Source organism: Myodes glareolus, chromosome 4, assembly GCF_982192425.1.
Source record: "Myodes glareolus chromosome 4, mMyoGla1.1, whole genome shotgun sequence".
Classification (NCBI taxonomy): domain Eukaryota; kingdom Metazoa; phylum Chordata; class Mammalia; order Rodentia; family Cricetidae; genus Myodes; species Myodes glareolus.
Genome location: NC_142029.1, coordinates 30,062,911 through 30,186,601, shown reverse-complemented (window position 1 = coordinate 30,186,601; position 123,691 = coordinate 30,062,911). Strand labels below are relative to the sequence as shown.

Below are 123,691 nucleotides of genomic sequence, written 5' to 3'. Positions count from 1 at the left end.
TACAAATCATAAGATTTAAGTAAGGTGGAACAAAGCCCTTATAATTCTGCCCAAACTGCACAATTATATGCTATTCTCATAGTACTAATGGATTTTAAAGAACCTCTCAATATAGTTATAGATTTTCATTATGCAGAGAGTTTTTTGCATATTAAAACCACTAAATTTATACCAGATGATATAGAATTTATTATTCATTCAGGTTCAAGATATAATAAGAAATAGGCTTTGTCCTATACATAACACACATACGATCTCATACAGGTCTGCCAGGTCCTCTAGCACAAGGTCATGCAGAAATTGATCAGTTATTAGTTAGAAATGTGCTGAAGACCTCAGAATTTCATAACAAAAACCATGAAATAGCAAAAGTTTAAAGAAAGAGTTTTCTATTACATGGCAACAAGCTGAGGAGATTATTAAAGGATGTCCTACTTGCTCTTTCTATAACTAAACACCACTAACTGCAGGGAGTAACCCAAAGGGTCCTCAAAGGAATAAACTCTGGCAGATGAATGTGTTCCACTTTGCAGATTTTGGAAAATTAAAATATGTGTACCACACAACTGACACTTATTCAGGTTTTCAATGGGCAACTACTTTGAGCTCAGAAGGGGCTGACTCAGTAATCATGCATTTATTAGAAGTTATGGCCATCATGGGTATACCTGCACAAATAAAGACAGATAATGGTCCAGCATATGTCTCTAAGAAAATGAAACACTTTTTTGCTTATTATAATATAAAGCATATTACAGGTATACTAAATAACCCTACAGGACAGGCAGTTATAGAAAGATCAAATCAAACTATAAAGGACATGTTAAACAGAAAGAGATGTAAAATACTCCCAGAAGTAGACGCCATAATGTTTTATTAACCTTGAGTTTTCTTAACACAAATGAGAAAGAAACAATGGCAGCAGAGAGACATTAGATAATAGCAAAAACTTCTGAACTAAATCAGTCAATATGTTTTAAGGATGTTTTGACCTCACAATAGAAACCAGGAGATGTGCTACATTTGGGGAAGGGGTTTCTCTCTTGTTTCCACAGGAGGAGAAAAGTTATGGATACCATCAAAATCAATAAAGATTCAGTTTGAAAAAGAGAAACCTTTTGAGAAAGAGAAATGACAGCTCATCCACAGAGGTGACAATCATACAGGTGGTAAGAAAACCTCACAGGAGTTGGGGCAGGGTTTTGTTCTTGTCTTTGCAGGAAAATATTCATCTTCAAAAAGCCAAGAGACAAAAAAAATAAAAACCAAGAGACCCTGGATATTTAGATGCCTAAAGAAGAAAAAATAACTCTCCAGAAAAGTTCACCAAGCAAAGTGAAATATGACTTATGAGGACAAGTCATCTTCAGGGTAAAATATCATTACCTGTATATATATGTATATCAAAGACCACTTGGAGCTTGCTTTCTTCTTGGCCTTTGGGTAAAGAACTGCCCATGCTTTGACCACTGACAAAATGCACAGTGTCGGGACAGGACAAGCAGGATACAAGAAAAAAGACTGCCAAACCTTGCCAAGACAGGGTATGACAGTTCTGAAAATATTCCTGCCTCTGAAAATGGTCTGTCAGTTACTCTAGGCCTTAGCCAACATTGGTTGATCCAATGTTGCAAATGAGACTTTGGGCAATTACCCAGGTAGCCAGTTGTCTCTGTCATTTATTGCATATTTTGGAAGCTTCTTGATTGTACTTCCTGTTTACTCAAGTAATATTATTTCTTTTCTCAAGTCTTCAATGGGGTTGAAGACTTCATAGCCGCAGTTACTTTCTTTTCATCACTTGACCAAGCCATTTCTAATATAAGACTTAGACTCCTAGGATAGGATAATTATTGAAATATTTAGCATGTGCTTCTTGCTTGATATTCTTTATGGTGGTTGCAATTCTAATTTTTTATACTTGGTATTTTTCTCATTGTATATAGTTTTCTATCAGGCTTAGAACTCTCTTATTTAGACAAAAGGGGGAGGTGCTGTGGGAACTCCTTCAGCTAATAGCCTTTAAGATACCAGCCCACTTGGGCATGGTCTTATACTATAAACACAGCTGTAAAACTCTCTCTCTCTCTCTCTCTCTCTCTCTCTCTCTCTCTCTCTCTCTCTCTGCTGCTGGATTCAGTTCCTGTTCTCCACCCATGCAGAGGACGGTGATCTGTGAGACTACCCCTAAATAGAAAACTCTTTATTACACTCAATTCTGAGATAGTGTAGAACTACTTAATAGCATCCATTTTCAGAGAATAGAACAAATAAAGGAGACAAGACAGTTTATTTGTTGATAGGACACATACACTGTGTTTGCTGGAGAGTGGCATTAATGATGCTTCCATTGAAGCCCCTGGCAACACCTCTCATGGATATGGGGATACAATAGGAAGATCCTCATCTAAGAAGAAGATGAATTCAGTCTGGGGAGCAGGAAGTTGAAGCATTCTTAGGACATTTGTGTAAGGATGTGATCACTGATCACTGTATTACAGAAACAAAAGTAGAGGATAGAGTTGATATTGCTCAAAAATGTAGTGGTTTTGTTTAGAGGAGTGTTTCACTGTGTTGCCTTGGTGGACCTAGAACTCAGAGATCTATCTGTCTCTGCCCCTCAAGTGTTAGATTAAAGACATCTACCATCATACCCACCCAGCTCAAGGGTTAGAATATGAAAGAATTAAGAGCACAGGAAAGAGTAGTGAATTTGCAAAGTCAGTCTCTTTTTCCTGTCACAGAGAGGCAGGAAAGAAAGGGTTTATGGAAAACAAATCATCTACAAAATATTATTCCTAGAGTAAAGATAAATGTAGTTAAGACCAGAAGGAGGAACAGTGGAGAAAGAGACAGTGGAAGGCGCTCTTGTCAATCACAAGCTCTACTGGGGATTCTGAAGAGGAGCTTGCCACAACTTGCCTGAGCACTTAGTTGAAAGTCATTCCCAATGTAGGAGAAGAAGAAACTACACAATGAGTGCATTTCCAACTCAACATAATCAGCACTATAAGCAAAGTACTCTTACCGCTTTAAAAATGCCTACATTGGATTTGGAGAGATGGCTCAGTGGTTAAGAGCCCTGGCTGCCCTTCCAGAGAACCCAGATTGGATTCTCAGCACCCAGTGGAGACTCCCAACCACCTGCAGCTCTATTTCAGGGAAGTGATGTTGTTTTTTGCTTCTGCAGGCATGGCACATATGTGATACACATATGCAGAAAAATACTCATGCACATAAATAAGAAATTAATATTAAGATTATCTGAATTGCTCTTCTTTTTAGTTTCCTATAAAGGAAAATATCTTCATTGCTTTAAAGTGGTTGAAATAAAAGTAATTTTTCATTGAGTGAAATAATTATTCTCCTATAAACATTTTTCTTCTTTAAGTGATACAATAGAACATATTCCAGAATAGCTATGGTTGTATGACAGACAAAACACATGAAGGTCACAGTATCTTTAAAGGGTACAGAATTACTTTCTGGCAAACATGAGAGAACGATCCACTCAGAAGCTCCTCCAAACACTAAGAGGTGTGTATAAGAAACTTTGTCCCAGGAATGTTTACTCCTCTTCTGCCAACAGAAGAATGGAAATAACACATGATTACACTCTGGATCAAAGTGAATCAAGTCTCCTTAAAGACACTGTGGATGGGAAATGATGGGGGAAACATTTATCAACAGTCATCCAGCAGCAGAGAGGGACGAGGTGAGAGGAGAGGATACTCTTGGCGGGGCAGCAGTGTAAAGGCTGTCGAATTGGGAGTGCAGAGTATTAGTGACTTAGGATGTCCCAGCTGGGAGAAACTAGAGATGAGATGAGAGAGATAAGCCATGGTCATTTGGCTGAAAACCTGCAAGGCTGGGTACAGATATGGGCTGATCTGATAAGCAAGAGGAAAAGAGGAAGTCCTCAAAAATTTAACAGGAGATTGGCCAGGTAAGAGTTTGAGATTGAGAAAAAAAAAACTGCCTGGGTTGTTGAAGATTGTTAAGACAGGTGCTTCACAAATTTGGGGCATGGATTGTCATGTGTCACATTGAACAGTGGCCCCTCAAAGATCCTTGGTCCTAATTTATAGAGTTCGCGAATGCTATTTTATACCAACAAGAGTGGTGGTGGTGGTGCAAATATGGTTAAGTTAAAAAAGTTTGGATTGGAAGAGTATCCTAGGTTACCCAAGAGAGACCAGTGAGTAAGTACTGAGTTGTGGGAGATGTGAAAACCTAGGGCTCCAGTCCTGCAGGGCACAGGCCACAAGCCAATGAAGGCAGCTGGCCTCTGGAGGCTGAAAAAGGTGAGGAACTGGGATAACTCAAAGATGAACAGCCTTCTAAAGATGTTTGTTTCAGAATACTTGAAGATACTGATGAAAACCATTAGTTTGCAAAGAAATGTATATATTATGTAAATGCATGATGTCTTTAAAATGATAGTGGAAGTTTTATAAGTCCACTCACAATCATCTATGGGGATTCTAGAGAATATCTGGATCCCTTGTTAAAAACACCTTGGAGCTGATAGATTATTTCAATGTATACTTAATGCATATAATAAAAAAAGTCTAAACTGTATTGATGAGGTAAGGAAAGTGGTTATTATAGCAGAAGTTCAATACCTATCATGAGAACAAAGTTCTATCAGTGTTAACTCTGGGTTTTGAAACCTGGGAGAACAAGGGAACAGGATTGTCAGCAAGAAATGGAGAAGGTGAAGGATTGGGAACAGGCTCAGTCAGTAAAGATAAGCATAACAACCTGTGTTCAGACCCCCAGAAATCACACACGAAAAAGAGAAAGCTAGACATGTTTGAGTGTGCTTAGTACCCCAGTGCTGGGAAGGCGGAGTCTGATGGATTTCTGGAGTTCACTGGTCAGCCAGCTTAGCCTAATTGACAAGTTCTATGGTAATGAGAGGCCTGTCTATAAACAAACGAACAGAAGAGACGGGCAGATTCTTGGAACAGCACTTGAGGGACAACGCTCTGGCCTCCACATGTATGCACACACATCAGAATGTATACTTCTACACAAATGCACACCTTCATATACTTGCACTCACATTCACAAGGACCATCCACACACAAACAAATGGAGAAGATGGAAAGACAGGCAAGTTTGCAAGGAAAAGACATGGGTTAAAATTCATGGTATGGCAGCCACTGTGTGAGATCAGAATCAAATTCTGAACTTCCCAGGCCTTGGGATCTTCGGGTGGGGCATAGAATAAGAGGAAACTCAGAGATCAGAGATGAGGGCCAAAGAGAATAACTAAAGTGTAGCCAACAGCTCTGTTGGTCAGGAGCTATTTTGCTAGCAAGGAATGGAGTGCAGACAAAGGGCCTGGAGTTGCGTTTCACTGATCCATCAGAAGAGGGCGTAGCAAGCATTCTGGAGGAAAGCATGGACTCAGGGTCTGGAAATGCCTTGATGTGGATTAGGACTTATCCAGGGCTGTTTATTCCAGGTAGACAGCAGAAAGCCCATTTCCAAGTCGTTAAATGCAGTGACAGGGCTGGTGAGAGGGCTTAACAGCTAAGAACCCTTGCTGTTCTTCCAGAGGACTTGAGTTTGGATGCAGATCTCTTTGGCATGGCATGTCTCTAGTTTTCTAGGACCTGTGAATATAACACACTTGGTACTTTTTCTGAGTCTCTTTTATGCCTCCTTTCATATCATCATCTGCCTGACTATCATATAAAGGAACACAGAATGATGTTTATGAAGTGACTTCTGTGGTGTCTCATGGTGCCGAGTGCTGTCTGCATGGGGTCAATGGAAAACAAGCTTAACCTATCTAATCTCATCTGCCCTGTATCACACATCAAGAGGGTGTTACTCGAAACCATAACCACTCACCTGTGTTGCGAAACTTCTGACGCATGGTGTTGTCATAAAGGAAAGGGCTGTTTGGAATCCAGAAAAAGTACTGACAGAGAGGAACACTAGTGTGTGGTAGTTACTAGGTGTCCTATAAATGATGATAGACAATCCATTTGCTACTCAAAACTGGCCTCTGAGGTTTACATTAGAGTAATCTCCTTTGCACAAGTGGGGAGACTGAGAGACAAAGATGGTAATTCCCTACTGAAAGTTCCCTGCCTGCTAAGCGGTAGAAGAGAAATAGAAATTCAAGGTCTTCAAGATCAACCCTGAATTCTAATCTCTCTCAAGAATAAGGAAAATATCTTTATCACTGCTTGCCCTGAGTGCCAAGTCATGACCAGGGAACTGGTTCCTTTCATGGGTAGGTCCCCGAAGTTAATCAAGTTACAACACAATCAAGCCAATGTCTGAATCTCCTCCAAGACAAAGTGATGAGGGTGAAGATGTTGGGCTTCAAGTTACAAAGGTTTCTTGGTTACATAAGGAAAGGAATAGGAACTGCCGAGATTTATCTGGAAGACAAGTATGAGGACCAGGATCATCTAAAGCAAGGGAAGAAACACAGGGTGAAAACCTGGTTGAGAAAAGGGGAGTAGGAATAAAACAGAGTTTCAGGATAGAAGGTATCAACTTTGGGAAGATGTATGTAAAATCGGGAAGGAGAGCCCATACTATAGAATATGAAGTAATTCCTTCTTTTGGAGGGAGTAGCCTTTAGGTAGAAGGAGAAGCTTGGTTATAAGGTTTTGAGGAGCTGATGAAGGCAGCCAGTTCCTTGGTCCAGTCCGTGTTTGCTAAGATTCCAAGATTCCTCACCTGTATGATTCCCTGCCAAGGAGGAATGCCCAGGTGCTAACAGGAGTAAAACAGCTGCCTTTCACACTGTAAACGGAAAAGTAGGCATTTGGTTATAAGCCAAAGTGAACTTAGAATGTGAGTCATTTTCCAGGACCTTTGTTTTTCTTCCTGCTTTCTTCCTCCTCTTCTCTTCTCTTCTCTTCTCTTCTCTTCTCTTCTCTTCTCTTCTCTTCTCTTCTCTTCTCTTCTCTTCTCTTCTCTTCTCTTCTCTTCTCTTCCCTTCCCTTCCCTTCCCTTCCCTTCCCTTCCCTTCCCTCCCTTCCCTTCCCTTCCCTTCCCTTCCCTTCCCTTCCCTTCCCTCCTTCCCTTCCCTTCCCTTCCCTTCCCTTCCCTTCCCTTCCCTTCCCTTCCCTTCCCTTCCCTTCCCCTCCCCTCCCCTCCCCTCCCCTCCCCTCTCCTCTCCTCTCCTCTCCTCTCCTCTTCTCTCCTCTCCTCTTCTCTCTCTTCTCCCTTTTCCTTTCTCTCCCTCCCCTCCCCTTCCCCTCTTTTCATATTTTTACTTTGAGCCAGGGTCTCACTATGGATTCCAAGATGTCTTGAAACTTAATCTTTAACCCAAGTTGGCCTTGAACTTTCATTACCATCTTTGTATATGGGCCTATCTCAGACTTTTGAGAGACAGAATTGCTGCCATCTTCCCAAGCATGAAGACAACATATTGAGTCTCAGTCAGTTCCATTCAATCAAAATCCTGCTTTCAAAGAGAGTCATTTTTAGTATACAATATTTTTATTCTTTGATGTAAGTTTAACTTTGTTTGATGTAAATTCCATACATTTATAAATGTATTTTGATCACATCCAACCTTTCCTGCCCTTCCCCCAAATCCTCTTCTACAAATCCCCTCCAACTTCATCTCCACTCCCTCTTCCTCCTTCACTCACTGAGACCTGAGACTTAGTGCTGCTTGCATGTGAATAGCTGAGGGGCCTTCCACTGGAGTTTGAGCAACCTACCAGTGGCTACACCCCAACTCTCCCTTCCCCAGGAGCCTTCAGCTACTACTAGGCCCTCAGGTGGGGTTGAGGGTTTGTGAACCCCTCCTCCATCCATGCTGAAATACTAAATGGCTTGATCTTGCTCACAGCTGCTGTGAATTAATGCAATGGCATGGCATGCACAGAAGTCCGCCTTTCACACAATGCTCCTCCCCATCCTTTGTCTCTTACATTCTCTCTGTCCCCTCTTTCCTGATGTTTTCTTGGCCTTGAGTGTACATGATGATATAGGTGACCTACTTAGGGCTGAGAGCTGATTGTCACTTCTTCCATAAGAGAGTTTTTCAGACTTTCATTACTATCTTTATAAGGGCCCAAAGTTGTAGGGCTTCTATATACTAAGACTTGTTTCACTTACTCATAACTAATGATATTATATTCCATAATATTCTAGAAATTTTCTACTCTTCTTCACTTTCTTCAAGTCTCCCCAAGTTTCACTAGAGGTGAAGCCTATTTTTGACATAAAATATTCTGACAAGATACTTCAGTCTATTTTCTCTATCATACATACAAATGCAAAATCAGCCTCCCGGCTCTTCTTTCATCTAGACTTTTGACCCTGACCTGCCTACTGTACTTGAAGGAAACCAATGGACAGTAGTTCTAGAGGGAAGAACTAGAGGAGGGATTTATGTTCAGATCCTGACCTCACCACAAGATGACTGGAAGTCACGGGGGTCTTTATGCCTTATTATGGCAAAGTAGTTAGGTTATATATACAAAGAACCACCTTTCCCACCCACCTCCAATTCTGTGACCTTATTCATTCATCTGCAAGAAAGCAGGAGTGTTAATAGGTTAATTTCTTTGACAACAACTTGCCAAATGAAGTGACTGGTACTTAGCAACCAGCTGGTCCTCATCTCCGCTTCAATTTTACCCTAAGTTACTTGGTAAGATGGAACTTGTGTACATTCACCAAATTTGCCAAGGCTATATTCAGGAAAAGGCTAAGTGGTAGAAGAGAAATATTTGTCCTGGGCTCCAGGGCTGTTTTTCTTCAATCTCCTGTGTGCAGGACCCAGTGCTAAGTACATAGTCACTCAAAACTTAGTCCACTGTGGTAGCGCACATCTGTAATCTTAGCACCAGGGATGCTGAGACAGGAGGATTTTTTCATTTAAGATCGTGTAATTAAGCACTAGTTTAAAATGTTTGTCAAATGTTTGTTGAATTGGACAAAAACAATGGAGAAAACGAAAATAATAAATCACACTAGACAAGCAGCATAGGCAATATGTCCAGTCAATGTGTTTCAAGACAGCAGCTTAGACCACTTTTAAGTATTGTTCACAATTTTCCATGTACCAAATATAAAACATCTTTAAAGTTACAGGAAAATGTTCATGTGAGGATACTTTGATAACCATTTTGAAGCAAATTGATTATAATGTTTTCTCTATTGTCCTTCAAAAACACACCAAATGTCAACAGTCAGAAAGGCTTTGATATCATGGAACAAACATGCACTGGGGAGCCTTGCTTCATTTGGTCAACACAATTTCCATTAAACAAATTCTCTCTGTGCAAATGTTCATCATCTTTGGACCCAAAAGATCAATGGCTAAAGCTTGGGGGAGGGCATGAAAGGTCTGGATCTAAGGATTCTCTATCGATTACAGTAGCTCTGACTATGTTCCACTCAGATACCTCAGTCAAAATGAGTTGACTTTAAAAAGCTTTTTAACTGCCCATATGATCATTAATCGATGACTTTTCTATTCATCAATCCATCTGAGAAAGCTACTAAGTGGTGATGTGATTAACTATTTGGAAATAAATCTATCTTGGGTCAGCAGTTAAAAACTTCAGCAGCTAAAATCCTCAAGCCCAAGATCTGAGTTCAATCCCCGGGACCCACATGGAAAGAACTGACATTGGAAGTTGTCCTCTGACCTCCACATGTGCATCACGGCACATACACTCACATTCACATGACACCAAACAAATAAAATATTTAAAGAAAAAGAAAGGATGTAAAAAAGAGAAAAGCTATCTGAATAGACAGGGCTGGAGTCTTCAGATTCTGTGGATTAAACGTGAAGATGTGCACAGGTTCCTTACACAGCATCTGCCCAACAGAACTATGGAATTTCAAGACACACTTTTGGCTCTCAAAGACAAAGATTTTGCTGTCAGACAAACCTGTGCTGTGCACTGAGTTTCTATGTCATGGGCCATTCAAAACTACATTTTGTTTCCAGGTTTCTAGAGGCCATGGAGCTGTATTTTCCACTTACTTGTGAAGTTAGTGTTTTGATTTGTAAAATCACCCTCTGTAATTTCAGACAAGTAACACTTTCCCCTGCATTTATGTCTCAGTGTCTTCAGAAAGGCAATGGAGAGCCACGAAATGGTCCTCAGGAACGGACGCCAGGTCTTCTCTGAGGACAAGATAAGGAGTCACCTACCTGAGAAATAGATAGGTGACCTCTACTGTTTCTTTCTTTCCATCATTTCACAACAAATAAGCCATTAGGAGAAGAGCTCTAAACATTGCTCCTCTGTTTGTAATGGCCCCACAAGGATTATAAATATTTGGTGTAGAAACTTCTAGAAGAAATGTATTCTGCTGTGGCACTTTTATTGGTCCAATGGATGTTATATGTGACTGATGGTAGGACTGGAGAGTTAGTCCAGGAATTAGGACAACTTCCTGCTCTTGTAGATTGCCTGAGTTCAGTTCCCAGCACCCATACGGTGACTCACAACTACCTGTAACTCCAAGTCTTGGGGATCTGATGCCCTTTTCTGGCCTCTGAGAGCACCGAATGCTTGTGTACATGCACTCAACACACTCAAATATACACATAAATAAAAGTTACAATTTTTTTTTAAAAAAAATGGTTGGCCAGGAGACAGTTACTTGCTAGAACAAGGAGTTCCCAGGCTCCGGGGACTGGACTGAGGGCTAGCTAACACTCAATAACCAGCCGAGATTGAGGGGGGGATCTCCCCATTGGCAGAGCTCAGAAAACAAGCAATGAACTCATGTTCCATCTGCTGAGCAATCAGGAATGCTCTGCTTAGCTTCCCAGCTAGTGAAAGGCAAGGGGGTGGGAGATACATGGAAATACTGGAGAACAAAAGTCTTACTTGGATCTTTTCTAGTTCACTGTTAAAGTGTGAGGCATGAGCACTTTGCTTTGACTCCCCACCTTAGTAAATAATTTGGGTTCCTCTCATAATAACATTGCAGTCACAGCACTAAGTGCCTTGCTGCTTACACCAACTGCTGTGGCTGTGCACTGCTGTCGAGCCATGGGCCTGTGTTATTTTGCTAGTTTGTTATTTTGAAGGCGGGAATGCAGCGGCTCGCTCCTGGTCTGTGTGGCCAGCTGCTTGCCATCAGGAGAAGCACATGATTGGGACTGTGGAATCATTACAGGCCTAGTGACACGTACTGGACAAGTCTGTAGCCCCGGTCTTACTCTCACAGTGAGCTTCATTCTACTCAAGGACGTTCCCCCCAATTTTGTGTATTTATTCTACAAATAACACAGTGATAAAGGAACTCTGAAGGTACAAATTAAACTCCATTTATAATCTCAGATTTCCGTTCAGGTTTTGCTAAGTGGGATTTTATCATGTGCTTGAGCAATAAACAGTAGGAGATCGGGCTCAGGGGTCCGAAGACTGCAGTCAGAATCCTCTCACACTCATCTTCCTGCAGCATGACTTTGGGCAGGTCACTGCTCTTGTCTGTCCTCGGTTTCCTCACCCTTGAAGAGAGGGGTCTCTTCTCTAACTCAGCACATACCTGTGGAAGTTCTGTGTGCCATGGGCATACTAGGTCCTGAGTGAACCATGAATGCAGATTCTAATCTCCAGGCTCTCACAGCATAGCAGAAAACATGGACAAATAAGACCTTGCCTCTTATGCCTGTCTTTTGTACCTTAGAGGATTGTTTTGGAGTCTTAACAAGATACTTCTTGCAAATGTATGACATATTGTGATGAACTACTTTGTGTGTGCATGCATACATATGTGTACCTATGTGTTCATATTCATGCGAGTGTATGAGTATGGTATGCATGTAGAGGCCAGGGGACAACTTCTAGTGTCTGATCTTTCCTTTTTTTCTTTTCTTTTCTTTTTTCTGTCTTTTTGAGATCATGACTCTCACTGGCCTAGAGCTCACAATTTAGACTAGGCTGTCTGACTAGTGAGTTCAAGGGGTTCAGCCCATGTCTTCCACCCCAAGGCTGATTAAAAGCTTATACTACCATACTTGACTTTTTTTTTTAAACATAGGTTTGCGGAATTGAACTCGCATCTTCATGCTTGCAAGTCAAGTTGCATGTCAACTTTATCCACAGAACTATTACCCCATCAATGAAGAGCTATTTTTAGAAAAATACTTACAAATTGGTCTTCTGTGAATAATTTCACTGTGAGATGTTCTGTGTCTTCCTTGTAAACAAGAGATTTATAGTTTTATATATAAGAATGTAGTTAGATCTGTATATATGTATGTGTGTGTATATATATATGTATATAAAATAGTTATGGACTTTCAGTAAAATGGGATGGTATTTCTGATGCAGAATATTTGTCTCAGCTCTGTAGAAATGCACAGTGTTCTGTGTTTTGCCCCTTCTCAAAGGCAAATCCATCTCTCATCAGTCTCAAAGAGACACCATTCCTGACCAGAGATACAGACAGGAGGACCTCAGGACAAGGAAATCACAGGATATCATTGACAATAGTCAACAAGCCCAACTGTGAGGAGCTTTTACAAGCAGGCACAACTGAACTCATGGAGTGGCTATTTGTCTGAGTACAGTGCTGGGCAGCACGGGGCTGTTGTGAATGTTGTGGACGTGGTTATTGCTCTCTCTGTGTGTTTGTTTGCTTGTTTGTTTTAACCTAAGCTAATGTCTAAAAGCTTATTTCTGGGATTTTGTAAGTGCCCCCGTGCCAGGGTTTTTGGATAAAACAAGCTATATTAGACTGTACCACAGCTGAGGAAATCCTGAAGAGGGACAGTCTCTGAAAAATAGGAATGTCATAGCATCTGTCATAAGCCACATTCAGACCAAAATCTTATCAGTAGAATTAGCTTCAAAAACCATTCCCAAGGTTGATAGTTCTCCTGAGGGGAAACTGAGTGACACAGGGACCTGGTGGTAGTAACAGTGAATTTCCTTGAAGCCTTTTTTGTCCTATTTGTGAGCTCGATGTTGCCCTTAATCACGGGGAAGCCAGAAAAATGGCAGAAGTGAAAACTGAAGATGGCAAAGTAGAAAAATACTATCCCTTCTATAATGAAGGATCGGTTTCAAGAAAGGTAGTCCTGCCTTTAAGCATCCTGGAAAGAGACTAGAGCATCAAGGAATTAGGGATGAATTTGTAGGTCAAATTGAACTTTTCAATGACAAGAGTAATATTCATGAATTATAATCCTGGCGTCAGCCTTACCCAGAGAACTGACTCCGAGCAGAAGTTATGATCTGGGATTTATGCAAGTTGAAAACCAAGTGAGTCATACACCAGTGGCCAGTGTCTGCCTGAGGTATTTTCTTAAGGTGGTGGTTGTGAGGAGGCTGACAGACTTAGTGAAAGAGTAGTCTTATTGTTCACCAGCTTGCTACCTATCCTGATGTCAACAACCCTGTTAAAATGGAAGTGGGCATTGAAGATTGTCTGCACATAGATTTTGAATATACTAAGTCAAAGTATCACTTAAAGGATGTGATCCTTGGAAAACTTCACCTCTTATCAGTGAGAATAAAAACACAACACATGGAGTTACAGCTGCCCGAGAAAAAGATCACAGGAATTGGACCCAGCACCGTAACAGAAACAGAAACAATGGCTAAGTAAGAAGTAATGGATGGAGCAGCAGCAAACGGAGAATCTATTCCCATGGCTGTTCTTAGCAGGGTGTGACCCAATTCCCACAATGAGGGATGTGAAGAAGAAGTTTTCAGTAAGGTGCTCTTTGAACCTTTTGCTTGTTTATGAGAGACTAAGGGTACTTCAAGCAGCAGGAGATCATCCTGCAGAGAAAGCACCTGAGAAACTGAGAAATCAGAGGATAAACTCTCACCAGCAATTTGAATTTCCAGGATCACAGGCATCTGTGGGACTTCCTGAGATGCGAGCAAAATTGGACAAAGCAGCAAGAACAAGAGCTTTAGCCAAGAGGTGAACTCAACAGGTTAAAGTTGGTCGCAGCATGTCCAACTCCATGTCTGCAGGTCTTCCTTATCATAAAGTACTGTGTGTATTTTACAGTATGACCAAAGAGTCTTTGTGTGTGGAGGGGGGAGGGCGGGAAGGGGGACCTTTCCAAGTTTGATTTGTGTTCAACTTATTGTCAAAGTATCTCTTGCTGAGAAAAGAGCTGTGACAAAGTCCACTAACTCATACAGTGCAGGTTCCCTGGAGCCCTTTAGGCCATACCAAGAAACATGAAACGGCACTGCTATTTTTGAAGGAACTGGGATCTGAGTGCTTTATACACACTATCTCTGTGTACATGTTCACACATGGGGAAATAAGGAGCTGGTTCTAAAGGCTACATGAATAATTCAACTTAAAGAACATTCGGGTCTCAGCATCCATGTCAGGCAGTTCACAACCCTCTATAACTCCAGCTCCAGAGTATAGGACCCTTCTTCTGTCCTCCATGGGTACTATACTCACATGCACACACACCACAATACAACACACAGAGAGACATAATTCAAAATAAAATAAAATTCTTAAAAGGAAGAAAATGGTTTTAGTTATTAAAAGGTGAGGTGAATAGGGTTTGGACAGGAAGCTTAGCAGGAAGGTAACATTCTAGATGAAAAATTATTACACAGGAAGGAGTTCATTGGCAGAAGTGAGCAAGGCATGGTGTGAAATCCATATGTTTCATGTTGAGAATACTGAGGTGTGTATTTGAGCAGTCACAGAGGACTCATACTCATTGGTTGTCTTGGCCCATTTTCTGCTGCTGTAACAAAATACTTAAGGGTGGATAATACATAAAGACAAGAGGGGTATTCAGCTCATAGTTCCTGGTGAGGGGCTGTATCTTGCATGATAAAAGAGAGCAAGTTCGCCACTTTCACCATAGCCCATCTGTCCATAGAGTCATTCATTCAGCCATAGATGCATGCATAGTCCACAGATGGATGCATTCATTCACCAGGGAAGTTCTGACCCTCGGCACTGCCGCACTGGGAACCAAGCTCCCAGTGAATGAACTTTCCAGGGACCATCACAGTGGGAAATCTTAAGTATAAATTCTGGTCTTCACCTTAAAGATAATGGGGGAATGTAAGGTAAAAGGGCAGAGCCAGTGAAAGAAACACACCCTGATCCTGAGACCTGAGCCATTGAAAGAAATGCTTTAGTCTCTAAACCCAGACCCAAAGAAATGTACCCTAACTCTTAAAACCAGTGCCAAAGAAACATGCTTTGTTCCTAGATTCAGAATCAGTAAAAGAAACATGCCCTGGCCCCAAAACTAGAATCAAAAGGCCAGTGAAAGAAGCACAGTTTGGCTCTGAGATCAGTCATCTCTGCCCTGACCAACTAAATTAACCAATCTCTGAGCAGGGAAAAACTAACCAGCCCCCCCCGCCCCCCCCCCCACACCTTCTCCCTGAGAAAACTCAGCTCCTAAGAAGCCCTTTCTATAAAAGCCCTGCACCTGTTCAGTTTGTGGCTGTTCTTCTTGCACCCTGGTAGATGCAGCCACTTTCCTGGAGTCTTCCCTCCCAGTAAATCTCTTGATTGAGGTTTGGGTGAAGACCTTTCGCCGCCCCTGCAGGAGCATGAGCAGAGACAGACATGAACAGGGCTGTTAACACTTTTCCCCGTGGAAGCCTTCCCTTAGCAGTGCCAAGATGATACAACTTCACAGGAGAAGTCAGAAGAGTGGGGGGGCATAGTAGGGCTGTAACACTTTCACTGGCGGAGCCTTCCCCTAGCAGAGCAGAGTTGTGGAGCGCCAGAGCCCTAGGAAGCCCTTTCCCGGGCAGCAGAGCTGTCACATTGGGAAACCTTCCCTAGAGCAGAGCTGTGAGCTGCTATGCTAACTGTGTGTGGTCTGTGCTATCCCCTGGCTCCCTGCTGCCAGAGCGCTCCTCCACCCAGATCTGTAACACTCAATGTTCTCTGGTTCCCAACCGCCAGAATCCCCTTCCATCTGAGCTGTGACACCTCCAGAGAGTCACTGATTGTTACAAAAGGAAAAGGTTTAAAACAATTTTTTTAAAAAAGATTTTGTCCTTTCAAGCAATGTGATCCACAAGGCAATTCTGAGTGAGAGAGTGGGGGCTCATTTAGTCCAACTCAATATTATTTTTTTCTTTCAATTCAAAATGAAGGGGCAGGAGAGATGACTCAGTTTTTACGAGCACTTGCTGTCCTTACAGTGAATCAGAGTTTGTCTCCCAGCTCCCAATCACCTGACACTGCTGTTACAGGGGAATCTGATGTCCTCTGCTGATTGACCACATAGGCACCTGCGTGAAGGTGCACATACCCACACACAGATGTGCATAAATTAAAAATTATAAAAATATACCCTATAAGTTTCTTTTATTATTCCTATAAATACTGACATTTAGAAGGTCCACTTTGTTTACCAAAAAACAAAACCTTTTCTGTAATGTTGAGAAGCCACTTAAGTTTCAAGATCTGTTGGCAAATAACATTGACAACATAAATCATTGTGAAAGGGGGTAAGAATTTACAAAAATTTGTGTGTGTGTGTGTGTGTGTGTGCACATTAACACATTACAGCTATAAATTACAATGGCAACAAAAGGGTCTTATTTACTCTGTTCTGGTTAACCTGCTTACAAGAACTCAAGCCCCTACCTCTATTCTAACTAAGCCTACTGTGCAGATTCACTGAGTCTGGAACATTCCAAATACATGCTTGTAAAATGACCTTGACTGGTAAAATAAATCACTCTACAAGACTGACCATAAACATAAAATGTAGATCTAATTTTTAATCAACAGATTGAAAACTGAGGACTGAGGGGCAAACAAAACTATGGCCAATAAATACAAAAAAATGGAAGTGGCAATTATTATTAGAGTTAATATTATTTAGTAATAATTATTATTTAAGGTAATTATTATTAGAGTAGAAGACATAAAATGTTTAATGTTCAAAGGGAAAAGTTTACTTTGACAGAAGCACAGCTTACCACGTTGTATGAAAATTCATACAACAGCAGCGTAGGGTGCAGAAAAGCAAAACTGCATACAGCAGTTTCTCTTTCATATATACAGTTACACATGCATAGAGATCTCTGTGGTAAAGATATATATGTGATTATACTCATAGGCATATGTGTGTAAATACCTATATGTGTATATGAAGGAATAGATTTCAGGATTTGGCCTTGTGTAGTTCTAGAAACTATTTGGCTGCCTCTGAGAGATTTATTGCCTCATCCCTGAAGCCTGAAGTTCATAGGACAATCAGGAAGGGAATATGGGTGGGGTGGGTCACCAAGAGGGAGGCATCAAGAGTACTCTGGAATCTGCCATCGTCATCTGGGGTTTATGAGAACAGACTGATATCCACTGAACTTCATCAGTTCCAATTGCCTCTGACCTTGGATGAATAGCTGACAGAAGCTAGGAGGCTTCATTGTGGAGTTCAATATGCTCACACCTCGTGTGGGGGTTGAAGAAGCTGAAGGAAGAGCCAGGCAGCGTGGAGAGGCTGCAGGTGTGTATATAACCTCATTCCAGCAAGGTGAGCCATCAGCTGAGTGACAACACATGAACTACAAACCTTTGACCTCTGGAGCTGTCGCAAGAGTTTCTCTCAGGACGCACCCTAATAAGAGAAAGGAGAAATGGGGGGCATACACTTGGCTTACCAGAGTCACAGGCAACACAGCGCTGACACAGACAGCAAAACTTTCCACTGAAGCTGGAAGGCCTTTACACAGCTGCCATCTTGGAAGCTTTGACCATTTCCCCCCAGAATTGGAAAATATCAGCTAGATAAAGAGGAGCAAGCAGAACTCTAGGATAGCCCCGGGATTTTCCCGATCTAGTGTACATACACATTATAGTCCTCCTGAGTATGAGCCAGACTCTGTGAACAGAATGAAAGCTTGCCTATGCTGTGATTAAGTTATGTTAGAATGCACAGGGGCCACCTGATGCAAGATCCCCAAATCAGTTGACATTGAGGTGATAAGAGGATAATTATTCCCAATGGATGTAGTTAATTAGGTGAGCCCTTAAAGAGTACTAAAATCTCCTCAAAGTAAATGATTTCAGTCTGAAAAGCTCTGGGGAGGAGGTCACACTGTAAGAACCAAAAGACAGCTGCTAGCAACCCATAACCAATTGCTGGCCACACAATGAAAGCCTTAGTCTCTCAACAACAAGGAAAGGAAATCCGCCAACACCTTGAGGGCGCCCACACACTGACCTTTCTCTGGCCAAGCTCCAGATGATGGCATAGCAATCAACACCTTGATCTCAGCCTCCTGAGGTCCTGAGCAGAGAAGCATCAACACCAGGCTGGATTATCGGCCCCTCGAATCGCTGCCATAATACATTTGTGTTGGTTGGAATTAAGCTTGAGATAATGCTTGATTGCTGGTAATTTTGTTATGCAATGTAAGAAACTACTACACTAATTATAAAGCAGCACAAGTTTAAATAATCACAGACCTAGACTATATAAATATATAACTTTGTGCAATGCAAAGACAAACTTTGGAAGTTTCCAGAACTTTAAAAGTTTTGATCAAAAGAAAAAAAAAGCTTTGATCATATATCTTAACCCCATGGACATATATATATATATATATATATATATATATATATTGGTTTTTTGAGACAGGGTTTATTTTTTTTATTTATTTATTTATTAAGAATTTTCCACCTTTTCCCTGCCTCCCTTTTCCCTCCCCCTCCCCACCTCCCCCTTCCTCTCTAGTCCTAAGAGCAGTCAGTGTTCCTTGCCCCGCGGGAAGTCCAAGGTCCTCCCCCCTCCATCCAGGTCTATAAAGGTGAGCATCCAAACAAACCAGGCTCCCACAAAGTCAGTCCATGCAGTAGAATCAAAACCCATTGCTATTGTCCTTGGCTTCTCAGTCAGCCTTCATTGTCAGCCACATTCAGAGTGTCCAGTTTGATCACATGCTCCATCACTCTCAGTCCAACTGGCCTTGGTGAGCTCCCATTAGATCAGTCCCACCGTTGAGACAGGGTTTCTCTGTGGCTTTGGGGCCTGTCCCAACTTTAAAAGATATTTCAAAGCTGAAATCTTAGACAACACATTCCCTAAATATTCAGAAATCAAGCTAGACACTAGCAATAAAACTTTCCGGAATGAACATTCCTGAAATCATATTATGGACAGCCATTTGGTCTTATCCATTTGCATCTATGCAGCTACTCAATAGTGAACCATTTAATAATGTAATTAGCTAATAACATAAAAATGGAAGAACTTATTTAACATCAACTCATTCAGTACTCCAAAGCCATTTGGTGAAATTTAATGGCCATCCATGTTTAATTTTACATCTTAGCGAGTGTGGAGCTACAGTTTGGTGATTAAGAATTCAATCTGGAAGAACAACAAAATGAGATTTCTAAAAAAAAGTGAATGAGTTATCATTTGTTTTTATAACTGATTTCTCAACTTCTTTATGTGTCTTCTTTTTAGAATAATTTCAGAGATTAAACACTGCTTTAAACTATGGTACTTAGATTTTGTTAGATTGACAAATATGTTAATGTAGTTAAATTGGTTTTAAAATACATATTTTTACCTGGAACCAAAATCACATGCTGAGACTAGTTTGACCTTTGAGATGATCATCTTATTTTCCAATCATTTGCAGTGAAACAATGTTCCAGTGAGCTCTAAAATGTATACGGTGCTAATTGGTAAAATATTGACCTCAGTATTTTACTATTAACTTTCAAAATTATGTGTTTTTAAATAAGAAAGTACATATTTTTTTAAGAAAAGAATTTGTTCTGTTTTTTACAGAGGACCTGAGTTTGGTTTCCAAAACCCATATCAGGCAACTCCCAACTTCTTATAACTTCCTAGCACTGCTGTCTGCCTTCCCAGGGCACCCTCATACATGTGGCACACGCGCGCGCACACATACACACACACACACACACACACACACACACACACACACACACACGAGAGAAAGAGAAAAAGAGGGAGAGAGAGAGAGAGAGAGAGAGAGAGAGAGAGAGAGAGAGAGAGATGGGAAAGTCTATAGATATATTTATTTAAATGCCTTAGATTTCAGGCATGCTGGTGTACAATACACCCTTAATCCAAACTAGCCTAATTATTAAGATCCAGGTCAGCCAAAGTCAAATAGCGGGGCTTGTCTGGATAAGTAAACAAGTGTGTGTCTTAGGTATTAACAGAAACTCTTAGCATGTTAACAGGAGTGTGAAACAATGAATGGTGGATGTACCAAAGACATTGTGCTTAAACTGAGGAACCATACAAGCATGTTGGTTTTATTATTTATTACTTTTGTAAAGATTTCAAACAAAACAATAAGAAAAGGAAATAAGGAAATGTTCGTATTGTAAGAGAAGAGATATAAATGGGTATTATTCAAACTTTATTAATCTGCTACTTCAAAACATAAGTAATTGTGTTTGCAATGAATTGTGGCTACCCACAGCAGGTAGGCAGGATACAGTAGTAGGTCATCTGTTTTTGTAAGTAGTCTTGTTCCCTCTGTGGGGAAGAAAGAAACACTATAATGAAATCCTGTAATACATACCTATCTACCTTTACAGGACTTTGTAGAGGTTGTATTATTGCTTAATATGCACACGAACAAACTTTTTTTTTAATTCATGTGTATGCTCCTGCATCCAAGGCACACAACATGGAGGGCAGAAGAAAGTCTCATATCATCTGCCATGCACACACACACACACACACACACACACACACACACACATTATATTTACACAAACACACATACACATATCCCAGAATTAAAACTGTAATTTCAGTTACATATTTTATATTTTTAATCTTCCCATTATAGTTTGTTTCTTCTCCTCCTCCTCATTTTTATTATTATTATTATCATTTTTATTATTTTGGTTTTTCCAGACAGGGTTTCTTTGTGTAGCCCTGGCTGTCCTGAAACTAGCTCTGTAGTCCAGGCTGGCCTTGAATTCAGAAATCCACCTGCCTCTGCCTCCCAAGTGCAGGGATTAAAGGCGTACGCCACAAATGAACTTTAGAATTAAAGTTCAATCTTTTCCCAAGCCTAACTAGTGAAGCATCATTAGCTTTGTGATTAAAGTAACAGTTTGGTATTTTCCTCATCAGATACCTAGACCGTCTCTTTGTTTACTCCTTTATGTCTTCAAGTACAAGGGCATCATTTCCTCCCCCAAGGCTTAACAAACTTCTTCAAACTTCTCTTTTCTGGTGGTTTATCTGCACTTATTTTTGGAACTGGGATCTTGGACAAAATCTTATCCTTCTTTCTATGGTTCATTAAAGTCTAAACTGGATTTCTGTGTATATGCTGTAATGGCAACATGTATTTTTCACGAGAGTGCCCTGTGCCAGTTTAAGAAGGAACAACCCCCTTCTGAGTGGTGAGCCCAGCTCTGTGGTAACTTCAGAGTTGACACACTCAGGGTGGCCAACCTCTGGCTTGCCATCACAGTCCTAGATACCAGATCTCTAAAGTCAGAAACCATGACAAAAGCATGCAAAAAAACTACCTCAGCAAAATAAAATCTGGCTTTAGTTTCCTTTGAGACAGTCTTAACTCCCGACAGCTTTATTGCATCTCTCTGCTGAGATGTATTGAACCCCAAACGAGCCCTAGTTTTCAAGAACCACACTAACTCAGTGTAAAGGGAGTGGAAGAAATTGTCCATTTATTTTCCTTTGAGAATGAGTGGGACAGAGGGAAAGTGGAGGGGGAGGGACGCGGGGCGCTGCTACTTGGAGAGGCAGGAGGATCAGGAGTGCTGGATATTGGGGGTGGGGTAGGGAGGGTGACACTGGGACACAGTTGGGAAAACAACACCCATCATATGGCTACACTGTTTCCATGCACCCCTCCTTCAGTTCAAAGAAAGGTATTTATGGCCAGAAGGCTATAAAAACTATGAACATCATTGTGCTATGAGAAAACAAAAAAAAAACTTTTCCTGTGTATGTAAAGAGGTGCTGAAGGTCTGATGTGAAGAAAGGAGGAAGACAGGGCAGTGGTGAAAGTCAGCTGTTTCTAGTTTGCATTTTGGCCAAGTAGAGGCCAAGTAGATGTGTGTCCATAGAGCAGCCTTGCTCTTAAAAAGGAATAAGAAGTTAAAGTGAACCTGAGTGCTGAAGTCTGCCATTACAGATCAGAGCACTGAGCCTCAAACCTATAAGGAAAGAGTTTGGTTCTCACAAGAGGGAAGAGATAGAAGGTCTCAAAAAGCCCGACCAACTATGGCTTCTCAGGTAGAGCCCTCCACCAGAAAGACCCACTGAGGTAGGACCAAAAGGTGGGGAACTGTCATGACCAAACAGGAGGTTATTTAGACGGAGCATCCTTGAACCAACACTCCAGGTCAACGTCATTGCCTTTGGGTGCACGGCTCAGGGTGGTGACATCTGGAGATTGGGGATTTGTTTACTGTCATGTTTCTCCCCACAAAGATGAAAGGAAGACGGAGTTGCTGGAGTGAGGAGTCCACCAGAGCCTCTCCCCGAGGATGGCTGAGTGACAGGTGACTTCAGCTGCATTCAGCTTTCCACAGCTAGCCAAGTCCTGCAGCTGGAGCAGGGATCTCACAGGGCGTCTCACACGCCCAGTTCACATGCTGTAGGTCATCGAAGTTACTATTACCTTACTATAGAGAGGGCTGGGCATCTGGACGGGGCAGTGGAAAATGAGACTGGCTGCGCCCAAATGTGTCTTCCTTGGGATACAGGAAGGATAGCTAGAATCTTGCCCTTCCCATTCTGGCTAGTCAAGAGCTGCAGTTAGCATGAGAGGGGGGAGGAGAGGTGAGGAGGTGACATCACAAAGTAACTGTTAACAGCTTCAGTTGTTCCTAGCACGGGGCACTTTGGACACTTACAAACGTCTCGCAGCTGCCTGGTAAGGGTCTGCTACTGACATTTTACCGTGATAACGTCAGAAATGGATCTGGGAGGTCTGGGGCTCCGTTTTAATAGAACTAGACATAACCAATTTTCCGTTAAAAGGAGCTTGCTTTACTTATGCCTTATATTTATGACACATTTGTACAAGAGAATATTGCACAGTCATTAGAAAGATGAATTATACATTGGCATAGAAAGGAACAGAATAGATTCTAAGAGAGCAAAACCAGTTTGATCAAGTAAATTTCTCACTTTTAGGAGGAAAAGTATTGTACATATCTACTAATGAGAATCGTACAGGAGAGTATTTCAATTCTGGTTATCTCTGAAGCCAGGAGTTATGCTATTTTGATGTTTTACTTTAAATGTTTATAACTTTTTTGAGTTAATATTATTTTATATTCAGAAAAGTTTGTTCCCCCCCGCCAAAAAAAATCGAGGGGAAAAATGGAACAGCCAGATGAAATGGTAATTTGAAGTAAAACAACTTTGAAAGATTGTTTTCAGCATAAGAGAAACTTGGGCTTGTTTGGGGCCCTGGGATGAAAGTCAGTTTAGGAAAGAAAGGAGGTGAGGGGAATGTTAACTGGCTGGAGTCCCCAGAGGCTGGATCAGAAAGCCAGAATGGGGCTCACTGCAAAAAGAAGACAAAGGAAATGACACAGAAACAAACCGAGGCAAACTTTTGAGAAGGAAGGACATGAAAAGAAGTATAGCCGATGAACCTTACTTGTTTTTCTCTGGAACCCCTAGGGGAGAAATTAGCTGTGTGGGAGCTGGAAGGGCCTAGGGGAGACATGTGCCTGCTGTGGAGAAGGAAGCTCAGTGGGATCCGGATGACCAAGTGTATGTGGGAGAACTTGGGGGTCCAGCCCCAAAGCGATGGATGATTGTAATTCATGGTGCAATCGAGCCAGCCATGGACAGGAAAGGTTAACCGGGGAGCACTATCAGTGCCGATGCTGTGCCACAGTTACCTGCCAAGGGACAATCAATACAATGATGTGAGTTTCCCTAGAATCGTCCAGCTGTCCGGAAAGAGAACGCTTGAGACAAATCCACGGCCAAGCATACCCACAGTTGGGCTTGCGCAGTGAGGATGGAGACGAGAGTCAACGGGTTAGTGGAACCCGAGATGCAGGTGAGTGCATCATGAAGCCAGGCAAGCCCACAGTAAGAACGTGGTGAGAAGAGAGGCTGGCTTTGTGAGAATGCTGCCAGGCAGATTTCAGGAAGAGCACGGATGAAAAAACAATGAGGAGTGGACATTTCAGTCAGTGAAATGAATCTTAGTGTTAAAGACTTTGAAAGAGAAACAGTCCCAGGATATGATATAGTTTCCAAGTGTGAACAGACAGAACTGGAGTGGAGCCCAAGGGACAAGGCAGAGGGAGTAAAAAAGTGAGATCAGGGTAGGGGTGTCAGGTTTGTAAACAACTGGTGGTCTCCTGAGTGGGAAAAGGCAGGCACACCAACGAGAATGCTGGATCCAGGGAGGGTCACATTCAAATGGAATTAAATGCACATCGAAGGCTGGTCTTGAACACTCACTATGGAACTGAGGCCAGAGAGCCCAGCAACTTTAGTTAGAATTGTTAACAGCAGAATGGGTCAAGGTGTTGACTAGTGTGGAGCAACCTCCCAGGTGTCTGCCTTTGGGGTTTTGGTTCATTGTACTTTTTATTTTATTGGGCAGGGTAGTCATTTTGCAGGACTTTATCTCTTAGACTATTAATCCTTAGGAGAAGAGATCTGGTTTTTAATCTCCAGGGCCTAATGCTGTGTCTGATGCATGGCTAGTATTTAGTGAAAAGTTTTCCTGGATGAATGCATGAAAGGATGGGTAGGTTGGAGGGGAGGATGGATGGATTAATGAATAAATGAAATAGGATGGATGGGTAGGATAAAGACTGGTGGATGGATGGGATAGGATATAGGCTGATGGCTGGGTTGGGATAGATTAACTTATGGATAGATATCATTCATGGATTGATGGATGGATGGATGGATGGATGGATGGATGGAGTGGGTGAATGGATGGGATAGATATGTGGATGGAGGGATGCATGGATGGATGAAGAGGGTAAATGAATGGATGGGGTAGATGAATGAATGGGATAGATGGATATAAAGATGGGGCAGACAGATGTGTGGGATGGGTGAATGGATGGGATAGATATATGGATGGATAGATGGATGGGGTAGAAGCATGGATGGATGGAGAGGGTGGATGAATGGAAGGATGGATGGATGGATGGACGGACGGATGGGATGGGATGGCTACATGTATGGAAATTACCAGTAGCCCCATGCATCCATTTAGAACACTGAAGGGGACCACAAGGATCCCTCCCAAAGTGGAGAAAGGGCAAGGTGATGTTCACTGCTTACTTTCTTAGGGTTCTTGGGAGATTTTACTTGGCGGCTAGGGACAGAAGTGAGGAGTTACATTTGGATGGTAAGTTATGGTGATAGTGAATGCTAACCTTCACGTTTGCTCAGTCTCTGTCTCTAGGCTCTTCCTGCTCTCTCTCGCGGTCAGTCCTAACGGCTTCATCTGTTAGCTCCCTGGACACACCCTTTTCGAGTGGGCCCACATTGCTTCCTTCCTCCTATCTCTCATATGCACCTGCAGCTGCACTTCACACAAATAGGATTCACAGTGCTCACTATGGTCTGGTCTTTCCCAGCAAAATACCTCGATGGGTCCTTTTATTTTCCACATCCCATCAACCCTTTTCATTTTAGAATGCGAAGAATCATTAAATAGCTTCTACTTCTTCATTTTGAAACTTGTTCCTCAGCTCTAGAATAATGTAACACCCCTGTGTGGATCTGTGTATGGCTGTTTTATGCTCCCTTTAATCTGATCTCCAGCTCACAGCTAGGATTATCATTTCAATTAGTTAAATTTGTTCATTGACAATTTTATAAAAATTATATGCACTTACATTCTCTCTGTGAAGATTTTAATTTTTGCCATTGTTCTTGCTCCTCCTTCTCTTGGTACCCCACCTTTTCATGCTTTTCTCCCTTTTTTTGATTGAGCTATACATTTTTCTCCATTCCCCTCCCTTCCTTCCCCTCCCCTTCTACCCTCTCCGATGAACCCCATGCTCCCAACATACTCAGGAGATCTTGTCTTTTTCTCTGGCTGTACCACCCTGAACATGCCCAATCTCATCTGTTCATTGACTGTGTAATGTATACTTAGAGCCTTCTGTTTACTCTCTGTCCCTACCCTTCTTTATCTCACTCCCCCACCCCTGCCATCAAGCCTCCTTCTCCCCATTGGACCCCTTCTCACATTTATGTCTTTTTGTTTGTGACCCATTCGTTTTTGTTTTGTTTTGTTTTTTTCAAGATGGGGTTTCTCTGTGTTGTCCTACCTGTCCTGGAACTTGCTCTTGTTGTAGGCAGGGCTGACCTCAAACTTAGAGATCTGCCTTCCTCAGCTTCCTTCCATGTGGGGATCAAAGGCATGTACCACCACCACTTGACTTGTGACCCACTGATTTTAACCAGAGACTGTCTGTGTGGCCAGGGGTTTGGAGAAACTCCCTGGAGCCTGGTGAGCTCAACCCTTGTTAACACAACTGAAGAAAATGACTGTCTCTTGCACAGAATCCATCAGTTGCCAGTAGTTCATCAGGGACTGTTAGCGGAGGATGAACTTTTTAAAACTTGAAGATCTAGTGATCTCATTTGCCTGCCTAATCTAACTCCGATGATTTATGACACTTCTACCCTGACACACAATTCACGAGACTCAACAGAGTCTGGTTCCCTGACCCCAGCTTATCCTGCACACTACTCACTCCTTCATTCTCTCCGGAGGCTAACCGCCTTGGTGGGTGTTTCTCTCATTCTCTGATAGGTACCGTGTTGCCCCACCCACTCCACCCCTCAAAGCCTTACACATCCACTTCCTTCCCCATTTCAAGTGAGTAAGCCTTGTGCCTCCTGATCTCAGCTCAGACATGCCATCCTGGGAGACACTACAGAGATCTCTCCAGCAAGGTGAACCTCCCTTGTCATATTTGAGCACAGGGATACAGTCCCCCCCGTGGAGCATGCGTCTCAGCTGCAATTGTCTATTTGTGCCTGTGTGATTGTTTCCTGTCTGTTGGTCTCCATCATACTCAGTCCTATGACAGGCAGGGAAGACTGCCCGGCTTTTTTTGCTAAGGGCTGTGCTTGGCACACAGCAAGTATGCCATAAATATTTATCAGGTGAGTGGATGAACACTCCGAAGAACACCCTTTGTCTTTAAGCTGAAGTCAGAACAATAAAGTCCTGTTTCTCTGGTCTAGCAACCAGGACTTGGGCATAGCATGGTCATAGGAAACTCTCCAAGACAATGCTATCCATAATCACTTCTGCATTTTATTATCTTCTCCATGGCCGTGTAATCAGGAGCTACAGTCAAAATACTAGGTTCTACCCTGGGTTTTGCTATAATGTGACTTCTTTGCTCTGAACTGTAAACCTTACCTGCAGCTTAGGTGTTTGCTCGTGCCCTTGGGCTCTCCCCAGCCGCTCTCCTCACATGCTCTCCTCTCTTCTGCCTGCCTGCCTCCTCAACTGGAAAAGACTGGAGGCCTCCTGCAAAGGTAGGGGAGGGCCCCAAAGAGGAATGAAGCCCAGCAGGCTGCTCTGTGGGAGGGAGGAAGGGAGGGAGGAAGGGAGGGAGCACAATGTGGGTTCTAATTCAGTGGGACTGCCTGGGGGGTATTGAGAGGGGACAGCTGAATTTCATCTTTTCAGGCAAGCCAGCTTTGGAAATCAGGCCTTGCTTATTGGGCAGGATGTCAAATGTAGTCTATTGCCTGCAAAGACGTTGATTCATCAGATTTGAACTAGGTGCCTTAGTGAACCATAGTCACCCCTTTCTTCTTTAATTGGGGTAGCATACAATCTGACTGCCCTCCCTCCTGGCTCAAGGGACTAGAAGCTCAGCCCTCTGGTGTACATTGTTCCTTTCTCTGTCATTTTGATTCTTGAATCCTAAACTTCGCTCAGTAGGAAGGGAAACCATGAACAAGGGGGAGTTTTCGTCTTGGCCTGTAAACTCACCTCCTTAAGCCTTTCTGATGGCCCCTTGTGTTAATTTAGCTGTCTCTAGAGCAGTTCTCAGCCACTCTAGAGGACTTTCATGAAATCCCTGAGGCCATGCCAGCTGGAAATGAGGGTACTGATCTCTGGGACAACAAGCCTCTTTATCCCTCACACCCTCCAGTCTGGTTGAAAATCTTGGGCAGAGAGTGCTCACAGTGAAGGTATCCATAGCTGACCTAACAGTTCTAAATTAGCACCCAAACCACCCACTTCTGAATAGGGAAAACAAATCACCAGAAAGACAAAATTGTGTAACGTGAATCTCTTCGGGACTAAGGGTGGTTTGGCAACACGACCAACACAGCATCTCTTTTTCTCCTCTCCGGGGCGGGGGTGGCGGAAGAGTCAACAACAGAAAAAAAGCAGTCAGAGAATAAAGGTAATGATTAATCTATCAGGATCATTTTGAGGATTTGGGGTTATAACTCACTAATTCAGCAGCAGGCAGGGCAGTCCCTGAAAGCAGACAAAGATTAAGTCACAGCCTCTAATTAGGACAGCCTTTGCATAGCCAGTATCTCCCCAGCTGTCTCAGGGAATGCGCCAGGAGCTAAGGGTTCGGATTTGTTTTCTTTTTATGTGGTAGCGAAGGCCAAGGAGCAGGACAAGCGGGCCTTGGTGGAAAGCACACATCTGGCAGAAACTCCAAGATGCCTTCCCAGAAGGAACGCACCAAGAGGAGCCTCACACAGAGGCTGGCCCTAAGGAGCAGTGTAGCTAAGGAGACAGTCTCTGAGTTCCTGGGCACCTTTATAATGATCGTGAGTATTTCCTGATTTCCCCAGTTCTGATCTGATGCCACCTTCCTGGCTGCCAAGCTACTGAAACAGGCATTTGTCTTGATTTGTCTTCTTTGATTATCAGCTCCAGCCTCTTCCAGGAAGCAGCATGTCACTTTCTAGGTTGTCTGGCTATTTGGTGACCCTGTGAATTTCATTTTACTGTCAGGTTTACCCAGACAGCTGATGGGAGCAGAGGATGGGGGGGGGGGGGTTGGAGAGCTTTCCTCATTGTGGCTTCTAAAACGGCTATGTGATGGAAGAGTGAGTTGCTAGAAATCTCTTCTAGATGAAGAACTGATTTGTGTGCTCCGCTTGCTTCCCATCAGGTGGCTGAGTCACCTGGAATAAGCATTAATGGTCAATAAATATGAACAGCATGAAACAGGCTACCAAGAGAGGTGCCTGGCAAAGGCAGTGCTGTCAGATCATCTAACTTTAAAAAAAGAAACAATCACACATCCATTTGTGTGTGCGTGTGTGCGTGTGTGTGTGTGTGTGTGTGTGTGTGTGTGTAAGCAACCTGCTGGAGTTGGCTCTCCTTCCACCATGTAGGCTCAAGGGATGGAACTCAGGCCATCAGACTTGGTGGCACCTTTATCCCCTAAGCCATCTCACCACAAGGGATTGGGGGGGTGTATGTAGCCCTGTGTTGATTTCATATAATTTCCCCCTTTTGATTTAACTTGGCTTCAACAAATCTCTAAAGATCTTTCAATAGACAGTTAAAAAAGCTTCGTAAATGTTAATGAGGACTGGGCCTAAGAACCTCCACACAGATTTGTTCAGCTATGAGTGGGGTTGGGGGAAGAAGAGAGAGCGAACAGAAACTATTGTAGGTGACTAAAGCGGTGTGAGCCCTGGCCCCAGGCTCTTACTGTGCCACAAATAATGGACCCTGAATTCCTAGCTGAACTCTGACCCTTTGCAACGAGAAAATTATCATGGGACAACTATTTATTTTGATTTAACTTTTATAAAGCACCAAAAGACCCTACATTGGGCACATTTTCATTTTCTCAAGAATTTTAGAGAATTGTCTTCAAGTTTTACACATTAGGAAGTTCTTGGCTTTAGATCAGTGAGGGGGATAGGAATAGAATGAGTCAACTGAGTCAAGACAAGGAGAGTTAAAAGATAGCTTTAGGCTTCTTACCTTTCCCTGGCGGGAAGCTCCTACTTATTCTCATCGGAGTCGAGCTCAGAACCTCAGTCAGGGCAGTCAGAAGGATAAGAGAGAAAAGAAAAAAGGCCCCAAGTCTTCTTATTCCAGTCAGAGCTTTCTGGGAAATTGCCCTCTGCCAGATATGGAGATGGTTGGGTCTTCTTTTGGATAAAGCCTCATTATGTAGCTCTAGTTGGCCTAAAAACTCACTATATAGATCAGGCTGTCTTCAAACTCAGAAATCTGCCTAGCTCTGCTTCCAGAGTGCTGGGATTAAAGGTGTGCACCCCCCAATGACCATTGGGGCCATGATATTTGGCATTCTAACCCTAAAAAAGCATCACCACAGGCGGATTTCAGCCTACAGTGACTTATGCAGAAAAATGAAGTCAGACCTATATTAGCTCTTAGTGCAGGCAATAAAGAAGTGAGCTCAGCTTCCTTCTTACAACTGAAAATGTTTTAAACTCTTCCTTGTTTCTTAAGAATCAGTTTCATTATTCCATTGCTCATTGAGGAGGTGAACGCTGATTCTAGCCATTCACCGTTGTGATCATGCAGCCTTGCACCATCTTCCCCAATGTCAATATTATCATCCCGTCTCCATCCCCAGCGCTGGCCCCAGATAGGAGGGCTTGTTGTTTCCAAGGCCAGAAATTCTGAACCTCCACCCCTGCCCTTTTCAAGCTGGCCATAAACCCTGGAAATACTCCATGAGATTATAGGTCATAAGACCCCCATTTCAGGAGTCAGCATCATACCCTGGAAGAAGGAATGCTGTTAAAGAGAAGGGCAGAGAAGATTCTGGGCAAATGAGCCTTGCTGGCTCTCTGCTCAGTGACTTTTATTAACTTGTTTTTTGATGCCTGGAATCAACCCCAAAGTCTTGTATGCAATATGCACACACTTCGCCTCTGAGCAATGCCTCCCAACCACAACCTAGTTATATAGCCTTGCACAATGCTTTGACACTTCCTCATTCGGCCTCTTGATGTTTTAGTCTTGTTTATGTGGTGGTGTCGTCATAAGACAATTGAACTGAACTGAACAGTCCAGACAACAGCTGAACAGGAGGAGGTGCCTAGAGGGTAGATGTGGATTCTGCACCCCTCCTCTTAGCCATCATTCTTCTCTTCCCCTGTACCCCTTTACAGAATCCTTTAGGAGAAACATGTAAATTCAGGGTTTCCCTGAGTTCTCTGAGATGCACAAGCCAAACTAATGGTACCCCAAGGAGGGGCTTGTAGGAACCTCAAATTAGAATAAATCAGTCAGAAGCACAGTTCAAACAACCTGAAGTTCACCAATAGGGTCTGAAGTGGGGGAAGGTGACTCTTGAGGCCTGAGCTCTCACCCTGTAGGATCTTTTGATGTCTCCACGTGGACTGTATCAGTGCTGAGTTGGAGGGCACCTCTTTGATGTCTACTGCAAACTATATGGTTTGGTTGCCAGTGGGGAGCAATCCCACATTTTTTGGGTTCACTGTGATCTTCTGTGTTGATTTCTATGGTATGAGAACAGTTTCACCCACACAGACCAATTATTCCAGGAAGAAGCGAGACATAGACTATCTGAATGTTGCATGGTAGAAAACAGAACTTTATGTCTTCTGACTAAAGGTAATTCTGTCATGAATGATTAATTCCTATTGCACCAGATAGTTATTTGCTAAATATAATCTAGAACTTTGGTTGTCATGTTCTGTTTTGTCAAAGCCTTAAAGAGAAATGCAAAAAAGAAGTGTAATTTTTTTAAAATAATGAATTCCCATACAGCCGGATGACAGATGAGGCCCCTAAAGATGGAATCAGCATCGTCCATATTGTATCCAATACTTTCCCCAGCATGTAACAGCACCAAGGTAGGGTGGTGCAGTGGACTGGCTTCCTACATCACAGACTCACATGCTATTGCCGTCACTGATTTATGAAGTCAGGCATCCCTTCCTCCAAGCTCAGACATCCTTCCCTCCAAGCTCAGAGAGCCTTCTGCTCTAAAGTCTATACATGTAAGGCAGTTCTATGAGTTGCTACTGCCTCCCCAGCTTCTCCACTTAGTGGCTGGCATTGTCAGAAAATATTTCACTGATGTCCCTCTCAGCTCATTTCTCTATAAAACCTGGACAGAGTTCTTGTGATTTGTAACACATAGTTTTGCTCAAAGTCATCCCGTTACATTATTCCTGCTCTACTGGCAAATGCAAATCTTACCTGTATTTTTCTAGTAACAATTTGCCTATTGACAAGACCTGAGAGGGATCAGGACCACTCCCCGCTCCTTAGATCCCAGGAGTCTGATGGCATCTGCTTTTGTTGTAGTCCCTTCAAATGCATTCATGCCATAGTTGAAATGGCAAAGGCCTGTTGGTAGCCTCTGGGAAAGAAAATGAAAAAAGTCTTTGTAAACTGTGGCTCAAAAATCACCAAGGCATGAGCCAAAGAACGAGCTGAAATTTGGCCTGTTAGGCACTGGGACCTTTTAGACACAGACTTTATCCTTACTGATGTTAGGGAAAGGTTAGCAATGCATCCACCTTCTTGCCGAGGGAAGGTTTGTCATTTTAAACTGGAAAGAAGGGAGCCTGTGGCAAGTTCCAGACACGTATCTGGCTCTTTAGTTGTTTAATCACCAAGATAGCCATATTCGCTGTTGCTATGAGTAAATAGTTCTATCAGTAATAACAAGTTGCAACAAACAGTTGGCTTCCTTATTATCATCCATAAACAGTTGAGGGCAAGGGAAGGGAGAGACCTCAAAAAGATAAAGGTTCGCACTCAGAAGGTGTGGATTTCTTTCTAATTCTGGATCTTATGCTTGCCATTTCACTTCTTATCCAAGGCTGGAATCCCTTGGGGATACTGTATGGTAGGTCTGATCTCTTACCCCTTGTTCTCCACACACCTGCTTCAGCATTTCTGCAGATGGAAACCAGGAGCTGGGGGCCATAGGAACTGAATGGTGAATGGGTAGCCAGGCTGATGATACTAGGCATGGTAGCCAGGACCCCGTGTCTGGACACACATGAAATGCAGATATGAGGGAGTCGAAGGCTGGAATCACTTAGACCTGGGCTGGTGGCTTGGGATAGTGAACTGCAGAGGTTGTACTAGCCCTGAGATTCCCAGAGAAGCCAGTACTGTCCAATCGCCCCAAGCTTGGTCTCCTTGAGTCTCAGTCCCCTCGAAAGGAGCTAATATATCACAGAGATGAGAAGTCAGTGCACATGGTATGTAAAGTCTCTAGCATCAGAAATGGTCATAGAATTTTTTTTTGGGGGGGGGAACTCCCTTTCCCCTGTTCCTGCCTGGGAGTTCGCACATCTCAGACTCCTCCTGGGCATCTTGAGATGGCTTTCCTCTGTGTCTCCCCCCAAGCTCTAGGCAAACACAAATAGGACCCCGTAAGTACACAGAGACTTACAGTCTCTTCCTCTTCTGCACTCCTCAGGACCTGTCATGATGTTGTGTGATTTCTCAGAGAGGTTATATTTGCCTTTCATTGTTCTATGTGCTTGCATCTCTTTCCATACTTTTCAGGATTCTTTTATACAAAGCTCCTCTTAACCTTGATGCTGAGAGCAATGTCCCAGCTAACTTCCTCCTCAGGAAGGACATCCTTCTGAGGTGGAAGCATGGGCAGTGGGGAAGACCCTTAATTCTCCTCTTACTACCAAAGCCTCTTCCATATTAGAGATGGATCTCAAGAAAGCATAACTACTTTAAATAGCTGTATGCCCTTGATCTGTGCCCTCGAAGGAAATCAAAAGAGATTTTCTTGGAACACAGAATACAGAGGGGCAGGGCCATGGGCAGTGAGGAAGGGAGGAAGCAGACAGAGTAGGCCGCAGACCCACAGAGTACAGGCTTTTGTACTCCTTGTTCTTGTCCTCCTCTGTGACTGGTCCCTGTTGGTGATGGGTGTCACCAGATTCCTAGTTCCATTCTGGGCAGATTCTTTGTAAATTATACTGGTCAGAAAAGTTGTCACCATGAAGTGTGTGTGCTCCAGTTGGCAAGAACATTTCCTACCAGGGAGACTTTCAAAGGAGAATATGTGGTCAGCATTTCAAATGAAAAAAATCACCCTCCTGATTAAAGGAGACACCCACTTTATAGGGCATAAGCCCAGGTAATTTTGGTCTACTCCATTATTCAGAAACACTGAGTACCAAGATAAGGGTGGGTAGGCACATGTCACTGACCCTTCTTGTTGAAAGAGGAGCTGAGGCCCAGGCTGATGCAATTCTGTGTCCTTTGAATCAGCCTAGAGCTAGCAACCCTGCCTTAGGCTGCTGGGCTTCGCCTCTGCTTTGCCTCCTGTGAACACAGAGTTCTCATCTGGACTCTATCTTTCCAGGAAAAGAGAGAAGGGAAAGTGATCAGGTCAGTTGATCCAGATGGGGAAGCAGGAATAGCAAGGCCCTAAGACCTTTATCCAGGATCTGCTGGCCCTTGACTACAAGAGCTGGTCTTGATACCCTGACAGCAGCCATTCCTAAAATACCATCATTTGATAAGAATTGACCCCTTTCCCATGAAAAAAGAAAACGAGATTGATTTTTATAGCTTACAGACATTATTAAACACATTAGAGATGCTAAATGATGACTCAGAGCAAATATGATTGTGGTTGGGGCATTTGCTAGAAGGTCTACTAGCGGTTTGGGTACATCTTTGTTTCTCTAAACTCAAATGTACTCTAAGCTCTTGTAACACTTGAGTCCTGAGGTGATTCAACCATACGTTCATGGCTCTGAGGCCCTACTGACCATATGGCACATAACTTCCTTTTAGGTTTTTGGTTTTCTTGATTCCCCTGAAGTTCTCTTCCCAGCCCCACCTTCATCCGCAGCACAGGGTCTCATAGTTCTAGCTGGCCTGGAACTAGCTCTGTAGACCAACCTGGGCTTGAACTCACAGAGATCTGCCTGCCTCTGCCTCTTGAGTATTGAGATTAAAAGTGTGCACCATTACTCCTGGTATGAGGCCTCTCTGTCTCATGGCAAAGGACCTACTGAGAATTGGGTCTCAAAAGACCCCTTGTTCAACTTCTGTCTTTATGGGTCCGTCATAGCCTTTCTGTTTTCTCCCTCATATACTCTTCCAGCTCATTGCTTTGCAAAACCACCTTCGACTTGAAGCTTTGAACGATGAACACCGAGGGTCACAGGTAGCTAGAGCTTCCTGTAATCCTGTGAGTGGTAAGTTAGCAGGGTCTGCGGTCAGCAGTGCCCTGGCTCATTCTGCCCAAAGACAGTGCTACAGTTTAGATCTCAAATCCGACAAAAGCCTCTGTGTTAAAGGCTTGGTCCATAGCCTGTGATGCTATTGAGAGATGTAGGTAGGCTCCATGGAGGAAGTTAGGTCACTGGGATCTCTGGTTCCTTTCTTTCTTGTTTTGCTTCCTTCACCATATGACTCTGTGACAGGGTGTATTCCAGACCAAAAGACCTAAGGCAAATGGGCCAAACCATCAATTTAAACCTCTTAAGCCATGAGCCAAAATAAATCTTCCTCCATCTTCAGCTTTCTCTCCCTCTACTCCCTTTCTTGGTTTGTTTTGGAGACAAGATTTCATGTAGTTCAGGCAGGCCTCAATCTTTCTATATCTAAGTTGGCCCTGAACTGATCTTTCTGCTTCCAGATCTCACTGTTGGGATTAGAGGCATGTATCACCACATCCAGCCAATCTGTCCTCCTTACGTGTTGTTTCTTATAGGTATTTTGTTAGAGAAACACAAAGCTAATCCACACAGATGGTTGTCAAGGCTGGGTATGATCCTTTTTACACACATTTCTCTGAACCATCGGGTTTTTCTCTCCCGTGAAAGCACATGTGTTTAGGACACAGTGCACTCCCTGCTCTTGTCTTCTGGACCAATATTTATAGGATATGAATATTTATTTCAGAGCAAGACACTAAGGATATTCTGTAGCTTATGAAGGCTAACTGCCTTGCTTTCCATATTTAAAGCTCTGAGTCATTAGACTTTGGATGTGTGTTGTAGAGTGTCTGCCTTCCCTGTCTGGAAAGGCAAATGACCCAGTCCCATTTCTGAACAAACTTTCTGTTCTCCACATATTTTGATGACATCTTTGTCATATGCCAGTTCACATGTGTGTGTATGTTTCATTTCTGTGTCTAGACCAATCAGATCCAACAATGTGACTAATGTCTAGAATGTCATATGTTTGTTATAATCACTTTCTGATTATTTTTCATTTTTAAACTGTCACTATTTTTCAATATTGTCAACCTTTAATTCTTCTATATGCATTGCAGAATTAAATTATCGAATTCTTTAAAAGAAAATATGGAATTGAGTATTTTGTCTTGACTTCATGTGTCATTTTTGACACAACTGACAATTTCAGAATGTTGATTTTCTCACTCATGAACATCAAAGTGGATCACTAGTTGACTTTTTCTAGAATTTATATTTTGTATATGTCATATAGATTCTAGCATAGCTCTCTTGCTATTGTCAAGGATTTATTTTTCTGAAGATAATGACAGCTTTACTATTTTCTGTTCTCTAAGTATTTGATTTCTTTTACTGTCATTTTTGTGGCATAAACCTCTTGTGTGGTGTCAGTAGAAGCCATAATAATCTTATCATTTTATAGTCAACTTCATGATGTTTTTTGATTAAATGTGAATATCCCTAGGGGATTCTGGAGAATACTGTATAATTTAAGAGAACTCTTATTTAGGGCTGATTTTTTTTAATATTTTAGAATACTATTTCTGCATCAATGAAACACACACACTTATGTAAGAGTTTGAAATAAACACATGAGTCCCCTTTATAAGCTCATGTAGTCAATTCTGTTGATAAATAAATTTAGCATTAAATAAGTCCTGCATTCTTGGTACTAATCCCTAATTAATCCTACTACACTTGATATGTAATGCTTTATTAAATATTCAGATCATAAATTTTTAAAGATTTATTTGTTTTTCCTTCATATGTATAAACATTTTGCTTACATATATGTATGTATATATATCATGTGTACTCATGGTAACTGCAGAGACCAGAAGAGGGCATTGAATCCCCTGGAAGCAGTTGCAGATGGTCATAAGCTGCTGAGTGGGTGCTGGCAACCAAATCTGGGTCCTCTGGCAAAGCAGCAATGCTCTTTACTGCTGAACCAGCATCATAATTTTTATATATTATCTTTGTCTAGTTTTATTACTAAGGTTTCATGAGTCTCCTGAAATGGGTTGGAATTCTTTCTCTCAGACCTATTTTGTAGAATGCTTATTTTTTTTTAAATTTTCATTGTATTTCTTTATCTTTTTATCTATGTGGCCATGTGCATGTGTGGAGGTCAGATACCATTTTGCCAGTTCTTGCTTTCCACGATGGAAGTCCTGGGGTCAACTCAGGCTGTCAGACTTGGCAGCAAGTGTTCAGTTCTGAGACATCTCACTAGCCCAAGAATACTTTCGATATGCTGGGAATTATCTATTCCTTAAAGATTACTTAGTCTATAAACTGAAAAAAGGAGAGAGAAAGAGAAGAAACAAGGAGAGGGAAGATTTACTTAAACGTCATAGGTCCAGTTTAGATTTTTCTGTTCTTGATTGGTTTTTAAAAGGTTTCTTTGCTTTCCACTCCGGTGGTTTCTGCTTTGACGTTCCGTCTTCTCGCTGCCTCCAACAGCTCTCCTCACCCACATCCACTTCACTCCCCCACGCACCCTCTGTGTGCCCTAAGTGCTTTGCCTTGTGTGTTTGAGGAATTTGCAAATCCACACGACAAAGCTCTGACCAGCTATTCCAGCTCCTTGGTCTTGTTTCGTTTCTCAATTCTCCTTCAGTATCGTTATTACTGGTTTTTAAAAGGATAGGACAATTTTATTTGTCCTTCGACAGCACCATATCTGTAAACAATGCATCTCTATCATATGCATTTCAGGTTCCCATCTCTTTCCAGGAGCCCAGCTCTCCGCTCCCACTACCCACAGGCACCCCTCTTCAAGCTCTCTCCTTTTATTTTGTTGGTAATGTTACTAGTGCAGACTTGCTTACATTCATTATCAATTATATAGACTCATTTTCTAATTAAAAAACTAAAAGTCTTGTTAGTTTCTAGTTCGTTAAAATAATAACTAGGATTAAGCTCTCAGACTTAACTATCAACCCGTCCTGTGTGCTGCTGGTCAACGATTTGCAGTTTGACCATATTCCTAAAGCCAATGCTCACCTTCTCCATCCTTTCCATTTTGCTGAGTTCGCCCTGTTCTCACCAAAATGAATGTTCAGTGCATACATTCTATTTCACCCAATGTTATTTCGCAGGCCCGACACACTTGAATAATCAACTGTGCCTGTTTGGAATTTGCTTAGACCAGTTGTGTTCAGATGAAGTGGCTAGAAACCAGAGCTTCTGAGCCTCCAGCTTTGTCTTGACGGCACATCTCAAAGTACCACTCCTTGTCTACACAGACACACACACACACACACACACACACACACACATTTTTGGTTGGTGTGGGAAGCCTCTGCAAAGGTAAAATCTTTGTCCTGTCCTTGATGCTTTCAAAGAGGTAGACATGGAACAAACATGTCTCCACCTCTGTATGACTGTGCTCCTTGCTACAAGATCAACTAGAAGTGGCAATTTTTAAGTAGGTAATTTGCAGGCATCGTCCCAAGTCACTGTTAATTTCTGTGTCGGGTCTGCTGTCAGCCTTTAGGTCCTTACAAATCTATATTTTTTTGGTAGATAGTATGAGAATTTAAAAAAAATGAATTCTTAGATTTTCTATCATGTAGCTGAGGGGAAATATTCATGGTTTGTCTTCAATGTAAATATTTCCTGTTTTTGCCAATTGTGGAGAATTATTGCCTTTGCCACCTTGTCTTTCTTGTGATCTGTTTTGGAAATTGTATGACTTTCTCCATTTTTTTGTTTGTTTTGAGACAGGGTTTTTCTAGATCAGGCTGTCCTCAAACTCGAAGAGATCCACCTACCTCAGCCTCCCAAGTTCTGGGATTAAAGGTGGGTACCACCATGCCTGACCTTCTCCAACTTTTTCTGTTTGTCTCTTAGCCACTATTTTATACTTCTCGCCACTTTTTCCTTTGTTCCTGTGAACACTGAGTGTTTCTCCCACATCTACCTTGAAACTCACTGATTCCCCACTGCACTGTGTCTAATCTGGTCAGCATCAGTCACTGAAACTCTGCATTGGTGTATTATTTGTATTATGATAAATACATCTTGCCTGAAGACCAGAGGCAAAGCTAAAACCACTAGAGGTCAGGCAGTGGTGACAGCCACCTTTAATCTCAGGATTTGGCAAACAGAGTCGGAGGATCTCTGTGAGTTCAAGGCCACCCTGGGCTACACAAGATCAATGCAGGAATAAACCCAGGTGGTGGTGGCTCACACCTTTATCCCAGTACTAGGGAGTCACACACCCTTACTCCTAGCACTAGAGGAAATATAAAATGGGAGGAAAGAGAGAGGCTGTCTGCTTAGTTTGTGGTTTCCCAGCCTTGGTAGACATAAAACTTCCCTAGTGCCTTGCCAGCTTTGCTTTTCTGGTTTTTGGGTTGAACCCCAATTTCTGTCTCTGGATCTCTATTATTTATGCTACAGTTGGTGCCCAATGTTTGGAGTACAAATTAAGGAAAAAGCCATTTGCCTGAGGTTTTTAGCTGCCAACATAGGCTGGGGCTGCACGTGGGGCTCCCATTGGAGCTGCATGTGGAGCTATAGCCCCACCCAACTAGGCTTTCTTCTCTCTCTCTCTTTTTCTCTCTCTCTCTTCCTTCCTTTCTTTCTTTCTTCTTCTTCTTCTTCTTCTTCTTCTTCTTCTTCTTCTTCTTCTTCTTCTTCTTCTTCTTCTTCTCTCTCTCTCTCTCTCTCTCTCTCTCTCTCTCTCTCTCTCTCTCCTGTCTCTCTCCACCACTGGTTGCAGATTCTCTGTGAACCCCCTTTTCGGGCTGCTGCCAAACAAGGCAGCTGCCTTGAAATCCAGTCAGGCTTTTACAGTTCTACGCAGCATCAATCAGCCTCATATCTCCATCAATATCATTGGTAGATTTAGTAAGACAATTGGGAATTCTTAAAGGGAGGAATTAGTTAAAAGAGAGAATTTTTTCCCACATTAAAAAACGGGGAAAATCAGGCTGGAGAGATGTTTCAGTGGTTAAGAGCATTGCCTGCTCTTCCAAAGGTCCTGAGTTCAATTCCCAGCAACTGCATGGTGGCTCACAACCATCTGTAATGAGGTCTGGTGCCCTTTTCTGGCCTGCAGGCATACATGTAGACAGAATATTGTATACATAATAAATAAATAAATATAAAAAAATGGGGAAATCATTATAATGGCGGGATTTGTCTCTGTATGATGATATGGTAGACAGTTTGAAAATGGAACAATTAAATGAAAGAATATCTAATTTAGATGAGATTTATGTGCTGCCAATTGTAAATATCAGCATTATGATTGTTGTCTTATCACTAAAAAAGTTGATTAATCTGAGTGCTAAGATACAGGCCTTAGAAAAATTTAATAGAACAGATCACAGAGAGATTCAAACCCAGACAGAATAATTTAATGGAGAGCCAATTTCAGCACTGCATAATAAGAATAGAGAGGAAAAGCCTAAGGTTTTCAGACAACCAACCTTAATATATCCAGTAACCTTACAGAAATTTCCAAATGACAAAGGCTCTGTTACAACTAACTGGACTCCTGTGCCATTGTTAGATTTAAAGAGATTCAAGGAGCAATTGTCTCATATGACATGCATTCACTTTTTGTGAAGCAAAGGTTAAACTCATGGTCAGTTTGTAATACAATTATCCCTAATGACTGAAAAGATTTGGTTAATGGAGTTTTAGGGACTAGTACACAATTACAATGGAGTACCTGGCTCAGAGAAGAGGTTAAGATTATAGAAGAATGGAGTAAAGCTCGAGGTAGGGAGATCTCCTAAGATCAAGTTGGCAAGTTGTGTATGATGACCATACCCTGGATTTATCCCACACAGCATCTTTGAATGCATGGAACAGAACTGGAGAATTGGGAAAGAAAGTTGAGTTATTTACTATAGTTGTGCAGGGGCCAAAGGAAGTCTGTACAGATTTCTTACAAAGAGTGACTTAAGCAGTAAATGATGATACCAAATTCAGAAGCTAGACAAATAATAACTGAATCTCTGGGTTTTGAGAATGCTAATTCTCTATGCAAAATGACAATTAGGGCTTTAAAGGCAAGGTCAGCACCTTTGGGGGAATGGATACGAGATATAATTAATATAGAATCTTATGAACATGATGATGCATGGATAGGAGAGGTGATTTCCAAAGGTTTGAGGAAAATTCAAAATGACAAATGTTATAATTGTGGCAAAGAAGGTCACTTTAACAGGGATTGTAGACAAAGCATTCCTAGAAATAAAGTTTTTTCCTAAGAATAATTCATTCAGAATGCAACCCCCCTTTTCTGGATAATGCAGAAGGTGAGGCAAAGGCAGGCATTGGACTAATGAGTATAAGTCAATGAGGAATATTCATGGTAATCCTTTGCCCTCAGGAAGCTCCATGAGGGGCCATGCCAAATTCAGCCCCTGTGCCAAATCCAGTGCAGTCCTTTCCTGCCATCATAGAGGAAACTCCTTTCCAGAGCAATTAAAGAACCTAATGTCTATTGTAAGAAACCATACTTTTCTGGATGATAAAACAGTTATAGAAAGGAGAACAAAAAATTCAGGAGAAACCAAAAAGCAAATATTTTGGCAAACAAAGATCAAAATTAAAAATATGAATAAATGATATTGTCAGTGAAGGTTTGGTAGACACAGGTGCAGGTGTAACAATAATTATATCATAATCTTGGCATTCAAATTGGCCTCTTCAGGATGTAAATGTTCAGTTTTTGGGGATCGGAACTTTATCTCAGATAAAACAGAGCATGAGATGAGTTGAATATATAGGACCTGAAGGACAGAGAGGAATATTAAAGCCATATGTAGCTATACGTAACAATGAATTTGTGGGGACATGATTTGTTACAGCAATGGAATATTCAGATTAACATTCCCCCAATCATAGGAACAAACCATAAATTATCGTATGTTTCTAGGAAAAATATTAGAAGGTTTTATAAAGAACAGTCACCAACCATTCAGGTTGTACAAGAACAAGGCACAGTAGCTGCTGATATTTCAAAGGCATCAACAGCCCTACCTTAAAACGGCTGACAGTCAAACCTGTATGGATTAAGAGAAACTGCGGGCTTTAGAACAATTGGTACAGGAGCAACTAGATACTGAGCATATTGAAGAATCAACCAGCCCTTGGAATTCTCCTGTATTTGTTGTTTAAAAGGAATCTGGAAAATGGAGAATGGTAACAGATTTAAGAACTGCTAATAAGCAATAAGAATTGCTAATTCAGCCAATGAGCTCTCTACAGTCTGGCTACCTTTGCCTTCTCTCTTACCTAGTTATTGATTTAAAAGACTGTTTCTTCACTATATCTTTGCAAGAAAAGGACAGAGAAAAAATTTCCTTCGCGGTGTCTACTTATAATAATTCTCAGTCTACTAAGAGATATCAATGGGAGGTTCTACCATAGGGACTGTTAAATAGCACCACCTGTGTCAATTTTTTTAAGTCAGCTATTGGGAATGATATATAAGCAATTTCCACAGTCTATAATTTACCATTACATGGATGATATTTTGCAATCTGATTCAAATGTAGACACTTTAGAAAGAATGTTTGAAGAAGTAAAGAAAATTTTGCCTTGTTAAGTATTACAAATTGCTCTTGAAAAAATATAAAGAGGAGGTTCTATTAATTATTTAGGCTATAAATAGGGTTACAGAAAAATTAAACCCCAAAAGGTGCAAAATAGGAAAAACCAATTGCATACTCTTAATGACTTCCAAAGACTGTTGAGAGACATTCCCAGCTATGACTCACTATTGGGATAAAACCTGATAAAATGATTAATTTAAACAAAACCTTAAATTGTGACAAGTATTTAAATAGTTCCAGGGAATTATCAGGGGAAGCTGAGGGAGAATTGACTTTTATTGAAGAAAATTACAGAAGACATTTGTGGAATGTGAGGATCCAAACCTTAACTGCACTCTGGTCATCTCACCCTCCAAATATTCCCCGATAGGAATTTTATTACAGAGGGAAGATATTATCTTAGAATGGACATTTTTACCACACAAACGAAATGGAAAAATTAAAAACTTATGTGGAAGAGTTCTCTGAGTTAATTCTAAGAGGAAAATTGAGACTTCATCAATTAGCAGGAATAGATCCAGCAGAAATTATAGTACCTTTCACTAATGATGAAATTAACAAATATGGGAAGAAAGTAAACCCTGGCAAAGAGCTTGTAGTAATTTTTTTTGGAGAGATTAACAACAACTATCCCAAAAGCAAGAGAGTTTGTCTTATGAAGATGGAAATCCTGGATACAGGACTCAGCTTTCTGTGGGTTCTGGGATTCAGAACTCAGGTTCTGAACTTGAGTGGCAAGTGCTTTAAACACTGAACTGTTTCTCCAGCCCATGAAATCTTGTTTTACACTTTAAAGGAAGTGATAAATACATGAGACCCTTGAGAAGGATCAAAAACGAAAATAACAAAATCACGAAGGCTGAGTCTTCCCTCTTACTCTTTACTGCCCCCAGCAGTTTATGAAAATCACTTCATCATGTTAGGGTCCAGGTTGTGTCCAGTAAAGGGTTTGTCACAAGGTTGTGTCTCAACTTGTAACTTTTGAGACTTTAAATAATATTTCTTAGAAATCACACCTCTTTTTCCTTAATCATCTTACCACAAATTCACTTTTTCCTCTTTTCTGTACTCATGATTACAAGAAAAAAAAGTTTTATTTTTTTGCTTGTGTTTAAATATCTTAATCTTTCATCAAGTATTGTCTTAATATGAATATTAGAGGAATAAGCAGTGCTGGTAGACATTATAGCAGTATGGTCTTTTGGGGGAGGGTGTTGAGACATTGTCTCACATATGACAGGCTGTTCTTGAATTTGATAGGTAGATGAGACTCTCTTTAAATTCTGATCTTCCTACTCCCACCTCCCAAATGCTGGGATTACAGGTGGGCATCACCATGCCTTCATGTGGTGTTGAAGACTGAGCTCAGTACTTTGTAAACACTGGACAATCACTGTACCAACTGGGCTCTATGTCTGGGTGGACAGTAGTCTTGAAGGAACGTCACAAGATAATATGACATGTCAGGACTGCAGCATTTAGAAGTGTTTCAAAAGGCCAATGAGAGCTCAGAGGAGGTGGGGATACTTCCTGAAGCAGGAATTTTAGTTCAGAATGAAGAATAGATTGGGTTTGGAGGAGCCAGTGAAGAGAAAAGCACCCTGTGAGCAGGCACGTAGAGACTGAACCGGCAGATAACAGTTCAAAGGGCTCAAAGTGGCTGGTATGTAGATCTGTGTTGGGCAGAAGGGGACTGGGCTTCATGGGACAAGACAATGGAGAGCCTGGATGTGCAGTGATGCCTGGATGTGCAGAGAGACTTTCAGCACATCTGTAGTGTGCCTTCTGGCTCCATAGCTGGGTGGCAGGAGGTTGAAGGTGGAACCCTGGCTAGAAGCTATAGACAGAAAGTTAAGCAAACTATAGGTATTGTCACTTTCTTACCCAGAACAATAGCATACACACACACACACACACACACACACACACACACACACACACACACACGCCAAACATATAAACAAACTCACACTATAAAAGAACCAGTCTTTGGAACGTCTTTGAAAACAAGTCAAACCACTTGAATCTTTGCAACTTTGATTCAATGACTAGCGGTGGCACAGCAACTCCTCTGCCGCCTGTCATGAGTGTATCCTCACCCTGCTTGGTTTTGCCCGTATGTGAGCTCATGGTGAGGTTCATGGATGCAATCATTTGAATTCACTGACTCTTAGCTTTCCTTTGGAGTTTACACTTAAAACACCAATATCCTGTGCTTCCATTTACGATCGCCCTTTGCTGTTTAAATAGTGCTTTTATTAGTGTTATCTCCTTTGAACCTTTATTGAAAATACCCATGAAGCAAGCCTGAGGTCATGTTTTTGCTATGTTCATTTACACAACCACAAAGCATGCTTTGTTACCCAACAGAAAAGGCAATACTCTAATTATTTAACATGAAAATGTTTGAAACTATTGCAAAGACCCAAAAAAATTAACACATGGATCCCCTTTCCTCTGTGTAAGTATGTATAGTATTGGAAGAATATCTATAGTAGATCCCCTCTGTCTGCTATCAAGTTCAGAATGATCAAAACGGTACAGACAGCAAGGGACATGATATAGGAATTAAGAACATAGACTCTGGGGCTACATGATGCTCAACTTTTACATCCAACCAGCATGCTATGAAGAAGCACATCAGCATGCAGCAGGTACTCTGGTCTGCACTCTGGTTAAAGCCTCGGTGGGTAGCCAGTACCCACAAGGCAGACATCTGAATGCAGGAACAACTCATGTCTTAAGACAATTTCAGTGGAACAGAAATGAAATATCCTGCCGAATCCTGCCCGAATCTAGGATTCAGACACAAAATAAACATAATCTTAAATTCGAGGTAGTTCTGTGGAGGTAGAACTCAATGCTCACATGATTTTCTGACCTTCCAGTCTAATAACGGGGACTGTGTCCAGTAGAAGATGCTGTTCTTTGTAGGATAGCAAATGAGCAGGTTGAGCTCATGAGAGAATGCCTGGTGCAGATAGCTCAAGAGCATAAATAAAAGATGAAAGAGGCTTTGGATGTACAGTGAAGGACACAACAAAGAGCAGATTCACAACTTTTTCACACCATCCATCTCCTACATGGTTGAGGGATTTGTCCAGCTCCCCTGGATAGGGAACTAGATTGGACACAAGCTAGGTCTTGTCAAGAAGGTGGGAGACAAAATATTACATGTTTCCTCTCAGGAGCTTAATCCACCTAGCATCTGTCTGTCTGTCTATCTTCTATTCAACATGTCTTCCTACCTGTGGCTTTAAAGTAGAGGGGCATTATCTGGGGGAAATAGAGGACAATCGGTGGCAAAGTACAATGATATATTATGAAATTTTAATAATGAAACCCACTGTTTTGTATGTTAACTAAAATTTTTAATTAAAAACTTTAAATTTAAACACACACGTGTGTGTGTGTGTGTGTGTGTGTGTGTGTGTGTGTGTGTGTGTGTGTGTGTGTGTCGTGTGCCTGCAGGTACCCTTGGAGACAATAAGAGGGTGGCAGATCCTCTGGAACTGGAGTTAGAGGTGTCATAACCTTGCCTTACTTGGGTGTTGGGAACTGAACACAGATCTATGAGAGCAGTAAAGGGCTCTTCGCTGTTGAGCCATCTTTCTAGCCCCAGTTCTTGTTTGTTTGTCTTCTGCTTATGTTTTTAAAGATAACATTGTGACCTTGTGGGTCTGTGAGATATGCAGAACTGTGTAGGAAACAAACATTAAGGGCAGATATTAGCATATGCTTGGATGTTGGTCTGGAAAGAAAGATTAAAGATTGTTTTCTAAGTACAGAAACCAAGACCAAACAGAATTGATTGTAAACTGAACACAGTATAATTGGATGTTACAGAAGAACTGAATTTCAGGTTAGGTTTGGTGAGAAAAATCCCAGTAGACAATGTAATTAATGTAATTAAGATAGACTAGGCAAACAAAAGCAGGATAAATATAAGCACTGGCTTCCTTTTGGGTCTGAGACTAGGGAAGACATTCTTACAGTTCAGCCTATACCACCACACAGGACAGCGCTCTTCTTTTTGGAGGTTAAATAACACACTGTGTTTGTACCATTGTCCTCATTGTTGTTCAGGCTACAACAGAAATATCCAACAAGACACAATACTGGGTCTAGGCAAATGGCTCAGCGGGTAAGAGTGCTTGCATGAAAGCAGGAAGACCAGAATTCAAAATCCCAGCAGTCACGTTAAAAAGCAGGGAATGGCCACGCATGCCTGGGACCTCAATGCTGAGGAGCAGAGACAAGCGGATCCCAGGAGCTTAATAGCCAGTTCAGCTGAAATATGATAAATTTCGGGTTCAGGGTGGGAGCAAGTAAGGTTAAAAGCAATAGAGGAAGACCCTAGACATGTGTTCTCACATATACAAGTGTGTATGCCTGCACTCATGTGTATATGCCTGCATACACATGCACATATACCACACACACAAACAAAAACAACGGTAATACTACATATCTGTACTGCAGTCTTCAGGGTGGCAATTCTGATGAGGGTCATGGAAGCCCCTAATGGCTCACCTTTCCTCCTGCCCCTCCCCCTCAGCAAGCAGTATGATTTATACCCACCCCACACCTCCCAACCCCAAGGCGATTTCAACATCCAGGCTAGAAAGGGAGAGATTTACCCAAGTGATGTCAGACAGGTCACAGACCTCTCTGGGGACAAGTCAGACCAAGCTGTTGTGTTCCCCCTAGACCCAAATTGGGATTGTGCAGTGGAATTCTGCCCAGAGGAAGACTCTTGTTAGGAGAGTTAGCAGTCGCTTCTGCCCTGGCTGTCTAGAGTAGTTCATCTCAGATGACAATAATGTCCAACCTTACTTTCTGAGGATGTTATTCAGTGCTACTTGCTTAGTTCAGAAGTTGTACTCAGCGTTCAATTGACTTGATATTACAAAGTAAAAATGAAGACAGGAATGTTGGCTTAGTTCTGACAGTTTTGATGACAGAGATTTGGAGAGGAGGTGATGATCAGTCGGCAGGCTATAGCTGGAGCCGGGGTGATCTAAAATGGAAAAGAGCACCTGTGATTGCAGCTTGGTTTACTACTTAGTGTACGGTGCCAAGGCTGTGGATCAAGTCAAAGTCTTACATGTGCCGTGCATATCAAGGGCTTCTCTCCAGAAGCCAGACTCTTCTGTATCTCCTAAGTCCAGCAATTTACAAATAAGATGAGTGAATGTATCCTTGAACTGGGGACAGTGGGACATCCAAAGGCCACCTGTGTACCATCGGCCTTCTGCCTTTGGGGAGATGTAAGCTGAAATCACCCTGTAAGTGTTGAATGTCTCATATATGAATTATATGAATTCTATTTCGCCAGGGGCCTCCTTGTAATGGTCACATAGAATCACTAGCAAGAAGGTATTTGTGTAGAATTTTTACACATCCAACTAGAATCCTTATTTTTCATCCCTTTGAGAAGAAGAATCTAGACCATGGTGTGAACTTACCTGATTTATAAGTTGTAGGCAAGGTGTTTATACCACACACCCCTAGTAAGATTCATCTGCAACTTATCTGTTGCCATGGAGACAGCCAGAGCATTACAATTTGAATTGTTGGGTGTTGAAGGGAGCTGAATTCATGACTTTACTAAATATATACACACTGTGAATGTATACTGTGTTAGAGAGTGGTCATGACCACTTCTTTAATGAGTTATTTTGTCCTTTCTTTCTAGGTCCTGGGGTGTGGCTCTGTTGCCCAAGCAGTCCTCAGCCGAGGTCATCTTGGTGGAATAGTCACTATGAATATGGGATTTGCAACAGCAGTTGTGATGGCTATTTATGTCACTGGCGGTGTCTCTGGTATGCAGTAGATGTCATTATTATAACTATTAATGCAACTGTCCCAATGCACTAGCGGGATTGGCTGATTTACATATCTTGTGTATTATGTCTCTATAATCCTGCAAGAATATGTATGGATATCTTTTGATAGATGACAAAATTTAAAAGCCAACAAATAGTTAAGTGGCTTATGTGAAGGCAACATTGAACAAGGACCAGATGGGGTTAGCACTCATATCTGAGCCATCCCTGGCTACTGCAGGGTATACTCCAGCAATCAATACTTCTTATTTTACGAATCTCATGCTTGGGAGCCATTTCCCAGATAAGCCTGTGAATAGCTTGGCAAAGGCCACACCAGCAACAGCAAGTTCTTGGATCTTTATCAGCTATAATCAGAGAGGCTAGGTCTTTCGCAATGTCAACTCTGTCTTCATGACAGTCTGTGCCTGAGCTAGAAAACATTAACCTGGCTCTTCCCTAGTGGCCAGGTCGACCGTGGCCAATTACAGGGCTCTGCAAAGCAAAATGATGGTATGCTATTGAATGCAGTCTGGAAACTTAGAAGGGGACCTGGGACAGGACCAGGTGTTCTGAGCCATAGTGGAGCTACTGTTATGAATTAGAATGTAAGTATCTGATATGTAAGATATCTGGTATGTGATCCCTCTGAAAGGGTCCTTACACCCTAAAGGGTCATGACCCACAGGATAAGAACCACTAGTTTAGAGTATTTTGCCTGCATGATATCCTGAGCTGAACACTGTCAAGCAATCATATGGTACTAATTCCCCTCAGATTCTGTTAGTGTAATTGACCTTGGCCACTGCCACTGCAGGTCATGAATCTTTGCATTCATTGTTACATTTGGGAGGCTCGAGGAGTCATTGTAGGGGGAAAGAATTGAAAGCAGCAGGAGGAAGGATAAGAGGGAGCAGGAAGATGGCAAAGAGCTGTCTCCTCTGGCCTGGGGACTGAGTCCCGAGCTCTTAGGAATGAGAATCTGAAATGACTAGAGGCTGCATTTCCAGGTCAGGCTTTGACTCTGACCAAGTTGTTTGTGAGAGCACCCAAACCCCATAAAGTGGTGGATGAGCCCGGCTGGCGAGTGATAGTGTTGGGTTGGGATGGGAACACGTATCATGACTTTGTGTGGGACTAGCATAGTTCATGCTCTGAGGACTTGTGACTCAGCAATGTGCAGGGGCAACGCAAGCGTGTTCCATGAAGCTACACAGACCGCAGCATAAGTCTTGGCACCAGTGGTCACAGGCAGGAATCAGAGAAGACAATTGTGCGGGGGGTGTGTCTCTATCAAGATGGCTGTACCTAACATGGTTTGTAGCCACAGGGGAAGCTCTTTTTGAGGACTCCAAGAACAACCAAGGCATGCCAGACATGAATATGAATGCTGTCCCATTTTGTCACCACAGACTGGTGAAGTCAGTGGCCTTTCACTTTTAAATATAAAGAATTAATTTTCTATAAAGGAGTTTTAGTATCCTCCTCCATTGTGAATGTGCCATTCAACCAATCGGAGCTTATTGTTATACACACCTAATTATTATACACACGTAATTATGTAATATGCTACTCAAAGCATGTAGGCTGCCTGGTGGTAACTATTTTTTAAGGTAGTGTGTGTGTGTGTGTGTGTGTGTGTGTGTGTGTGTGTGTGTAGGCATGCACATAAGTCATAGAATGCACATAGAGTCCGTAAGTTCTCTCCTTTTACCATGTGGGTCTCAGGGATTGAATTCAGGTTGTTAGGCTTCATGCCTCTACTGTACCCTCTCAGGCATCTCAGTGAACCCTGTTGGTGACTATTTTTGACATAATTTCTAAGTGAATTAATTGAAAAAACAGAATAGCCTTGCTCAGTGACAGGAAATTTGTAAGGTGTCTATCACAGAACTGTGTAAGGGTGATAGGGAGTTCACCTAGAACAGAATCTTTGAAAAGTTCACGTAGCTCACCCAAGACCCACATCTTGAGCCTGTTGGACCCCGACTGCTCCCCGAGGGGGTTCTTTACGTGACTAATACAGTCATCAAAGCAACCTTGGCAGAGTGGATATTTGAGAGCAGGACTCCCTGACCCTAGAGCTCATGTTCTTTCCACTACGCTGCTCTGGCCTTGGCCTTGCGGTAAACCACGCAGGTCTGTAGGAGGTAGGCTCTGTAGCCCTCTGAACTCCAGCCTTTGCTCCCTGTCCCTTTCTGGACCCTCTGTCACCCCTTAGCCCCTTCTCCTCATTCATGTCCAAAGCTCCCTCCCAGATCTACCCTCTCTGACCCCCAAGCAACTGTCCCTGGACTTCTGTCATGTACATCAACTAAACAAAGCCCCTTGATTATTTCTTCCGCTCTCTTATCTAAAATGCCTACAAAGTGGCTGACATCACATGAGACCTGAGACTAATTGGGCTTCCAGGGTGCTTGCAAAATGTAAACCTACCTGCGGGAATTTTTATCTTAGGAGAGTTTGTTCTAGAAGCCTTACCTGGCAAGGCACGCCACAGGGATGGTTTGGATCAGAGATGACTTTTTATGGCCCTCTTATCCTTCCACAGTGAGAGCCTCCAGGCTGCCTGTATGAGATTACAGATTCTGCCCTGTTGGAGTGGATTAGCCACGTCTTTTATCCTATCCAGTGCCTTGGCTCATCTGCTGTGCACAGGCTCGTCTCCTCTAAGCTCAGAGACTCCTCTAGGCTCAGATCCTCCTCCCCTCGAAAGTCTATAAATGTAAGGCGTTTCATTTGTTCTGTGGGCTGCTGTTGGATCCTAGTCCCTGCATCCCTAGCCCGCCCCGTGTTAAATAAAGGACTCTCCTTGCAGCCACAGGGAGAAGAGAAACAGCTGCAGCCCAGCTCCAGGAATGTCTCATCAATCTTTGTGTTTGTCCAAATTCACGTTTCCAATCTTCCTTCTAAGCTGTCTTCTGGAGACCTCAAAAGCAAGACCCCACAGTTAAAGTGTCTATAAGGATCCGGGAGATCCCCCATGCTTTGACATACCGGGATTTCCTTGCTCATGTTCACTGGAGGTGAAAGGCAGGGGTGGCTGCCTCTGGGGTTAGCAGCCAAAAACCTACTTGTCAACCTTGAACAGGAGACTCGGGAAAAGCATGGCTCTCTGTGGGGGCTGGGCTTCTAGAACGGGCATGGCCATGGTTCTGATGAGGGCCAGGGTTCAGGGTTGTCATCGCCCTCATAACCACCATCAGGTTTGTTGTCATCTCTCTTGTTCACATCTCCCCTGAACGCCCACATTTCAATGTGCTCTCTTCGGAAATGATTTTAATCCCCTTCCACATGAAATGTCGTCCATGTTCTCCAGGTTCACCTTGTGCCCTTGCAAGCTCAGATGTGCATATGTGTACACACACTTAGTTTTCAAGGCAGATACATCTTGCTTTGAGATTTATTTTTAATTATGTGTACTTGTGTGGGTGGGGTAGAGTATGTGCATGTGAGCGCAGGTACACGCAGAGTCTAGGAGAAGGCATCAGATCCGCTGGAGCTGCAGTTACGGACGGTTTTGGGGGCTATCTGGTGTGGGTGCTGAGAACCAAACCGGAGTGTTCTGTAAAAGCAGTATGAGTTCCAAGTTCCAAATTCCTCTCCAGTCCCAAGGCGGTCTAGAAGGGAACCCGGCTCCTAAATTCAGATAAAGCTGGACTTGAATTTTGGTTTTTCCACTTGCTGACCACGTAGCTGGGAGAAAGCTCCTCCTGTTTTGCAGTTTTCCCACCAGTTAACTAGAGCAGAATCCATTCCATTAGGTTCTTAAGTCTAAAGAACACCACAGTGATGCTATCTGACCAGTCACTCAGTAAATGTCACAGTTGAGTCCCAAGCCACGTGAGATCATCACTGAGCACAGAGCAAACCTCTCTGACTGGATATGTAGCTGAGAATCAGGAAGCTGATTTTGCTACTACCTACAGCTTGTGTTGGGTTGAGGAAGTTGTTGCCACATTTCTGTCTGAGAGAACACACTGTTCATACAGAGGAACCTAGGAGGGTCCATGCAGACATGGCAATCACCTCCAACAAAGCCCTTCTGCCTCAGGGGCAGGCACAGGGCATCTGCCAGGACATCACCCCTTCCCAGTGTGGAGAATTCCTTTACAGCTTCTATGCATGTGCTGAAGAATTGTTAGATATGGACTTAAGCCTCAGTTGCCTTAAATATATATGCATGGTAATAGTTCGCATCAAATTACTTATGGTATCCCTTAATTGATGGCTAAAACACCACTTTAAAAAAAAACGAACTGCTTACACAAGTTTTTAATGTCTGAGTCCCTTTTCATACAGCTAAAGATTCTAAACCGTCTTTAATAGTGCCATGGATCAGTAGTTTCCCCAACACTCATCTGTGTTTCTGTTTCCCTCTCCCCATGCCCACTCTCTGGCCTCTACCCCCTGACTGTCTCCTCTTCCTTGCAGGAGGCCACATCAACCCGGCTGTGTCTTTTGCAATGTGTGTCTTTGGAAGAATGGAGTGGTTCAAGTTCCCATTTTATGTGGGAGCCCAGTTTTTAGGAGCCTTTGTGGGGGCTGCAACTGTCTTTGGCATTTACCATGGTGAGTATTGACCCGGAGTCCAAAGATTTGGAGGACTAGTGAAGCATCCTCTGAAAGCCTGAACTTGGTAGGAAGCATGAGACTGAGCAAGAACAGGAAGCATTGGGGCAATGAGGCCCATGTTATCAACAGGGCCAATTTATGAAGTCTTTTAATAAAATCTGTGAATCGGCTTTTTAATCTAAAGATGTTTATCTGTATGGGTCTTTGTTTGTTTTTGCCTGTACATATATCTGTGCACCACCTGTGCATCGGATTATCACAGAGGCCAGAAGAAAGAAAACTCCCTGGAAATGGAGTTACAGACCATAGTGAGACACTGTATGGGTTCTGGGGCTCAAAACTCAGGTCCTCTCCGGAAGAGCAGCTAGACTTCTTAACTGCTGAGTCACCTCTCTAGGTCCCAAAATGTGAATCTTCAAATGGGAGGGTACAACTTCTAAGAACCTAATTTCGGGTCCTCCCTGCACTACAATATGCTACACTATGAATAGAGGCAAAATGCCAGTGGGCTCTCTCTGCTGCTTTCTCTGACTTGATTACAAATGGGATCCTGCCTGGTCATGAAAGCTGTGGCCCAGGAGATATTCAGGTTATGCATCTGGGAACATGCCTTTAAGGAAGAAGCAGGCTGGGTGGGAGTCTCTGCCCCGTCTAGCCCATAGTATGAGCATCTGCTCAGGAGCCGACTGAAGAAAGATGTGGTCCTGGACATCACAGGCCCAGGACTGAACTGAGACTGTGGCAGTGAGGAGCTCTGTGGCTTAAATAATCATCTGGGAATGAAGCTTAAGGGCACATTCCCATAATCCTGGCACCCGTGAGGGTGGATGGTCAGGAATTCAATGCCATTCTCAGCTACAAAGCAAATTCAAGGCCAGCCTGGGTGATTTGAAACTTTGTCTCAGAAGAAATAATAAAGTAAACATATAAGTCATTAGATCATGAAGGCCCAGTTTCCTTCTCTGGAAAAGGAGGGGCTCCCAAAGTCCTTAAGGCTAAGGAATCTTAGGATCCTGTGGCGTCAGCTGTAACATACAAGCTGGTTGCATTCAACCCAAGATGAGCCTTAGCGTGTTTTGAATGGCAAACTGAAAACACTGATAATCCAAACCCTAGGGAAACAGGTTGTACAAGAAGCCCCTCCCCACAGTGTCTCTCTGAGAATTAAATTTCTAAGGGAGATCCGAGGTCAGAAACTCAGGGAGCCAGCAGCTCGGCAAAGAGAGGCATGGGGTAGGTACTGTCTGTATCAGTGACATCCAGCTTCCCGGCTCTGAGGGCTCTACCAGCCATCCATAGATAGCATCTTCATTATCCCAGGACATTCATGTTCTGAAGTAAATTTTTAGGGGCACTGGAGAGTACTCTAGGAGTTATGACTTCCGCTTAGTTAAAGTTAAAGTCACACTTTGGTTTTAGGTCAGTCTTGAAAATTCCAAGAATTCCTCCCACACCCCCAAAGGTTGCTCTCTCAGACCCCACGGACTAAGGTCCTGGTCCAGGTTTAGAGCTGTTCTGCTTTGATTCCTGTTGCTGTGATAAAAATACCCTGACCGAAAGCAGTTTAGAAGAGGGTTTATTTCAGCTCCTGGGTCATGGTGCATCCCGGAAGGAAGTCAAAGCAGGGACTCATGCAAGAGCTGGAAAGAGAAGACATGGAGTGTTTGCTGACTTCCAGGCTCCGGCACACACAGCTTTCTTACACAGCCTATAACCTCCCTGAAGAGTGATGCTAATCACAGTGAGATGGACCCATCTTCATCAGTTAAGAAGCAAGACAGCCTCTCATGTACATATCGACAGGCCAGTCTAATCAAGGCAATCTCTTGGTTGGGACTCCCTTCTCAGGTTACTTGAGGCTATGCAACAGTTTAATTAAAGCCAACCAGAACAGCCTCCCTCAGCCCTTTCCAGAAAACACTAATGTCCCCAAGCTCTGTCTTCCATAGATGGACTCATGGCCTTTGCTGATGGAAAATTGCTCGTCGCGGGAGAAAATGCAACAGCGTTTATTTTTGCAACATACCCAGCTTCATTCATATCCCTGCCAAATGCCTTTATAGACCAAGTAAGTGGAGAGTCAACAAGACCCTGATTTAGGTGGAAAGACATGATAGAACGTGGGGATAGGCATGGGGTGCATATTGGAGCACTGTAGGCCTGTGAAAAAGGAAGGGTTGTGTTTCCAAGACAGAGGTCTTTATATGAACTGAGCTTTCTTGACAGTGATTTGCCCTTGAAGATGCTGATGCCACTAGAAGGTTTCTCAGCTTTCTTTTTAATGCACATAGGTGTTTTATATTAGTTGAGATCAAGACAAAGAGTGGATGCCTGGGTTAGAGGCAAATGAGGTTCATTTCACTTCTAGTGTCTCTTTGGCGCTAAGGGTGTTAGCTACAAGAGATGGCATCTCTGACTACCCCCAAGAACTATGAAATATGGTGGTGACCCTGGGGTGTCATGAATCTGCTCTATCTCTTCATGATGCTGAGATTTATCAGAATCTCAAGGGAGATAAACATCTCAACTAGATTGATATTTGAAGTAACTTCTGCTGGTTGTAGTGGCACACACGCCCCTGTCATTTGGGAGGCAGAGACACAACAAGTTTTGGGCCAGCTTGGTCCACATAGGCCATTGCAAGTCAAGCAGGGCTGCACAGTGAGACCCTATCACAAAGAGCCATAGCTGTATTGGTTGGTTTGTGAAAACTTCCCTATATCCTCACCATTTTCTTTTCCACTTTGTTCACAAGTCAGGATAAAAATGTTTATAGATAGCTCCCTGGGTTCTCACCAGTGTATCTGGGGCTTGACAGACTTGTAACTGAATGGAAATGGCAAAGTTCCAAGATCCAGAATCTGAATTCTTTGTTTTGTTTTGTTTTGGTTTGGTTTGGTTTAGTTTGGTTTGGTTTGGTTTGGTTTTTCGAGACTAGGTTTCACTGTAGTTTTAGAGCCTGTCCTGGAATTAGCTCTTGTAGACCAGGCTGGCCTTGAACTCAGAGAGATCTGCCTGCCTCTGCCTCCTGAGTGCTGAGATTAAAGCATGCACCACCATCACCTGGCTTCAGAATCTGAATTCTTTAACTGAGATAACCTTCCTGTCCCCAGCGCTGTGAGTGATTTTAGCGACTTGTTGAGCTTTTCTTAAGTTTCTGAGTATGGGGCTGGAGAGACAGCTCAGCGGACAAGAGCAATGACCACTCCCACCGAGGACCGACATGATCATTCATAACTATCTCCAACTCCAGTTTCAGGCGATCTGATCATTCTTGACCCCACAGGCACTGTATGTGTGTGGCACACACACATGCATGCAGGCAAACACACATATACATAAAATAAAATAAATATATCTTTCCTTTTTTCACTTGTACCATGTGGATAGATATCAGCCTTTTTCATGTCCATTGTAAGAGCTTTAAAAAATAATATGAGAAAATGCGTTGTGAACGATAGAATGTAGTTGAACAGAATGACCACAGAACAAGGTGATAGCCCAATGTGATGAGCATGCCTGTAATCCCAGCATGCCCCCCTGCAATTTCTTTAAAAAATGGAGCTAGAGCACCACATTAGTAACTTGGAGAAGGGAAACTACAAGTCCTAGGACTGTAGAAAGAATTTTAGTGGGAAAGACAGAGCGATGAAGCTGCCTGAAAAAGGAAGGTTGTTGCCATGGTAATAACGTGTGCATGGTAAGCAAAGGAAGTAGCTGAGCTTTAGATTTGTCTCCAGGTGTCACTCATCCAGGGACATGCTTCTGTGAATGGAAGCCAAACATCCTCTACATCACACAGGCAGTGAGTGGAAGCCAGGGACCCTGGGTCTAGATAAGGTTTGGGGACAGCATATGTGTGGGAAGGGACATTAAAGAGTCCTTCCAGGAGCTCAAGGGTCCCTTATTCCTCCAAATAAGCTGGATGGAAGCACAATACATTGTTTTGTGAGATCTGATACGGTATTCATTACTCTTAAAGACTTATTTTTGACTAGGCTCCAACTTGGAAGCTCTTAGCTAGGACAGTCTAGGTCTCTTAACAATCTATTCCTCGTGTTCTTCGGATGTCTTCATTCTCTTGGTCAAAAGTGTGGCACATTCTGCAGTCTCCTCCTTGGTTTCCTCAATGAATTGTTTCCTCAGAGCAACATGTCAGCGTTTGTGATTCAGGACACATATGGTAATAGGACACTGACTCTTGGGTGCTCTGATCATTGGCTTCTTCCCTTCTCTGTTTAATGGCTTTCTGACAACATGTTGGTGAATATCATCTTCTTTGGGGAAATTGCAATGCTTTAAGTTTCTGTTAGCTCTTTTTGGGCAACAATGGCTGAGATGCAGTAGCATCTGGAAGTTCAGGAGCATCCGACTCTCCTTTTTATCTCACAATAACCAAGTTAGGAATGACTAGCTCCAATTAATATCCACAATGCGTCCCAAACAGACTTCTGCTTCCTTGGCTCCAGATCTCTGTTGCAGCTCAACACCGTGCTTCATGGGAAAATCTTATCATTCTTAACACTAATTCAGTCCACACATCCCTTCCGCTTTTCACCCACGACGTTGGCAGCAGCTTTTGAAGCCGTGTGCTTCTCACAGGAACCCTGTACTGAGTGTGCATTCATCAACCCCATCAGTGGCTTCTGTGGCTAGAAGGAGATAATCAGATATTCCTCCTGACAGAGCCCATCACCTGGGAGGTATCACAAAAAAAAGAACCCCAAGTTTTGTTTGTAGCATCCGGATTGAACCTGGGGCATTGGACATGGAAGGCAGGCTTTCCATCACGGAGTGCCAAAGAATATGTATTATGGCAATTCACAACTGTCTGTAACTTCAATTCCAGGGGATCTGACACCCTCATACAAATATACATGGACACAAAGCACCCAATACACATAAAACAAGAATAACAAATTATGAAAAAAATTAAAAGAATATGCTTTGATGAATGGCCGAGTCTATACACTAGTGAAATTATAATTATGCCATTTTTTCCCCATATAAAGAAGGCTTCAGGAAATTTGACCTATATAAAATAAAGGCCTTGTCTCCTGAGGACAGAAGTTGCTGGGAGTAGTCATTGGAGGCCAGTCAGGTGGCCTTTAAACAGTAGGCTATGGGAACTGTGGGAATGATAAACTCTGGATGGTGGGCAGCTTGGGACACATTACCTCTCAGGGTCTTTCCATCTCTGATAGTAGATGAGCTGATTGGAAGCAGAAGTTTAACCAGTGGGGGAACTGGAGTTCTCTGGAGGGTTGTTTAGCAGTATGCAAATGGTATGAGGAGAGACAAGGTAAAGAATACGTTGCTGAAGACATGATGCTGTCCAGGTTCGGGGTCCTTATATCTCTGATATTAGCTACAGTACAGAGAGTGAGATGGACAACGTTAATCTTTCTGGCTTCAAAGCACCAGAAGTCTATTGCCGTAGCCCCATCTGGGTGCCTCTTGATGACAGGAACTGTTAAACATGCAGCACCCACCAAACCGCAGAGCAATTAGCCATTTATTTGCAGAGCAAACATGGCAACTGGGGTACCTTGGAATAGACTTTGGGGATGGGTAGAACCCACAGAGTTTCTGGAAGCTGCCTTGCCTCTCCATTCAGTCAAATGTACCTTCTTGGGAAGATGGAAATCAAGCAGAGCTCTGGAAGGACATCCAGAGAACTCCCCCGTGAATGTGGACCACTCCCCCTGCAGGCAGCAGAGGAAGAACACTGACTTTCCAGGCTTGGACTTGCGCTGGACTGTCTGTCTTGTTCCTTTTTCTTTCTGCCTGGTGTCTTGTTCTCCCAGTTGTTCTGAGAATCCGAGGACCAAAACTGACCTCTGGCCCCAGAGACTTTGGTGCCACGATTCATCCTTCTCTCCTGAGTCCTGGAGTAACCCTCTCCTGCTGCTCAGAGACACATCCCACCTCCCTGCCCTCAGGGATCCCAGAGGCATCTCTGACACAGCACCCCAATGGCAAGACAGCAACACACACCTCTCTAAGAACCCTGCACTTTGCTGGGGAGACCAAGTTGTGATGCCTGCTGCTGACTTCCTATTTGTTCTTGTGCAAATAACTCAGAGTCCCCCCCCACACACACACACACAAGACAGGGTTTCTCTGTAGCTTTGAAGCCTGTCCTGGAACTAGCTCTTGTAGACCAGACTGGCCTTGAACTCACAGAGATCCGCCTTCCTCTGCCTTCCAAGTGCTGGGATTAAATGCGCGCATCACCACCCACCTGGCACAACTCAGAGCTTTTTAAGGCCTTGGCTTGGCCTCCTGGTAAATTGGCATGAGTGGCACCCAACACACCACAGCAGCCAACAATAGCAACATTTTCACCTAGCCCAGCTCTCGTTCCCTCTCTACTTCCTTTTCTCTTCTGTTCTGGCGGAATCTTGTAGAGTGTCCCATACTCTCCTGATCCTAGCCTTAAAATGTTTTGCCGTGTGCCTTAGAGAATGACTTGGTATCCGGCCAGTAAAGCTCTGTCTTTACCTAAACTTGACTGCACCCTCATCGCGAAGTGAGTTGCCCTCTCCTCCAGAGATTCTAGCTTTTAAGCAGTTATTGTACATGGCTAAATAGAGAGAATAAATGTTAGAAATCTCTGTTGCTAACCACCAGCCCAAGAAAGGACCACTATTCAGTCAGTCGACACCCAAGAGGGATGCTGACCACCAGGGCCAAGCTTTGGAGTCACGTCATTTCAATAGCGTCAGTTGTTGAACTCTGACTGTATTCAAGCGGTTTTCCAATTAGTTCAGCTAGCTAATGTGTATTTGTTAGGCACCTGTGGTTCCAACCTGTTCTTGCTCTAAATGTCAGGGTCAGAGGTTCAACTGATAAGTAAACAAGTGGTTCATTCAAGGTTACAAGGGCAGAGATAAGAGATCACGTAAAAGCACTAGGCCAGCCCAGGATTCCACTCTGCCAGAGAGAGTCAGGAAGGGCTGTGCGGGCACCGGAGCTCTCTGGAGAAGGTGTCTCTCCAAACACAAATTCTCTTGACTATGAGTATTTTTGAAAAGTTGGTGAAACACTGAAGGAATTAAACCATAAATTCACCTGCTGCGCTCCCAACCTGCCTCTCCTACACGCCCTCGAGCACATGCCTCAATCTCCATCTACCTAAGTGCCTATCATAAGGAGAATAGCAGGGTTTACATCATGGGGATCATTACAGCTTCTCAGCGAGATGAAGCACGGGATGGAGCATGCATGAGGTGGACATGCCATGCACCCCAGAAAGCTACACTTGGTGTGACAGACAGTCTGTGTACAGTGACTCACAGCTGTCAGCTAGGTTGCAAAACAGAATGATTGCTTAAAAGTTTAGAATTTGAAGAGAGCAGAAAAATCCCACCACTTGAGAGTGTCTGTTAATGCTTTCATTTTTGTGTGTGTTTTTTAAAAAGTGAATTTATAATATTTAATTTCTCAGTGTTATAAGCATTTTAAAATGTTACCACATAGTTTTATGTTTATAGTATTTTTTTTAAGTTTTACGTGTACTTAGTGTGGATGTGCATGCTATAGCACACATGTGGAAGCCAGAGCACCACTTTTGAGTGTTAGCTCCCTCTTCAACCATGTGGACTCAGGAGATTGAGCTTAGGTCATCGAGTTTGGCACCAAATGTCTTTATCTATTAAGCCACCCCACTGGCGCTGTTTACAGCTCTGAGCGTCTGTATAGTAAGTTGTGGAATAGACATCCTGTAATGCAGTTCTCTCTTCTGTTATTGATGTTTGCTTCAATGGCTTCCAGTTTCCAGTGCAACAAACCATGATTAATGAAAGTATATATTTTAAAATAATTTTCCATAGTTTCATTATGTCTATGATATGAGTTTGGCCTATTGAACTGCATGCATGAACTTTGGTTTTTAGATGCATATTGATAAGTTATTACAGGATTTTCTCTCGAGAGCATGGAGTGTGTTGAGGCGCACTAGAAAACACCGGGAGAATGGGTTTTCTCTAACTTTGCCACTGTTTGTTTCTTTTGTTACAAAGCATATTTTCCCACTCATTTCATCAGCCTGAGATTCCCCAATAAGAAATTTCCATCCATTCCCTTTGTATGTTCATCTATTGCTTTCTTGCTTGCTGTCTTTACATCCAGTCTAAGCCAACCCTCCTTCACTTTCTGTTCTTGCCAATTGTCCCTCGGTGTCACTGACTAGCAGCTTAGCAGATAGTGTGGCAGTTGAGGACCAGTCTTCTCTGGAGCTGGACCAGCTGTGTGCCCTTTATCAGGCACCCAATCTGCAGTGGGTGACTCCATCAGCATCTTCGTCTAGCAAGTCTATGGAAGAGCCACACTCTTGTCCACTATGTTAGCTGTCTCTGTTTCATTTTTTAAAGATTTGTTTATTTTAAGTGGATGAGTTTTGCCTTTATATATGTGCACCACATACTTGCAGTGCCCGTGGAGGTCAGACGAGGGCATCAGATTCCCTGGTTGTGAGCTGCTGCGCAGGTGCTTAGAACTGAACCCACATCCTCTGCAAGCACAGCAAGCTGGCTCTCGGTGTCAATCCCGGTTGTTCACCGAAGGGGTAACTTTGGGTGAGCAGGTGGACAGAACAGACTGAACTCTGGAAAATTTTCTCCCTCTCCAGGTGCTGTCTACCATGTTCCTCCTTCTGATTGTCTTTGCCATTTTTGACTCCAGAAACATGGGGGTCCCCAGAGGCCTAGAGCCCCTTGTCATTGGCCTCCTGATCATTAGCCTTTCTTGTTCTCTGAGCCTCAACACTGGCTGTGCCATGAACCCAGCTCGAGACCTGAGCCCCAGGCTCTTCACTGCTCTGGCAGGATGGGGATTTGAGGTGTTCACGTAAGTACCAATGGTGGGGCGGAGAGAAAAAGGTGGCTGATGTCCTTCAACAGAGAGTACTGAGCCTTGACTCAGAGATGCAGGAGCATGTTGACCAGAGAGTAGAGGTTATGGACACTCTGGTTAAACACGAACTATTTTCATTATATAACTTGTCTACAGATTTACTTGGCAACCAAGTCCAGACTAGAACTGAAATACGATGCTGCCAGGGGACTCCTGAGTCCTTCATTCTCCCAGGAAAACTTTATTGGGCACTAGATATGCAGAAGTCACTGTGACAGAGAAGGACATTTCCAAGTCATTCCACACTCTAGGAAGTGGAGCAGAAGGTTGGCCTGTTTAGAAGGCCAACTTATCAAAAATTAATAAGACGAGTTGAAAAGGGAGAGAGTAGAAGGAGAGAAGCCATGTCAAAAGGGATGGCTGCATGTGCCTGTAATTCCAGAGCTGGGGTGCAGAGGTAGTGACAACAGACAGATCTTGAGCCTCCACTTCAATGAGAGACCCTGTCTCAGCTCCATAAAGCAGAGAACAATAGAGAGAGAAAGAGAGAGACTAGACAGGAGTTCCTAATATGGGCTCCAGATGTACATGTATGAGCATTCACACCCTCACACTCATGTACACACACACACACACACACACACACACACACACACACACACATTCCTGTGGTAGTCCTAGAAGCATAGAGTAAAGGATGGTTACCCTGTTACCCTGTGTGTGCACTGAGCCAGGACCCTGCGAGTAGTTACACCTGGGCACCTCCTCTCAGGACTTTGTTTCCGGCACAATGTGTCCAGCTTCAAAAAAAGCAGACAAAATCCAGACCGTGACAGGGAGATGCTCCGAAAGGGAACCGTGGACCGCCTAAGATGGCTGCTACAGGGAGAGCACCTTACCTCTAGCCAAGGCTTCCAGGAAGGTTTTTAAACCAGAGACAAAAACAGCCACCTTTGCCAGCCCCTTGCAGCAGGGTGCATCCATATTTGGTGTCGGAAAGGATATTGAGAGGGCAGGTTCAGCAACCTCTTGCACAAAGTAACAGTGACATCTGGTGGCGGCCGTGTTGAGTCTCAGTTCTCTCCCGTCCAACCCATGACCCTCCCTGCACCCTCTCTGTGAATGAAGGAACTGAAGCTCACAGGGGGAGTACCTCCTCAGAGACATTCCAGACAGCCCTAGGCTTGAGACCAGGTCTTCCGGAGTCCAGGACAGAGCTCTTGTTTTCTGCTTTTGTCCTCTCTGATCCAAATCTGCTGTACACAAGACAGGTGTGAAGGCTGTAACCCCAGCACTAAGGAGGCCGAGGCAGGTGAGTCCATGAACATTTAAGGGAAGCCTGGCCTACATAATGAGTTCCAGGCCACCCTGGACTACAGAGTTAGACTCTATCTCAGACGAAATATGCTCTAAACAAAAGGCCACAAGGATCAGTCTGTGGCTATCAAGCATAATCATGCAAAGAGTAGGCTTGGATTCTCCTAGAATCCACATGCTCTCCATTACGCCAGGCAGGAAGATTTTTGGTTTCTTATGGCTTTAGGGGATGAAACCCAAAGTCTTGTGCATGCATGCTGAACAAGGGCTTTCCTGCTGCGATGCTCTCCAAACCTTTTCCTGTTCACAAGAGAAGGCCAGAATCTAGTCAGAGTACAGGGAAATCCTCGCAGGCACCTGTCTATCCTCCTGGTCGCCTGCTTTCCCTGGATCATTCTGAACGTTTGTCATTTTTTTAGAAATAGTTTTCCTCAACTGTCTATATCTTTAAATGATATGTTTTGGGCTTCACTTTGCCTAAGCAGTCATAGAAGTCATTCCTATGAAGCCACTTAATAAATAAACAAACCAGCCTCACAAAGTGACCTACTGTCTCCTGGACCGTGCCTTTCCTGGAGTGTACAGACCCTGGGTGTTTCTGCAGAGGAAAGGGGAATAGTGGTACAAGAGCCTTGCAGGACGAAGCCCTGCGGAGTGCGTGTGTGGGCTGGGCCTCCAGAAATAAGCACTGGTTCTGATGATATTGGGCAGACCGTTTAGCGGGTAGCTCACACACTGCCTTAGACTTTCTTTAATCTCTAGGAGTTTGCCAGCAGTAACTGGGAGTCCCGGAATCTAGCCACATTCTGAGCACCTCTTGTGTTGGTTTCATTCACAACCCCCAAGCTTCACTGTGTGACAATATAGGAAAGACAATTACTGAATAGCCTCTCTAGAGGCCCTCAGTTTGGGCCATGGATTCATGGAGACATATATTTTTTATTTGTTACATTTTAATGGGGGGGTGTATAGGATGGGTGGTAGGCACACACCACCATGTACACATGGAGGCCATAAGACAGCTTGTAAGAATTGTCTCTCTCCTTCCAACATGTGAGTCCTGGGGATCAAACCCAGGGTATCAGGCTGGGCCGCAAGCACCTTTACCCACTAAACCATCATACTTGCCCAAGCACCATGCTTTCTAAAAGGAAAATAAATAGGGTGCAATCATTCAGTGGAATCATTAGGACACTGGCCTGGGTTCCTGATATCAGGTATGCTGCAGTGTCCTGGATGGTAATGGCCGTTCTCTAGTGAATGTGCTTATACAGTATGGACACAGAAAGAGTCACTTGTAAATAACAAGATTAGAGATAGCAGGGTGACCAAGAAGTATCTCACTGACTTCCTGTTTGTTTTCAGAGCTGGGAACAACTTCTGGTGGATTCCTGTTGTGGGCCCGATGGTGGGCGCTTTCTTCGGAGGCCTCTTCTACATTCTTCTTATCCAGCTTCATCACTCAGACCCCGACTCAGAAGTGAAGGCAGAGCCATCTGGGAGCAAGCTAGAGAAATATGAACTCAGCGACAGCATGTAGTGGTGTGACCGGGTCTAGATTTACTATTTATTTGGTTCTCACTTCAGAAAAGATGGCATCCATGTGGTATGCTTTGGTGAGAATTGAGGGTGGGGTGGGGAAAATCGACCCACTTTTCTCTAGCCATTTGGGACAAACCATTGCAGAGGCAGTAATAAAAAACTCCACAAGTCACCCCTCCCCAGATTATCACTGGCAGTCCCCCTGGGGCACCTTTCTCTACAGCCTGGTTCATTGCATCGTTGATAGAAGGCCTTAGTAATTGCTAAGAATTTAGAAACTTGACCATGGACTTGGTAGGATGGCCTCAGAGACCTTTACTGCCCTGTGTGAAATAGTGTCACCAAAGGCTCTGCCTTTACAATCTACAAACTCAGCATTCCGAAACAGTGACTGCGCTCAACACCTATGAAATGGGAAGGAAAGAGTTAACACTCCACCAAGCTGAGCACTGTGTCCACATAGATGCTGATATTCTCCCAACCTAGGGCTATAGAAGACAGCTGGGAAGAACTCTGACATTTAAAAACCTCAGGATACAAAATAAATTTGGGAAACTGAATGGCTTTTTTGTTTTATGGAAACCATTTGCCAGATTAATCTCTTGCACTTCCCTGCATTTTAGATGGTACCAATTAATTTCCAGGTCCTTAAGTATATAATAACCTAAAATATGATTTTAACCTTGGTCATGAAAAATACATTGCTCTGTCTTTTTCAGCACAAATGTGTTTTCCTAATAGCTCAGTTGAGGACAGACCTCTCGAGTAGTCTGTGGCTGCACATCCATGTCCCCAGAAGCCCAAACTAGAAGCCAGTGGAAGCTGACAAGGCAGGTTGAAGTTGAGGGTAGAAGGAGTCCCTGGGACCAAAGCATGAGCGACAGGCTTTATCTCTCACTAAATGTTTTCCTCAGCGTCATCACATTTGATCCCAACAGCCATCATCAGAGGGAAATAACCATAGCAGCCATTTTTCAAATGAAAATCTCACATGAATGAAGCAAGTTGTCCTTTGTTTTGCAGGGTGTCCATGCCTTCCAGGAGCTTGCTAACTGATTGAGGATGTTAGACATTCCCCTCAGGCTTCTTTGGTAGGGGGCATCAGCAGCTTTCAGAACATGTGTGCGTTGTAGAAATACTACTTCAGTTCTTAGGGTGTGAGATCTCCAGATCCCACATTGTTTAATATTCCCACTGTCACTGAGGCTTTGGTGAAGGAAAGAGTATTAAATACATTTAGGGGAATATTATTGTCTTTAGGGAGAGAGAGAGAGAGAGAGAGAGAGAGAGAGAGAGAGAGAGAGAGAGAGAGAAAAAAGAAAGAAAAGAAAAAGCTCTCTTGTTCCATGCTCAGATCCACTCCTGTCCCAGATCTACTGTGAGCAATGCCTCTGTTGGATTCCTCACCAAGAGACTGTCTGTGAAGTTACTTGGTCCAGCAGTCAACATCAGAGCCAAGTCCCTCTTTTGAAAAGATCTCCTGTAGGAATTCTAGTTGCAACATTCCTTCCTACCCCCTTGTCAGTAGAAAAGGTTCCTAGGAACATTTATCTTAACATCAAAATCAGATTTCTCTGTGATTTCCCCGACCAGTTGAGGTTTAAGAGCATGGTTCTACCCAGCAAATAGCTCAGCAATTATTTAGTTGTTGGATGGGATAAGTGAAGTTAAAAGTATGCTTTGATTTAATCCTTAAGGCATAAATTATAATTTAAGTTGCTCACACACACACACACACACACACACACACACACACACACATCTTGTTACATAAGGTATATCAGCACTCAGCAATATCATCATGGGGAAAGAACTGGAATTTCTGATGACAGAAGATGGTTTATAAGCTTTATTTAGTCATAAAAATGATTGTTCAAATAAAATTTTGTGCGGTGTCCACAAATGAAGTGGAGCTGGTATTAATGCACAGGGGATGGGTTAAGGAGCTTGGTCCATCAGGGAGACAGGGGCATCTTCAGAACACCGCATCACGGCTAAAAAGCCATTGACAAAACCTCGTAATGTTTCAAGAACAAAACCAGGCTGTATTAATTCAGTCTCAGGCCATCTCCCCTGACCTTCTTAAGTAGTGAATCTGGGCAGAATCCTCCCCTTCCCCACCTCGAAAACATCACAATGAGATGTGGGATGTCAGTTCTCAAACTGAGAATCTAAATTCTCTGGGGTAACGAGTGGACCAATTACAGTCCACGGGCATAAATTATGATAGCCCTCGTCAGGATTACTGTGTGGACTCTCTAAGTCTGCATAAAAAGAAAAGATAGCCAATAGCTGCAGATAGACAACCAAACAACCGAGGTCTAACCTCTTCTATGATGAGCAGAGTGGCTCTTATGATGGAGAAGACGTCTCTGCTGTAATAGAGGACACACACCAAGTGAGCATGAATAAACTCCAGTTGTCGAGAGAATCCACCAAGCAGCCAGTGGATGCGCAATCTGAATCTCTCAAGGTCTACATTTTGTTTTGCCTTGATGAGTTTCAGACACACACACACACACACACACACACACACACACGCACGCACGCACGCACACACACACACACACACACACGCAAAAAGAAACAAAATAAATTTTTGAAGACCACTGGTGACATGATGGATTATGCTCTTTATCTACTCATGATTTTGGAAGATTAAAACATTTTGTTGTATCCTAAAAGCAAACAAAAGACATCGTGGGGGAGGTGGGGGAGGTGTTGGAGTGGTCCAGAGTGCCTGCTATTTTTGTGGAGGCCAGAAGTTGTTTTCATCATGTAAAGCTTCAGAGGAAACCAATGCCCTCTTCTGGCCCCTCACAGGCATGTGCATGAACACACACACACACACACACACACACACACACACACACACACATACACACGCAAATCGAAGAAAGAGTCCTGGGCGCTCAGCCTCCCCAACCTCCTCAACCTCCACAATGTGGAGCATTGAGAGGGACTGCCGTTCAATCGGGCTGGGAACACTAGGGGGCGCTAGAATAGGGAGGAAGCAAGAGGCCACACCAGCACTTCAGAGTCCAGGCCCTCAGTCACTCATGGCATGGCAGGGCCTCTTCTCAGAGTCCCAGCAGGAAATGAGTGTGTAAAGACAGCAGGAAAGAGTCAGCTCATTAGGGAGCCTGTATTGTGCTCGTTTTAGTCACTTTGTGTTGCTATGATGAAATACCCGACAAAAGCTATTGAAGGGTGTATTTTGGTTCACAGTTTGAGGGAATGCAGTCCTTTGTGGTAAGGACGGCATAGCTTCGGGGGCGTAAGGGAGCTAGTCTCAGTGATGAATGCTGGTGATGAGCCTGCTTCTCCTTTTCCGTCTGAGCCTCGTGTTCATGGAATGACACCACTCACATTTAGGGTGGGCCCTTCTAGTTCGGCCTCGCTAGACACTGCCTCAGAGCTTTGTCTGGGGATTTGGCTCCTATGAAATTCTAGGCCCTGTCAGGTTGACAGTATCAACTGCACTAGCTGTGTCTGTCTTTCTGTCTGTCTGTCTGTCGTCTGTCTCTGTATATGTGTACCAGTACTCATGGAGTCCAGTAGAAGCCATCAGATCCCTGGAGTTGGAGTTACAGGCAATTGTGAGCCACCTGCCATGGATGCTGAGAACTGAACTGTGGTCTTAGCTGCTAACCTTTCTCTATCCAGCTCCCATACTATCTTTAATACTGTTATATGAAGAAATCCATACTTCATAAAATGTTTTAACTTTAAAGGCTGAAATGTGAGCTGGGGGGTGGTGGTGGCGCACACCCAGCCGGATCTCTGTGTGTTCAAGGTCAGCCTGGTCCACAAGAGCTAGTTCCAGGGCAGGCTCCAAAGCTACAGAGAAACCTTGTCTGGAAAAACCAGGAAAACAAAACTGAAACATGCCATGAATCTATCCCTTTGTGAGACATTGATTATGGTGAAAATCTAGAAATTCCCAGGTTTGTTGCAGAAGTAGCTACTCGATAATCATTTATTCATTTATTCCTAGGACTTCAGATCTTTGAAAATAAAACCCAGTACAGAAATAGCACCCTGCTTCCAGTCCAAAACCTTGGTGTAAAGGAAATCAGAAATTTTGATAACCCCCAATTGACCGATTCTGGTGATATTCTGAGAATAAAACTGATTTACAGGCAGTATTGTCATAACCCAAAGTCATTTCTGTGGATCTGGAGGAGCGAGGACCGAACTTTACTCACCCCAGAACCTGTTCTCAGAACAAAGCCAAGGGCAGAACTAGTGATCTTCAAATACGACCATGAGGGGCTCTGAGTGCTCACATCTGGGAGCTGTAGGGCAGGTGCCTGAGAATACAGGCAGCATCTAGAGAGACAGTCTGCTGCGGGGTCACTGTATGAGCCTCTAACTCCTCTTTATTCCCCAAATGAGGATGATGTCCTAGAGGGTGTGGAAAATGCTATGAATCCTTAAATCCTCCCTGGACTTGTTACCATCTGAGTGCCTCCTAATTCTAATTTCACATTTTCACACTCGCTTGTTTTTCTAACATGTAAGAATTTGAAGCTCCCCGCAAAATATCTCCAAGAGTGTATGTTTGCTAAGGTCACCTGGTTTATTTGACTGATTGAGGCTTGACAACCTGCTCAGAGCTGCACTTAGATCAAGACAGAGCTCAGTATTGATAAGAAATTAACCCAGTTCTTACTTACCTAATTCCTTAAATTAAAACAAATTTTGTTTAGAAACTGTAAAAATTATTTAGAGAGTTAATACAATACCAGCAAAATATGCAGCAGATATTTTTAAAAGGTGATGGCTGTGTGTATGTATACAGGCAGCCCTAATGTCACACACTGCAGAGACTAACACAGGAGGGCCGTAAGTTCAAGGTCAGCCTAGGCTGCAGAGTAGAGTCTGAGGCTGTATCATGAAGCTACTCTCCAAAAGACTTGAAAAGAGAGGAACAACAATGGAGGATTTACATGGTCTAATTTAATCTTTAGATGTTCCTTAAAACCATGATAATCAAGACAGGGTGCTGTTATTATAAGACAAATAGATTAATGAATATAAGGGAATCAGAATTTGACTGGCACGCATGTAGGTACTGATTGTCAATAAGGGAACTAATGTCACCTTCCTGGGGAAGTGAAGTACTTTCTCCAAATGTCGTTAACAGCTACAATGAAAGGAACACACAGAAGCAAAGTCCACAAAATATAATTCAATATGGATCATAGACCTAAATACAGAAGTTCAGTCTGTAGGCTTCTAGAACAAAACATATGTGCAGCTTTGATTTTGAAAGAGTTCTTACATAATACTATAAAAATTAAATAGTTGGACTTTAAAACAATGTAAAACATCTAGCCATTAAAAAATACAAAGAAGCTGGATGGTAGTGGTGCACACCTTTAATTCCAGCACTCAGGGAGGGAGAAGCAGGTGGATCTCTCTGAGTTCAAAGCCAGCCTGGTCTACAGAGTGAATTTCAGGACAGCCAGGTCTATTTAAATAGAGAAGCCCTGTCTCAAAAAATATTAAGAAAATAATTGGGTGTCAGATGGCTCAGTGGTTTACAGCACTTGTTGCTCTTGCAGAGGACTTAGATTAGCTTCCCAGCACCCATATGGTAGGCCATAATCATCTATAACTCCAGTTCCAGCGGATCCAACACCCTCTTCTGGTCTTTGCAGGCACTACACACTAGACGTGGGCATATCTGTATATACATACATACATATATGTATGTAAAACACTCACATGCATAAACTTTTTCAAAAAGTTTAAGAAATGGGGAAATCCACAGACTTGAAGCAAAATATCTAGAATAATTGTAGTTAAGATAAACTGGTTTTTTTTGTTTTAATTTCTTTGTTTTTACATCCCAACCAAAAAGTATCCCCCCTTTCCTCTCCTCCCAGTCCCTCCCCCACTACCCACCCCACCCACCCCTCCTCCTCTGTTTCTCTTCAGACACTGGCAGGGCCCCCCATGGATATCATCCAGCCATGGTATATAATAAGTTTCAGTGAAACTAGATACTTCCTCTTCTATTAAGGCTGGATGAGGAGATCTGGTGGGAAGAAAGTGTCCCAAAAGCAAGCGTCAGAGTCAGGGACGGCTCCTGCTTGGATTGTTAGGAGTCTTACAAGAAGAAGATGATGGAGGAGGGTTATCTGTCTATTGTGTTATTTTCATTGGTCAATAAAGAGACTGCCTTGGCCCCTTGATAGGACAGAAAATTATGTAGGCGGAGTAAACAGAATAGAATGCTGGGAAGAGAGCAATGAGGCAGACGCCATGGAGCCAGACACCAGGTCAGACATGCTGAATGTTTCCCGGTAAGCCACACCTCGTGGTGTGATACAGATTATTAGAAATGGGTTAATCAAGATGTGAGAGTTAGCCAGTAACTAACTCTGTAGAGATAATGGGCCAGGCAGTATTTAAATGAATACAATTTGTGTGTTATTATTTCTGGGGCTAAGCTAGCTGTGCAGGAGCCGGGCAGGATGAAAAGCAGGCCTGCCCGCAGCCCCTCACTACAAGAAGACCAAGCTACACAATTGTAACATTCTATGCAAGTGCCTACGTTAGTCCCATGCAAGTTCCCTGGTTGTTGGTTCAGTCTCTGTGAGCCCCTAAGAGCCCACATTAGTTAGTTCTGTGGGTTTTCTTATAGTGTCTTTGACCTTTCTGGCTCCTACAAGCCTTCCTCCCTTTTTCCACAGGATTCCTGGTGTCCCACCTGATGTTTGGCAGTGGGTCCTACATCTGTTTCCATCAGTTGCTAGATGAAGCCTCTCTGATGACAGCTGGGCCAGGCACAATTTATGAGGATAACAGAATATTATTACAAATCATTTCATTGACTATTATTTTGCCACTCGTATTTGATTCAGTCCTAAATGTCTGGGGTATCTTGCCTCTGGGTCCTGGCCCCCAGGGATGTGCCTCCTCTCAGGGGTTTTCTGGCTGGGCCAGTCATTGGTTGACCACTCCCACAATTTCTGTGCCATCTTTACCCCAGCACATCTTGTAGGCAGGACAAATTATAGTTCGAAGGGTTTGTGTCTGGTTGATGTCTCTGCACCGGAAGTCTTGCCTGGTTACAGGAGATGTTCAGTTCAGGCTCTGTATCCCCCATTGCTAGAAGTTTTAGCTAGGGTCACCCTCACAGACACCTGGAAGTTTCCATTGCTCAAGATTTATAGCTCATCCCAAGATGCCCCCAGATTCCAGTTGTCTCTCCCAGTACTCTCTCCTTCCATCCTCCCCATACCTGTTCCCCCCTGTTTCCATCCCCACCCTATTTAGCCCCCTCCCTCTATCCACTGACAGTATCTAGTCTAAATCCCCTTCACAGTGAGATTCATGCACAACCACCACCCCCTTGAGACCTTCTTGTTACTTAGCTTCTCTCTGTCTGTGGGTTGTAGCATGGTTCTCCTTTACTTTATGGCTAATATTCACTTATAAATGAATATATACTATGTATGACAAACTGATTTTTAAATTAGATCATGGATATGATGCCTCATTAAAGTATTATTTGCATATGCAAACATTTGATATACATACCAAAGAGGTTCACACTGAACTCAGTGCTCTGTGCTGCTGTTTTATCCTAAAAGTCTGTGTGTCAAGAACTAAAGCAACTTCCTCCAAACACATTAGCAACTCCAGATGGTAAGACCCAGAGCAACAGTAGCTTGAAATTCACTGCTCGTAAACTTGTCCAATGGTATAAGAGATTTTTTTATGCCATAAAGTTAAACACAGACCCACTCTGTAATCTTTGAATTTCACTCCCAGGTATTTATCCAAGAGGGAGTATATGATCTACACATACAAGTATTATTGTACAAAAATGTTCATGGTGTATATATATAATATATATATTATATATACACATTATATATATATAAAACCTGGACAGAGTCTAAATGGCCATGGACAGAGAAAAGGAGACACAATTCTTGATATACCATGACAAGAGAAGACTTAACAACAGAAAATAACCTGCTACTCATATCAAGTGTGAAAAATATTAAAACATGGTAAGCATGTTTTAATCAGACATAAGAAGTACACCATGATTCAACTTTTACAGAATTCAAGAAAAATAAAGTACCCCAAAGTGACAGAAACTGTAGCAATTAGTCATGTCATATCAGAGATGGGAGGGTGCAATGTTTGTAATGGAGTTTGGGAAAATGGAAATGTTATATACTTTGGTTGGGTTGGAGATTGTATGGCTGTACACACATGTCAAAATCCACCAAACCATATACTTGAAATAGATTATATAAAGTATCTTCAAAATGATTGTGACTGATTTTTCACCCAAGACTATAGGACTTGCTGGATGTGGTGTCGCACACCTATAATCTCAGCTGCTGGGAGGCAGGAGCAAGCAGATTCAAAGTTCAAGATAATCTTGGACACCCCAGCAAGACCATGTTTCAAATCTATAGAATAATAGATATCTAGGCAAAGGCTGATCATTTATTTTCCGGTGGCCCAGACCCAAAATAATCTCACAGAAACTGTATTATTACAACACTGCTTGGCCCATTAGCTCATGCTTCTTATTGGCTAGCTCTTTTATCTTAAATGAACCCATTTCTATTAATCTGTGTTATTGCCACGTGGTTGTGGCCTACTGGTAAGGTTCCATCTGGTGTCCAGCATCTGTCTCCTGCAGCGGCTGCATGGTTTCTCTCTCACTCCACCTACTCTCTCCTCCTCTATCTGCTTGGAATTCCCATTTTGCCTTATTCTGCACTGCAATAGGCCCAAAGCAGATTCTTTATTAACCAATGGTATTCACAACATACATCCTAGATAGATAAATACAACCAATACTGTGTTTTCTATAGGACAGATGCTGTCAACTGGAAGCTATAGATAGCCTGGAAGCAGTGTCAGAGAAAACTGGCAAGTTCATGTCTGTGTCAGATAAATAGGCCTTTAAAAAACTATGAGATGAAGAACGTGTATGTACGTAAAAACAGAGCCTCAAAATACATGAAGAAAAACATCAGAGAATTGTAGGACAGATTAAAAATGTTCAGATATGGTAGTAGAAGACTTAGATGTTTCATTTCTATCTTTTCTTTGAGAATTTCATGTATTCACACAATGTATTTTGATTGTATTTAACATCCTTTTCTCCCTGCTACCAACTTCATTTTCCACTTTTTGTTATTTGTAACCCATTGAATTCAGTTTCTTCTACCCATGGATGTGGGACCATACACTGGGGCGTGGCTGACCTACCAGGGACCACACCTCTAAAGACCATTTTACTTATGGTAAAGGTAGAACAATTGCACAGAATATCAACAAGGAAATAGAAAACTTGGAGAACTTGGCAAGCAGACAATGGTAACAATCTTTTAGGGAACTCCAAAGCCAATGACAGCAGGATACACATTCTCTTCAAATGACCACAGAACTCTAGGAAAGACTGCATATCAGGCTACAGAACAAGGCCTAGTCATTCTGAAATGGTGAGACATCAGCCACAGTTCAACAATTCAATAAAACATAGTACCTAGCAATTCTAGTCCCATGTTTACTTATACTGAGGGTACCAAAAGCATGTTATATACAATGCTTGGCATTGTAGTACGATATTTGAGAAATAGTATGTTCACAGTCCCAAAAAAATCCAAAAGCAGACCCAATACCCATCAACTGATATATTCATACAATTTAATGTCTCCACACAATGGAACATTACTTAACTCTAAAATGATTGAAGTGCAGGTATACATACAACGTGGATAACTTTAGAAAACGTGTATTTAAACTTCTTATAACAGTTATCCATTGCTTGTATGAGTGTGTACATGTGTGCCACAGCACATATGTGGAAGTCAGAGTACCGTTTGTAGAAGTCTGCTTTCTCCTTCCGCCACGTGAGTTCTGGGGATTGAACTCGGGTTCTCAGGTTTGTTAGCAAGCACCTTCACCCATTGAGCATTCTCACTGATCCAAACACCATGTTAAGTGAGAAAATAAGGCAAATACACAAGGTCACATGTAATGTGATCATGCTTACATGAAATGTCCAGAATAGGCAATTAACAGAGACAAAAAGTCGACGAGTGGCTGCAGAGGCCGGGACAGCAGAAAATGGGGAGCCATGCTGGTGGTGGCTGAGGTGACAGAATGTTGTGCAGTTAGGTACTGGGTGCTTTCGCTTTGCTGGACATCGTCTGAAAGACGTGAACTACGCTCTTTGTAAGGGGGGACGTTTATAGTTTGAGAATCTTTTCCTAATTATAAAGAAAAGAATCTGAAGAGCAATCTGGAAGCACTTAGTGATATAACGATGTATTCCCCTGTGAGTCAGAAATCTCATTCCTCTCTGTATACTTCTGAAAATCAGATCCATATGGGTGTAGCCATGGGGATAGATACAGTGTTGTTCTTGGCAAAGGGAGGTAAGAAGCCACTTAGAGTCCTGATAAATACAGTGTGGGGAAGGAACATTCGCCAAGAGCGTGCAGCAGCTAGTCACGCCCAGATGAACTAACTGCAGTGTAAGTGGATGTGGATTGTACACACACGTGCATACATGGAACAGCTATTGGTCTATATATAGGTACATAAAGATATTTTAGATTCACTTCGTTGCAGGGATAAAATACTCATGAAAATTAGCAGGGGATAATGGATCTATTTTGGATCACAATTTCAGATTATAGTCTATCAGAAGAAAGTTAACAGTCTTTTGAGCCTGAAGCAGCTAGTTATAACATCATATCCACAGTCAAGAACAGATAAAAATAAATACATGCATGCTTTGTGCTCACCTAGCTTTCTCTACTTTTATATAGTTCAGGGTTCAAACTCAGAGAATAATGCCACCCGATTTCAGGGTGGTTCTTCTCATAAAAATGAAGGTGATCAAGATAATCCACCTCAGACATAAGCCAAGCTGATCTAGACCATCCCTCATTGAAACTCTTCAGGAGAGAAGTGTGTGTGTGTGTTTGTGTGTGTGTGTGTGTGTGTGTGTGTAAGAAAGAGAGAGAGAGAGAGAGAGAGAGAGAGAGAGAGAGAGAGAGAGAGAGAGAGAGGGGACAGAGACAGAGACCGAGAATAAAATGATAGTAAGTGTTGCTTATATAATTAAAATGCATAAGTACAACTTCTCCTTCAGCGATGAGAATAAATACAGAATCTGAGGGTGGCTGCCAGTGATGGGAGAGGACATAGGAAGCAAAGGCTCCGCATGAAGGGGGATAACAAATGGAAGGAAGCTAAGCATGAACACCTGCTGCTACCATGCCAGGACTGAGAAGTGGAAATGACCTTCTGCCCTTGAGTTCTAAAGTGGGAATGAGAAGGAAAAGAAGAGTGAAGGGAGGAAAGATGGAAGCCTGACACTAGCTCAGAAATCCTCCCAAATGTACACAGAGATGATCTCCAGGAAATGAGATAGAGTTGGGTTTATTTCTCCAAGTCTTTGATAATTCACATATAAAGGGTTTTAGTTTAATGGAGCTTAGAAATAGCAGTCTTAGATATGCTTTGAAGATTTATGTAACTTCAGTTTATGTGTATGAATATGCATGTGTGTCTGTGTACCACATTGTGCAGTGCCCCTGGTGGCTAGAAGAGGGCATCTGCTTGCCTGGAACCAGAGTTACAGATGGTTAGATATTAGGATCGTTACACCTGCTTGTTTCTTAGGCCCATTTGATTGGAAAATCTTTTCCCAACCCTTTACTCCGAGGTAATGTCAGTCTTTGAGGTTGAGGTGTGTTTCTTGAATATAGCAAAAGGATGGATCCTGCTTTCATATCCATTCACTTAGCTTGTGTCTTTTTATAGGTGAACTGAGTGCATTGATATTAAGAGATACTAATGACCAGTGATTATTAATTCCTTTATTTTTCAGTGGTCGTGTTTGTGTGTTTCTCTTCTTTGGGGTTTGCTGATGTGAGATTATCTGTTGCCTGTGTTTTTGTGGGCACAGTTGGCTTCCTTGGGTTGGAATTTTCCTTCTAGTACTTTCTGTAGGGCTGGATTTGTGGATAGGTGTTGTTTAAATCTGGTTTTGTCATGGAATATCTTGTTTTCTCCATCATTGTTGATCGAAAGCTTTGCTGGGTATAGTAGTCTGGGCTTGCATCTGTGGAACTTCTGGCTTTCGTGGTTTCCACTGAGAAGTCGGGTGTAATTCTGATAGGTCTGTCTTTATATGTTACTTGACCTTTTTCCTTTGTAGCTCTTGATATTCTTTATTCTATATGCTTACATTTTGATTATTATATAACGAGGGGACCTTTTTCTTGTCCAGTCTATTTGATGTTCTGTAAGCTTCTTGTACCTTCATAAGGATATCCTTCTTTAGGTTGAGAAAGTTTTCTTCCACGATTTTGTTGAATATATTTTCTGTGCCTTTGAGCTGGAGTTCTTCCCTTTCTTCTATCCCTATTATTCTTAGATTTGGTCTTTCCAAGGTGTCCCAGATTTCCTGGATGTCTTGTGTTAATAATCTGTTGAATTTAATGTTTTCTTTGACCAGTGAATCTATTTCCTCTATAACATCTCCAGCAACTGAGATTCTCTCTTCTATCTCTTGTATTCTGTTGGTTATGCTTGCCTCTGTGGTTCCCATTGTTTTACCCAGATTTGCATCTCCAGAATTCCCTCAGTTTGTGTTTTCTTTATTGCCTCTATTTCAGTCTTCAAGTTTTGAACTGTTTGCTTCACCTGTTTGATTGTTTTTTCTTAGCTTTCTTGTGTTTCTTTGAGAGATTTATTGAGTTCTTTTAATTTTTTATTTGTCTTTTTAACCATTTCTTTAAGGGAATTTTTCATTTCTTCTTTAAAGGTCTCCATCATCCTCATAAGGCTACGTTTAAAATCATTTTCTTCTTCTTCTTCTTCTGGGTTAGGATGATCAAGTCTTCCTGTTGTTTGACCACTGGATTCTGATGTTACTATGTTGCTTTTTAGGTTGTTGAATGAATTCTTGCATTAGCACCTACCCATCTCTTCCTCCAATTGGTGCCAGCAACGCCTTTGCCTCTTGGTTCAATCCTTGTAGTGGCTGTCTCTGTCTTTGGGAACTGTTCTTGGTCTGCTCTATACTGTCACTGTCTGTGTCTCAGGGAGTCACTGAGGTCTCTCTTGGCCCATTCGCTTGGTTCACTCTATTGGTCTACTCTGTGCAGTCATCAGAGTTTCTCTCTTGGTCCTCTCTATATGGTTGCAGCTTCTGTTTCAGCGTTCTTCTGGGGGGGGGGGGAATAAGAAGGTTTGTGGGCAGAGTGGAACTTGTAGCGTGCAGAGTCTGATAGATAGGGTGGAGGTGTTGAAGCAGGTGAAGGAAACTCACCGGCTGACTGGCTAGAGAAGTTGAGGCAGGTGGGGGAGGGGCTCGGGGTTTTGCCCTGGTATGGAAGGCTTAGAGGATGAGGTATCTCGCTGGGTGGATGGTCACTTACCTCTTAGTCTTCTCTGTGTATTAGCAGGCTGTGTTTCAGAGTTCCACTGAGGTTGCAGGGAGTGGAGGGAGATAGGTGGGCTCGGGAGCTGAGTGGGACTTGTAGCTTGCAGGGTCTGATGGATCAGAGTTACAGATGGTTATTGGCCTCCATGCGGATGCTGGAACTGAACCCACATCCTCTGCAAGAGCAGCAAGTGCTCTTAACTATTGAGCCATCTCTCCATCCCTCTTACATGGTTTTGTTTGATTTTTTAAGGATACCTTGGTGCTGTGGATGGCCAGATCTAAAACCAGTCTTAGGCCATTAAAGTAGATGGAGAATGGTTGCCTTGTAGCATGTGACCCATCCCTCTATTCTCATGAGATTCGTTCTACTTTTAACTGACATTTGACTACTCAGAATCACTGGTGATCCATGCCCAACTCAATATAGTCAAAGAAGATCATCTGGATCGAAGACATATTCAATACGTTTCTGAGCAGCCTTAAAATAAGGCTGTATCCTAGACAACAATGAGGACCCTAAGAGAGACATACATGGATCTAATCTACATGGAAATTAGGAAAAGACAAGATCTCCTGAGTAAATTGGAAGCATGGGGATCATGGGAGAGGGTAGAAGAGAATGGGAGAGGATGGGAGGGGAGCAGAGAAAATTATATAACTCAATAAAATCAATAAAAAATAAGGTTGTATCTCAATAAGCCAACAAAAGAATGTATCTCCAGAACTGAGCTTAGGACCAGTGGGAGAACTGAGAGAAAGTAGCATGCTATGGGGATCTTGGAGAGCATCTTAGCACTCTACCTGGTTCTCCCTGGGACAACACAGTGACATCAATGGTTGGAGCTACCTGTAACTTCTTAGAGAGTCCACCGAGCTTTGAGACTAGTGCCACATGTCTTAGAAGGAAAATATAAGAAAATTGAGTTCATTTTCAAAAAAGATTTTTCTACAATTATATTTATTGGCTCCGTGTGTGTGTGTGTGTGTGTGTGTGTGTGTGTGTGTGTGTGTGTGCATGTTTGTGTGTGTGTGCATGTCCAGAGTCCAGAAAAAGGCACTGGATTCCCTGGAGCTGAAGTCACAGGCAATCATGAACTGTCTGACATGGGCAATAGGAATTGAACTCAGGTCCTTTGTAAGAGCAGTACATGCTCTTAACCTTTGAGTCACCTCTCTCTCAGGCGTAGAAACCTTGGGTTATACATACAGCTCACATATAAGTCTCCCAGTCTGGATTTGCCAGGTTCTATTCAACAGTATAACCAATGTTTTGAATAAAATATGTGTAGCCTTTTTTTATAAGATTACAGAGGATAAAAGGATAATTACCAAGTGGGTAGGATTTGCATGAGTTATTTTTAGCTAAAATTGCTATTTCCTCAAAGTTGCTTAGAGAGGTTTCCTCATTACTGGGATTAATTTTCCCTTCCTTAATTCCTATTCCATCTTTCTTTTTTTTTACATGTATATTTGTGTGATGTGTATTTGTATGTGTGTGGGCACATGCAAGAGTGTTGTCTGAGGTTTTCTGTCCCACCAGGTTCTATAGCCGTTTAGCCCCAAAGAAATGCACAGAGGTCTACATTAGTTATAAACTGATTGGCCTAGTAGCTCAGACTTCTTATTAAATCTTATAACTTATATTAGCCCATTATTCTTGTCTATGTTAGCTACGTGTCTCAGTACCTCATTCGTCAAGGCAGTCACATCTTGCTTCTTCTGTGGCTGGGTCATAACTGCAGACCAAGCTTTCCTCTTCCCAGAATTCTCCTGTTCTTGTCACCCTGCCTCTTCTTCTGCCTGGATGTCCCACCTATACTTCCTGCCTGGGTACTGACCAATCAGTGTTTTATTAAAACACAATTGACAGGGTACAAACCATTGTTCCATAGCACAAGTGAGCACACATACACATGTGGACTTGTATTAGTGTGGAGACCAAAGTGTGGAATCTTCCTGCATTTCTCTCCACCTTATATATTGGAAAAGGGTCTTTCACTTGAACCCATAACTCACCTTATCAATTTGACTAGTCTAACTATTGAGCTTGCTCTGGGGATTCCCCTGTTTCTACCTCCCAAGCTCTGAGATTACAGACTGGATTCCTGTTGGGCAATTGCATAATTTGCATGGATTCAAGCTCCTACCCTCACACTTGAGTGCAAGTGGTTTTTCTCACTCTTTCCCCACTTTTAGGGTGCTCACCTACATCTTCAAATCCTGTTCCTAACCCATGAGCCCATGTTTACTTCATAGTTCACTCCATCTTGACAGAACTAAGTGACCTCTAGATTGGGCACATTCCAGATTTGGTGATAAAAGATATAGGCAAAATATGGACATGGGACCCAGAAGTCAGGAAGAAGTCAGCTGCAGTGGGTTTGCCTAATCCAGATGGAGCCCCAGGGGGTTTAAACCATATGAAACACTCAGTGGTCCCAAAGGTGAGAGATGGGCATGTATGTATCACATGTGTGCGGTGCCATTGGGGACCAGAAGGTTCAGAGTGTTGGATTCCCTGGAACTGCAGTTATAGATGGTTGCAAGGGTCATGTGGGTGCTGGGAGTTGAAGCAGGGTCCTCTGGAAGAGCAGCCAGTGTTCTAACTACAGATCTGTGCTCCTTAATCAATAATTTGAGTAAGAAGAATAAAGACAGGAAGAGGAGCCATTTGGGCCTGATGGGTAGTGTTAAGAGGTGACAGAGGCAAAGCAACGTGGCCTTCCTTCTCTGTGTAGTCACCAACACAGTGCCTATAGTCAGGGGCTAGCCACGTGCCGTTCAAATATCCCGAGACACAAACGTAAGGCAGTCAAGTTTAGAGGTGACAGGTGAGCCACTGTCCTTGTTTCATACACTGCTGTGATAAAAAACAGTCTGACCCAAAGCAACCCAGGGAGGGAAGGGCAGGAACTTACTCTTCCAGGTCACAGCCAACATTGAGGGACGTCAGGGCAGGAACCCAAGTCATGACTCTGGAGACAAGAACCACGGGCCATGGAGAAGCCTGCTTAGTGACATGTTTACCTAGGTCCTTATACAGCCTAGGGACACCTGTCCAGAAAATGATTCCACCCACAGTGGACAGGGCCCTCCTACCTCAGTTAGGACAATCAAGAAAATGTCTACAGACAAGTCCACAGACAAACCTGATGAAGGCACTTACTCTGTTGGGACTCTTACGAGGTGATTCTAAGGGGTATCAAGATGACAGTTAGCTAGGACAACTTGTCATCAAGGTACACTGTAGCTACAGTGGCAGTGACAGACAGGAATGCTGGGTGTTTTCTCCCCATCACCATGGTCCTAGGCACTTCCACATGTCTTCCTGTTCTGAATATCACACCAAATATGGGAAGAAGGTGTGATCATTCTCCTTGTGCACATGGGAGAGCCGAGGCTCAGAGAAGCTAAGTTTACAATGAAAAAAAAGCAGGATTTCCACCCAGGTGTGTCAGATTACCAAACCCGAGCTCTCCAGATCCTAAGATGAATTATTCACGATCATGTAGGGAACAAATTAGGGTTCATTAGGAAACTACACAAGTTGATAATGTAACAGCCAGCCATGTCAGAATAAATTTAAATCACTTCATCAGAGAGCTCTTTCCTGAAAATACAAGGAAAGGATAAATGTATCTCAACTCCAAATTCCACAGTGTCATCATAAACCAAAGGAAAAGTAAAAACAGCGCAGGGAGCAACTGATTAGCCCGGTTTGTAGCTATAACATTTCTCAAGTGTCATTCAGAGGATGGAACAGAGCCTACTCCGTTGACTTGGGTGTCTTCCTGGTGGACTCTGAATTGGCCAGGTCCCATTCAAAAATTTAAACAATGTTTTGAATAAAACATGTGTGGCATGTTTGTAAAATTACAGAGTATAAAAGGGCAATTATTATATGGATAGCAGATTTGGAGGGATTTTCTTTTTTAACTGGGACAACCATTCACTTAATGTTGTTCCATTAATATATCAGAAAGACATTTAAAGCTCCCTGTTGTACGAGTAACTGTATGGAGCTGGAGAGATGACTCGGCAGTCAAGAACATGGATTGTTCTTGCCGAGGACCAGTCTTTGGTCTCCAGCACCTATGTCAGATGGGTTACGGCTTCCTGTAACGCCAGATCCAGAAGATTAGATGCCCTCTTCTGGCCTTTTCTGGCACCTGCAGAAGTGCACAACCCAACTCCACCCCAGAACACCCATGAAAATACATATTTAGAAATAAAACAAATATTTTTTTAAAAAAAGACTAAATGTGCCAGGTTCTATTCATCAATTTGACCAATGATTTTGATAGAATATGCATAACCTCTCTCTGTGAATCTCATATCCTGGGGGCTTTTCTTCCCAGTATGACCAGGCTTCTTACAAGGTAGTTAGCTTCTATCGGCACAAAGATACACAGTGTAAAACCTTCTTAAGACTTAAGATCAGAGCTGACAGACCCCAGAGGCAGCAATAGCAGAAGGCATCTTCTCATTCATTAGAAACTGTCTTTGGAATAGATGGATGGGGGTAGCCAGGACCTTAAAGAATTTTGTTCAAAGCCATATACAATATGAAAGATAAAACACTTGGATTTTAGCCCAAGCACTACATTTATTTTTGAGGAAGAGACCTGTCCAGTTGTCCTCACAACTTAGACCTTGAAACCCAATATGGACAAGCTCAACAGAACCACCATATACGGGCTGCCCGTGCATGCTTCAGCATGGCGAGGGCACAAATTTCATTCATTCGTTTCACTATGTTTATTTGCAATATTCATTTTCAATTTCTTGGAAAGATAACTATATACGAGAGAAGAAACACTGCTCCCTGCCTCCGGCCTGAGGATCAGATGTACGCTCTCAACTGCTGCTCCAGTGCCTTGGCTGCCTTCCTGCCACACTGCTCCCCTCCATGTTGGCCTCTGAAACTGTAAAGGCTAATATTCTGCATGCAACCTAAACAAGACTGGAACAGTGGTGACAGCAATAGATGCGCCAACACGGAAGATGAGAAACTCGTGAGGCCTCATTCCTAGACGAAGAACTACAGGACACTGAGGAATGCTGAGAGTGGGAGAAATGCTCTTCCCGGGAAACTGGCTATCCAATACCGAATGGTAAGCCCTGAGAGCAGACAGGTGTAAGTAATACACAGACGGGGCAGGTTGGCAGCAAAGGCGTTATTTCCTCCATGGCCAGCAGGGGGAGCAAAAGGAAAGGAAGATGCCTATCTTCAGATGCAACACCAACTAGAGAAGCAACAGAGGCCTTCCAGGTGTCCTTTCTCATTGACCCCTCATAGTTCTCTACTGAACAGCAAAACTGAGGCTAAGAAGTGAGGGGGGCTCCCTGCTGTTCCCCATGAATATGAAGTAAGCCCTGACAATTCCCAGTCCTGGGGTCTTAGACTCTTCCTTCTAACACTCCTGTGGTACTGGGTTGCTCTTCAAGCAAATGTGCTGTAGATGGCTGTCACAGTGGCATCCAACCCCTTTGCTTTAGTTATTGCCAAGTGTAGACCTTGACTTTGAATTCTAGCTCTGTTGCTTCGTAATTACGTAACCTTCTGGAAGTCCACAATCTCTCAAGACTGAGAAACGGACTTTAATATCTTAGAACAGTCAGCCACATTTCTCTCAAAGAGTTGCCAGAGGAATAAACAAAATCACATAAAGTAGGATGTCATATGTGGTCCTGGATGCCAGAAGTGTTATCCTGAACATGAAGAGAAACCATTTTATCTCAGTGAATTGAAGCTGGATAACAGTCCTCAAACTCAGATCTGTCTAGAGCAAGCCCTTTCAATAAACTGGAAGTACACTACCAGGGACGGCGAGGGAGTGTGGGAGGAAGCAGAGGTCACAGCCAAGGGAGAGCATCAGTCTGCACTAGGGAGAAACTCAGCCCAGGCTATCAAGGCTTCCAGGGTTTTTATGTGCAGATTCTTACTTGAAAAGGGTACTATACAGAGCAAGGAATAGCTCTGCCAGCAGCTTGTGAGTCTGGCTTTGAAAGCTGGTGTTAGAGCTTCACGTGCAGATGCACACAGACTGAGAACAAGAGACTCAGTTTGAGGCTGGGGAGATGGCTCAGTCTGGAAAGTGCTTGCCTTCCAAGAACGAGGACATGCGTTCAATCCCAAAAACCACCCCCGTGGAATTGTGTACTTTTAATCTCAGTACTGGGAAAGCTGGAGAGATAGCTGGCTCATCAGTTAAGAGCACTGCCTGCTCTTCCAAAGGTCCTGAGTTCAATTCCCAGCAACCACATGGTGATTCACAACCCTCTGTAATGAGATCTGGTGCCCTCTTGTGGAGGAGACCTTGTCAGTCGTCCTCATCAACGTAGACGGTGAAACTCAATATGGACAAGTTCAACAGAACCGCCACATGCGGGCTGCCCATGCATGCTTCAGCACTGTATAGATAAGCCGGGGAGGCAGAGACTGACAGATTCCTAGGTCATTCTAGCCTACTGAGGGAATTCCAAGCCAATGAAAGGCCCTATTTCCATAAGCAAGATGGATAGCTCCTGAAGAATGACACTTGCAATTGACCTCTGGCTTCCACACTCATGTGCACACGAAGATGAGTTCATGCCTACCCACACATCACACCACACCACACCACACCACACCACACCAAAACAAACAAGCAAACAAACAAAACCAATCTCATAAATTTAAGAGTGGAAATCCTTTGGAGAGAATGGCTTCTTTGTAAGGGTCTGACGGAGGACACACAGTGAGCTTCCGGAGTTATTTGTAATCTGTAGCAAGCCCCCAGCTTTCCTCCATGATGTCAGACTTCCTGCCCACTCCGTATCTGGTGTAATTTGCACTACCGTGATCTTCTGGCTTGACTATGATGAATTATGCATCCCACTGATACAGGTTTTTTTTTCGTTGCAGGGGAGAAAGATAAGATTTCACAAAGTTATGTCTAACATTCATTTTTATTTAATAGCTAGGCTCATAAAATATCTATTGAGGAGAAACTCATTGTAAGCAACGGCCAGGTAAGGGAACAGGGTCTAGAACTTTTATACCAAACATCCCAATACCTAGGATGAGAGAAAACCACTTCATTCCAGTCAGTGGGGAAAAGAAACTATCAGTATGCTAGAATAAGAGAGAAATGCAACATTAAATTAAAATGAAAAGGAAGGGGTGGGTAGAGAGAGATGAGGGGATGACAGAATGTTTACTTCTGTAGGAGGTGAGGTTGTGTGTGCATGTGTGTGTGTATGTATGTGCACCTGAATGGATGAGTGTCTGTGAGCATGTGTATGTAAATATGTATGTGCTTTGTAGGAGCACATGTTAGTACTACTAAGGCCAGAAAACAACGTTGGGTACCATTTTTCAAGTGCCTCCCACCACCTTACCAGGCAGGCTAAGCTGGCTGGTTAGTGAGCCCAGGGATTGGATGTCTGCCTGACCCACATTGGGATTACAAGCATGTGCCGGTGTCACCATGCTAAGGCTTTTTAAAAATGTGGGTTCTGGGGTATCCAGCTCAGATCCCCGTGTTTGCATGGTAAGCACTTTACTAAGGGAGCCATCTCTTGGGCCCCAACTCAGACTCCTTAGAAAGCCTTGAGTTTCTCCATTTCTCCAGCAGGGGAGGAAAAGGCCTCTAGGCTCCTACTTGGCTTCCGCTGAGCATCTTCTCTTCTCCTGGGGAAGAAGCACAGATTAGGAAACATCCATTTTGTGCTGCTTCCCCACTTCGCCAAACTTTCCTGTGCAAGCTCAGCATGATGACTAATTTATAGGTTCGTGTTTTTAAGGCATCTGCAGAAGAGACTGTCCCTTTGGAGACTGGGGCTGTCCCTGCCTCAAGGACAGCAGTTTGTTTGAATCTAATGGGCTTAAATAACATAGCCCACATCTATCATACCGACGTCATTTGGTTACATTTGTTACAGTAATGCTAAGGGCCTTTGGAAAAGCAGCCCATAAATATGAAGATCCATGACTGACTGACGCACAGGTCTGTGAGGAGGGACACTGCTACCTAAGCAGGCATAGAGGGAAAGGCCTGGAGTCAGGGTACACAGAAGCTCCCTGGAGCCCAGGCACAGGGGTCTAATGAGCAGCGGAGGAAGTTGGTGATCCTGAGGGGAGAGAGATGGCGCTGCCAGGGCAAAGTCAGTGCAATGCTAGAAGACATTAAAAATAAGTTTACATGTCAAAAAAGAGAGGTTGGCTTTCGTGAGAGCAGCTAAGCACAGAAGCCGTGAAGACCGGAACTGCAGTTTGACTCTGCAGCCTAAGCAAGTTCCTTAACATCTGGGTCTTAGTTCTTTGAGTTTGTCCTTCTCCAATTTACAAAGAGGAAATCTGAAAGATAAAAATCTAAAGTCTTCCATATCTTATGCTATGTAACCAAGTGGGGAAAAAATGTTGTCTATAGAAAAGACAGATCCACAATGCTAACAATAAACCTCTCCTGGACTCACCAGGGACCAACATTTTATCCCGTCTGCTTTCTCTTTCCGACTCTTTCAGCTACCAACTGATGAGCTACAGAAGGAAACACATGTCTATACAATTATACTTTATTAATTCACAGATATTCCTGACATTTCATCAGTAAATATCATTCCAAATATCTCTTTAGATGAACGTTCTTCTACATCCACTACAGAACAGTAAGCACACCCAAACAATCACAACTTTGGGCCAAAATTGTACTCACAGTCCGACCTCTATAACTCTGCCCTATTTTTGTACTTGCTTAAAATTTTGGCCTTTGAGTCCATGAGATCTCAATCCTACACAAAAACTGAGGGAAGCTGGGGATGGAAAGGTGGCCCTCCCCCAGCGCAGGTACACCAGGTGCTTGTGTTTGCCAAGTGGTCAGTCCTAAAAACATACATACAAGTAACATTATACAGACCGAACAGGTTGTATTTAGGAATGCAAAGGCATATTCATATACATACATGCACACAATGACAATTAGTTAAAAAAGGAATAAAACAGAGGCCTGGGAACGAAAGGAGAATAAAGAAAGGTGTGTGGGAAGCTTGGGGGGAGGAGGAAAAGGAAAGGAGAGACACTGTGATTAAATTATCTCAAAGTTAAATTTAAAAAATTTAGCCTTTGAAATTCTTTTGGCCTTTACTATTTAAGAACATTAAACAGGGGCTGGACTGATGGCTCAGCAGTTAAGAGCACTTACTCCTCTTGCAGAGGACCCAAGTTCAGTTTCTGGCACCCGTATGGTGGTGCACAGCCATCTAGACCTCCAGCTCCAAGGGGTCCAGTGTTCTATTCTAGCCTCCAAGGACAGCAGGCACAAACGTGGTACAAAGACATACATGCAAGCAAAATACCCACACACATAAAGATAAATAAATCCCTAAAAAGCAGCCTGCTTGCCCTTGGGCTCCAGAAATCAGTTATTGAAGGATCTCTGGGAATCTCATCTGGGACAAGAGTACTGCTTCCCCCTGGGGAATTGACAGCCGAGATGTGAACATAGGTGTCTGCCCAGTGACCAAATCTCGAGATTCTTTCAACTTGAGATGAATCCTTGACCCTGCTGCCTGTGCCTGGTTCCCAGAGAAGCGGGGGATGCCACCTTAAATACCGGATTCTAATATTTACTTTCATAACTTATGTTCCCCAAGCTTCCACTTCTGCATCCATAAAATAAAGACAAACAACGCCTACTTCACAGGGTGTTTTGCTCAGGAAATGTTAGCTGAGTGAGTGAATCACTGAGCTAATTAATTTGCCGGGTAAGTGAGTCAGAGATCTTGGTTGGTAGTACTAGAAACTTGAGATAATGAACCGGGGTGGGAAGAGAATGTGCAAGCCAAGCAGCAATGAACTCAGAGCACGGAGCAGGAGGCCTGAGAGCAGGTCCAGGCACGTGGCTGCAGCCTGTGCACACACCAAGGTCTTACTGCAGGGTTGGAACACAGTGGCTCTGTACTGTCAGACACATCTGATCTGCAGGACTCTGAAGGGCTCTGCATTCCCCTGCTAAAGAGGAGAAATTGGTCCTGATCTACATGGTAAGTCTCCTGGTTTGAACAATTTGTGCGCACACCAGTGTTAATAAACTGCTGGGCTTTGAGCTGACCGTTTCTTCCACAACCCAATGAATTAGTTTTAAGCTTAGTAACTGTTTCTACCAAGAAGTTGAGTCTGAATATATACACACCAATATTTAGTGCATCCTCCAAAAGGTGAATAAATGGATGGATGGATGAATGGATGGATGGATGGATGGATGGATGGATGGACAAATAAATAGCCCAACAGAAAAAGAAGGAAGGAGAAAAGGGAGGAAGATGGGAGAGAAGTGAGAGAAGGATGGAGGGATGGAGAAGAAAGGAAGGAAGAAAGAGGACGGGAGACAAGGAGGAAGAAGAGAGCCAGGGAAATGGAAAGGAGAAGGGGGAAAGGAAAGAGGAGGGAGAAAGAAGAGAAAGTGGAGAAGGCTATATCTCAGATGGTGGACTTAGGATGAGTACATTTGAACAAAGAATTCACCCTCACACTGTCTAGCACCCAAGTCTTACAGAAAGTGTGATAGATTAGGTAATTTCAGCTTTCCTCTTCATGCCAGAATCTTATCTACAGAGACAACATGTTTCTTGGCAATGATCTCTTCGGGGAAGCTTCAGCTAGGTTTGCAGGCAAGGTGCTGCATGAGGGTGCGGTATCAGCAGAGATGGTTTCTTAGCCCCAGAGGAGAGAATCCTTGCCTGAAATACTTGTGCAGACGGTATTTTCTCTATTTCAGGGTGAGATTCCTATAGGGTTCTGGGGGTTGGAGCCAGGTGCTTCAAAGCCTCCCCTGATGTCTGGCACAGGTGCACCAGGAGAATGTGGGCACGCCCTGGAAGATGCTTGCAGCTGACTGCTCTCCAAAGCCAGCTGTGTGGAGGCCAGGTGAGGCTCCTGCCACGTCCCTGTAGTGCCACAAGTTCTGAAGGCAGGTGGACTGAGGGGTTGCACTCCAGACAGGTGGGCGAGCAGGCATTTTATTCTGGAAGGTTCAAATCCAATATGGGCTTTTGGCATACAACAGCCTCGGCAGCGAGAGCATTTGCAGAGGAAAGTGACTCTTTTCTTCTTCTGGAGAAAAAACTGAAAAGCCAATTCAGCTCCAGCACAGTGATGGGGCCTTCACTCTCTAGTGGGCTGCCTCCCAGCTGCAGAGGGCCCCCTGAAAGCAGTTTCCCTGGAGAGAGTTGGGGAAACAGCACACCAGGAGCAAAGGAAGCCAATTCTAACCTTAAAAGGAAGAGAATGAACAGAGGTAGTTAGAGCATTGACTTTGAAAACCCTCAACTTCCTTCTAAAGAATTTGAATGTGTGTGTGTGTGTGTGTGTGTGTGTGTGTGTGTGTGTGTGTGTGTGTTTAAGAGTGTGCTTGGTTTCTCATTTAGTAAGAAATACTACTGAAGATAAAAACAAAATCAGTTTGGAGGGGAGAGCAGCATCAAAGTGAAACTTCTAGAAATGTGCACGCTCTGTTTGCTCAAAATGGACCAACTCAGTTGTCCTTCATGCCAAGAGGTCTGACCCAGAGCAAGGACACACAATGGGCGTGTCCTTGGGATGTCATCCTACCCTTCACTACCTCAGACAGGTCACATCTTCCCAGACTCCCTTCTCTGCTCACCTAACTCTACCTTCTCAGGACTCAGCTGGGATCACTCAGCTTCTGGGACACCCTCCCTACTCACCTCTGCTGCTCCCACCCTCCCCACCCCTTCCCCCAAAGACCATATGAACTTCCAATGCTGCTCACCCCTTTAGCTCAGCTGTCCAAAGGGCCTGACTCTTCTTGAGGGAGCATCAGTCAACTTGATGGAAGAGATAGTAACCATGCATGTAGGCCCCATGGAAGTAGAAGTTAGACCCTGTTAAGGCAGGCCTGGGGTCATAAGCACTTTGTTCAGAAGAGCCACATCTCTTCCCCGTTCTCCCTCCTGTCTCTCTGATAGCCCTTAAGTCCCTGCTCCTCCAAGGAGCACCCAGGGCTCTGCATTCCATCCCAATGGTAGGGAACCCACATTCAGGCTAGCCTAGTGCCCAAGGACAGGGAAGGAAGAGGGTGAGGTGTAAGAAATGGGAGAAGGGGCTTGGGAGACATGCTGGGAAAGTTAGGAATTAGAGGATTAAATGAGATTAAAATATCTAGGTATGTTCCAGAGAGTTTGCTCGCTATTTTCCTCCCACCAAGTATACTGACATTCAAAGCAACCCCTGGAATGTTGATTGCTTCATTTGCGTAAGAAAATAAGAAAAAATAAAAGTATGTAAGAAACCAGGACGTGGTGCTGCACTCATGCAGTTCCCAGTATTCAGGAAGCTGAGGCAGGAGAATCACTGTAAGTTGGAGATCAGGCTAGGCTAAATAGGGAGTCTTTGCCTCCAAAACAAGGGAGTAGCTGGAACTACTTTTGCTCAGTGGTTAAGAGCACTTGCTGCTCTCCAGGAGGACCTGAGTTTAGCCTCCAGCACCCATATCAGGGAGATCAGAACCACATGCAAGTCCAGCTGCCCCTTTCTGGCCCCCTTATACATCGGCAAGAATGTATACGTACAAGCATGCAAGCACATATACACACACATAAATAAAAATAAATCTTCATAAAATATCCCACGCGGTGATGAATCATCATGCATAATAAGGGGTGGTCAATGTTATAATGGACATAATGGATCGTGTCTGAATAAGAAATTTCTTATATGTTTTAATTATTATAATATAATAAAATCTAAACATGAATATTTTTTAAACATGAATATTTTTACAAACCGTGTTTTTATGGTGTCTTCCTATTACATTTATGTCCTCGCTAAGAGATTAAAATATTCAATTACTTTTTGAAATTCATTTTGTAAGCTTGAAGTTTTCTATGAGATGGAGTGTAATATAATATAAAATACAGTTTTTGTTCCCATACTGATCCAATTAAGGACAGTAGGATCCTATGAGGCAATTCTATATCTTTATAATTTTGTTTCTAAGATTCAATCCTTTTCATGTACATGAGTATTATGAGCCCGTAGGGTTATTCTGCTCCTGATTCAAAGTCACAAACTCTACCTGTCCATATATACACAAAGGGCACACAGGGTGGGAGGAACCTATGCTGCCACCAGGGGGAGACGGAGTGCTGTGGACCATGATGAATCTGGCTGCAAACACCACAAATTTTTCGTTATTTCCTGTGTCATGGGAGCATTTACTGAAATAGTATGACGCAAGCAAGCTTTACCCTCAAACATTTAAAAGGGATTTTTGCAAGAATTTTACAAATAAGGAACATTGGAGACTCTTTCCGTTTGAATTCTCAATGTTCCCATTCTCCACAAATATCTTTGGGGAAAAAAAAAATCATGGGCTCTGTAGACTGCTTAAGTGTGAAACCCTCAAAATCTCACAGTTGTGTCTGGTAAAATGTTCTAAAGTCCAGTTTGAGGCTAGGACCCTCTCTGGGTCTTTCTCCCACCAGTAGAAGAAAGAATGATGAGAATTAAGGCTGCATCTCCATTAGCAGAGCGCTTGTCTAGCTGCACAAGGAACTGGGGTCAATCCCAGCTCCAAATAACCAGAACAGAAAGATCAGAAATTCAAGGTCATCTTTGGTTACAGTTTGAGGCCAACTGAGGCTGTACGAGACCCTGTCTCGAAGCAAAATAAAACAAAATCAAGAGCAATGAAAGGAGTTGAAGAGTAGTGGTAGGGAGGTTACAGGGAGGAGGCCGGCTATCCCAGGATGCCCGGCGCTGTTCCACACCTGCACAAGAAAACAATGCCTATTTCAGGCCCTCTTACCAAGACCTTCATTTCTTTCCATCAGAGGGAGAAATGCCAGGGCACTCCATCTGAGGAGCCTCAGGATCCACATGCAGAACCTCCCCAATCCCCAACCCCCCTCAGCTCTTCACCTTCACACCCCCACACCCCCACACCCCCACACCCGGTGTGTCTTCGCTGCTCAGCCGGAGGCAGGGACCGTGGTGGTAGCATGGTATGACCTGGTGCAGTGACAATGGGAGCAGGTGCCTCATCACACCAAACAGACAGGACCACTCAGAAGTCCGGCTCATCCTGTCACCCCCTGAGAAGCTGAAGCTGATATCTGGGTCTCCTCCACCTCCCAAATGAGACTCCCCAATGACAAGGAAATGAGAGAGAACCAGTCCCACCCAGTGAACAGAGGTTTGATCTGTGAGCCAAGGCAGCAGCTGAAGCTCCTGGCCTGATCTACTAGCCTAGCTGAAGAAATAACTTACCTCTCACCTCTCTTCAGGAAGGCAAGCATTTGTGACTTCAAATCAGGAGCAGAATAACCAGGAGAGAAGCAAGATAACTTTAAAAAGGGCAGCTCCTTGGGGCTGGGGGAGGGGGTGGAGAAGCGGATGTTAACATAATGTTTCGAATTGCTTCCCTGAGCAGTCTTTTATTCATTGTATCCATTTCACGTATCCTTTCCCACAGTCAGGCTCAGACATAATTAAGCTTTTCTCCAGGACAAACATTTCTTCTCAAGACCGCATTATCGGGCACAATGGTACTCACAAATCCCGCAGGGCACACCTGCCGCTTGCTTACAATGGAGAGAACAGGAGGACGCGTGATCTCCTCAAAAGCCAGGATTGGGTTTGAGTCACCTCCAAACTCTCCAGGAGCACAGCAGAGGCTGGCCATGGAGGCAGGCGGTGGCAGCCTGGTGGGGGCTGTCTTGTGTGCTTCAAGAAGACCAGGGCCACAGAGGGGCCGTACTGGAGCCAGGAGAGGGTGTAGACGACAAAGGAAGAAGACAGAGTGACCCGGACTAGGACAGCACCTGTATTTACTGCAGGGGAGGCGGCGGATTCCGGACAGCTGAAACCTACAGTTTACATAGAATGAACAGACTCTAATTTACAATTGTACATTGTGAGGACATATGTTAAATGAATTGCTCTTTAAGAACAGGAGTCTTAGGAAGTCAAGGCCATATTGGGCTCCTGACAGACTCTGGCTCAGACCTATCTTGGCAGACCACAAAGCAAAGGCCACCTGGATAGAGTGGCTCAAAGGTCAGGCATTCTGGGCAGAGCAGACTTTGATATTAAGGCTGTAGTGAAGAGTAGAAATCTACAGCCTTGAAGCCATTCTCCAGCACCCAGCTGGTGACCTTTGGCATGGGGACTAGAGTGGTTCTCCAGAGAAAGAGGGGTGGAGGCTTTGTTCTGGGTAGCCTCCGGCACAGGAGAGCACAGAAGGGAGCCAGTGGACTCAAAGGCAAGGGTTCACTGGTGAACCCTTGCCTAGAGAACATAATCTGTGCAGAAAGGAATGCAGAGAAAGAGAGTGAGGCAGAGAAGGAGGGGAGAGCCATATGGGAGCATGCTCACAGCCTGTCCGCAGATCTGGAGTGAGCAGGTAACTGGAGGAGGGAATGCCTTTATCTCATGACCTCTCGGTACCATCTATCCAAGCAATGCTGTAGGACTGTCCTCCCTACTACCTTGTGCTTCTTGGCTGTTCTGTCTAACTTGTAGGAAGTCAGATCCCCTCGCAACAGTGTGCAGGCAAGTGGGAATGGACAGGACGCTTCTCTCTTCTTGGGTGACTGTTAACGGTATCTCCGGCTATATTTGGGAGTCAGCAGTGATGGGAAGGTGCTGGGTTGACCCACAGAGTCTCACGCTTCTGCAGGAACTGGGACTCTCTGGAGATGAAGGCCACGAGGCCATGAGGCAGACTATGAGAGAAGCTGCCTGTTAATGAAGACCGATCAGAGCAGCTGTCCCAGGGCCTCGGTCAGAACCTAGCCAGGAGGAATGCTTCCCTGGCAACCTCTGAGAAGGTGGTTGGTGCCCAGTGATCTTCGGTTAGAAGTGGGAACCCGGGCAATGAGAGCAGACACGCAGTCAGAAATGGAGTGCTGTCCTCCACGTCCACAGAACCGAGAGCAGAGACGACTGTCAGCGCAGGGAGAACTTGTCCTGAGTTGCCCCCGTAAGTCAGGCATACTTCAAAACTCTATATTTAGAGTATTTATTTTAACACTCACAGAAATGTTATGAAGTTCCTCATGAATTTACAAAGATACGCGCACAGAGAAGACCAGGGTCCCAACCAGCGTCGATGCTGGTAAAGAGAAGAAACAGGGTTGGGATATGGGTGCCTGGCCCTAATGTTGGCACCCTTAGCTATGGAAGGCCTGATGAATGATCAAGCTTTAAGATGTAAAAATCTATAAAAGCTCTCAGGGTGAGGGGGTATCAAAAGCAAGACTAAGAAAGAAATTGTGTGTCTGTGTTCGGCTTGGCAGGGGTTATCCTTACACACTGAGCCATTTAGTTGTCCCTGGTGTTAGTCTTTTTAAGAATGTTTTAAGTATTTTCGTACATGCATATGGTGCATATTGAGCATAGCTCTCCCGTACTTGCCTACTCTCTTGTTTCAACCCCTCCCTCCCGTTAGTCCTCTTTATCCCGCCAGCGTGACTGGACAGCATCACTTGTATTTGCATGCCATGTATTCATACGTGATTTTATGAACCAAGAGAAAAATCTAGGGCCCACAAATGAAAGAGAACATGATATTTGTTTTGTTTGTGATATATTTGATGTGTGTACCTGTGTGTGTGTGTGGGTGTGTGTGTGAGCTGTTTTCTTTGCCCAGCCCTTTGTGTTAGACACCTATGATGTTAGTCTTCTAAGAGCAATGCTAAAGTCCAGGAAGAGTGGAGTAATGCCTTGAAAGTTTTAGAGAAAAATCCCCAACTTAGATTTTTACATTTTTGTCGAATTGTGAATCTAGGATAAAAGTAGAAAAAATATATATATATTTGCAGTTGTGTTCTGGCCCTGAAAGCTAACCTTCTTTTTCCTCAGAAAGTGACTGCAGGGTACGCACCAGTGAGACAAAGACATGAACAGAAAAAGAACTGAATGGATAAAGAAAGCTGGTAGTAACCGAGGGACAAGACTGACGAGCCACCAGCCCACAGTGATGCAGGCAGAGTTAGGTTTCCTAAGGCATTTCCAGAGAGAAGTTGGCCCAACAGAAAGGATTATATGGCAGGTAACTGGTATACTAGATAATCTACAAAGATCTAGAAAGAGGATGCCATTGGGCAAATAAACAAGAAAAGACAAAGGTCTGAACAATAAAGGACAAGCAGTCACATTAGAGTAGATGCCAAGAAGACAACAGCTACCTTGTCATCGTGATAGAAAACTTATCGATGGTATAGTTTAAAGTATGGGAGACAATGAGATGGCTCTCAGGTAAATGAGCAGGTAGAGTTACTGTGCCACGCCTGGCAACCTGACTTCAATCCCAGGGTCCACATTATGGAAAGAGAGAATTGATCCTTGCACCTTGTCCTCTGACCTCCACACAGGCACTGTGGCAGGCACATGTGTGTGCACCACACAGTTTATATTGCAATACAATGAAAGTGTGGTAAGATTTTCAAAGATAGGATAAGGAAGAAGAGGTAGAGATATTAAACCTTCATCTCTGATAACACTCGTGTATCTAAAATTCTGATGTGTGCACATTACTTACTCAGGTAAAGGTCGGCATGAAGAAGAGCAATGGCAAGTTCAGCATGCTGCCCCCCGGCCAGGATCAGCAGCTGGTGTGGGACAGTTCAAGGAACTATGGCTACTATCATGAGCTTCTTAGCAAGGTTTAATTTCCTCATGGTATAGTTACAATTTCATAAAACGTAAGTTGTGAACCAAGACTGTGAAAGGAGTTGGTTAAGGGCAGAGCTCCATTGATCTCCAGGTTCCATGAATTCCCGTGAGTCTCCAGCCTTTGGCCCCACATCTGTGCCATCTCCTTCTTTGTTAACATCCGACATGGATTTCCACAATGTCTCAATTTACTTTCGGTTATTCACCCTAATGCCTCAATTGCACTCTTTGCCTCTAACATGTAATTCAACTGGTTCCAGTTACATGGCTTTAAACCAACAATTAAATGAAATAAAATTTGTCACAACCACTAGTGTACCTCTGTGGCTTTGGCCAAACTGCCCCACCATTCATAGTTTTCCTAGTTGCAAAGTCAGACATTGGACTAGATAACTTTTAATCTCCTTCCATTTCTGACCTTCTATTGTTTGTACTTTGATCCTAAGTCTAAGTTGACCAAGGCAAATAGAAATAGTCATACAGGAAGTGATGTCATTTTCTCAATGGCTATAGAAAATCATTTACTGAAGGTTTATATTGGGCTCCATTCACTGAATGAAGACTTTCGGAACTCTATACTTGAAACCCAAAGAATCAGTGGTTTGGAGCAGAATTGAGGTGACTGAAAGCCAAAGGGGGAACTGAAGGCTCTGAAGTAGTTGAATTAGTAAATCTTGATCAAATGTGCTTTATGAATGAAAGATTAAAGTCTAGATAGCAATGTTGGAGGCGATGTCTTAACTCAAAGGATCGAGTTTAGTTTAAATCTCCTATATTCTAGGAGAGGTACAAAGTACAAAGAGACAGAGGCAAAGTTTCCATTAAGAAAGATGGGTCCTGGGCTGGAGAGATAACTCAGTGGTTAAGAGCACTGCCTGCTCTTCCAAAGGTCCTGAGTTCAATTTCCAGCAACCACATGGTGGCTCACAACCATCTGTAATGAGGTCTGGTACCCTCTTCTGGCCTGCAGGCATATATGTAGAATATTGTATACATAATAAATAAATAAATATTTTTCAAAATAAGAAATAAGCTTGCTTTAAAAAAAAGAAAAGAAAAGAAAAGATGGGTCCTAGGTCAGAAAGATGACTCCGTGGGTAAAGGAACCAGCAACCACGTGTTGGAAAGAGAGAACTAATCTCCATATGTATGTTGTGACATATGAACCCACACACAATAAAACAATAATAAATATTGTTTTTAAAAAGATGGATGATGCAAGAGTGAAATAAAAGCCTGAAGGCATGCAGACTTTCCTGGTAAGGGGAAAAGACTATTGCAGTCAATAACAAAAGAAGCAGAGTCATGAGGTCACCTCATCTTCCTGGACCAGAGGTTCAGATATTGGTCAAAGAGGTGGCGACTGTCTCCCCATGACTGGGTGTGCTCCGCATCTGATGGGTGGGTGGGTGGGCACAAGAGTAGACCTTAAAGACATTCTCCACAAGGCCCCAAATGGTGTTGGGTTCTCAAATTTCCAGTCGTGTTTGGTTCTATCCCAGTTCTCTGGGCTGTCCGATCTCAGGGTCCTGGCCCTCCCAGCAATATCAGTGGTGGGCTCCTCCTCATGGTGTGGATCTCAAGCTGGACCAGTCATATGTTGGCCACTCCCACAATCTCTGTGCCACTCATGCCCCAGCACATCTTGGAGTCAGGACAAAGGCTGTAGGTTGGAGGTTATGTGACTGAATTGGTGTCCCAGTCCCTCGACTTGAAGTCTTACGCGATTACAGAAGATGGCCAGTTCAGGCTCCATATCCCCCATTGCTAGGAGTCTTACCTAGGCTCACCTTTGTAGACTACTGGGAATTTCCATTACACTTGGTTTCTAGCTCGTCCCCAAGATGCCCCCAATTCCAGTTGTCGCTCCCAGTACTTTCTCCCTCCTTCCTCCCCCACCTGTTGCCTCCCATTCCCCTCTCCCCCCCCACCTCTCCTCGGCCCATGATGTCCATTTTATTTTTATCTTTAAAAATCAGGCTGATTCTCATCTCTTCCTTGCAGTAGATTGATCTGATCCCTGTTCCAATACAAAATTCCTGTCCTACAACACTCGGTAACTGTCACTCTGCAGAGATGTCTTATGATTTTTCAAAGTTTAGAAAACCCCAGCTCAAGGGCAAGTCTGGTCACACAGGCGTACTTGTTCCCTGGGTGAGAAGCAGGGCATGTGGGAAGAACACTCCCACCAGAAGAGAGGTTGTGCCCTGAGCGTCCACAGTGCTGGGAAACAGGACACTCAGCACATGTCAGGTGAGAACATGCATGCCGGCAGGAACAGACGAACAAAGACGCTGGTGGCTACAGAATGGCGGTATCTGGGAGGTTAGCCCTGTCCTTCACAACCCACCTGTCTCAGCCACAGAACTTGGGCCATTCCCACTGGTAACCAATGGTACGTGCCAAGAGGGCGTACTCAGAACAGACAAAGCAGGTAGCCAGCGCGGATTCGGTATGATACGCTGTCGGATATAGTGTTAAACCTCCCTTTTCTCTGACGCAGGAGAATGAATCGTGTTGCTCACAGAGATTTGTGTTAGCATTCAGGCATATGTCCTGGCCTGCCCTTGGGGTCCTGACATGATACATCCTCAGCTGTAGTCACTAGAGCATCTCCTGTGCACATTCACTGTGTTCTCTTTTAAAAGAGCCCTGCCCATCTCCCATCCCCCCCCCCCCTCTCTCTCTCTCTCTCCCTTCTCTCTCTACTTCTCTGCCTGTCTCTCTGTCTTCCCCTCCCCCCTCTCTCTTCTCTTTTGCTGCCCTGTCCCCAGAGACCAATCTCTGCCCTCCCCTTCCCTCCTTTCCCCTAACAAAAACCCCTCCAGATGAACTCTGTGTCTTTCTCTTTTGTGTGGCACATTTTAAATTACAACATTGGTTCTCTGAACAGGCTCTCTTGGTGCGTCCTCCTGCATGCTGACAGTTTGAGGCACTCCAGGATCCTGGAACCTGGTCCACAGATGATAGCCTTGTTTCTCCAGATCGTTGGGTACCTCTATTCAAAAAAGGTGATGACTGGTGAGCCCCCTCCTCTTCCCTGCATCTGTCTATTTCCAAAGACTGGACTCGTCTCTAAAGCATGGTTTCTCTCCTTTTGGCCTCATTAAGTCCTAGTACCAGGCAACCACAGCTCTCTCGGACTCAAAGTCCTTGGCCCCCACCCTTTGTGTGATGACTCATTGGGTGGCCTGTGCCTTTCTGGGACTCTTGGGTCTCCCACACACACACACACATACTCCTTGAGTGATGACTCTGCAGGGTGGCTTGTGCCTTTTTTGTTCCATTCTTGCTTGAGAAAAGTCATCGGATCTTGTTCTGCCTCACTCATGGGGAATAAGCCTACCATCTGCCTCCCAGCACTCTGTATCCTGATATTTTTTGGGACCTTTGCAACATTCTGTCAGCGATCCGATAGACAGAAGGAGGTGTCACCTTTTCACTCTTCTGCTTTCCCCTCCCCCAATAAACCTCTTACACTCACTCTGTTGCATATGGCATGTTTGCTCAGTGGCAGGGTTCACAAAAAGGTAATCATTTCATGCTGGGACCCTACCCACCTGCTCCACCCTCAGCAGATCCGTTCTCTTCCACCTTCAACAAATCTGCTTTCTTGTTCACTGCCGGCTTCGCCTTCCATTCAGTACTGGCAACTGGGGCTCTGGTGGACTTGCCCACCTTTGACCATCCGCCTGGATATGAGGCTTCATTTCTCGGGCACAATTCTCTCTTCGCCTTCTGGCTTTTCTCAAAGTCCTGGGACCAGGTGACTGTGTCTCTCTCAGGCTCAGAGCCTTTGGCCCCTGCTCTATAAGTCTGACAGAACACAAAGCAGCCTGTGTTGACTCAAAATCGACCCTCTCTGAATTCCTCTGGGACGCTAGGGATTGCAGACCCGTGGGTTTTCTCTGCCTCATTCATGAGAACCGTGTCATCACTTATAACTCTTTGCTCCCGTTGCGATGTTTCTGGAGACCCACTGACCATTCCTAATCAGCTATCGTGGCAGGACTACCAGAGGTTGGCCGTAGAGCTGGAGGTGCAAGACCATCAAACACACCCCGGTGATGCTGTGCTTATGGGAAAGGATCAGGCGCTTTAAGCCCTAGGGAGTTGACTTGGATCCACCTCAAACAGCGTTTTACCAGTTCCAGGCGTCAGCGCTCGATGGTTCCACAGAGCCTGGACAGTGAACTGAAACAGCCAGCTACTCCAGGACGTGGCCAGCACCCCAGCTTTCCCAGGTCCCCCAAAGATGAGTGACACCACCCAAGTCAGCAGGAAGTAGTCTTTATGGCACAGTGTCCTCATCCCTGCCTCACCTGCTACCCCTTTCTAACTCCTCACATTTTTATAATAAAAAGGAGGAATGTTAGTATTCAGGCATCTGTACTGGCCTGCCCTGGGGGTCCTGAAAGACTACATCCTCAGCTGTAGCCACTAGGAGCACCTCCTGTGCACATTCACTTTAAAAGGACCCTGCCCACCCCCTCCCTCCTTTCCTCTCTCCCTTCCTCCCTCTCTCCCTTCCTCTTCTTCTGTCGTTCCTGTCCCAAAGACCCGTCTCCCCCTTCCCCTTCCCTCTTTTTACGTTTCCTTTCCCTTAATAAAAACCCCTCCACATGAACTCTGTCACATGGCGTCTTTCTCTCACACACCACTTTTTAAATTGCAGCGATTTGTAGGCAAGGGGATGTTACAGAGGACAAAGAAAGATAGCCAGAAAACACAGCCAGGCTCAGGTCGGAAGGGACGTCACATGGCTCAGGGCTCATAGAATATAGAGAAAAAGCCACACCAAACATCCTCAAAGGCAGCAAAGGAATCAGTTTAAACACTAAACAGTGGAAATGCTTCTGAGTCTCACTTTGTAGTACTGGCTAGCCTTGATACGTAGACCAGGATAGCCTCCAGCTCACAGAGATCTGCCTGCCTCTGGCTCCTAAGTGCTGGAATTAAAGCCAGGCACCTTTAATTGCTGGGAAAAGAGCCAGACATCACTCCTTGTCAAGTGACCTCCTTTGACCTCAGCTTCCTCATCTGTAACATTCAGTTTACTCATGATGCTTCAGGTCTCCTAAGGAGTCTCCTGAAGGTATCATGCTTGGAAGAGGGCCTAGCTTTCTCAGTGTCCCATACTCTGTAGAAATGCAGCCACTGTCAGCTCTCCATCCATTTGTCACAACAAAACACAGTGAATACATTTCATTTTTCATTTATTTTAATCTTTTAAAAGTTTTATTTTTATTAAATTTTTAAATGTATTTTACAAAACCATCAGTTTCCCCTCCCTCCTCTCCTTCTGCTCCCTCCCCCACCTCCTTTCTACCTACCCCATCCACTCCTCAGAAAGGGTAAGGCCTCCCATGGGAGCCAACAAAGCATGGCATATCAAACTGAGGCAGAACCAAGCTCCTCCCTGCACCCGCTCCTAACCCCACATCAAGGCTGAACAAGGCATCCCACAACAGGGAATAGGTTCCAGTCAGCTCCTGTACCAGGGACAGTTCCTGGTCCCACTGCTAGAGGCCCCACAAACAGACCAAGATACACAACTGTCACCCACATGCAGAGGGCCTAGGTCAGTCCCATGCAGGCTCCCTAGTTGTTGGTCTAGAGTCCCTGATCTCCCATGAGTTTGGGTCAGCTGTCTCTGTGGGTTTCTCCATCACAATCTTGACCTCCCTTGCTCATATAATCCCTCCTCCCTCTTTTCTACTGGACTCTTGGAGCTCGGCCCAGTGCTTGGCTGTGGATCTCTGCATCTGCTTCCATCAGTTACTGGATGAAGGTTCTATGATGACAATTAGTGTAGTCACCAATATGATTACAGGGGAAGGCCAGTTCAGGTACCCTCTTCACTACTGCTAGGAGTCTTAGCTCTTGTCATCCTTGTGGATTTCTGGGAGTTTCCCTGGCACCGGCTTCTCCCTAACCCAATAATGACCCCCTCTATCAAGATATCCTTTTCATTGCTCTCCTTCTCCATCCTTCCCCCAACTTGATCATCCTGATTCATGATCTCTCATGTTCCCATCTTCCACTCCTCCCGTCTACCTCCCCTCACCTCCAGTTTATCCAGGAGATCTCATCTATTTCTCCTTCCCAGGGCAATCCATGCATCCCTCTTAGAGCCCTCCCTGTTACCGAGCTTCTCCAGGGCCAAATTATCCTTTGCTTTACAACTAATACCCACTTATGAGTGAGTGCATACTGTGTTTGTTTTCTGTGTCTGGGTTACCTCACTCAGAATGATTTTTTTTTCTAGTTCCATCCCTTTGTCTGCAAATATCACAATGTCATTGTCTTTTACTGTTGAACAATACTCCATTGTATAAGTGTACCACATGTTCTTTACCCATTATTCAGTTGAGGGGCATCTAGATTGTTTCCAGGTTCTGGCTATTATGAATAATACTGCTGTGAACATAGTTTAGCAAGTGTCCATGTGTTTTGACTGAGCATTTTTGGGTATATGCCCAAAACTGGTTGCTGGGTCTTGAGGTAGATTGATTCCCAGTTTTCTAAGAAACCATCATACTGATTTCCAAAGTGGCTGTACAAATTTGCACTCCCACCGGCAATGGAGGAGTGCTCCCCTTACTCCACATCCTCTCCAACACAAGCTGTCGTCAATGTTTTTGATCTTAGTCATTCTGACAGGTGTAAGATGGTATCTTGGAGTCGTTTTGATTTGCATTTCCCTGATGATTAAGGATGTTGAGCACTTCCTTAAATATCTTTCAGCTATTTGAGATTCTTCTGCTAAGAATTCTCTGTTTCAACCTGAACCCCAATTTTTAGTTGGATTTTAGTATCTAGTTTCTTGAGTTCTTTATATTTTTTGGAGATCAGCCCTCTGTCAAATGTGGGATTGGTGAAGATCTTTTCCCATTCTGTAGGCTGCCAAAAAAAACCCCACAAATTTTCATGTCATCCTTGTGCAGCGGCCATGCTAATCTTCTCTGTACATTCCAATTTTAGTATACGTGCTGTAGAAGCAAGTACGTGAATACCTTCTAATAGCGAGTCAATTAGGACTGGTGGTTCCCTCTTTTGGGAACCTTAGAGCTCCACAGAGCCTAGAACATGTTCTCCCCAGTCCATTTCCTGTGGAAACCCTCCCTGAAGCCTCGGTCTTTGCAGATCCAGCCTGCTGGAAGTACTGTGTTTCCGAGCTTAGGAATAGAATTAATTAACACAGCACATGGCCTTCTGCCAATTGGAAGTTCAGTCTGGATTTAGTAGTTGGAGAAGACTTTGGTAAATTAATTTGTTGTTACTTAGTAAACACTGGTCATTTGGCAGACAAATTGTTTAAAACAGGGGCCAAGGAGTATACTCATCATAAGTCTATTGCTGGCAATAGGATTGAAAACCCCAGAGCCAGGGCATCTGACCTCCTGCCAGAGCCAGTATCTGGGATGGGTTTTTTTTTCCCCAGGAACATGGGAGAGGGATAGCGTGAGTTGCTGGGGTGGCAGCTGGAGTGACGACTTGGAGCTGGTGAGACTTGAAGTGTTTGAAGGGGGACGGTGTCTAAGACTCCTTTTTGACACCTCATCAGCTCCTAAGATCTAATTTATGATGGGTTCTCCAGCATTTGGAGCCCCTGAAAAAGTCATGTGGCTTAAACTCTTGTCACTTCGCTGTCTTTTCTTTGGTGACTTTGCTGGGGTGAAAGCCTTGACCCTAGTCATTATGAGTCCAGAAGGAGCAGAGGGTCATAGGACTTGCTTTGCCTCTCATATCAACTGCAGCCATGAACTCCGAGACTCATCAATAGTGCTAATTGCTGCTTATTGCTGCCTAGAGGAAAGTGGTCCCTGGAACTTTCCTGCCCAGGACACTCAGTGCCCTCATTGGTGGCACACATGGGTACATTGTGTACTAGTACTTTCCTGAATGTAATAAGTAAGGTAGCTGGTCAAAGCAAGCCTAGAGGCCAACAATTCACAGTCAGTAGGCTTCCCTACAAAACCTATCTTCATGGAAAGAATGGCTTGGCCTAGGGAAAGTTATGGCACTTGCAGTGGGAGGCATGGCTGGCAGAGGTGGTTCCCTGAGGGCAGGTCCTTGAGGGTTATAGGATAGCCTACTTCTGGTTCATGGTCTGACCTGTGCTCTTAGGAGCATTACCAAAGTAATGTGACTTATGCACTAAGCCCTTCTCTCCCTGCATAAGGGCTTTATAGGGAGGTCTATTTCTGTCCTAGGTTCTCCCTCTGACTCCTAATCTGTGAGAACAAGACACGGGCAAGTTTTCATATCACAGACAAATCCATGCTACCATGCCTTCCCCACCATGATGGGCTGTTCTCTCTGGATGTGAGCTAATGAAATCTCTCGTCCCTTGCATTGCTTCTGTCAGGAGTTAGTCACAGAAAGGAGAAGGAGCTAAGGCAGCTTACAAAGCCAGTTCTGATCTCTGTAAAGATCAGATCTGTAAAATGTGTGTGGCTTCTGAGGGAGACAGAAAAGCCAGAGGCAAGCCCTCTCATCGCCCGCAGTACCCAGAATGCCTGAGGCCATGACTGATCTAGGACCGCAAGGATGCATTTAGGAGACTGAGGAAAACCAGAGCAGAGGCAGGCTGTGGTCTCTTTGCTCTATATGCCACACAGTCATCCCTCTACTGCACGGCAACCCACCACGCGTGGCCGATTAATTCCACAGGTGCAGTCTTCACATGTCACCGGTTATTGCCTCTTATCACCCCCCTCTCCCAGCCATCTGCCCTGCTATGTCAGATCAAAATAAATCAACAAACAAAAAGTGGCAGGCAGCTGCTGCCTCAGGGATGTCACAGCCAGTGCTAGACTGGCTTAATTTTTGTTGTTGCTGTTGTTTGGAGACAGGGTCTCATTCACGTAGGCCAGCTTGGTCTTGAACTTGTCATGTAGCCAAGGACAATCCTGAATTACCGATCCTCCTGCCTCCTCAACTGCTGGTTCTGCAAGTGTGTGCCACCACACTTAGCACACGTAATGCTGGGGGACCAATTCTAGGGCTTCGCATATGAAACACAAGCGCTTTACCAGTGGAGCTATAGCCCCAGATCACTAGACTAAGTCTGAGTGACTGTTCATCTTTCTTCTTCCTTGGGTGACCAGGTGGCAACACACACACACACACACACACACACACACACACACACACACACTTTCTATTGTCAACTTGAACTGAGCGCCAGCATTCCTTTCTCTCTGTGCTTCCTAATGTCGCTTGCAATGTGAAAGCTTGCTCCTGCTGCCCTGCCTTCCCCAGCATGATGGATTCTATCCCCTCAAACCTCAGGCCAGGACAATATTGTCCTCCCTTAAAAGGCTGCTTCTTCTCCTTCTTCCTTCTTCTTCTTCTTTTTCATTTTTTTTTCTTTTGAGAAAGGGTTTCTCTGAAGCTTTGGGGCCTGCCCTGGAACTAGCTCTTGTAGACCAGGCTGGCCTTGAACTCACAGAGATCCACCTGCCCTTGTCTCCCAAGTGCTGGGATTAAAGGTGTGCGCCACCACCACCTGGCTCCTTACATGGATTCTTATCAGTCATTTGGACACAGGAGTGAGCAAAATAACTAACACAGGTTGATGCTGTGGTAATTGTGGGGGAAGGTGTTGCAGGAAGGTGAGACAAGGAGATGCAATAGATTCTAGGGCATGCTGGTGATAGTAGACCATTTACTAAGTTCAAATTGCTTACCAGCAACATAAATTCACAGTAAGGTTCAGTTCTCACTATGGTGCTGAGAAATAAGAATGCTACTATCTCCACTTTTGAGATGAACACTAGGGGCTGGAGAAAAGACTTGGTGATTAAGTCACTCATTGTTCTTGCAGAGGACCAGGGCTTGGTGCACAGCACCCATGTGGTGTCTCAAAAACATCTGTAACTCCAGTTCCTCTTCTGGCCTCCAGGCACACACAGACATTCAGGCAAAGCAGTCATACGCTTAAACTAAAAATAAATAGATCTTTAAGAAGAATCGTTAAACTTCCTGTATTAACCAACTTCTCCACTAACAATTCATGATCTGAATTAAAAATAGTGCTTTTAATCCCTAGACAGGCTACACCTCACCCGTGACTGCCACCTGGGACATTCTCTTCCCCTCTCCGTGCCTCTACTTTAGCATCACAGGAGTGGAATAATTATGCACCCAAGCTTACAGGGTTGTGAGTATTAAGATTATGAGCTAATGCATAAGGCATTTAGAGTAACTTTCCAGAATGCATTAGTTACTATTTTTTTTAATTTTATTTTTTATTATTTATTTTGTATGCACAGGCCTCTTGCCTGCATGTATATCTGTGTTCCAAGTGTGCACGGTGTCTGTAGAAACAACAAGAGGGTGTCGGGTCCTCTGGAACTGGAGTTACAGATAGTTACAATCCAACACATGGGCGCTGGAAATCAAACCTGACTCCTCTAGTAGAGCGGCCAGTGCTCTAACCACTGAGCAATCTGTCCAGGTCCTGTGTTGGCTCTTACTATTGGCTACTATTAATTTTCATTTTAGAATATTTTTAATAGATTTCTCTTTTGACATCATTTATTTGTTCACTGTATGTGCACACAGGGATGTAGCGCACCACTCACAGGAAGCCACAGGACGACTTTTGGAAATCGGTTCTCTCCTTCCCTCCTATGGGTCCCAGAGCTCAGGTCTCCAGACTTGGCAGCAAACACCGTTACCTGGTGGTCCACCTCACTGGTCCCAGAGCGACCTTCTTTAGCTGAGTAGAGTATAGAAAATGTAAGTTTCACAAGCACAGAGAGTATACGAGAAGTTATGAGGGTCCTTGTGGGGTTCAGAGCAACTAGAACTAAACAGGCGGGTTCAACACGCAGCCTGCAGGACACACGCAGTCAAGGATAGCTATGAATGTGCCCAACGCAAAATCATAAATTTATGTGAAATATTATAAGGGTGTGTGTGTGTGTGTGTGTGTGTGTGTGTGTGTGTGTGTGTATGTAACTCAACTGCATGGTTCTTAAGGTTTAACTTTGGAAATACCAATGCTGGGTTGCAATGTCAAAAGACTGGACATGCCTGGGAGGCAGTCATTTTCCTACATTGACCCACACCAACTTGGACATTGTCTGCTCTGTGAACTCCGCAGCCTCTTGTTCTCTTTGTCTTCCATCCTAGCTTCTGACAGCTCTCCACAGAGGCCACTCACCATCTCCCATAACCCTTTCTCCCCTGAGTCAAAACCCATTAGACTCCCCATTCCCGGAGCCATGGTTAAAAGCCACACCAATGGCTTGGTGGTGGGGCGTGCCACCCTCCCAGAAAGCGCCTGAGGAGGCACAGAGGGATGCATTTCGCTGGCCTGCTCATTTTTAAAAGCAATTTCTAGCACTTTTCCCCTCCACTGCGTCCCTCCCCATGACGGGAAAGCTTAAGGATTAATTGGCTGTGGCATCCCTAACATCTGCTCCCCATCCCTATGGAGGAAGGCTCCTGACTAACTTTAGGTTTAGCCTTAAGGTCTGTGACTTAGAAGATGAAAACAATAGCCAGTTACAATAGGAGCGGTTTCAGTGGTTTGTCCTCTCCAGCATCTGAGGCTGACAACTGAAGCCACAGTCAGTGGGTCAGTGGCTGGCTTGCAGAATTCACAGATTGCTTGCTTCTGGTCTGGCCTCTTCCAGTGGTACAAGGACATTTTGAAAAGTAGCTGGAGGCTGGTGAACAGCTGGCTGCTGCTTCAAGAGCATCCTAAGAACAGGGTTGAAGCGGCTGGCGCTCTTTGCTTTTCTGAGGCGTGTGTTTCAGTGAGCCAAATGGCCATGCCTTGTGTCATCTCCTCTTCCTTTCTCCCAAGTCCCATGAAGGACCACCATTCCCCTACCCCAGACAGCTTTATACACTTCCTTCAACGGAGACATGGAGGCCATTGTCTGACTCACACCTCAGAACTCAGAGGCAAGGTGGCTACATTTGAGGACAGTGGAAAACAGCCCCCCCTCAAGCTAACAAGAACTACTACAGGCCCTGAGCGATGGGGCATCTTGGGGAGACACAGACTGGCCTTGAGCTCAGGCCTCTATGGAGTACAGGAGGAGATCACAAGCAACCACCAGGAGGCAGACATTTCCTCTAAGACGTGGGATCTGGAGAAAGCTCCCAACAGGAAGAATCTCGGGAACTCAAGAAAATACCTCACAAAGCAAATAGATTTCAGTGTAGACCAGCCTGAAGAACACAGGCCAGCTCAGGACCCTGGCCAGCGCCATCGTTCCCAATCCTTATACTTCTCCACCCCCAGGTCAGGAATCTCAGGTGACAAAAGAGGTATAGATCTACCATGAATTTCTTAAAGTGGATAAAACTGAACTGAGACTGTGTTTTGTGAATTAAAGTGACCACATCAACGGATGTGAGCTGGTACCGTACAGACATGCTGGCATTTTTACCTGGGATGGAGAGCGCATTCCCATCTAATATACTTAGAGTTTGGAGGAAAAATAAACTTGCAAACGGATCGTCCTAGAGGTTATGCTACGGTCTTGTCAGTTGCAGACATCATAGCAAGAAGTTCAGAGCCTATGGCCCTCCCCGCCCAGTGGGCCCTCAGAAAAAGCTGGGGGTATAGAATTGGGACAGGGGGCAGTTCCCTCTGCAAAGAGAACTTTCTCTACTCTCATGTGGGAGTTCCAGCCAAGCTTCCATCTGAAGGAGCGAGAGAATTCCACTTCATTTAAAAGATCTGAAAGCTCACGTTTTGTGTAACTTCAGCTACTCAATGGAGAGACAAAGGTCGCAGGGGACTAATGTTCCACCTGAGTAGAGGAAGCAAGAGCCCCAGTTCTGACTTAGAGCACCAGGTCCTGTCCACAGCAACTCTGACCTCCCATCCAGGAGCCCCCTGGGCCATCAATCAAATTTCTGAGGAACTATTCCACTTTAGATTTGGAAAGCAAACAAACAAAGAAACAGCAACAGAAACCTCAATGTAGGGGTAGGGGAAATGAAACTAGATCAGTGAGTGTAGGGCAGAGAGGGAGGGCCTGTGAGGCATGGGAGGTCTCACTGTTTGGGACAAGCTCAGCCTACAAGGCTCTTCTGACCTTCACGGTGCCTGGTCTCCAAGGAAGTCTGTTTAAAAAAAAAAATGGATTCTCAGTGCCCACGTCATCCTAGGATACAACCCAGATTCTGAATGTTTAACAAGGGTCTTAGTGATTTAGTTGCCAGGGTAAGTTTGGACCCACAGAGTGACCATGATTTTGGGGCCAAGAATGTTTGGCATCCAGTAGATTTTGGCCCTAGTTGCACCCACTGACTGAAGGCCATTCTGGAGGGATGGAACTAGGCAGCCTGCAGGCTGGGTGGGCAGCTCCTATCCTTCAACTAGAAAGGGCAACTTCCAGACTGTGGAAGACGCGATTAAGAAATGGCAGCTGAGAGGACCTAGGACATAATCCATTTCTAGAGGACATTTAGAAAGAGACAGGACAGGAATGGAAAGATGGCTCAGTAGAGAGCAGACTCATATGGCATAAGCACATATGCGCATAATTAAAAATTAAGTCTAAAAGTGAGACGGGACATTTGCTTGCACCTTGCAGCTGACTTCTCTTGGGAAGTCCCAAGAGAGGGGTGCTTTATAGCCTGAAGCACAGAGAGGTCAAAGTTCGGGGGATGAGACTACTGAGGTAAGGGTCTAACTCATCCTGAGGGCAAGGGTCTCAAAGAACAAAGGGGAAACTGTACTAACTTGAGGGTACTACAGCACAGACCCTTAGAAAAAGGTTATAGGACTTCAGAAGCACTCCGATTCCCAGAACATCTAACATCTAGGGTATACTACCTGTGCTCACATATGAAAGTGATTCACAACCAAGGTCCATTCTGATTGGCGGCATACGGAGATGGTCTGGTTGTCACCTCAAGGAGCAGGCCTGTGGCTGCTACAAGCACCCAGTAGGCCAAGGAAACAACTAACCATCGCGCCCCAGCGATAAGCTCACCAGCCCAAAAATGTCAATGAAGCCAAAGTAGAGAAACTTGGTCTACAATGAAGTCATTACAGGACTTCACTTGCCTATTGTCCTTGGTGAAACATACCCAAGATGAACACTACAGGAGACATCGACCAGCACATACTGCAATTCTCCCAGCCTGGAGGACATCAGGCCTCAGAACTGTACACTGTTATGCAAGCATGCTCAATCACTATGCATCATAGCACAGTCTATTAAAAGGAATGGCAGTGGTCATCAATCCATTGTGTAACAAGCTAATAATAGCAAAGTGTGCTCGCACCTTGCACACCTGCAGCCATCCCATTCTGGCATTTTGTACTGTCCCGGGGGGACTATTTTGCAGTTGCAGAGCCTTTGCGTCCTCAGTCCCAGATGCCAGGGTTCTCTCAGAGGGCTCCTAATATGCAATTCTGATTTCTCTAGCAAACCACCAAGCTTCTGGAGCCATGTCTGAATACATTAATTGCACAAAACAATGGATTTCATTTTGACTTTTTCTCACACGTATGCCATACTCACCAGCTCTCTAATGGCAAATCTTGACTGTCGAAGTAACAACCAAGGGAGAGGGATACTTGACTGAAGAGCTGCCCCCATCAGAATGGCCTGTACGCATGTCTGTGGGACAGTTTCTTAATTTTTGTTGTTTGTTTTTGGTTTTTAGAGACAGGGTTTCTCTGTGTGACAGCCCTAACTGTCCTGGGACTAGCTCTGTAGACCAGGCTGTCCTTGGACTGACAGAGATCTGCCTGCCCCTGCCTCTTGAGTGCTGGGATTAAAGGCAGTTTCTTGAATTTTAATTGATGTAAAAAGGCCCAGCCACTGTGGCTGTCACACCCCTCAGTAAGTGGACCTGAGCTATATAAGAAAGGGAACTGAAGATAGAAGCCTGAGAGCAAGACACTAAGCAGCATTCCTCCTGCATCTCTGCAGTGTGCTGCCTTGGATCATTTCGGGTACATGGCCAGGAGCAGCATAGCTGGGTCATCCGGTAACTCTAGTCTTAGTGTTTCGCTTTGTATTTATTGAGGAAACTCCATGTTGATTGTTATTGTAACAATGCAGACTTAAAGTCTTCCCAGCAGTGTAGAAGGCTCCGTCAGCCCTATGTCTGCACCAGCGTTTGCTGCTGATTTCCTGACATGGTTTTTCAGGTATAGCCACCAGAAGCTACAGAAGAGAAGGCTCAGGGAAAGCCTGGAGGCTCACAGGCCGACTATCCTGGTGTACACAGTAAAAAAATAAATAACAAAACCCTGTCTCAAACACACTGGAAGGCAAGGACTGAGATCCAAGGTTATTTTCTGATATCCATCTATGAATTACTTCACCTTCATTTCTGTATTCACATATGTGATTGGGTGCATGCACATACAATTCTACACACACACAAAAAAAAATAATGAAATGAGACAGAAACATGGTTTTTAAAAGGGCCCTGTCATGTCACTTTCTGAGTACTTGGTTTACGAAGTGACTGTCACCCCACTCTGACCTGGCATAGTCCTACCAAAGTGTGAGCACATGTATCCCCAAGGAACTGCTACACACACACACACGTGCACACACACACACACACACACACACTACTAGCAGACAGACCACTCCTGCACCCTCACTGTCTAAGCCAGGTGCAGCCAGCTTGCTTTCCACACTGGAGACGGATCTATTTTTTATTTTGAGCCGTGCCTGAGATGACACTTCTGACACATAGCAAAGTGGGAATTATCTTTAGGAGCAGAAAGACAAGGGCATACTGCTAGTCTGATAAGATAAAAGCAGTGGCAGATAAAAGCATTTATAAAGGCAGATGATGGCTATCTGCCAAGCAGAAGGGAAGCATGCCCACCCAATAGAAAGATGAGAAATCAAGCCGATTCTGGGACAGATAGATGAATGTCCATATCCTTCCCAGCAAGAACGTTCAGTTCAAAGGGAGAACGAAATAGAATGCTGGTAGTTTGGGGACACTATGTGGCCTTGAACGGCACAATGAACTCTTAGGAAGGAACTTCTGTGTAGAAAAAGGAAGGGAGGTGTCCCTGCTTCCGTCTGGAATTATATAGTGACTTTGGGGTGGGGGTTTTATATGCTTGTTTGTTTTAAGATTTATTATTTTTGCTTATGTGTCTGAGGGAATGTCATCTGTGCTCATGTTCCCATGGAGGCCACAAGAAGGTGTCAGCTCCCCTAGAGCTGGAGCTCCGTGGACTTGGGAGCCAGCAGGTGTGGGGGCTCTAGAAACGCAGCAAGAACCCTTAACCTCTTGAGTCATCTCTAGCCCTAGAGTGGCATTTAAGAGTTCACACAGATTACGTGCTGTGTGAGCTGAGACACCCTTCATGAGGCTCATTCCCAAGCTAGATCCTGGAAGGGGGACTGGGTGTGGTGCCAGTTCCCAGGAGGCAGAGACAGGAGGATCAATCATTGTGAATGGGAAGCAGCCGTTCTACATTATGAGTTCTAAACCAGCCGGGGCTATATAGTGACACCCCACCTCAAAACAATAACAGCAAGAACAATAAAAGCCCTAGCAAACAAACGTCTAGGGCTGGAGCAATTACTCATTGGGTTGAGGCACTTGAACAATACCCGAGGATCTAAGTTCGAGTCCCCATATCCCACAAGTGGCAGGAGAGAACCAAATACTGAGAGTCACTCTCTGACTTCCACACTTGTGCTATGGCATGTACATGTACACACACACACACACACACACACACACACGAAAGAAAAAGAGAACAAGAATATAGTAACAGATAGCTCAAATTTCCAAAGGGAGTAAGGATGGTTGTAAAACACAGAAACACTGGTTGTTGAAGTTGGTGTGTTTCCCCGAAGGTTATCTTGATTGGTCCTTTGTATATGAGTTACAGAAATTGGAGTCTCTGTAAGCTAAGTGCCAAGGTCAGAAAGCAAAGTCCAATTCAGGCTTTCTGTCGTGCCACACCAAAATGATGTCTTTGATAGTTTTCCTTCAAAGTCCGCCTTAGCCCAGCTCAGCCTTGGTTGGACCCACAGCTGAAGAAAGACTGGAAAGTAAGTCGGCAAGCCTGCTTGTTGGCTGATCCAGAAGGTGGGGAGAGGGTTTCAAACATTAAGTAGAGTGTGGACAGGTCTTAATTCCTCAACTCACCTGGAGGCATTGAATAAGAACGTGACAGGGAGAAAAGACTTCAAAGAAAAACCTGCAAGCTACACAGGTAGGTTCCACTGAGAATTAAGACTTTGGGGACCCAAGATGCATTGTGTCCACAGTCAGCAAGCAGAGAGAGAGGAATGTCGGGGCTCAGCTCACTCCTTTAATTCAGTATGAAACCTCAGCCTGTAGAACGGTCTTACCACCTCAATTAACCCAACTACTCTCGAGAGCTTTCCTGGATACGCATAGGTGTATTTCCACGGTGAGTCTGAATTCCATCAGGTTAGCAGTCAAGATGAACCATCAGAAGAGTGTGGCTAGCCACTCACTGACTTTGACTATAACTTTGAGACCCACTGTGAAATAAACCTGCAAAAGACATGGAAGGGTGAATGTACAATGTCCATGAAATGGCTCGCTGGGCAGTCCACTAAGCCTCAGGTTAATTTTCCATAAAGGAGCCTGAATCTGCTTGGGGCACCAAGCAAGAACGATTGCTCCTGCCGGCCCTGAAAGTCCAGAAAAGCCACTGTGAATCCCCTTTTCCTATTTATCTCGATGATGAATTCTCTGAGCCCTCGGCCTGCCAGTTCAGTTATCTTCACCCGTCTCTGACAAAAGCATAGCTGCGGGGAGCGATAATATTTTCTTAATCAAATGAGCATCAGTAAGCTCCATGCGGCAGCTTCTGACACATTTTTAATGACTTGATTCTTTGGTAGCTTCTCTTAGGAGAAAGCCTTCGGCTGTGAGATGAATATGAAGGACCATTCTGCATTTATTCAGCTATTTTCCTTTAACTTTAAGAGGTCACTGTAGAGACTTCTAAACCTTCTAGCTTTCTACATAGACAACAGAGAGAAGGAATTTTAATTATTAGAAGGTTTGATCCATTTCAACTTCCAATTTGGATCTTCAGGCATAAAAACATATTTTAAAACCTCAGTCAGAATCTGTGCTCGACTCCCTGACATCTCTCTGCTGTGGTCTCCAAGCTTATAAAACAGAGATTATTGTGGGATCTTCCTCATAAGGGTGCTGTGAGACTTATATAGAATAATGAGCACAAAATATTTGATACAGTGCCTGTTGGGAGCATGTTTGGGTTTATTTGTTTGGATTTGTTTTGTTATATGTGGAATCCAAAAAATTATCACAAACTTCCATTCTATGCCTCCCCTGTAGAAACAGCCCAGTGACATTTTAGGTGCCACCAGGGCAGCTGCAGTGGTGAAGCTCCGCTTGCGTGCGTGTCCGCGTGAAAGCAACTTGGAGGAAAAGGCAGCACCGCGAAAGGAAAACGGCAACCACGGAATCTACCACAGTAGCCTCAGAGAAATAAGACCCCGATTTGGAGCAAAAGTCGGATGTGCTGCGGGAAGAACTTCCCAGAGCACTGAAGGAATGGCTCGGTGGCTCAGAGGAATTGCTGCTCTTGCGGAGGACCTGATTTCAGTTCCCAGCACCGGGATCAGGAGGCTCACAACCAGATAGCAACTCCAGCTTCAGGGGCTCGGAGAGCTTAAGTAGCTCACACAAGATAACGTAACTGAGAAAGATCTGACTGAACCTCAGCTTCAAGACGTAGCCTCACTGCCTGAGACTGCCAGACACACAGAGGAGTGGCTCCAAGCCAGGCCCACTCACTGGCCATGAGGACTCATCTAGCCTGAAGGAAAAGGCATCTATTCTGCTATGCAAATGTGGGGCTTTCAATTCATTTGCATTTTCTTGGTCCAGAAACACGGAGTGAATAAAGGAAACCCCTCAGCTTAAGACACACCTCCAGTGGAGGTCTGCGCAGAGGCCATCTGTTTGCATGGCTCCCCTCCCTGATTTATTCATCCGCGGTGATTTAGAACGTCAGCTAATATAATACTCTCCCAGGAACGAAGCAAATATGCTTCTGCAGAACTTATGTCTGTCTGAGGAGACAGACAATGAGCAAGTGAGAGAGTGATGTGCCAGCTGGTAATGCAATAAGGAAAAATAAAGACATTTAAAAAAAACGCTTTAGGTGCGTGCGTGCCTGCGTGCCTGCGTGCCTGCGAGCGTGTGTGCTCACACCCGCAGAGGTCAGAAGAAGGCACTGAAACTCCTGGAGCTGGGGTTACAGGTGGCTGTGAGCTGCCCAAGATGGGCACAGAGAACCTGACTCAGGTATCTCACAAGAGCAGCACACGCTCTTAACTATTGGGCCTTCTCTCTAGTCCCAAAGCTGTCTTTTGTTTGTTTCTTTTTAAAAGAGAGAGGGGGAGGATAAAAGTGATGTGATCTGAGGTGTCAAAGGAAACACTATGGCTACTGTGTAAACAAGGCATGCTGGGAAATAGCAATAGTTTAAGGCAGAAACAAAGAGAGCAGCGATAGTTTCTGCAAGGAGGGTGACTGGTGGCCATGCGGATGGTGACAGCTGGCCAATTTTTGATGTTTTGAAAGTTGAAACAACGTAATTTGCTGAGAAATTGGTAAGAAATGTATGTGCTGGGAATCGAACTCAGGCCCTTTGCAAGAGCAGCAGGCGGCGCTCTCGACCACTGGACCGTCTCTCAGACCCTTGGTAAGAATCCTGAAAAGGAGCGGTGAACGTCAGTTACCTGAGTGGACTCTAAGCATAACCTCTTTATTAAATAAGATCTCATACACAATGGATGAAGACGCAGGGAAACAGTGAGATGTGAGGTGCCAGTCTTGAGGACAGAGTGATGCAACCGCCAGACAAAGCATGTGGGCAGCTGAGCAAAGCTGAATGAACCGAGCCAGACTTCCCGCCCCCGCCCAGAGACCTTCCCCGGGGAGGAGGTGGGCACGCTTCTGCTAATACCCAGATTTCAGCCCAGCGTTTTCATCCCAAACCCCTGGCCTCCAGAACAACGAGAAGATAAATCTGGTGTTTGGAGCTGCCTGGGTTGTTCCGTAGCCCCCAGAAATTAACACAGATCTCTTCTCACGCTTGTTTCTTACCCCACTTAAAATACTTCCGGTCACATGGCTGAATCGGTGCCTGAACACCAGTATGTATACCGGAGTTTTCCAAAAATCTGGTGTGGCTTTTATCTGTGTTGTTTGTGCAATGCTGTAGCTCTTTCTTACCGAATTTTGGTGCACAAGTCCCTGTTAGGGGTGACCGCGCTGTCACGTAGAAACACACCTGGTCTGATGGTCTATGTGCTGCAGAACGTTCTGTACCCTGTCTCTGCCAAGTATCGCTTGTCCATTCCATAAACCGAATGAACATGTAGGCTGGCAACTCCCTGTTGCCAAAACATCAGATTTGAATCAGATTCAAAGTTTTGCTTCACCAAGAAGCAGATAACAGCTAATGTGCTAACGTAATCCTTTTAGGATCAAGTTAAAACAGATTAAGACAGCTGGGTCCAAAATCCGATTAGAGAGTAATCCATCAGCCCTGGGCGTATGTTTCCAGGTCCACGCCCATCTTTCCTCACAGGTCTGTGTCCTGGCCTCTCCTCTCTCCCAAGGGATCCCAGGGAGCCAACGACTCCAGCTGTCCAGCATGACAGATTGGGGCAGAAGTCACAACTGTTTTCCCTCCAGCACCCTCTGGGAAATCCGTCCAACTCCATGTTCCTGGTCTGCCCTTGTTTTCAAAGCTGCAGTGGACAAACACTTATTGACACATGCCATGTCCAGAATGTTAGCGTCAAAAAGCAGCGTGAGGAAGACGAAGGGTAGAGGCAGCCCCTGGGAGGGAAAGGAGCCAGAGCTATTTAGCTTGGAAGACATGTGGATGTGATGGGCCAGTTTAGAGGCCAGCAAAGGAAGACAGGCTGGTGAGGGATAACTTCAGGGTCAAGGGACAGACCTGGGGGGCTCATCTGGTAGGAAACTGACTCTGGCTTGAGTTTTTTTGTTTTTCTTTAAATTTATTTATTAATTTCCACCTCTTCCCTGCCTCCCTTTTCCCTCTCCCTCCCCACCTCCCCCTTCCTCTCTAGTCCTAAGAGCAGTCAGGGTTCCCTGCCCTGTGGGAAGTCCAAGGTCCTCCCCCCTCCATCCAGGTCTATAAAGGTGAGCATCCAAACAAACCAGGCTCCCACAAAGTCAGTCCTTGCAGTAGAATCAAAACCCAGTGCCATTGTCCTTGGCTTCTCAGTCAGCCTTCATTGCCAGTCACATTCAGAGTGTCCATTTTGATCACATGCTCCATCACTCCCAGTCCAGCTGGCCTTGGTGAGCTCCCATTAGATCAGTCCCACCATCTCAGTGGGTGGACGCACCCCTCGTGGTCCTGACTTTCTTGCTCATGTTCTCCCTCTTTCTGCTCCTCATTTGGACTTTGGGAGCTCAGTCCAGTGCTCCAATGTGGGTCTCTGTCTCTATCTCCATCTATCGCCAGATGAAGGTTCTATGATGATATCCTAGAGAGGCAGTTCTTGCATAGTCTTGGCAAAGTGGCCTGGAATAGTTCTGTCAGCCTTCCCCAGCAGACTCTGGCAATCAGCTATTTCAGTCTGTCCACTAGTTTGAGAACCTGAGAGCCATGTATGTGTTTTTATTTCACTCTCCTCATTGGTCAGAAGAAAGTTCAAAAGCTATAGCTACCCAGGGGCTGGAGAAGTGGTCTGTGGTTAAGGGCACCTGCTGCTCTTGCAGAGGACCACTCACAAGCATCTGTAGCTCCAGCTCCAGAGCTTCCAACACCCTCTTCTAACCGCCAAGGAACATGCTCTCATGTACTCATGTGTTTACACAATGCACACACACATACACATACACACAAACACACATACACACTTAATTAAGAATAGAAAACAAATTTTTTTAAAAAATGTATCTACCCAAAATTAACTTCAATTACATCATAAAACTAAGTGTAAGAGCCAAATGTAAAACTTTCAAAGAGGAACTTTTTGTGACCTTGGATTAGACAAAGATTTCTTAAATATAACATCAAAGCATGAGTCACAAAAGGGAAAAATTGACTTTATCAAAATTAAACAACTTTTGCTCCTCAACAGATGCTATTAAAAAACCCAAATACAAGCCAAAGACTGACAAAATGTTTTAACATTTGTCTGATGATGGCTTATATCCAAAACATAAAAGAATCCTTACAAGTCAATGAGATAAGACTTGAATAACTATTTATCAGTGACATAATGGCTAGCGTCCTAGTCTCATTTCCGTTGCTATGATTAAAATGCCCCAACAAAAAGCAACTTGAGTGAGAGAGAAGCTATTTTATCTCGCAATTCCAGGCTGCAGTTCATCACTGCAGGTAAGTCAAGACAGCAAGGACTTAACACAGCCAGACCTGCCATACCCACAGCCAAGGAAAGAGGGAGGGTGAACACATGCGTGTATACCTGTTTGCTTGTGCTCGGCCTGGTGTCTCTACTTGTATACAATTATGGGCTCCCTATCTAAGAAATGGTGCCACTCACAGTGGCTGCACCTTCCCACATCAATTGCCTATTAGGACAATCCGACACAAACGTGTGCACAAGCCAACCCAATGTAGACAGTCCCTTATTTAGACTCTCTGGGTGATTCCAGGTCGTGTCAAGTTGACAACTGAAGCCGACCATCACAGTCAGTAACCACATAAAACAACAGACCTTAGAAAATGCAAAACTGCCGGGCAGTGGTGGCGCACACCTTTATTCCCAGCACTTGGGAGGCAGAGGCAGGCGGATCTTCGTGAGTTCAAGGCTAGCCTGGTCTACGAGAGCTAGGTCCAGGACAGCTAGGGCTGTTACACAGAGAAACACTGTCTCAAAAAACCAAAAAGAAAAATGCAAAGTGATGTAACAGTGATGGATTATCACGTACAACCACCAAAATGGCTAATGAGCAATAAACTATAAGCCCAATGTTGGTAGTTGATTTAAAAAGATAACAGTAATATTCTGTCATACATCCAGAATTCCACTCCTTCGTATACACACAAAAGAAGTACAAACCGACGGAGATACAAAGACTCATCCGTGAGCACAGTCCTTCATGGAGGGGAAGACTGGAGCAGGAGGCAGCTGGTCACAGCGCATCTACAGTCAGGAAGCAGAGAGCGATGAATGTTCTTCTTAGCTCACTTTTTCCCTTTTTATGCAGTTTGGATCCACGAAACTGCACCAACCTCAATTAACCTAACCTAGATAAACCATCACAGTAATGCCTGGAGGTTTATTTCAAGGGCTAGTCTAGATACTAGGCTACTGTTGACAACTGACATAAACCATCATAAATACAAAAAGTCTCCTTCCCACAGGCTCATGTTTTGAACACTTGGTCTCTAGCTGGTGCCGCTATTTTGGCAAATTCTAGAAATGTTAAGAGGTGAGGTTTGCTGGAACATTGAAGACACCCCTGTCTGTCTGCTTCTTGTCTGCTAAGAAGTAGAGAACAGTCTCTGACATGTGTTCCTGCTGCCATGACATTCTGCCTTTAGTACCTGGGGCCAGTAACAGTGGGCTGAAGTCCCCATGCCCTTCCTCCTTTCAATCTATTCTCTTGGGTATTTTTGTCAGGGCAACATGAAAGCAGCCAATATACCAATGCTCACACATCCAAAATAAACCTTCAAACGATACCTACACTTACCTCATATGACACTTCCTATCCTATACTATTCACACATATATATGGGCCATGGCCCTGCCGTTTGAAAAACAGTGTACACACCTGCCCAAGTTAGTCTTCAAGAATCTGATGTTCAGCAGCCAGGAAGTCATGCAGCAGCCAGAGTGAAAGGAATTCAACTCCTTATGCATAGACCAAGGACTCTGGGTTCTAGCAATTATCCTAAGGCTGAGCCCCACGGGGCCCACTGTCTTCCCCACAGTGGGAGGGGGCCTTGGCACTTTTTATTCTCACCTTCCCTTCAAATTTGCAGTTCCCTTGGTGTTTCAACAGGAAAAAGCAGGTTCCAGGGATACGGAGCAAGGATATGGTGATAAGGTGGCTCAGGAGGTAAAGGCACCTGCTTCCAAACCTGAGTTCAGTCTCAGAGAACAACCTAGTGGAAGGAGAAAACTGATTCCCATGAGTTTTCATCTGACCTTGATACACATGCCTTGGCATATATGTGTCCACATGCATATACACTTAAAAATAATCAAACAAATCAGTTTGCCCTCCATTTTAATATTTTTCCATTTTTATTTTACAAAGGTGGTGTGTACATGATAAGAACATGATATACATTCAAAATTATTTCCTGGGGGAATGATGAAGGAAGACTTTTACTTTGTAAGTCCTGGGGAATGACGAGGGGAGAATTTTACTTTGTAATTCCTGGGGAATGATGAGGGAAGACTTCTACTTCCTAAGTTTCTAAAGCATTCAAACCTTTTGTGCCAAGCATAGATTATCAAATGTTGAAATGAGAAAAAGCAATTGTTTGTCATTTTAAACAGAGAGACACAGCAAGTCAACTGTCAGCAAGTGTACCATGTGGTCTTCCAAGGGCTCAGAGGCAGTCTTCATGAGCATTTCTGGAAGCTTCTGTTTTGGCTCTGTGTGGACTGTTGGGCACTGAAGTTTCTAATAGTAAAATCAGGGGATCTTCACCCTAGAGGCTTATGGGGTGCAAAGAAGTATCTGAAGTGTACTGTGCCTCCCTGCTCCATGGCGTATGGTTTCTGTGCAATCAGGACACCCAAGTATGCTTAAGAACAAAATTAAAATCTAATCAGCAAACCTCTTTAGAGGAACTATTAAAATAATTTTAAGAGAAAAAAGTCACCAAAATGTCAACTTTATCCTGAGATAGTTCGGTTGATCTAAGACATTTTAATGCATTTCCTCTCCTCCTCATTTCTGCCTCTCTGCCTTCACCCGCCTCTCCGCCTGTCTAAATACAACCTCAGACTGAATAGCTTTTGCGACCTCCTCTCACCCCAGATCTAATCTTAGGTGAGAATGGCTCTAATTAGAATTGACTTTCTCTTAAAAGTACCACTCTGCAAAATCTAGGGTGGAAAAAAAAAAACAGCATTGCCTTTGCAGGGCTCTTGGTTTGGGACAACAGTGGCTGTAAAGGCTAACAAAACCCAAACAGGCTCAGTCTGGGAAGATGCTCAGAGGTGTTTACTGCCAAGCCCAAGGTTTTGATTTTAATTTTGATCCCTGGGCCCAACATGGTAGAAGGAGAAAACTGACTCTCAAAACTTGGCCTTTGACCTCCACAAGTGAGAAGAAGGAGGAGGAGGAGGAGGAGGAGGAGGAGGAGGAGGAGGAGGAGGAGGAGGAGAAGGAATCCAGACACAAAGGACATGAAGGAGGGTCCCAGAGATGAGGACATGAGGAAGGTCCCAGAGATAGGCTCTGCTTGTTATCATTTGAGTTTTCCCTAGCGGCTACTATGCCAACAATCAGTTACCAGCCTTGGTGCTATTGGAAGATGGGAGTCTTTAGAAGGTGGGGTTTGTGAAATGATGCTAGGGTTTTGAAGTTATGCTATTGAAGGGTATGGTAAGACCCTGGCTCCTACCTCTTTCCCCTGCACTTTCTAGCCATCAAGAAGTGAGCTGTCTTCCTCTGTGTAGATTCCTGCCATAATGTACCATGCTAACACAAACCCAAAGCAGCACGGCCAAACTTTCACAGACCAGAACCTCCAAGATTACGAGCCCACATACATCTTTCCTCCCTAGAAGTCAGTTTTCTTGAGTATTTTGTGCAGCAGCAGAAAGATGAATTGTCATTTTTGATACCTCTTCCAATAGTTGTATCATCAAACTTTGGTGACCATTATAAAGACCTCCTCAACTGATGGAATATCTCCTCTGGTCTGTCAGGGTCCCGGTGGGATATCAGTTGATTGACCCTTGGTTCCCAACCATCTTTGAGCTACAGAAATATCTCAAAATGACTTCACAGTCCTCCCTGGTCATACTCACAGATAAAGGATTCTCTTTTTCTCCAAGCATGAGGTGATTCAATGCTACGTCCACGACTGTCTCGCCAGTGTAGCAGAAATGCTGACTGGATGGGCAAATATTGCCGGCAGGAGTGGGATTTGTGCTTCTAGGAGCTGTGTGTTCCAGGCGGGTCCCTGGCAACCAGTTGTGGTGTAATGCTACCTGAGTTGCCATTAGTATTGACTCGACCTGGCTGTCCTTGGAGCCATATGTGTGTCTTTTCCCTTGTCTGTGTGTTATTTGTGATTCTTGCATATTGCTAACAGATCAGACTATTCCAGGCAGTTGCGGATACAAACAAGACTGCTAAGGACATTTTTGAATTCTGCTCCGCTATTAATCAAAGACTTAAAAAAGTAGCCAGTTCTGGGAATTGCCAGAATCATCATTAGGACAATTCCTTGATGATGTGGAACAAAAGGAGTTAATTTTACTAGGATACACCTTAGAAGTTTTAGGCATTTGCCTTAGAAATATGTGCAATTGTAAACAGAAGACCTAGCCTAAACTGACAATATCTGAGCCTGAGAATTGAGAAGGGAGGAAAGTTGAAGTTAGTGATATAAAGTAAACTTCAGAAAGATTCAAGACTATGTATTAGAATTTTCCTAGCAGAAAGCTTTCCCAGGGAGATAGTAGCCTTTTTCTTTCTCACTCAGGCACACAAGGTCACTTAGCTCAAACCAACCAGCCACCTGCAAGCCGATAAAGATGGTCTAGCTCAAGGGCAGTGATCTCTTTGAAGGCAAGAGGAGAGAGTTTGTTTTGTAAAGTGTGAGAAAGCAGAAGTCCTTGTGCCCAAGTCAAAGCATCTTCAAAGATTCTTTTTGTAAACTGTTTTATGCTGTTCTTTTCTGTTTTATGATTTGATGATGTATGCCATTGCCAAGTTCTTTGATTGTAAAAAAAAAAATATATAATCCTGCACTGAAGTAAGTAAATCGCCACAGCATGCCTCAATATTGAGAGTGTCGGTGTGTCACTTTCCTCGCCGTATCCTGATTTCTCCTGTGCCTTCGCCCTGATTCCCTTACGGTCTGAGTGGCTCCCTTGAGCCGGTCCGTAGCAATTCAATACCTAGCAGCAGAGCAAATGGGAATGACTCTGGGCCAGGGTGCATGAATTCATATTACCCCATGTTGTTCCAATGTGATGACAGCTTAATGAGGCATTTGTTTCTTTCTTTTTGTTATGTTGTTGTTGTTTTGAGACAGGGTTTCTCTATGTAGAAATCTTGACTGTCCTGGAACTCACTCTGTAGACCAGACTGATCTGGAACTCACAGATCTGACTATCTCTGCCTCTCCCCAAGTGCTGGAATTAAAGGCGTGTGTCACTATCATCTGGCTTAATGAGGCTTTTTATAACAGAACAAAACACATTATAAATTGAGGGGGAAAATCAGGTAGGCAGGTTAGAGCAAAGTGGGGAAATCTCTGCTATCGTCTTCAGGTACCATTTCAGATTCTTAGAATTTTAGATTCTTAGCTTTTGGGTCTGTAGTATTAAAGCCTTGTGTGTACATTCCAAAAGTGATTTTACTGATAATCACAAGGATACCAGGTCAGACACAGAGCTGGGTGATATATAACAATGAAGAGACAAAAGGCAACTGTCTTAGTTAGCTTTGACTGTAACTTGACACACCCTAGAGTCACCCGAGAATGGAGCCCCAACTGGGGGATTGTCCAGACCAGACCAGTCTAGGAGGACCCATTCC

At 43.9% G+C, this 123,691-nt stretch overlaps 1 protein-coding gene, 1 long non-coding RNA gene and 2 pseudogenes across 3 annotated transcripts; 2 read left to right on the top strand and 2 right to left on the bottom strand.

The window, feature by feature from the left end:
- Positions 1-6,335: 6,335 nt before the first annotated feature.
- Positions 6,336-13,906, top strand: LOC125393602 (vacuolar protein sorting-associated protein 26A pseudogene; annotated as a pseudogene).
- Positions 13,907-23,873: 9,967 nt separating this feature from the next.
- Positions 23,874-65,383, top strand: Aqp9 (aquaporin 9). 2 transcript variants are annotated; one of them, XM_048424144.3, is made up of 8 exons: positions 23,874-23,996; positions 27,357-27,469; positions 28,561-28,735; positions 48,404-48,530; positions 52,968-53,105; positions 55,058-55,176; positions 61,741-61,958; positions 64,647-65,383. In XM_048424144.3, the coding sequence occupies exons 1-8, from the start codon at positions 23,955-23,957 to the stop codon at positions 64,819-64,821; spliced, it is 1,107 nt and encodes a 368-aa protein (XP_048280101.2). In that variant the 5' UTR covers positions 23,874-23,954; the 3' UTR covers positions 64,822-65,383. The 2 variants fall into 2 exon arrangements, with proteins under 2 accessions (XP_048280101.2, XP_048280102.2); XM_048424145.3 differs by lacking the exon at positions 23,874-23,996 and adding an exon at positions 26,750-26,875.
- Positions 65,384-86,819: 21,436 nt separating this feature from the next.
- LOC146894592 (uncharacterized) lies at positions 86,820-93,332 on the bottom strand. The gene is made up of 2 exons (XR_015737673.1): positions 92,549-93,332; positions 86,820-89,530 (listed from the first exon to the last, which is right to left on the bottom strand). It is a non-coding gene; the product is annotated as an uncharacterized LOC146894592 (long non-coding RNA).
- A 9,532-nt stretch (positions 93,333-102,864) lies between these two features.
- LOC125393802 (U6 spliceosomal RNA) lies at positions 102,865-102,964 on the bottom strand (annotated as a pseudogene).
- Between the last annotated feature and the right edge of the window lie 20,727 nt (positions 102,965-123,691).

Excerpts from the sequence above, each read along its gene's own strand:
- Aqp9 (XM_048424144.3), top strand. The coding sequence starts at position 23,955 with ATGGAGACGAGAGTCAACGGGTTAGTGGAACCCGAGATGCAG. Across the intron at positions 27,470-28,560 it reads ACTGGAGGCCTCCTGCAAAG|CGAAGGCCAAGGAGCAGGAC; the intron begins GTAGGGGAGGGC and ends TTTATGTGGTAG. Across the intron at positions 28,736-48,403 it reads TGGGCACCTTTATAATGATC|GTCCTGGGGTGTGGCTCTGT; the intron begins GTGAGTATTTCC and ends CTTTCTTTCTAG.